Source organism: Canis aureus, chromosome 26 (assembly GCF_053574225.1).
Source record: "Canis aureus isolate CA01 chromosome 26, VMU_Caureus_v.1.0, whole genome shotgun sequence".
Taxonomy (NCBI): domain Eukaryota; kingdom Metazoa; phylum Chordata; class Mammalia; order Carnivora; family Canidae; genus Canis; species Canis aureus.
In genome coordinates this window covers 38,397,747-38,529,207 of record NC_135636.1, presented here as the reverse complement: position 1 = coordinate 38,529,207, position 131,461 = coordinate 38,397,747, and the positions used below count along the sequence as shown (strand labels likewise).

Genomic DNA, 131,461 nt, shown 5'->3' with positions numbered 1-131,461 from the left:
TGATCCCTGGTCTCCAGGATCGCCCCCTGGGCCAAAGGCAGGCGCTAAACCGCTGCGCCACCCAGGGATCCCTGCATTTTTTTTTTTTTTTTTTTTTTACCAACAGTAGCCACAAGCCAAATGAGGTTATTGATCACTTGAAATGTGTTTAGTGAGACTGAGGAACTGATGGAATAATTTATTTACTGAGTTGTAATTAATATAAATTTACATTTAAATAGCCTTCTGTGCTCAGTGTCCTTGTAATGGGCAGATAGGTCAAGCTCAGGTTATTCAAACAGTTATAGCTGCAGTTAAATGGACCACTCTTAGTATGAGAAGCCTGGCTACTAGGTCAACTTGAACCACATTGGTTGAAGGAGCCTGCAGAGTTTTCTGAACAATGATTCCAGCTCTGGGTCAGGGGTCACCAGGGATAGGTCAGATTAGAACGGGGAAACAGAAGAGAGAGAGGAGTGGGACATGGAATTGTGACAGATTTATCTAGGGAAATGTTCATTTGGATGGGATGTGGTTGGCGGAGTCGTATTGTGAGACTAGGTGACCACAAATTTCCAAGTTAGTACATTTACATGGGATTTGTGTGTGTGTGTGTGTGTGTGTGTGTGTGAAGCAAAATCTACAGTTGCTAGAGGCTTAGTAGAGGAATCGAGATCATTGTTAAAACACCTGCTCCATCATCATGTAGTTTAATCATATCTCTCAGGGATGGAGTACTTTCTATAACTATGCCATATCCCATGTGAGAAGATGTTTCAAAGGTCAGAGACATGGTGCTTGTCTTCTTTGGGAGCTTATTTGTTTGTTTGTTTGTTTGTTTATTTATTTATTTATTTATTTAATTGGAGTTCAATTTGCCAACATATAGCATAAACCCATGCTCATCCCGCCACGTTCCTCCCACAGTGCCTGCCACCCAGTCACCCCAACCCCTGCCCACCTCCCTTTCCACTACCCCTTGTTTGTTTCCCAGAGTTAGGTGTCTCTCATATTTTGTCACCCTCAGTGATATTTTCACTCATTTTCTCTCCTTTCCCTTTTATTCCCTTCCACTATTTTTTATATTCCTCAAATGAATGAGACCATATAATGTTTGTCTTTCTCCGATTGACTTACTTCACTCAGCATAATACCCTCCAGTTCCATCCACAGCGAAGCAAATGGTGGGTATTTTTCGTTTTTAATGGCTGAGTAATATCCCATTGTATACATAAACCACATCTTCTTTATCCATTCATCTTTCGATGGACACCGAGGCTCCTTCCACAGTTTGGCTATTGTGGACATTGCTGCTAGAAACATCGGGGTGCAGGTGTCCTGGCGTTTCACTGCATCTGTATCTTTGGGGTAAATCCCCAGCAGTGCAATTGCTGGGTCATCGGGCAGATCTATTTTTAACTCTTTGAGGAACCTCCCCACAGTTTTCCAGAGTGGCTGCACCAGTTCACATTCTCTCCAACAGTGTAGGAGGGTTCCCCTTTCTCCGCATCCTCTCCAACATTTGTGGTTTTCTGCTTTGTTAATTTTCCCCATTCTCACTGGTGTGAGGTGGTATCTCATTGTGGTTTTGATTTGTATTTCTCTGATGGCCAGGGTTGCGGAGCATTTTCTCATGTGCTTGTTGGCCATGTCTATGTCTTCCTCTGTGAGATTTCTGTTCATGTCTTTTGCCCATTTCATGATTGGATTGTTTGTTTCTTTGGTGTTGAGTTTAATAAGTTCTTTATAGGTCTTGGAAACTAGCCCTTTATCGGATACGTCATTTGCAAATATCTTCTCCCATTCTGTAGGTTGTCTTTAGTTTTTTCGACTGTTTCTTTTGCTGTGCAGAAGCTTCTTATTTTCATGAAGTCCCAATAGTTCATTTTTGCTTTTGTTTCTCTTGCCTTCATAGATGTATCTTCCAAGAAGTTGCTGTGGCCAAGTCCAAAAAGGGTGTTGCAAAACAAAACAAAACAAAAACAAAAACAAAAACAAAAAACCCCAAAAAACAAAAAAGGTGTTGCCTGTGTTCTCCTCTAGGATTTTGATGGAATCTTGTCTCATATTTAGATCTTTCATCCATTTTGAGTTTATCTTTGTGTATGGTGCAAGAGAGTGGTCTAGTTTCATTCTTCTGCATGTGGATGTCCAATTTTCCCAGCACCATTTATTGAAGAGACTGTCTTTTTTCCAGTGGATAGTCTTTCCTCCTTTGTCGAATATTAGTTCACCATAAAGTTGAGGGTCCACTTCTGGGTTCTCTATTCTGTTCCATTGATCTATGTGTCTGTTTTTGTGCCACTACCACACTGTCTTGATGACCACAGCTTTGTGGTACAACCTGAAATCTGGCATTGTGATGCCCCCAGCTATGGTTTTCTTTTTTAAAATTCCCCTGGCTATTCAGGGTCTTTTCTGATTCCACAGAAATCTTAAAATAATTTGTTCCAACTCTCTGAAGAAATCCATGGTATTTTGATAGGGATTGCATTAAACGTGTAAATTGCCCTGGGTAACATTGACATTTTCACAATATTAATTCTTCCAATCCATGAGCATGGAATATTTTTCCATCTCTTTGTGTCTTCCTCAATTTCTTTCAGAAGTGTTCTGTAGTTTTTAGGGTATAGATCCTTTACATCTTTGGTTAGGTTTATTCCTAGGTATCTTATGCTTTTGGGTGCAATTGTAAATGGGATTGATTCCTTAATTTCTCTTTCTTCAGTCTCATTGTTAGTGTATAGAAATGTCACTGACTTCTGGGCATTGATTTTGTATCCTGCCACACTGCCAAATTGCTGTATGAGTTCTAGCAATCTTGGGGTGGAGTCTTTTGTGTTTTCTATGTGCAGTATCAGCATCCATTCCTGGTCAAAACTCTTCAGAGTGTAGGGATAGAGGCAACATTCCTCAGCATCTTAAAAGCCATCTATGAAAAGCCCACAGCAAACATCACTCTCAATGGGGAAACACTGGGAGCCTTTCCCCTAAGATCAGGAACACGACAGGTATGTCCACTCTCACCACTGCTATTCAACATAGTACTAGAAGTTCTAGCCTCAGCAATCAGTCAACAAAAAGAAATAAAAGGCATTCAAATTGGCATAGAAGAAGTCTTTGGGAGCTAATTTTTTTAAATTTATTTTTTATTGGTGTTCAATTTACCAACATACAGAATAACCCCCAGTGCCCGTCACCCATTCACTCCCACCCCCCACCCTCCTCCCCTTCTACCACCCCTAGTTCGTTTCCCAGAGTTAGCAGTCTTTACGTTCTGTCTCCCTTTCTGATATTTCCCACACATTTCTTCTCCCTTCTTTTATATTCCCTTTCACTATTATTTATATTCCCCACATGAATGAGAACATATAATGTTTGTCCTTCTCCGACTGACTTACTTCACTCAGCATAATACCCTCCAGTTCCAACCACGTTGAAGCAAATTGTAGATATTTGTCGTTTCTAATGGCTGAGTAATATTCCATTGTATACATAAACCACATCTTCTTTATCCATGCATCTTTCGATGGACACCGAGGCTCCTTCCACAGTTTGGCTATTGTGGCCATTGCTGCTTTAAACATCAGGGTGCAGGTGTCCCGGCGTTTCATTGCATCTGTACCTTTGGGGTAAATCCCCAACAGTGCAATTGCTGGGTCGTAGGGCAAATCTATTTTTAACTCTTTGAGGAACCTCCACACAGATCAATGGAACAGAATAGAGAACCCAGAAGTGGACCCTCAACTTTATGGTCAACTAATATTCGATAAAGGAGGAAAGACTATCCATTGGAAGAAAGACAGTCTCTTCAATAAATGGTGCTGGGAAAATTGGACATCCACATGCAGAAGAATGAAACAAGACCACTCTCTTTCACCATACACAAAGATAAACTCAAAATGGATGAAAGATCTAAATGTGAGACAAGATTCCATCAAAATCCTAGAGAAGAACACAGGCAACACCCTTTTTGAACTCGGCCACAGTAACTTCTTGCAAGATACATCCACGAAGGCAAAAGAAACAAAAGCAAAAATGAACTATTGGGACTTCATCAAGATAAGAAGCTTTTGCACAGCAAAGGATACAGTCAACAAAACTCAAAGACAACCTACAGAATGGGAGAAGATATTTGCAAATGACATATCAGATAAAGGGCTAGTTTCCAAGATCTATAAAGAACTTATTAAACTCAACACCAAAGAAACAAACAATCCAATCATGAAATGGGCAAAAGACATGAACAGAAATCTCACAGAGGAAGACATAGACATGGCCAACAAGCACATGAGAAAATGCTCTGCATCACTTGCCATCAGGGAAATATAAATCAAAACCACAATGAGATACCACCTCACACCAGTGAGAATGGGGAAAATTAACAAGGCAGGAAACGACAAATGTTGGAGAGGATGCGGAGAAAAGGGAACCCTCTTACACTGTTGGTGGGAATGTGAACTGGTGCAGCCACTCTGGGAGCTAATTTATATAGAACCTAGAGAAATTTTTTATTTTTATTTAATAAATTTAAAAAATATTTATTTATTCACAGGAGACACACAGAGAAGCAGAGCCCTAAGTAGACAGAGAATTAGGGTCCTCGCAGGGAGCCCAATGAGGGACTCAATTCCAGGACCCCAGGGTCACACCCTGAGCCGAAGGCAGACTCTCAACTGCTGAGCCACCTAGGCATCCTGAGAAGTTTTTTTAAAACATAGAGTTTAAGGTGGAAGATATGCTTTGATTCTTTTCTAAAACAAGAATTTTTGTTAAAGGAAGGATTGAGGGCAGCCCCCGTGGCTCAGTGGTGTGGTGCTGCCTTCAGCCCAGGGTGTGATCCTGGAGACCCGGGATCGAGTCGCACGCCAGGCTACCTGCATGGAGATTGCTTCTCCCTCTGCCTGTGTCTCTGCCTCTCTCTCTCTTTCTCTCTCTCTCTCAATGTGTGTGTGTGTGTCTCTCATGAATAAATAAATAAAATCTTTTTTTTTTTTTTAAAGAGGAATTGAGAAGACTTGAACAATGATAGTAACATTCTCTTCAGATTCTCTACCAGGCACTGTGGTACATGATTTACCTGCATCATCTCCTTTGGTCTCATGATGCACCTGAGGGTAGGTGTTATTCAATGACATTTACAGATGAAGAGTTTGAGGCCCTAAGGAATTGGAGATGTCCAGCTTCACCAGGCCAGCAAGAACAAAGCTAGTCTGAGTCCCAGAGCAGGACCTTTATTCTGTCCTACCATCCTTTATGAACAGCTTTACAAGCTTTTTTTTGGAGGGGGTTTATTTTTCAACCTATTCTAAGTTTCCAAAAGCAAATAAAAATCTGTCTTTAAGAAAAGTAATTTATAAAAGAAGGCTGAGTCCAGCCCACTACCAGTAGAGTAGTCAGCTGATATCTGAGTGGTTCTGGACTGTGCAGTGAAAATTTTGTGAGAGCAAGGCATCAAGTGTTAGGATTAGTCTACTCCTTGCCAGCTTCTTTCTCATCCCATTTGAAAAAGTCAGAATTGTATCCTCACTATGTGCAGGGCATGGTGTTAGGTTCTAGGGTTCTGTGGCAAAGAAATCTGACACAGCTCCTACTTTTATGAGATTCATTCTCTAGATAGAAAAATACTAAGTTAAATGAATATGGGACAATGTGAGAATATATAGTACTTTGAGGGACACTTGGGTGGCTCAATGGTTGGGTGGCTACCTTCAGCTCAGGTTGTGATCCCGGGATCTGGGATCAAGTACCGCATCAGGCTCCTGCAAAGAGCCTGCTTCCCCTCTGCCTGTGTCTTTGCTCCTCTCTCTGTGTCTCTCATGAATAAATATATAAATCTTTAAAAAAAGATACAGTACTTTGAAAGGACAGAGAGTGCCCCATTCCATCTGGGATGAATTGGTGAAGGTTCCATGGAGATTTTTAATTTAATATGAGGCTTGAAGCATGAATGGGAGCTCATCAGGAAAGTGGGAGAAATATTCTGGCAGAGAGAAAAACTAGAGTTTGAGCATAGAGGGACAGAGGGCATGGGGCCTTGGAGGGACACCAACCTGAATGAGGCAGCTTTCTTGCTTTCTTTCTTTCTTTCTTTCTTTCTTTCTTTCTTTCTTTTTTCTTTTTCTTTCTTTCTTTTTTCTTTCTTTCTTTCTTTCTTTCTTTCTTTCTTTCTTTCTTTCTTTCTTCTTTCTTTTCTCTTTCTTTCTCTTCCTTCCTTCCTTCCTTCTTTCTTTCTTTCTTTCTTTCTTTCTTTCTTTCTTTCTTTCTTCTTTCTTTCTTCCTTTCTTTCTTTCTTTTTCCTTCCTTCCTTCCTTCCTTCCTTCCTTCCTTCCTTCCTTCCTTCTTTCTTTCTTTCTTTCTTTCTTTCTTTCTTTCTTTCTTTCTTTCTTTCCTTTCGCAGCTTTCTAAGTGTAAAGGGGAATAAGGAGTTATAAGGCCTGAGTTGGAAGCAGGGGGAAGAGTGTCAATAGTAAAATTCAGTGGAAACATGAAAATGTGAATATCCATTCAGCAGCAGTAAAATTGGCTGCTCAGGGTGGCAATCCCTTGGGAAGAAGGCATCCCAATCCTTGGGTTTATATTTCAGCTCTACAACTGGCCCATTGGCTAATGCTGTGCATGTGACTTTAACTCTCATCTTCCGTTTCCTTGTTTGTAAACTGGGAATGATGGTTGCTATGAGGACCTAGTCAGATGAAACATGTCATTGCTAAATTGTTAGCTCACATTTCAAATGTTGGAATCCCTTGGCAACGCCCACCAAAGCCCAGGTTTTATGGAAAATGCTGGCAAGATCTGCCTGAGCTGTTCTGTCTTCCATTCTGTCACCTCAGGAAGCTCAACACTGCACTTTCTGGGAATAAGTTGAACATTTTTCTCAGGTCCTCACTGCCACTGCCATCTCCTCCCTTACTTGAGCTTCCCAGCCAATACCAGGGCTTTCAGAGCAGTGATGGTTAGTCAAGGGAAACTGTTCTGCAGAGGACAGGCTACAGGATTGGGGAGAGCAAACATTCTGATGTGTGGATCTAACAGATATTACAGTTAATGTGATACATCAAAGGGCATGGTCTTAGCTGAGCCTACCAGAAGATAGCAAGATGGAGATGCTTGTTTCTGTAGAAGATACACTCAGGTCTATGGCAGTGTTTTTCGGCTTGTCCAAGATGAAGTCTTGTCTCTCTGGGCAATACTTTGAGATGAGGCTTGCTAATGCTCATATACCCATAGCCATTGCAACCCTGAAGCTACAATAAAAATACCCTATATAGTTGCACCAGCCACCTTCTGTTACCTTTCACCTGGATGGAATGCCTGGGTTGTTACTACATGCTCAGTATCTTCCCACTTGGTGGGCCACAGATTATGTGATAATGCTGATTCACTGATGGATGGTCAGTGTGTGGCCTGAGGAGTTAATCATGTACAAGGTGCAGAGGAAGTTAGCATGGCTGACTCACCAGGGTCTGTACAAGGTGGTGTTCATGCACATAGTCTCCTCCACTGGCCTTCACTTGTCATCATTTATTGAACTCCTTTATAGAGAGTTAATAAAAGGACTGTCTAAGCTGAAATGCCCCTTGGAAACTCTGATGACTTCAGAAGGACTGTTAGAAGATCTTAAGGTCCTCCTTTTTCCCAGTCTGAAATAAGATCCACCAAGTTATGAATTGTAGCTTTGTTTTTATGATGGAGTTATAGAGGACTCTATTTTGCTCTCTTGCTTTCTTGTAACATTGGTAAAATAATAAAAATTATCCTCCTTTCTTTTTTTAAAAAATATTTTATTTATTTATTCATGAGAGACACAGAGAATGGCAGAGACGTAGGCAGAGGGAGAAGCAGGCCCTCCGTGGGGAGCCCATTGTGGGACTCCATCCCAGAACTCTGGGATCATGACCTGAGCCAAAGGCAAACCCTCAATTGCTGAGCCATCCAGGTGCCCTGATCTTCCTTTCTTTTAAGAATAAAAATCTGGAACCCAGAAGGAGTGAATTACTGGCAGCTCCTAACCTTTACAGAGACTTTACAATGATCAAGTTCTTCTGTTCCATACAGCCTCATGTTATCTTCACAAAACCCGACGTATGGATGTCCTCTTCATCTCTCACACGAGGAAGCTGTTAGTCTCAAAGGTGTGGAGTGAGCTGACCAAGGCCACACAGAGTATGAAGGGTTCAGCGTGACTTTTCCGCTGGGCTATCATTAACCCAAAGGCTGGCAGAGCCTGTTCCTTGGCAAAGGCTCAGATGTGAGTGCCCTGTGTTCCCCCCTGGGCCATGACTCTGCCTCCTTATGTTGCTCTGTGTGCCAGAACTCACCCTGAACAACATCTTGCCCCAGGGAGTGAGAGCATAGCCTGGTGGGGGTGGGGTGGGTTAATGGAGGAGGGTGCAACTGGGATGACTAAAGGCTATTCTGATGTGGGGATATCAGAGAGGCTAGAGGAGGGAAACTGGAAGAGGCCACACTGGGAATGCCAGGCCAAACCCCAATACTTACAAAATGTTCTAGGAGATAAGCCTTAGTTGCCAGCCGAGATGTTTCATTCTTTTTTTAAATTTTTAAAATTTATTTATTTATTTTGGTTTCAGCAGTGTTTTATTTATTTAAAATAATATGACATTTAGTGTAATATGTATTTGAAGCAAATATTTTCTCTTGCACTTATGTTTTTTAATATAAATTTATTTTTTATTGGTGTTCAATTTGCCAACATATAGAATAACACCCAGTGCTTATCCCGTCAAGTGCCCACCTCGGTGCCCGTCACCCAGTCACCCCCACCCCCCGCCCACCTCCCCTTCCACCACCCCTAGTTCGTTTCCCAGAGTTAGGAGTCTTTCATGTTCTGTCTCCCTTTCTGATATTTCCCACTCATTTTTTCTCCTTTCCCCTTTATTCCCTATCACTATTTTTTATATTCCCCAAATGAATGAGAGCATATAATGTTTGTCTTTCTCCGATTGACTTTTTTCACTCAGCATAATACCCTCCAGTTCCATCCACGTTGAAGCAAATGGTGGGTATTTGTCGTTTCTAATGGCTGAGTAATATTCCATTGTATACATAAACCACATCTTCTTTATTTAAATTCAATTTAGTTAGCATATACTGTGTTATTACTTTCAGGGGTAGAATTCAGTGACTCATCAGTTGCATATAAAACTCAGTGCTCACTACAGCTTGTGCCCTCCTTTAATGCCCATCATCCAAATTACCCCATTCTGCCTCCCCTCCCCTCCAGCAACCCTCTGTTTTGTTTCCTAAAGTCTCATATGGTTTGCTCCCTCTGTTTTTATCTTACTTTTCCTTCCCTTCCCCTATGTTAATCTGTTTGGTTTCTTAAATTCCACGTATGAGGGATTCCTGGGTGGCTCAGAGGTTGAGCATCTGCCTTTGGCTCAGGGTATAATCCCAATCTGGGGATTGAATCCCACTTCAGGCTCCCTGTGAGGAGCCTGCTTCTCCCTCTGCCTGTGTCTCTGCCCCCCCTCTCTGTGTGCCTCTCATGAATAATAAATAAAATCTTAAAAAATTCCACATATGAGTGAAATCATATGATATTTAGCTTTTTCTGACTGACTTACTTCACTTAGCATAATACCCTCTAGTTCCATCCAGGTTGTTGCAAATGGCAAGATTTCATTCTTTTCGATGTCTGAGTAATATTCCATTGTACATGTATATACCACATCTTCTTTATCCATTCATCTGTCAATAAATTTGGGCTCTTTCCATAGTTTGGCTATCATGGATATTGCTGCCATAAACATTGGGGTGCATATGCCCCTTTGAATCACTGTGTTTGTATTCTTTTTTTTTTTTTTAAGATTTATTTATTTATGATAGACATAGAGAGAGAGAGGCAGATACACAGGAGGAGAGAGAAGCAGGCTCCATGCCAGGAGCCCGATGTGAGACTCGATCCCAGGACTCCAGGATCACACCCTGGGCCAAAGGCAGGCGCTAAACCGCTGAGCCACCCAGGGATCCCCCTGTGTTTGTATTCTTTGGATCAATACCTACTAGTGCAATTGCTGGGTCCTAAGGAAGTTCTATTTTAACTTTTTGAATAGCCTCCATACTGTTTTCCAGAGTGGTTGCACCAGTTTGCATTCCCACCAACAGTGTAAGAGGGTTCCCCCTTCTCTGCATCCTCACCAACATCTATTATTTCCTGAGTTGTTCATTTTAGCCATTCTGACTGATGTGAAGTGGTATCTCATTGTGGATTTGATTTGTATTTCCCTGATGCCGAGTCATATTGAATATTTTTTCATGTGTCTGTTGGCCATTTGTACATCTTTCTTTGAGAAATGTTCATAAATGTTCTGCCCATTTATTGACTGGATTTTTTGGGTTTTGGGTGTTGAGTTTGTAAGTTCTTTATAGATTTTGGATACTAGCCCTTTATCTGATAAAACATTTGCAAATAGTTTCACCCATTCCATAGGTTGCCTTTTAGTTTTGTAGACTGTCTCCTTTGTTGTGCAAAAGCTTTTTATCCTGATGAAGTCCCAATAGTTCATTATCTCTTTTGTTTCCCTTGCCTTTATAGATGTGTCTTGCAAGAAGTTGCTGTGGCCAAGTTCAGTAAGGATGTTGCCTGTGCTCCTCTAGGATTTTGATAGATTTCTGTCTCACATTTAGGTCTTTCATCCGTTGCGAGTCTATTTTTGTGTATGGTGTAAGAAAATGATCCAGTTTTGTTCTTCTGCATGTGGCTGACCAATCCCAACATCATTTGTTGAAGAGACTGTCTTTTTTCCATTGGATATTCTTTCCTGCTTTGTGGAAGATTAGTTGACCATAGAATTTTGAGGGTCCATTTCTGTGTTCTCTATTCTGTTCCATTGCTCTATGTGTTGTTTTTGTGCCATTACCATACTGTCTTGATGATTACAGTTTTGTAATAGACCTTGAATTCCAGAATGGTGATGCCTCTAGCTTTGGTTTTCTTTTTCCATTTCTTTGTCTATTTGGGGCCTTTTCTGGTTCCATCAAATTTTAGATTGTTTTTCCTGCTCTGTGAAAAATGCTGGTGGTATTTGGATAGGGATTGCATTGAATGTGTAGATCACTTTGGGTAGCATAGGAATTTTAACAATATTTGCTCTTCCAATCCATGAGCATGGAATGTTTTTCCATTTCTTTGTGTCTTCCTCAATTTCTTTCCTAAGGGTTCTAATAGATATCAGAGTGCAGATCTTTTACTTCTTTGGTTATGTTTATCCCTAGGTATCTTTTGGTTTTTGGTGTAGTTGTAAAAGGGATCGATTCCTTGATTTCTCTTTCTTCTGCCTCATTGTTAGCATATAGAATGCAACATGCTTCTGTTCATTGATTTTATTTTGCTGAATTCCTGTATCAGTTCTAGTAATTTTTGGGTGGAGTCTTTTGGGTTTTCTACATAGAGTATCCTGTTGTCTGCAAACAGCAAGAGTTTTACTTCTTCTTTGCCAACTTGGATACCTTTTACTTCTTTTTGTTGTCTGATTGCTGAGGCCAGGACTTCCAGTACTATGTTGAACAACGGTGGTGAGAATGGGAAGAGGGGGAGAGCTCTCAGTTTTTCCCTATTGAGGATGATATTCACTGTGAGTTTTTGTGTGTGACTTCTCTGATATTGAGGTATGTTCCCTCTATACCTACATTGTGGAGGGTTTTTATCAAGAAAGAATGCTGATTTTGTCCAATACTTTTTCTGCATCTATCAAGAGAATCATATGGTTCTTGTCCTTTCTTTTATTAATGTGGTGTGTCACATTGATTGATTTTACAGATGTTGAACCACTCCTGCAGCCTAGGAATAAATCTCACCTGGTTGTGGTGAATAATCCTTTTAATGTACTGTTGAATCCTATTAGCTAGTATCTTGGTGAGAATTTTTGCATCTGTGTTCATGAGGGATATTCTCCTCTTTGGTGGGGTCTTTGTCTGGTTTTGGAGTCAAGGTAATGCTGGCTCATAGAAAGAGCTTGGAAATTTTCCTTCCATTTATATGTTTTGGAACGGTTTCAGATGAATAGGTATTAATTCTTCTTGAAATGTTTGGTAGAAGTCCCCTGGGAAGCCATCTGGCCCTGGACTCTTGTTTTTGGGAGACTTTTGATTGCTGGTTCAATTTCTTTGCTGGTTATGGGTATGTTCAAGTTTTCTATTTCTTCTTGTTTCAGTTTTGGTAGTTTATATGTTTCTAGGAATTTATCCATTTCTTCCAAATTGTGTAATTTGTTGGCATATAATTGCTTATAATATCCTCTTAAAATTGTATTTCTGTGATGTTGGTTGTGATCTGTCCTCTTTCAATCACAATTTTATTCATTTGGGTCCTTTCCCTTTTCTTTTTGATGTCTGCCTAAGGGTTTATCAATCTTGTCAATTCTTTCAAAGAAGAGCTTCTAGTTTTGTTGATCTGTTTCTAGTGTTTTTTTATTTCTATACCATTGATTTCTGCTTTAGTTGTTATTATTTCTCTTCTCCTGCTGGATTTAGGCTTTATTTGATGTTCTTTTTTTCCAATTATTTTAGGTGTAAGGTTAGGTTGTACCATGACCTTTCTTATGTTCTTGTGACTGGTTCTGTAGAAAAAAAGTATTCTCAAATATTCTCTGGTGCAGTTTTTCTCTTAGAAATACAATACTTAATTTTCCATTACTTCCCTCATTAAAACTAGACCATGAAGCTAAGCTTTCTTGCCATGGGGAAAGCAGAACCTCAAAGAAACAAGTGACAACAAAGAGTCATACTTATGCTTCTGTGTTGCATGGTAGAGCCTGAAAGGTATGAAGTTTCACTCTGAAGACTAATCTCTTAAGAGAGATATGAGATATGGTTGCCTAGTTGTAAAACTTACTGAATAATTAATAGATGTCAAGTAATGTCTTTAGAGTTTGCATGTGTTATTTATTTTCATGTCACTATTGTTGTTCAAGTCTTAAAGATAAGGAAGCTGACACTCAGAGAGAGAGGTTGATTAACTTGTCTGAGTTTACTCAGCTAAGAAGTGGTAGAGCTAGGATTTGGGTTTGAGTATCTGGCTCTGAGCCCCTACTTCATCACTCTGTGTCTTGTCTCATAGGTTGGTTATTGTGCTCAGGGGAGGGAATACAGCAAAGAACAAGACAATTTAGAGGGTCACTGATTGAGTCTCTTGCCTTGTGAGTCTTTGTACCAACCTCACAAGGCTAGAATAAAGAGTACTCATCTTATGCATTAGAAAGAAAGGCAAACACGGAGAATTGTATTCCTCACGGTAGTAGAAAGTCATAGTTGAAAGATAGAATTAGAAACCAGTTGTCTCATAACTCCCTAATGCCCTTTCTCTGCTCTAGGAACACTTCCATTCAGCAGATTTGGGGCCAGTGCTAATGCCTCAGCAGCTAACCAAAGCTTTGCTCAGGCTGAAGAATCCCCAGAGCCCAGGAAACTGGGGGCCAAAGGATGGTATTTGGTGAAAGAGGGAAAGCAAAAAACAAAGAAAACAGATTGGCTTTGGGATTTTGGTGAGACTTGTAGCCCAGATATAATGTCCCAGGCCTCAGGATAAAGGTGGATTCTGGGACAGGGAGGGTCTGTTGATGGAGTGGTTTGTGGTTGTGTTTAGAGAGGCATATTTTGAGATTTACAAATGTGGTGATGAGAAACATTATGTAGTTTGGGAATGGAGAAAGCCTCTTTTACTCAAGGCATTTAAGAAAATTATCCTTGGTAAAGAGAAGGAGAATGTTAGAAAAATAGATCCAGTATAGGGGCTGGTAAGAGACTCTTCTGTTGAGTTCCCAAAGCAACTGGGTTAGAACTGGGCAAGAGAAGCCCCTTACCTGTCATAATTTATATTCTTGTTTAATGAACAGACTATCCCACAGAAGGCAGAACAGCACTGAAGTCCGTTTTTGCAATCTTCCTGCATTGTACAGAATTGAGTGCAGTTTCCAGGATCTGATCTGCAGGGTGGGGGTTCCAAGATATACTCTGGAATACAGAACAGAAAAGAGAAGTGCCTAAACAATGGACTGGAGTAACATCCAGAACTCCAAAAGTCCTAGGAACTATCAGAAAACCAGCCTCCCTGATCTTCCCCCTGTAGTTATAGGGAGGTGGAATCAGATGTTGTCCTTAGCTGCTGCCTTTCTCTGAGTTCTTGGCAGGGAAAACTGAGGCTTGGGTATCTGATTGGAGACAGAGGTCAGCAGAACCCTGCACTCATTGACAATTCAACATCCTTGCAAGATCAGATACTTCATATTTGAGGAAATGAACAGTTTGTGGTAAGCAAGAAAGGGGTGTGTAGGTGCATTTGCACTGACTCACTGTGTAGCCCCAAGTGGGTTGTACAACCTCTCACTAACAACATAGTTTGTCCTAAAGTTGACCTAACGTATGTTATTTGTGTAGAGAAAGAATGAATGGGAAGGAATATTTTGGGAAATGATAAAGACCAAACAATACACTGAAGATACTGGAATCAGAATGCTAGAACCCAAATCACAAGTGAGTTCTAGGGGTAACTTATTCCGTGGGATTGAGGGTGAGTGTTTTGTTTTTATTTTTTAAAATTTAATTTTATTATTATTATTTTTTGTATATTTTTTATTTGCCAACATATAGTATAACACTCAGTGCTTATCCTGTCCGAGGGTGAGTATTTTGGAATAAGGTATAAAGATTGGCTTCTCTTTCTTTCAGGTTTCTTCTGCTAAGGAAGCCAGAGCACCAGGTTGTCCCATTTTCTACTATTAGAGAAGAATAAACATCTTCATGCTAATATCCCATTTCCCTCATCCCTCAGTATTTGGGTCAAAGTCAAGAATACCTCCACCAGGAGATCCTTCTGTAGGGCTCCAACTCACATTCTTATCTCTGTTCCTGAACACCAAGGCATTAAGGATAAGTACAATTATCCCTGTTGTTGAAGCCCAGCCAGGCCATAATTTTTGTACCTTGTGACTTGACCTTTCTCTGGGGCAAATCTATAGGTGGAGTATTCTATAAGCCCCGGTTGACTTATTGCTTTGCAAGTATTTGCAATTAGAAGGGAGTCCATAGGGTATCATATTGACCTGGAAGAAACAAATGATTAATGAAGTTGGGGCTAAAACTGTGGAAGGAGCCTCGGTGTCCATCAAAAGATGAATGGATAAAGAAGATGTGGTTTATGTATACAATGGAATATTACTCAGCCATTAGAAATGACAAATACCCACCATTTGCTTCAACGGGGATGGAACTGGAGGGTATTATGCTGAGTGAAATAAGTCAGTTGGAGAAGGACAAACATTATATGGTATCATTCATTTGGGGAATATAAAAAATAGTGAAAGGGAATAAAGGGGAAAGGAGAAAAAACGGTGGGGGTGACTGGGTGACAGGCACTGACGTGGGCACTTGACGGGATGAGCACTGGGTGTTATTCTATATGTTGGCAAATTGAACCCCGATAAAAAATAAATTTATAAAAAAAAGAAAAAAATGAAGTTGGGGCTATAATTGGAACAGCAAATGGCACTAGAGAAAAAAATCCAAGGCTCAAATTGTTGACAATTTGGCAGAGACCAGTATACAGCACTCACCTTGGGTCTCCTGGTCATCCCATGGCTCACTAGCTCAGTGCAAAAAAATTGGAACTGGTCCCCACTTTGGGGAGTTTGGGAATCAATAGGACAGTGTGGGGAAGGAGTCTGTGAGCCAGGGATCTCAGAGAGGTGGACCTTCTCAGGTTTACCTCCTCTTCTCGGTATGTGATTCCAGTCTTACTTACAAAGACTTACCAGTCTTTCAGGGACCTTTTTGTGTTTCTCTTCAAATTTTAGTCCTTGATTCTCCAAATTTACCCTTCCCCCATTCTTTCCCATCTAGCTTAGCCTCCCTCAGCCTTACAAATGTGTGGGCCCTCTCTGAAATTCTTAAAACAGAAACTTGCCTCCCTAGACACTTGAGATAGTACACATACCCCTCTCTGAGCCCTCAGTATTCTGAGGATGCTTTCCTCATAGGAGAGTGGAGGTATGGTGGATAATAGTTCATTTCCCATTTGGTATTGGTCAAGGTCAACATAACTGTGGTCAGCACTCATTAGGTTAAGCTGGGCAATGGTGGCTGCTGAGATGGACTCTATACTTTGCCATTGGTGATAGTCACTGGTAATTGTGTAGGTACCTCTGAATGTTTAAAATGTGCAATAAAATGTAAGACTTTCATTCCTTCCTTCCCAAATATTTTCCAAGGCAGAGATTTTGTAGGTTCTGGCTTGAGTTCTACCAACTTAATTTTCTTCTCTGTTTTATTTTTAAGATTTATTTATTTATTTTAGAGAGGGGAGGAGGGACAGAGAGAAAATCTCAAGTAAACTCTCTGATGGCTACAGAGCCTAATGCAGGGCTCAATCTCACAACCCATGAGATCATGACCTGAGCTGAAACCAAGAGTCAGACTCTTAACCGACTGAGCCACCCAGGCGCTTCGGTTTTAATGCTTGAAAAGTTGGTGCAAGCATCCATGAAGAAACTAGGGCAGCAAGACTACACTGGGTGATGAGGCTGATAACATTTACAGTAGTTCTTATTGAGCATTTATCATGGTCCATTAAGAGTGCTCTAGTATGCATGCATTATTTCTGTTTCTTCTCCCAACTGTCCCAGTGTCATTATATCCATTGCAAAGATAAAATCTGAGGCCTGGACACTTTGTCCAAGACCACTCAGTAAGCACACAGCAGAGATTCAAATCTGGATCTTACTGACAGTAAAACTAGGACCCTTGAACATGATACTGTATTTTTTCCATAATGTGTATCCTCAGCCCTCAGATCCTCTCATCTCTACAAATGCTGCATCCCTCCCCAGAGCCCAGACCCAGAACCTACTCATAAAATGTTGCTTGGGGCTCCCAGGCACCTGCTGTGGTGTTAAGTGAATCAATAGGAGTTGGAGAAGCAGTGCAGACTTCATGCTGCTGGCAGGATGAGTAGGTAGGTCTTGGCTGAGGACTGCTGGATTTGACCAGACACAGCTCAGAGGACGAGAGAATGAAGGAGGGCAAAGCAGAGGCATGCTGTGACCAGCCTTTCTTTGTGTATTCCAATGACAGACATCCAAGTTACCTCCCAACCACATCCTCCTCAGGACCAGGTAGTATTTTCACATCTACCCTCCTTTCATTATCTAATCTTGGCCTTATTATGTCTTTCATCTGTTTGGGTCTTGTTAATGTCCTTTTACAAAATTTTAATAATCTTTCCCATGTAGAGTTCTGGCATGTCTTCATTATATTTATTCCTATGGACTTGGACTTTAAAAATAAAATTGTAAGCAGTGGATAATTTTTTTTAGTACTTCTTTCTGTTGCTAATGTAGAAAAATGACTTTTATGTACTGTCTGTTACTAACTACCTTGCTAAATTCTCTGTTGATTTTAATTTTTTGATGTGGTCCTTATAGTGTTCTGGGTAGTCAGTCATCATCTGCAAATTATGGCAATTGTATTTTTTCTCTTCAAACTTTATGCCATTTCAAATGCCTCCTTGTGCAGGCCAGGACTTGTATAGAAGTAAGGATGTGCATATTCTTGTCTGATACCTGATTTAAAATGAAAGCTTCTTAAATTTCCCCTTTTAGGATAGTGTCTGTTTTAGGTTTCTCATAGACATCTTTTATCATAGGTTTAGAAAATTCTTTCATTCCTGACAAGAAAAATTTCCTTAATTTATGTGAAATTATATTTATTGCTTTTTTCCTGTTAATATGTTGAATTATATTTCATATTTTCTTTTTTTAAAGATTTATTAAAAAAAGATTTATTTATTTACGGGAGAGAGAGAGAGAGAGGGAGAGAGAGAGAGAGAGAGAGAGAACAAGCACACAAATGGGAAGGGTAGAGGTAGAGGGAGAGAGAATCCCAAGCAGACTCCATGCTGAGCTCAGAGCCCTACGTGGAGCTTGGTCCCACAACCCTGAGATCATGACCCAAACCGAAGCCAAGAGTCTGTCGCTCAACTGACTGGCCCCAGCCAGGCACTCCCACTTCAGATTTTCTAACCTTAAATCATTCTTGCATTTCTCCCATATCTAATGTGATTATTGGATATTATCATTTTCATATCATTTGGTTCAGTTTGCTGTTTTTAAGGAATTTTACACCTATGTTCATAAGAGCTGGGACTGTAACCTTCCTTTCTCACACTGTCCTTGCTTGGTTTTGTAGTAAATTTGCACTGACTTCATAGAAAGTGCTGAATAGCAGTTTTGTGGAAATTTTTGTGTAAGATAAAGGTAATCAGTTACTTGAATCCTTAATTTCCTTTTTTTCTTATTGCACCAATACACTCATTTGTAACTTGTTTTCATTTAACAATATATCCTGAAAATTACCTTGAGGCAGTTCATAGCAATTTCCCCCTTTTTACAATTGTGTTGTATACTACCATGTGCACACAAACTTAGACATTCAGTCAATCTCCTTTATAGGGGCATTTTTGTATTTTCCAAGATTTTGCTATTACAGGTATGCTTCAATGAACAGCCATGTGCATATTTTCTGTATTGTTGGAGGTGTAACACCAAGGTAAATTTCTACAAGTGTAATTGTTGTTTAAAAGGGTAAATTTATACATAGTTTTCTTGGAATACCACTAAATTCTACTCCATAAAGTTTATACTATTTGGTACTGCCACCAACCATGTGAGCATGGGTGTTTCCCACAATGGCATGTATGGTCATGTTTTTAAATTTTTGCCAAACTAAGTGAGAAGTGTTATCTCTGCAGTTGCTGACATTAATTCATGTTGTAGTATGCACTAGTACTTTATTGATTTTTATCTCTGAATACTATTCCATTGCATGTATATACTACAATTTGCATTCATCTGTTAATAGACATTTGGGTTGTTTCCACCCTTTGGTGATTGTGAATAGTGCAGCGTGAATGTTTGTGTACAAGTATTTTTTTAGTACCTATTTTCAATTCTTTTGGGTGTAAGTCTGTCAGTGGAATTGATGGGTCATATGTTTAACTTTGGAGGAAATTTCAGACTGCTTCCATAGTTCTTTGTACTATTTAATATTTTTATCACTAACACATAAGATTTCCAATTTCTCTACATCTTTGCCAACTCTTCTATTTTCATTCTTTTGGATTATAGCCATTCATGTGAGTGTGAAGTGGTATCTAAGTGTGGTTTTTGATCTGCATTTCCCTTCTGAGCATCTTTTCATGTGCTTGCTGACCATTTCTGTATCTTCTTTGGGGAAATGTCTATTCAAGTCCTTTGCAATTTTACACATGGGCTATTTATCTTTTTTGAATTGTAAGACTTCTTTTTATATTCTGGGTTTTGGACTTTTTATCAAACATATAATTTTCAACTATTTTCTCCCACTTTATGGGGTGTTTTTTCACTTTTTTGATAGAATCTTTGATGCACAAATGTTCTTTTTTTTTTTTTAATTTTTTTTTTCTATTTATTTATGATAGGCACACAGTGAGAGAGAGAGGCAGAGACACAGGCAGAGGGAGAAGCAGGCTCCATGCACCGGGAGCCCGACGTGGGATTCGATCCTGGGTCTCCAGGATCGCGCCCTAGGCCAAAGGCAGGCGCTAAACCACTGCGCCACCCAGGGATCCCTGCACAAATGTTCTTAATTTTGATAATGTCCAATTTATCTATTTTATTAATGTTGTTGCTATGCTTTTGATGCCCTTTCTAATGATTCATTGCCTAATCTAAGGTCATGATGATTTATCTCTATGCTTTCATCTTAGAATTTTATAACTCTTATAATTAAATCATTGATCAACTTTGTATTAATTTTTGTATATGATGTGAGGTGGGGATCCAATTTTATTCTTTTCTATGTGAATATCAAGGGTCCCAGTACCATTTGTTGATGAGACTATTCTTGGTCTTTATACCCTTGTTAAAAATCATTGACCCTAGATGTGTGGGTTTATTTATGGACTCTCAATTCTATTTATCCATCTATATGTCTATCCTTATGCCAGTACTACACTCTTTTGATTACTGTAGCTTTGTAGTAAGTTTTGAAATTGAGAAATATGAGTCTTCCAATTTGTAGTACTTTATTAATATTGTTTTGTATATATGGCATGCCCATTGAAATTCCATATGAATTTGAGGATTGGCTTTTCATGTCTGCAAGAAAAGCCATTGGAATTTTATTTGGGATTACATTGTATTGCAATTTTAATGTCATAGATCCTTCAACCCACAGATATGAGATATCTTTTAATTTATTTAGGTCTTCCTTAATTTCTTTCAGCAATGTTTTGTATTTTTTGGTGCACAAATTTTTCACCTTCATGGTTAAATTTATTCTTAGGTATTTTATCCTTTTATATTTTATTGTAAAGTGAATTGTTTTTTTAAATTTTGTTTTTGGATTGCTAATTGCGGGTTTTAGAACACACTTGCTGAATTTGTTTATTCTACTAATTTTTTTGTGTGGATTCTTTGGGAATTTCTCTACATGGGATCATGTCATTTGCAAATAGAGTTTTATTTCTTCCTTTCCAATTTAGATGGCTTTTTTTTCTTGCTTAATTGCTTTGGCTAAAACTTCCAATACAATATTGACTAGCAGTAATGAAAGCTGCATTTTTGTCTTATTCCTGATATGGAGAGGAAAGATTTTAGTTTTTCACCATTGAATATGAGAATTGTGTATTTTTCATAGACATCTTTAATTATGTTGAGGAAGTTCCTTGTATTACTACTTTTGTGAATGTGGTGCATTTTGTAAAATGCTTTTTCTGTTTCAGTTGAGATGATTGTGTGATCCCCTCCCTTCATTCTATTGATGAATTTTATTACATATCACTGCAACTATAAATATGAGTATCAGGGATGCCTGAGTGGCTCAGTGGTTGAGTGCCTGCCTTTGGCTCAGGTCATGGTCCCGGGGCTCCTGGAGGGAGCCTGCTTCTCCCTCTGCCTATGTCTTCGCACCTCTCTCTGTGTCGCTCCTGAATAAATAAATACAGTCTTTAAAAAATTCATTAAAACAATAAAAAAAGATACAGATGCAGTGAAACGCTGGGACACCTGCACCCCGATGTTTATTAGCAGCAATGTCCACAATAGCCAAACTGTGGAAGGAGCCTCAGTGTCCATCGAAAGATGAATGGATAAAGAAGATGTGGTATATGTATACAATGGAATATTCCTCAGCCATTAGAAATGACAAATACCCACCATTTGCTTCGATGTGGAGGGAACTGGAGGGTATTATGCTGAATGAAATAGGTCAATTGGAGAAGGACAAATATTATATGGTCTCATTCATTTTGGGAATATAAAAATTAGTGAAAGGGAATAAAGGGAAAGGAGAGAAAATGAGTGAAAATATCAGGGAGGGTGACAAAATATGAGAGACACCTAACTGTGGGAAATGAGCAAGGGGTAGTGGAAGGGGAGGTGGGCTGGGGGTTGGGGTGACTGGGTGATGGGCACTGAGGGGGGCACGTGACGGGATGAGCACTGGGCGTTATGCTGTATGTTGGCAAATTGAACTCCAATAAAAAAATTTAAAAAATACAAGTATCATAGATTTTAAAAATTAACTATACCTCTGTACTGAAGGAGATTGTATTAGTTTAGAATATCAGAATAGGGTTCAACTTTTCATTGCTATCTTCTTCCCAGTTTCAATGCCTATTGGGAGTCCAGTCCAAAAATAGGTTCCCCTTTTGCTCTTCTTAGGGGAAAATCAACTTCGCTTCTGAGAGCCCACAATATTTCTCCACAATATTTATGGTCAATGACCACCTCCTCTTGATTGACAGATCACCTCTTCTGTCTGAGCTCTAAGATACTTACTATGTGCCCCTATTTTTCTCATGTCTTCCTCTAGTCTTTCTCTAGATAAGATATTTTATTATAATAATATTTTATTAATTATATTTTATTAATTATAATTAATATATTAGTAAATCTGGAAAATATGTGTTAATATATATTTCCAGCTTTACCAGATATAATTGGTATATTTCAAAATTTTTTCAAGCTGGGAAAAGTACATGTGTGTAATATATATAATTATATATATATAAAACATATGTAATATATTGTTTTCTAGCCTTATTAAGATATAATTGACATAACTGTATAAATTTAAGGTGTACAATGTATTTGATATACTTATGTGTTGTAAAGTGATCTAACACTTCTATCACATCACATAATTATCATTTCTTATCTGTGGTGAGAACACAAAAGACTTAGTGTCTTAGTAACTTTCAAGTAGTACTGTTACCTATAAGTACTATGGTGTATGTTAGATCCCCAGAATCTATTCATCTTATAACTGAAAGTTTATACTTTTGCCAACATTTCCCCATTCCCCAATCTGCAACCCATGGTAACCATCATTCTACTCTGTTTCTAGCAGTTCAGAATTTTTAGATTCCATGGAGGCGATATTATACAATATTTGTCTTTTTATGTCTGACATTTTTACTTATCACAGTGCCTCAAGTTTTATTCAAGTTGTCAAAAATGGCAAGATTTCCTTCCTTCTTAGGGTTGAATAATCTATCTATTGATCTATTGATCTATCTCTATATCTATACTACATCTTCATCTATTCATCCATTGATGGACTGAGGTTGTTTTTATATCTTCCTACAAAAATAATGCTTTCTTCTTTTCTGTAAATTATCTTATCTAACTAGAATATAGAAATACATCTTTCAGGGAGAAATTCTGTTTGCAAAGGAAGGGGTTAGTCATGTGACAACAGGAGTGACCTACAGAAGCCAAAGTCCCACAGGGAACAGGACACGGTAAGGGCAGGCAAAGGGGAGGAAACAAGACTCCTTGTTTGGCCAGTGGAGGGAGGGAGGAGCCAAGGAGGATCTCTCAACTCTCCAGAGAAGTCTGGGCCAGACTGAGAGCATTCCACTCTGACCAGAGTCATGCCAACCCAGGCTCTGCTGCTCATCCTGCTCCTCTGTATGCTGCTGCTGCAAGTCCAGGGAGGGTACCATGAACTGAAGAGGAAGCCAAGTAGGTGCTGCCCTAGGGGACAGACTGGGGAAGAGGACCAGGAGGGGCTATGTCCCTTTTGAGGAGGACCTGGGAATTGAAACCTATCAGACCACAGCACTATGAAGACTCTGGTCCTCCAAACCATGGCCCTCTAGCCCCTTTACCCACCTCTGGAAATGTGATGTAGATGGAGGGGGAACCTCTACCTTTTGATTCTCCATTCCAAATACCCAGACACAAATGGTACATTCAGTAGTGAAAGGTACATTATGGCCTGAGAATCATGAGGGGAAACCAAAAAACTATTCTTTGATTTCTGTACATACGTGACACATTACATCCAGAAATGTTGGTGGGAGTAGGTGTAGAATGAAAGGACCCTGGGAAAGCAAGTTTGGGGGTGTTCAAAGTCAAGTCCAAGTTATCATTGGAGGGGCCAGGATGGTGACAGTGGAAGGGAAAGAGAGTGCAAGTGGTATTTTGTGTGAAGGGGCAAGGGCCCTGGAGTCAGGGACAGTGACAGGAGAGAGGGGGCAAAATGGCAAGTCTTCTTCTCTGGACCCTGAAAATTCTGGAGAGTGGAGAGCATCTGCAGGATGTCTCAGACTCTGCTGGTTTCTCAGAGTGTAGATTCTAGGGAGAATATTCACCAAGGCCATGACTAACAGGAGAGACAGAGTCCTGGCTGCAGAGTATGGAGAGGGCCCAGGAAGGCTAGGCACTGAGATTTATCTGTTGGGGGACAGAAAGAGATTATAGAATTTAAGATACTACCAATTGCCAGGATTGGGTGAAGGGCAGAAAGTGAGTTCCCTGAAAAGTCCAAGATGATGTGAGTGGGACCTAGGTCCTGGGGTCTTTGGAGAGGCTTTAAGCTTGAAAGGAGTGCTCTCAAGAGATCTGGTTCCACTGATCTTGCTCCTACTCCTGTTCCTTTTAGGTCAAAAGGCCTGTGAGAAGAAGCCCAGCGTGGACCTTTGCAGCAATCATTGTTCATATTTTCTAAAGTGTCCAGAAGCGAACGCTATATGCTGTCCAACCTTCTGTGGGAATGTTTGCATGAGTCGCTAGTGAGTGGGCAAGGGGACTGGGCTGTGCATCCTGCTCCTCTGCTCTCTTCACACCAAGGAACAAGAACCTCAGATCCTAGGCAGGAGGATGTCAACAAGAATGCACCTTCGCTGCTGTCTGAACTTGTTTCTGTCAAATAAACCAGAACAAATGTCCACACACCTGCCTATTTTACTCCCAGTGCTTGTGATCCTTGAGGACTTAGGGCAGACCCTAGAGTGGCCCCATTTGCTGGGTCCAGGTCTCTGATTTCTCTCCCCTTGTCATACTTTTCTATTCTCTCTCCTGTTGGCCCCAACACCCCTGACAGGCCCCTGAGGCCCAACCTCACTGTTGATCTGCTCGCTGAACCGGTATTCTCAGGGGAGAAACTGCTCATGTGTGATATTTCCCAAAGCTAAGAAGAACACTCCTTAGCCTGGGATCAGAAGGGCCAAGTTAAACGTGAGGGAGGTGGGGCTAGACATTGGTCACAGAGTAGGAGGTTCACAATGAGGCCTCTTCTTTTTTTTATTTTATTTTATTTTTTATTTTTTTTATTTTTTTTAATTTTTTATTTATTTATGATCGTCATACAGAGAGAAAGAGAGAGAGGCAGAGACACAGGCAGAGGGAGAAGCAGGCTCCATGCACCGGGAGCCTGATGTGGGATTCGATCCCGGGTCTCCAGGATCACGCCCTGGGCCAAAGGCAGGCGCCAAACCGCTGCACCACCCAGGGATCCCAATGAGGCATCTTCTTAATTGATCCACCCCTTCCCGTTCTTCCCATTCTCCTTGTGAGGTTCAGATTACTGTCCCTTTAAAACCATGAGGAAAACTAATCCAAGGGCAGTTAAGTAATATGCTCAAGGCCAAGGGACTGAGAGATCAAGATATGGCTGGTGGGGGGGGGATGCTTGCGTGGACTCCCTGTTTGCTCACTGCTCCTCCACTATGGTGAAAACAAGTGAATGCCTTCACTAATATCTCCCACTCCATCCTCCATCAGAATGGCCTGATGGAGGGACCTGAGATTGTATTAGATGGGACCTGGAACGGGATGCACTTTTCCTCAATATCCCTCCATATGGTCTCACTCTCTCTCTTTTTTAATCCAGGGAAAAGCCACATAGTAGAGAACAGGGGGTTCATGGTGATGCTACCAAGGATTAACTGCCTATTGAGGGGAGCTATGCTCTCATGGTGAATCAGTGGATCTAAATCATTGGGGGACTGACTCCTGACCACTCTGTGCCAGCAGAGAGGCCCTGAGATGGTCGTGGGACTAAATCCAGGGACTGGGTCACATGTGCCCAGTGGGGACATGGAGTCAAGTGCAAAGAACTCAGAGGCCAGCAGGCTTTGCTGGAGGCAGGTGTGCAGTGGTACACTCCAGTCTAAAGTTTCCTGCTGGGCAGCAGTGAAGGATTGTCTAGAGGAGGAAACCTACCTCTTTCAGGCCAGAGCCTCTGGCCCACCTCAGAAGCATCCCAGGGCTACTGTATTAGAGGAGCTTCTCCACCTCTCCTTTTGGGCATTCTCCTCTCATTTATTTCCTTGGGGGAATATAAAGCTGCTAGTTTCATGTGAGATCCAAATTAAGTGCACCTCTCCTAGGAGCTGCACTTGACCAGGAGGCCTTAGGAAAGAGAGATCAAGATCAACCAGCAGCACAGATATCATCAGATGTAGATGGGCGGTAAGAGCATGCTCTGCAGAAGCTCTTACTTGGTGCTTCCTCACATAGCCTGACTCTGCAAGCATCTTCCCAGTGCTTGGCCATGCCCCAAACACCCTGGGAGAGACTATTAAGAGAGCCAAAGTTCTTGCCAGGGCCCATTAGGGAATGAGCTCCCACATCCACATCCAGTGCTCTCTATCACGTGAGTACACCATGCTGCCAGCTGAGCTATTTCTTGCCACCAGCATGAGCACCTTGGACCATGAATTCTACTTGATGCAGCTGGTCTTCTCCATCAGGACAGCTGGTGTCCCAGCCTGTGTTCTACGGAGCTCTCTCGACACTCCACCCCACCCAGTGACAAAGAGGCTACAGCTAGAATGCTTTGGCTGGGAGGAATGTTTCCCTGGTCAGCACTCCATGTTCTGTCCTATGGAACAGCTGTGTGCCCCTGTGGTAGGGCGAGTGGGGGAGTGAGACCCCTACAAGGACTGAATCTCACGGAGGCAGAGGAGGGAGCAAATGCACATTCTGCCATGACCTGGGTGTCCAAAAAACCAAGTCCTGGCTTGCAGAAAATCATTGATCAGGCTGCTGTGTGTGACAAACACATGGCCTCAGGGTTGTCATGGCTTCTGTATTTTTATTGTCTTCTCCTACTCTAGCCATGCGCCTAGCAAATTCTCTCTTCCCAACCCTTTGTCTTGATAATCAGAAGCAGCTTTCTCACATGTAGAGACTCAGCCACGTACCTCACTCTCTTTTTTTTTTAATAAAATAATTTTTATTGGTGTTCAATTTACCAACATACAGAATAACACCCAGTGCTCATCCCGTCAAGTGCCCCCCTCAGTGCCCGTCACCCACTCACCCCCACCCCCCGCCCTCCTCCCCTTCCACCACCCCTAGTTCGTTTCCCAGAGTTAGGAGTCTTTATGTTCTGTCTCCCTTTCTGATATTTCCCAAACATTTCTTCTCCCTTCCCTTATATTCCTTTTCACTATTATTTATATTCCCCAAATGAATGAGAACATACACTGTTTGTCCTTCTCCGATTGACTTACTTCAATCAGCATAATACCCTCCAGTTCCATCCACCTTGAAGCAAATGGTGGGTATTTGTCGTTTCTAATGGCTGAGGAATATTCCATTGTATACATAGACCACATCTTCTTTATCCATTCATCTTTCGATGGATACCGAGGTTCCTTCCACAGTTTGGCTATTGTGGACATTGCTGCTAGAAACATCGGGATGCAGGTGTCCCGGCGTTTCATTGCATCTGAATCTTTGGGGTAAATCCCCAGCAGTGCAATTGCTGGGTCGTAGGGCAGGTCTATTTTTAACTCTTTGAGGAACCTCCACACAGTATTCCAGAGTGGCTGCACCAGTTCACATTCCCACCAACAGTGTAAGAGGGTTCCCTTTTCTCCGCATCCTCTCCAACATTTGTGGTTTCCTGCCTTGTTAATTTTCCCCATTCTCACTGGTGTGAGGTGGTATCTCACTCTCTTAATCAGGACTAAGTCATCTCCTCAGCTCTGTGACATAATAGAGATTGAAGAGACTTTGATCACTTGACATCCCAGAGGAAATCATGCTGGTCTCTCATGTCATTTACATTGTGCTAACTGATCCTGGGGAAGTAGTAGGTATCCTAGGTGCTTTACCATGTGCATGCCAGAGTATAGGAGATACACCTGATGATATCCAGGACTTTTAATATTAGTAGATTTCCAGAGATCCTGTGGGTTGGTGCATATGGGGATAGTCCCTTGAGACAGGCGACAAGTTTCTGCACCTTGTACTGCTCACCTTGAAGAAAGATACAATGTGTGGTGGGTGTCTTTGGATTTTGGAGATACCAAAAGACACTTTGGGCATTCTCCTCTCATTTATTTCCTTAGGGGAATGTAAAGCTGCTAGTTTTGTGTGAGATCCAAATTAAGAAAATATTTTGCAGCATGATCAGGATGTGTTGAAAGTTGCCTGCCATCTGGGTCTTAGCACCTAGCATATACATTTTACTAAATGTGTCCATGGTAGATTAAGATGATGGATAGAACTTTTGCATGTCCAAGTAGGAGAATCAGAGAACAAACACTTGGGAGTATTGAGTTCAAGCCTTGTCCTCTTCTTTTGACAGATGCTTTCCATTTGAGAAGCAGCTCTTTACTTGCTAGTGGACGCTGGTAAAAGACTGAACGTCTGAATTTTCCATCATAAATTGGGAATTATCTGACCTACGAAGTCTTAAAACGGGATGTGCACAGAGGCAGTCCATTGTCAAATGGAAATGGTTTAAGTGAGAATGGGCTCATTCAGACTCTTTCTTCTGGAAATGAGTAACTTATGTAATCAGGTGTTTGGGCCCTAAGGACCCACTGATGTCTCCTCTTGCTTCATTCTTGCCCACCCATTGCCACTAAGTCTTCAAGAGCAGCTTCCCTTTCCACACCACCATGCATTCCCCAAGAAGTGGTGTCTTCCCATGTCTGCCTGTTTGTGTCCCTCATACTTTGAAATCTTTTCCTTATGGTTTCTCAGGAACCAGAGATCCAATCTACCAAGTGTCAGCCTTATTCTCAGTATTCCTCCATTCATATTCAGACTTTTATTTTTGTGAGGGCGATTTTATCTATGCTAAGCCCTCTGCTCCCATCTCCTCATTTCCTCTATGCTAAGCCCTCTGCTCCCATCTCCTCATTTCCATGCAGTCTCTGAAGTCTCTGCGTGTAAATATACTGTTAACCTTAAATACAACCTTAAATACAAAACCATCAATTTTATATTGTTATTATATTATGTTAATATAATGTATTATACTGTTTTTTTTCTTGGAAGTTTTATTTAAATGAGTTAGTGAAGATACAGTGTAAATATTAGTTTCAGATGTACAATATAGTGATTCAGCATGTCCATACAACATCCCATAAACATCACAATAAGTGCACTCCTTTATTGCCATCTCCAACTTAACTCATCCCCCTAGCCACCTCCTTTCTGGTGACCATCATTTCTCTATAGTTACCTGTTTCTTGGTTTGCCTCTTTCTCTTTTTCCCCCTGCTTATTTGTTTTATTTCTTAAATTTCAATGTATTATACTGTTAACCTTAAATATAAAACCGTCAGTTATCCTACTAACAAAAATGGGTTAATTTGGAAATAGCAGAGAATTGCAATTTAGGGCAAATAAGCTTTGACAGAACCATAGGCCAGTCCAGAGATCAAAGGAGAGGAATCTTTTTTATAGAGGTAACTGGGAGTTCCAAGTAGAATGGCTTTTCATTGTGATAATCTCTTATTGACTACGTTATTGCCAGGGGAAGAGGAAAACCTTTCTCTTGCTGTGATCGCAAAGTACTAAACAGCTAAGGTACTACCCACTTGCGAGGAACATTTCCTGTTGGCGCCACAATTGAGGACGAAGAGTGTGGTGTGAGAGCTCCCTCTTGTGGCTTTCCAACTTAATTTCAGTGAGTTTTTTTGTTCACGAATTTTCACACTGCATCTATAGACTCCCAGTAGTACTAGTCCAAATCTGCTGGATTTCCATGTTTTATTTCTTTGCTCATAGATTGCTTGAAACGTGCAGCATTCTCTATTTCCTCAATATACTGCGGCTATGGGTTATGGATTGATTTATTTGCTTTCCTCGTTGATCTGTATGGGTTTGTATTAGTTTCAGAGGTAGAATTTAGTGATTCATCAGTTGCATATAACACCCAGTGCTCATTACATCAAATGCTCTCCTTTTTTTTTTCAAGTGCCCTCCTTAATGCCCATCATCTAATTATCCCTTCTCCTCACTCATCTCCCCTCCAGCAACCCCGTTTGTTTCCTAGAGTTCAGTGTCTTATGGTTTACCTCCCTCTCAATTTTCATCTTATTTTATTTTTCCTTCCCTTCTCCTATGTCTTCTTTCTTAAATCACACATATGAGTGAAATCATGTGCTATTTGTCTTTCTCTGACTGGCTTATTTCACCTAGCATAATACCCTCTAGTTCCAGCCAGATCATTGCAAACGGCAAGATTTCTTTTTTTGATGGCTGAGTAATATTCTTTTATATATATGTATATATGCATACACACACACACACACATATATATGTTATATATATATATATATATATATATATATATATATATATGTTGATGTATAAGAGGTATAAGACAAAAAGGAAACTCTGAGATACAATGGGGCATTTGTCAAGTCACCTCACACTTCAGACCTTCAATTCCAGAATGTACAATAGGTCAGAATTGGATTAGAGGATCTTTTAGGTCACTTTCCTCTCTCAAAATCCATGCTACTCATAAAAAGACTAGTGAAGTTGAGACAAAAGCCCAGTGTAGGAAAGAGTAATAATATGGGGCAGATGCGGGAGACCTGGATATTAGGTTAAAATTTTAACCACAGACACTGCATGTCTCGGATCAAGAGCCTGTAAAACAGAAATGGTACTTGCGGATAATGATTCTGGCAACAGGAGATAGAATTAATGAGGTTTGGAAGCGGCCAGATCATGAATGGATCTGATGAAGAGAGCCTGGTAGATGGGACAGGTTTCAGGGTACTGGATATGGAATTTCATATGGAGAAAGTGATCTACCAGACCCAGAGAAGGCTACACAGAAGAAGGGTTGGAGGTTTTCTCCTAAGCTTTTATTTCCCTACAGGAGATGGAAGGGGATGGTTAGATGGGGAAAGAGATCAGAGTCTTTGTGATGATATTTCTTTCCATCTTCTCCCAGGTCCTGCTCTGCATCCAGATATGAGGGCAGAATGTACTGAGTATCTCTTTTTAAAAATTTATTTTAAAATTTAAATTCAATTTAGTTAGCATATAGTGTATTATTAGTTTCAGGGGTGGAATTGAGTGATTCTTCAGTTGCATATAACACCCAGTGCTCCTTATCTAGTGTCCTCCTAATGCCCACTACCCAGTTACCTCATCCTCTCCACCTCCCTCCCCTCCAGCAACCCTCAGTTTGTTTCCTATAGTTAAGAGTCTCTTATGGTTTGCCTCCCTCTCTGTTTTTATCTTATTTTATTTTTCCTTCCCTTCTCCTCTGTTCATCTGTTTTGCTTCTTAAATCTCACACAGGAGTGAAATCATATGGTATTTGTCTTTCTCTGACTGATTTATTTCACTGAGCATAATACCCTCTAGTTCCATGGTTGTTGCAAATGGCAAGGTTTCATTTTTGATGGGTTAGTATTCCAGTGTGTGTGTGTAGACAGGATAGGGTATATATATATATATAAACAAGATATGGTTTATATACCATATCTTGTATATTCATGTGTTGATGGACATCTGGGCTCTTTCCAGAGTTTGGCTATCACGGACATTGCTGCTATAAACATTGGGATGCATATGCCCCTTTGAATTACTGCATTTACATCCTTTGGATCAATACCTACTAGTGCAATTGCTGGGTCCTAAGGAAGTTCTATTTTAACTTTTTGAGTAGCCTCCATACTGTTTTCCAGAGTGGCTGCACCAGTTTGCATTCCCACCAATAGTGTAAGAGGGTTCCCCTTTCTCTGTATCCTCACCAACATCTGTTATTTCCTGAGTTGTTCATTTTAGCCATTCTGACTGATGTGAAGTGGTATCTCATTGTGGTTTTGATTTGTATTTCTCTGATCCCAAGTGATGCTGAGCACTTTTTCATGTGTCTGTTAGCCATTTGTATGTGTTCTTTGGAGAAATGTCTGTTTATGTCTTCTGCCCATTTCTTGGCTGGATTTTTTGGATTTTGGGTGTTGAGCTTGACAAGTTCCCTATAGATTTTGGATACTAGCCCTTTATCTGAGAAAACATTTGCAAATAGTTTCACCCATCCCATAGGTTGCCTTTCAGTTTTGTAGACTGTCTCCTTTGTTGTGCAAAAGCTTTTTATCCTGATGAAGTCCCAAAAGTTCATTTTTGCTTTTGTTTCCTTTGCCGTTGGAGACATGTCTAGCAGGAAGTTGCTGTGGCCAAGTTCAAAGAGGTTGTTGCCTGTGTTCTCCTCTAGGATTTTGTTGGATTCCTGTCTCACATTTAGATCTTTCATCCATTTCAGTCTACTTTTGTGTGTAGTGTAAGAAAGTGATCCAGTTTCATTCTTCTGCATGTGGCTGTTCAATTTTCCCAACATCATTTGTTGAAGAGACTTTTTTCCATTAGATATTCTTTCCTGCTTTGTGGAAGATTAGTTGACCATAGAGTTGAGGGTCAATTTCTGGGTTTTTTATTCTGTTCCATTACTCTATGCACCAGTTTTGTGCTAGTACTGTCTTGATGATTACAGCTTTGTAATACAGCTTGACATCTGGAGTTGTGATGCCTCCAGCTTCAGTTTTCTTTTTCAACATTCCTTTGCTTTATTTGGGGTCTTTTCTGGTTCCATACAAATTTTAGGATAGTTTGTTCCAACTCTATGAAAAATGCTGGTGGTACTGCCATAATGTTTTCTACAGAGGCTACACCATTGTACATCCATTTCCATCAACAGTGTACAAGGTTCTAATTTTTCACATACTTGCTAATACTTTTTTTTTTTATTTTGCTTTGATAGTAGCCATCCTAATGGGATGAGATGGTATCTCACTGAAGTTTTGATTTGCATTTCCATAATAATTAGTAATGTGGAACATCTTTTCATGTGCTTGTTGGCCATTTGCACATCTTCTCTGGAGAAATGTCTATTTTAGTCTTTGCCTATTTTAAAATCTAGTTGTTTGTTCTTTTGGTGTTGAATTTTAAGAGTTCTGTCTTTTTTACTCTGTTGATAATGTCTTTTTTTTATAAACTTATTTTTTATCGGTGTTCAATTTGCCAACACATAGAATAACACCCAGTGTTCATCCCATCAAGTGCCCCCCTCAGTGCCCATCACCCAGTCACCCCCACTCCCCTCCCACCTCCCCTTCCACCACCCCTATTCATTTCCCAGAGTTAGGAGTCTCTCATGTTCTGTCTCCCTTTCTGATATTTCCCATTCATTTTTTCTCCTTTCCCCTTTATTCCCTTTCACTATTTTTTTATATTTCCCAAATGAATGAGATCATATAATGTTTGTCCTTCTCCGATTGACTTATTTCATTCAGCATAATACCCTCCAGTTCTGTCCACGTCGAAGCAAATGGGGGGTATTTGTCGTTTCTAATGGCTGAGTAATCTGCATCCCGATGTTTATAGCAGCAATGTCCACAATAGCCAAACTGTGGAAGGAGCCTCGGTGTCCATTGAAAGATGAATGGATAAAGAAGATGTGGTTTATGTATACAATGGAATATTACTCAGCCATTAGAAATGATGTCTTTTGATGCACAGGTTTTAAATTTTCAGTTTATCTACTTTTTCTTTTTTTTTTTTTTAAGTTTTTTATTTATTTATTCATGAAAGACAGAGTGGCAGAGACACAGGCAGAGGGAGAAGCAGGCTCCATGCAGAGAGCCTGACATGGGATTCGATTCCTGGCCTCCAGGATCACACCCTGGGCCGAAGGCAGGCACTAAACCGCTGAGCCACCCAGGGATCCCTTACTTTTTCTTTTATCTGTGCCTTTCCTGCCTTACTCAAGAAATCATTGCTAAATCCAAAGTCGTGAAGCTCTTCCCTGTGTCATGAAGTTTTCCCCTGTATTTTCCTCTAAGGGTTTTGTAGTTTTAGGTCATACATTTATGTCTTTGATCCAATTCTGATTTGTTTTTTGTTTAGTGTTAGGTGAGGGTACAACTTCATTCTTTTGCAAATGGATATGTAGTTCCTCAGCACCATGTGTTGAAAACACTGCCCTTTCCGATTGACTGGTCTTGGTATCTTTGTCAAAAAATCATTTGACTATACATTCAAAGGTTTATTTCTGGGATTTCCATTCCATTCCATTGGTTTATATGTCTGTCTTTATGCCAGTATCACAGTTTTATTCACTGAAGCTTTGTATTAAGTTTTGAAAGCAAGAACTGTAAGTCCTCTGGCTTTATTCTTCTTTTTCAAGATTATTTTGGCTATTTGGAGTCCCTTTGGGATACTATACATATTTCAGGATGAGGTTTTCTATTTATGCAAAAACATCATTAGAATTTTAATAGGGATTGCATTGAAACTGCAGATCAGGGACGCCTGGGTGGCTCAGCGGTTGAGCATCTGTCTTTGGCTCAGGGCATGATCCTGGAGTCCTGGGATCGAGTCCCACTCACATTAGGCTCCCTGCATGGAGCCTGCTTCTTCCTCCGCCAATGTCTCTGCCTTTCTCTCTCTGTGTCTCTCATGAATAAATAAATAAAGTGCTAGAGAAAGAAACTGCAGATCACTTTGAGTAGTATTTACATTTAATATTAATTCTTCCAATCTATAAACATTGATATATTTTCATTTATTTATATCTTCCAATTTCTTTCAGCAATGTTTTGTAGTTTTCATTGTACAAGTCTTTCATCTCCTTGGTTAAATTGATTCCTAAATGTTTTATTCTTCTTGATGATATTGTAAATGGAATTGTTTTCATAATCGCTTTTTCAGGTTGTTCAGTGATAGAAACACAACTGATTTTTGTGTGTTGACTTTGTATCTGCTACTTTTCAGAATTCAATTATTAACTCTGATTTTTTTGTGGAATTTTTAGGATTTTCTATATATAACATCCTATAATATGCATACAGAGGTAGATTGACTTCTTCGTTATCAGTTTGGGTGACTTTTATTTCTTTTTCTTCCCTAATTGCTCTAGCTAGAACTTCCAGTACTATGTTGAATAGAAGTGGTAAAAGCAGGCATCCTTCTCTTCCTCTTGATCTTAGAGGAAAAGCTTTAATTCCTTCATCACTGAATATGATATTTGCTGTGGCTTTTTCACATATGGCCTTTATTATGTTGAGGGAGTGTCTTTCTAGTCCTAGTTTGCTTTTATTATGAATTGGTGTTGAAATTTGTTGAATGCATTTTCTGTATCAGTTGAGATAATCTTGTGGTTTTCCTCCCCTTCATTCTGTTCATGTGATATATTATATTGATTGACTTTCATACATTAAACTGTCTTTGAATTTCAGAAATAAATTTAACTTGATCATGATGTATAATCCTTTAATATACTGCTTAATTCAGTTTGATAGTATTTTGCTGAGATCCAGAACTTTCTTTGATGGAGATTTTTGCTGAGATTTTAAATTACTGATTCAATTTTAAAAATTAGTTATATAAATATATCCAGATTTCTGTACTGCATGATTAGTTTTGGTGGGGTTTGTGTTTCAAGGAATGTATCTATTTCATTTAGGTTATCCTATTTGTTGGCATACAGTTGCTTCTAGTACAGTCGTATAATCATTTCTATTTCTTTAAAATCAGCAGTAATGTTTTTACTTTCATTTCTGATGTTAGTAATATGAGAATTGCTTTTCCTCCCTTAGTCTATCTAGCTAAATATTTGTCAATTTTGTTGATTTTTTTTCAAAGAACCAACATTTGGTTTTGTTGATTTTCTTCATTGTTTTTTTATTTTGTTGATCTGTGCTTAATCTTTATTATTTCCTTTTTTTCTGCTAGTTTTGGGTTAGTTTGTTCTTTTTTTAGTTCAAGTTGTAAAGTTAAGTTGTTCATTGAAGTCTTTCTTGTCTTTTTCCCCCCACAATTTAATTTAAATTCCAGTTAGTTGACATACAGTGTAATATTAGTTTCAGGTGTAAAATTTAGTGATTCATCACTTACACACAATATCCAGTGCTCGTTATGACAAATGCCCTCCTTAATGCTCATTTCCTATTTACCCCATTCCCCTGACCACCTTCCCTCCACTAACCATTAGTTTGCTCTCTATAGTTAAGAATCTGTTTCTTGGTTTCTATTTCTTTCTCTCTCGTTTTCCCTTTGTTCATTTGCTTTGTTTCCTTCTTTTTAAAACGATATTATTTTTTAAAAGTAATCTCTATGTACAACATGGGGCTTGAATTCACAAACGTGAAATCAGGAGTTGCATGCTCTATTGACTGAGCTTGCCAGGTACTCCTATTTTGTTTCCTAAATTCCATATATGAGTGAAAGTATATATTGTCTTTCTCTGACTTATTTCACTTAGCATGATACTCTCTAGCTCCATCCATGTCATTGCAAATGGCAAAGTTGCATTCTTTTTGATGGCTGAGTAATAGTCCAATATTCACAAATAAATAAATAAATATTCCAATATTCCAACATATATATTTGAATATTCCAATATATATATGAATATATCACCTCTTCTTTATCTATTCACCCATTGATGGTCATTTCAGCTGTTTCCCATAGTTTGCTATTTTAGACAATGTTGCTACAAACAATGGGGGGCATGCATACCTTTGAATTAATAACTTTTTTAAATTTATTTTTTATTGTTGTTCAATTTGCCAACATATAGAATAACACCCAGCGCTCATCCCATCAATGCCCGCCTCAATGCCCGTCACCCTGTCACCCCCACCCCCCCGCCCACCTCCCTTTCTACCGCCCCTTGTTCGTTTCCCAGAGTTAGGAGTTTCTCATGTTCTGTCTCCCTTTCTGATATTTTCCACTCATTTTTTTCTCCTTTCCCCTTTATGAATTAGTAATTTTATATTCTTTGGGTAACTTCCTAGCAGCACATTGCTGCATCATAGCCTAGTTCTATTCTTAACTTCTTGAGGAATCTGTTTTCCAGAGTGGTTGCACCAACAGTGTAAGAGGGTTCCCCTTTCTCTACATCCTTGCCAACACCTCTTGTTTTTAAATATAAGCATTTATAGCTATAACTTTCTGTTAGGATTCCTTTTGCTGTGTCACGTACAATTTTGATATGTTGCATTTTGGTTTTCATTCAGCTCTAGTATTTTCTAATTTTCCTTATGATTTCTTCTTTGATCTATTGGTTTTTAAAGAGTGTATTAATTTCCACAAATTCATGAATTTTACAGTTTTACTTCTGTTATTGATTTCTACCTTCAACTCATTGTGGTTGGATAATATTTATCTTTTGAAATCTCTTGAGACTTGATTTGTGGTCTAACATTTGTCTCGTTTGGAGAGTGTCCCATATGCACTTGACAGGAATGTGTGTGCTATTGTTGTTGTGTTGAGTATTCTGTATATATTTGTTAGGTCTAGCTGTTTTATTGTATTGTTTAAATCCTCTATTTCCTTACTTACCTTCTATCTAGTGGGTCTATTATGGAGAGTGGAGTATTGAAGTGTCTTATTATTATTATTATTATTAAAGATTTTATTTATTTATTCATGAGAAACACACAGAGGGAGAGAGAGAGAGGGAGGAAGAGAGAGAGAGAGAGACAGAGAGACAGAGACACAGGCAGAGGGAGAAGCAGGCTCCATGCAGAGAGCCTGATGTAGGATTTGATCCCAGGGCTCCAGGATCATGCCCTGGGCTGAAGCACTCCAGGTGCTAAACCGCTGAGCAACCCACGGATCCCCTGAAGTCTCCAATTATTATTGTAGAACTATCTACTTTTTCATTCTGTCAGTTTAGGCTTCATATATATATATATATATATATATATATATATATATATATATATATTTTAGGCTTCATATATATTTTTTTAATTTTCTGACCCTGAGAGGAGCTCCTTCATTATTTATTTATTTATTTATTTATTTATTTATTTATTTTTAATAATAAATTTATTTTTTATTGGTGTTCAATTTACCAACATACAGAATAACACCCAGTGCTCATCCCGTCAAGTGTCCCCCTCAGTGCCCGTCACCCATTTACCCCCACCCCCCACCCTCCTCCCCTTCCAACACCCCTAGTTCGTTTCCCAGAGTTAGCAGTCTTTATGTTCTGTCTCCCTTTCTGATATTTCTCACACATTTCTTCTCCCTTCCCTTATATTCTCTTTCACTATTATTTATATTCCCCAAATGAATGAGAACATACAATGTTTGTCCTTCTCCGATTGATTTACTTCACTCAGCATAATACCTTCCAGTTCCATCCACGTTGAGGCTTCATATATTTTGATGATTGTCATTAGCTACATGAGTGATTATAATTGTAATTATACAATTCTTCCTGTATTGGAACTTTTATTAATATGCAATGGTCTTTGTCTCTTATCGTCTTTATTTAAGGTCTATTTTGTCTGATATTAGCATAGGCAGTCTTGCTCTCTTCTGGCTACTATTTGTATAAAATATCTTTTTCCATACTTTTACTTTCAATCTATTTGTGTCTTTGGATCTAAAGTGAGTCTTTTTTTTTTTTTTTGGAAGTTTCTCAAAATTTTATTTTATTTTTTTAATAATAAATTTATTTTTTGTTGGTGTTCAATTTGCCAACATACAGAATAACACCCAGTGCTCATCCCGTCAAGTGTCCCCCTCAGTGCCCGTCACCCATTTACCCCCACCCCCTGCCCTCCTCCCCTTCCACCACCCCTAGTTCGTTTCCCAGAGTTAGGAGTCTTTATGTTCTGTCTCCCTTTCTGATATTTCCCACACATTTCTTCTCCCTTCCCTTATATTCCCTTTCACTATTATTTATATTCCCCAAATGAATGAGAACATATAATGTTTGTCCTTCTCCAATTGACTGATTTCACTCAGCATAATACCCTCCAGTTCCATCCACGTCGAAGCAAATGGTGGGTATATGTCGTTTCTAATGGCTGAGTAATATTCCATTGTATACATAAACCACATCTTCTTTATCCATTCATCTTTCGATGGACACCAAGGCTCCTTCTACAGTTTGGCTATTGTGGACATTGCTGCTAGAAACATCGGGGTGCAGGTGTCCCGGCGTTTCATTGCATCTGAATCTTTGGGGTAAGTCCCCAGCAGTGCAATTGCTGGGTGTAAGGCAGATCTATTTTTAACTCTTTGAGGAACCTCCACACAGTTTTCCAGAGTGGCTGCACCATTTAAAGTGAGTCTTTTGTAGATAACATATGATTGGATCATGTGTTTTTATTTATTCCATCAACCTGACTTTTGATTGGATAGTCTAACATTTATATTTAAAATAATTACTGATAAGGAGGGACTTATTTATGTCATCTCTCCATTTATTTTCTATGTGCCTTATAGCTTTTTTGATCAATTACTTCTGTATCTATATATAGATAGTACATGGATATACACAAATATGTTGGCACAGGCTGACAAAATTAGCAGTAGTTTTTAAATTTTTCTGTCACTTAAAATTTTTACAAGGTATGTACTTTAAGCGTGAGCTGCCTTTTTAGTAGTACATAAGCAACAGATGGTATTCTGGAAAGAAACTTAATTATTTTTTAATTTTTTTACAGAAGGAAGTAAATGGGATAAAGTAAAGAGAGGCCTCAAGAAGAAGTGAAGGCCAAGGGTATGTTGTAAAGTGGGGAAAGACAAGGAAACAAACCTACCGGGGGCAGGGGGTGGGGGAACGTTCAGGCAACCCATAAGGCTTTGCTTCTTTCTTGTTCTCCATTCTTTGCATTATAGCCAAGCAACTCTGAGAATACTCTAAGCCAGGACTTACCCAGTGCTATCCATAGTCAGCTTGGCCCCTGGCATTCCTTTCCCCACTCTGATCCTCTGCTAATATTGTAAGTACACCTGGAGAGAGTAATCTTGGTGATAAGAAATGGGTCCAGGGAATATCATGGCTTGCAGTCCCAAGAGAATCTGGGGTCTTGACCATGTGGCATATGGTTCTAGACTCACTTCCTTTTAAATCCTGTACTTAGGGATGCCTGGGTGGCTCAGTGGTTGAGTGTCTGCCTTCAGCTCAGGGCCTGATCCCAGGATTCGGGATCAAGTCCCACATCAGCCTCCTTGCAGGGAGCCTGCTTCTCCTTCTGCCTGTGTCTCTGCCTCTTTCTCTCTCTCTCTGTCTCTCATGAATAAATATAAATAAAATCTTTAAAATAATAAAAATAAGTTAAAAAAACAAAATTTGTTCTTTAAAAAATACATGTTAAACATCTAACACATAGTGAATTTGGTCTTTTTTTTTTAAGATTTTATTTATTTATTCATGAGAGCTACTGAGAGAGAGAGGCAGAGACACAGGCAGAGAGAGAAACAGGCTCCATGCAAGGAGCCCGGTGTGGGATTTGATCCCGGGTCTCCAGGATCACGCCCTGGGCAGAAGTCAGGCACTAAACTGCTAGGCCACCAGGCATCCCAGAACTTGGTCTTAAACTGAATGATTCTTGACACTTCACTGGGTGTTTCATTCATTTATTTAACAAACATAGCACGACCTGTATGCCAGACATTAGCTCTAAGTGCTTTACAGATAATCACTAATAGAGCCCTCACAACAACCTCATGAGGAAAGTGCTGTTATACCCATTTAACAAATGAGGAGATTGAGGCACAGAGAGGGCTAGTGACTTCCTCAAAATAAATGGGAGCTAGGATTTGGATTCAGGTTAAGTCTGTGTTTTAAATCTCTATGTTATGTTGCCTTTTGCAAGCTCTCTTGGTAGACCTCTCTCTTCTTATCGGTACAAAAGACACAAGATATTGGTGATAAGGTAGTGTAAGTTGATGCTAGCAATGGAGAAATTAATATCTTCAATAAATGGTGCTGGGAAAATTGGACATGCACATGCAGAAGAATGAAACTAGACCACTCTCTTTCACCATACACAAAGATAAACTCAAAATGGATGAAAGATCTAAATGTGAGACAAGATTCCATCAAAATCCTAGAGAAGAACACAGGCAACACCCTTTTTGAACTCGGCCATAGTAACTTCTTGCAAGATACATCCACGAAGGCAAAAGAAACAAAAGCAAAAATGAACTATTGGGACTTCATCAAGATAAGAAGCTTTTGCACAGCAAAGGATACAGTCAACAAAACTCAAAGACAACCTACAGAATGGGAGAAGATATTTGCAAATGACATATCAGATAAAGGGCTAGTTTCCAAGATCTATAAAGAACTTATTAAACTCAACACCAAAGAAACAAACAATCCAATCATGAAATGGGCAAAAGACATGAACAGAAATCTCACAGAGGAAGACATAGACATGGCCTACATGCATAGGAGAAAATGCTCTGCATCACTTGCCATCAGGGAAATACAAATCAAAGCCACAATGAGATACCACCTCACACCAGTGAGAATGGGGAAAATTAACAAGACAGGAAACAACAAATGTTGGAGAGGATGCGGAGAAAAGGGAACCCTCTTACACTGTTGGTGGGAATGTGAACTGGTGCAGCCACTCTGGAAAACTGTGTGGAGGTTCCTCAAACAGTTAAAAATATACCTGCCCTACGACCCAGCAATTGCACTGTTGGGGATTTACCCCAAAGATACAGATGCAGTGAAACGCCGGGACACCTGCACCCCGATGTTTCTAGCAGCAATGTCCACAATAGCCAAACTGTGGAGGGAGCCTCGGTGTCCATCGAAAGATGAATGGATAAAGAAGATGTGGTTTATGTATACAATGGAATATTACTCAGCTATTAGAAATGACAAATACCCACCATTTGCTTCAACGTGGATGGAACTGGAGGGTATTATGCTGAGTGAAGTAAGTCAGTCGGAGAAGGACAAACATTATATGTTCTCATTCATTTGGGGAATATAAATAATAGTGAAAGGGAATATAAGGGAAGGGAGAAGAAATGTGTGGGAAATATCAGAAAGGGAGACAGAACGTAAAGACTGCTAACTCTGGGAAACGAACTAGGGGTGGTAGAGGGGAGAAGGGCGGGGGGTGGGAGTGAATGGGTGACGGGCACTGGGGGTTATTCTGTAGGTTAGTAAATTGAACACCAATTAAAAAAAAAGAGAAATTAATATCAAAGACAGATGGGGCTTTATAAAAGTCTTCACACAGATGCTAGAGAAAAACAGATACGTAAATCCTTTCCCACCTCCATAATCACCCAGATTTCCAGAAATGTGTGTGTTGGTGGAGGGGAGGCTCCAGCAATCCACAGTGTTCTGTTTCTGTCTATATTACCTGCTGCAAAGAGAAAAGAGGAAGTACTCCTTGAATAAGAAGTCAGTGATAACGTTCTGAACGTACCCAATTTATGACTTGGGAAAGAACTCACAGATCTGCCATAGCCAGAACTATGATTACATTCTGATTCTTTGAAATCTGTTCTGCCCATCGTTTGCCCCATGCAGAGACTCTGTGGTTCCCAGAAACCAGGAAGAAGAGCCATCAGCCAAATAATTAGCAGCGCTTCTAACTTGAACATCTTCAGAGGTAGGTGGAGGTCAGAGTCCTATGGCTAGAAGTGGGAGCATGCAAACACTTGTTTGTGGCTTGGTTGGATGAGTTCCTTGTCCAAATCATGCCTCCAGATCATGCCAACACTACCCCTGTTTGGAAGAGATTCTTGTCTTCGTTGTTCAAATGGCGAAACCAAAGGACTCCCGGGCGGCTCAGTCAGTTAAGTGGTTAAGCAAGTGCCTTTGGCTCAGGTCACGATCCCAGGATCCTGGGATCTAGCCCATGACAGGCTACCTGCTCAGGGGGGAGTTTGCCCCTCCCTCTCTCTCTCCCTTTGCCCCCTTCCCTGTTCATGCTCTCCATTTCTTTCTCAAATAAATAAATAAAATCTTTTAAAAAATGGAGAAACCAAGAAAGAAAGATGATGTAGATGAATACTGTGTCCCTTCATGTGTAGTATCCTGAGAAGGATTATTGCCTAGATAGCATCCCCACTGACCCTGTATAAGCTGAGTCTAACCATGAAGAAATTTCAGACAAACCCCAAAATGAAGAATGTTCAACTAAAAGAAAAGTTTGACTGTATTCTTCAAAAATTTCAATGTCATAAGAGACAAAGGACACTGTTGGGTGAATTTATAAAATGGAATACTTATGGTAGCTTAGTAAATGAATAAAAGTATATTTTTTCAATGTTAAATTTAATGAAGTTGATTGTACTATGATCATGTAAGAGAATTTTTGAGTATTGTATTGTAATTGTATTGTACAATTGTAATTATAATGTAGAGTATTGTAATACAGAAATATTATTTCTAAATATAAAATATAAAAAATACATAAATATATTATATATATAAATAAAATATAATACATATATATATATATATATATATATATATATACACATATATGTAAGAGGGAAGAAGGAAGAGACAGAGGAGGTAATTATGGATGAATACCTAAAATAGATGATTCTGAGCAAATGGTATACGGATGCTTTTTATACTATTTTTACTGTTATAACTTTGAAATTATTTCCAAATAATAGTTCTTAATAATTTAAAGGCAACTCATCTAATGGTCCATATTCCTCAAATTTTATCTTCCTATTTTATAACTTTTCACTTGTGCCAAAGAAGAGAATAAGACCTCTTAAAGAATTTTGCCCCTTTGGAAACGTCTCTATATATTATGTCTATTTTTGAGCATTTGAAGAGATTTCAACCAATGTGTATGAAAGTTATCTTCTGCTTTGTTGAAAAAGTGGAAGCAAAAATAAAGACTGAAGGGAAATTGGTCACTTGCTGAGAAAGAGACAATTACTCCCCTGTGACTGTATAATTCATAGTATCCAGACTTCTCCTTTGTCTTTGTTTCCTTTATCTGCCCTTCTGTTTGGCCTCAGGAGTGTGAAGCACCAGGCTGGGAGTCAGAGAGAAGTGGGGAGAAGACTGAGAATTTGGGGGAATAGTATTTAATCTCTTCCTTCAGAACCCTGAATCTTATCACCAGTGATCTCCCTAAAATAACAGCCAGCACTTATTTTGCATATTCTGCATTCCAGGTCCTAGATCCTCTTTATCTTTATCTTTATCTTTCCTCCTTCACATTGATGTCCATCTATTATTATGTATTTATCCTTTTGAGTGTCTTGTTTATCTTCTATCCCCTGTCCTAGAATATAAGCTTTACAAGGGCAGAGGTTTTTGTAATTTTGTCCATTACTGTATCCTCAGTGCTTAGAAGAGTGGCTTGTAGTAGTCACTAAATATAAATATTTGTGGGATGAATAAATTTAAGACAGATGAGTGAAATATGGACCCCCACTCACCAGAATTAATTTCAAATGGTTAAATAGTGTTTTTTTTTAAACAAAAAGATTACAATAAAGTTAATGAGATTAACAATCACTCCTCTAGAGAAAAGAGTCTGAGCCTAATAGTAACAATAAAGGCCATTTATTTGGCACATTCCATGTGCCAGACTATGGTCCGTGCTTTATAGATTGAACATTTGCAATGTGGATTCCAGCATGTTACAGGTGAGGAAACTGAGGCTTTGAGAAGTTAGGTGGTAGGTAAGCCAATTCCAAAATTTAAATTAAGCTCAATGCATTGGTGCTGGGTTTCAGGCCCAGGTCTGTCTGACTCCAATACCCATGTTTCATTCTCTGTCCTATATAGTATTGACGGTCTTCAGTGTGGTAACAAGTGGGAGAGAATTTCTTTTTTATGGCAAGACAAGATGTGCATAATATTGGTAGAATAAACCAATCTTTTTTTTTTTTTTAAAGAATCAATCATATTTATTTTTTTTCTAGTTTTTTTCAGGGGTTTTTGTCTCTTTTTTTTAATAATAAATTTATTTTTTTTGGTGTTCAATTTGCCAACATACAGAATAACACCCAGTGCTTATCCCGTCAAGTGGCCCCCTCAGTGCCCGTCACCCATTCACCCCCACCCCCCGCCCTCCTCCCCTTCCACCACCCCTAGTTCGTTTCCCAGAGTTAGGAGTCTTTATGTTCTGTCTCCCTTTCTGATATTTCCCACTCATTTTTCTCCTTTCCTCTTTATTCCCTTTCACTATTGTTTATATTCCCCAAATGAATGAGAACATACACTGTTTGTGCTTCTCCGATTGACTGATTTCACTCAGCATAATACCCTCCAGTTCCATCCACGTCGAAGCAAATGGTGGGTATTTGTCGTTTCTAATGGCTGAGTAATATTCCATTGTATACATAAACCACATCTTCTTTATCCATTCATCTTTCGATGGACACCAAGGCTCCTTCTACAGTTTGGCTATTGTGGACATTGCTGCTAGAAACATCGGGGTGCAGGTGTCCCGGCGTTTCATTGCATCTGAATCTTTGGGGTAAATCCCCAGCAGTGCAATTGCTGGGTGTAGGGCAGATCTATTTTTAACTCTTTGAGGAACCTCCACACAGTTTTCCAGAGTGGCTGCACCAGTTCACATTCCCACCAACAGTGTGAGAGGGTTCCCTTTTCTCCACATCCTCTCCAACATTTGTGGTTTCCTGCCTTGTTAATTTTCCCCATTCTCACTGATGTGAGGTGGTGTCTCGGTGTGGTTTTAATTTGTATTTCCCTGATGGCAAGTGATGCAGAGCATTTTCTCATGTGCTTGTTGGCCATGTCTATGTCTTCCTCTGTGAGATTTCTCTTCATGTCTTTTGCCCATTTCATGATTGGATTGTTTGTTTCTTTGGTGTTGAGTTTAATAAGTTCTTTATAAATCTTAGAAACTAGCCCTTTATCTGCTACGTCATTTGCAAATATCTTCTCCCATTCTGTAGGTTGTCTTTTAGTTTTGTTGACTGTATATTTTGCTGTGCAAAAGCTTCTTATCTTGATGACGTCTCAATAGTTCATTTTTGCTTTTGTTTCTCTTGCCTTCATGGATGTATCTTGCAAGAAGTTACTGTGACCAAGTTCAAAAAGGGTGTTGCCTGTGTTCCTCTCTAGGATTTTGATGGAATCTTGTCTCACATTTAGATCTTTCATCCATTTTGAGTTTATCTTTGTGTATCGTGAAAGAGAGTGATCTAGTTTCATTCTTCTGCATGTGGATGTCCAATTTTCCCAGCACCATTTATTGAAGAGACTGTCTTTTTTCCAATGGATAGTCTTTCCTCCTTTGTCGAATATTAGTTGACCATAAAGTTGAGGGTCCACTTCTGGATTCTCTATTCTGTTCCATTGATCTATGTGTCTGTTTTTGTGCCAGTACCACACTGTCTTGATGACCACAGCTTTGTAGTACAACCTGAAATCTGGCATTGTGATGGCCCCAGCTATGGTTTTCTTTTTTAAATTCCCCTGGCTCTTTGGGGTCTTTTCTGATTCCACACAAATCTTAAAATAATTTGTTCTAACTCTCTGAAGAAAGTCCATGGTATTTTGATAGGGATTGCATTAAACGTGTAAATTGCCCTGGTTAACACTAACAATCTTAATGAAGAAGAAAACTGGCAACTACTATGTAGGGTTTGAAAGAGGCAGTACCCTTTACTCAGAACTTCTAGAGCTATACATTTGTACTCTAAAGCTAATACTGGATTTAACTGAATTTTAGTTGCAAGATGGTTCCTACTGAGTTTTTTTTCCTAACAAAGAGAAATTACAAATTTTCAGATGTCTTATTTATTTATTTATTATTTTTTTAAATAATAAATTTATTTTTTATTGGTGTTCAATTTGCCCACATACAGAATAACACCCAGTGCTCATCCCGTCAAGTGCCACCCTAAGTGCCTGCCACCCAGTCACCCCCACCCCCTGCCCTCAGATGTCTTATCAATGGGAAAATATGAGTGATATGTGTAACTAGTATATTGGGAAAATTTTCACAGGGAGTATTATTGATAATGTGTTGAAAAGCTTGTCCTTTGTCTCATTTAAACTTACTCATTAAAGCTACTTCTTTTCCTTCCTCTATATAGAGCTTGGGTATAGAACTTGACTTTTCTAGACACTGCCTAAATTTAGAATATATGAAAAAAGTCTAAGCCCATGCAACAGTCGAAATACTAAAATTGAATTAAAATCGTGGCTTCCCCCATACCTAGGAACCCAGGATTGGGGAAGAGAGTGGCCAGTTTCCTCTCCTACAGCTGGCTAAGTGCCATTTTGGAAGTAGAGAAGGGAGAAGGAATGAGGAGGTCAGAACAGCAGGGAGTACTGTACCTTTGTGCTTTGTACTTTCTGGGCTTGGTATTACTTAAAGTTGATTCTGTAATGGGTGGTTTCATGAGTTAAGTCTTCCCTCAACCCCAACTGATGGAAATTTCTTCCCTGTGGTTGTCTTGATATGGATGAATCTACCTCCTTTCTGACACCTTTTCCAGACCCTAGGAATCTGGCCACTCACTTTCTACTCCTTCTGCTGAGGTTCCATGTCCTTCCTAGGCAGCCTGCCTGACACGAATCTAGTGCAAACCCATAGTGGCTTTCTTGTGTACATTGCCCTATCAAATGCCATAGTGCAAGTTATAGGTCACTTCAGCCAGTCTTTTACTCTTTGTTTCTCTGTTGTGACTTATACATGTGCCACTATGTCTCCACAAAACCTTGGGGCACATATAAAGCTCTATGTGAGGTAATCTTAAAGCCTTTCTAGTGACTTGGAATTAAAAGAGCACAACATCCTTTAAAAACAAGAGAGAAAGATGGCCAAAAAAATACTTGGTAACTCTTAAAATCCTGACTTGTTTTAAACGTGGAAAATGGCCAGGTATTTGACATATTTTTTGCAAGGTGATTTTTGAGCAGATTTTCTTTAAACTCTAAGTTGATCTGTCTCACAAACTCATTTTAGGCGCTATCCAAGGGTCTTGGCCAAAACTTTAATTTTGATACTGTTACACATTTTAATTAAAAAAATTTATTATCATTTTTTTATATATAGAGAGAGCACACAAATTGGGGGGTAGGAGAGTGGCAGAGGGAGATGGAGAGAAAGAATCTTAAGTAGGCTTCAAGCTCAGCATGGACCCTAACACAGGCTCAATTTCATGACCCCGAGATCATAACCTGACCCTAAATCAAGAGTCAGACACTTAACTGACTGAGCCACTCAGTCACCTCTAATATCTTGTTACACATTTTTAAATAAAAAATCAAGATATAGACATCAAGCTTGATATGATTGCAGTTTTATGTGCACATATAGAAGACAGAATAACATACACCAATATAGTGGATTTACTAGAAGTAAATATTTGATTGTCTTTTCTGTACTTTTTTATTTTAAGAATTTTATCAGCTGGATTTGAATTATCTTTTAATTAAGGGAAGGCAATATCTTTTTAAAATAATTTTTTTCTACAAAAGGGAGGCATGAAATGTGCAATGTGGAGAAACATTTTAGCAAAGCCAATGCTCACCTTAGGTGTGTGCCTGTTGTTGAGTGGATGGAGGCAAGGAGGAATAGGTAGACAAAGAGTAAAGAAATTCTATAAACATTTCTTTTTGCCTTACAATTCTGTTTATATCTCTCAGTCTCCAGCAGCAACTGGAAAGGGAAAACAACATCCTGACAATATATATTCAGACACATACGGTCAGCATCATGAAGCTCTGGACACCTCAACTCATGATATTCTTCTGTATGGTGCTACTGTCTGTGCTGGGAGTGCTGAAGGAAAAACATAGCAGTAGGTGATTAGACTGGGGGTGGGGATACTGGGAGATGGGGATACTGTGCTTGATCCTGGACAAGTGAAGGGTATTATGTCTGGCACACCTGACTCAGGACTCAGGCCCCACCTTCCCTGGGTCACCTATTGGAGATTCAGAGACTTTTTTGTGCATAGAGATCTAAGAAATGACCAAATTGAGGTCCTTTGCTGCTGCTTCTTCCAATCTTGAAAATGGTAATGGGTACCTGTCACCTTTTATTCCGTAAGTTACAAGGATATAATATTTTTCCATATCAGGATACCATATCTTTCCATACTTCCAGAAGCTCTGTGTCTTAGCTGTGAGTACTTTACTGAATACTATAGGGGGATTTCTTAATATATACCCTAAGTTTCAGTGGGTATGGTCTTTTAGAATGTGAAAAGATAGAAAAGAGACATGAGATGTGTCCCTGGTGGGTCAGAGTTGGGGGCCATATGATGAGAAATTGGAATCAGTGGAGGGTGCCAAGAAAATTGGGTGAGAGAGAGAAGAATTTGGTGGGAAGCTGTTCTTAAAGCAGGATCAGCAAGAAAGAGAAGAGAAAAGGAGAGAATCTTTTCCATATTCTCCCTGGTCTGGCTTCCCACATTAGCGAATAGGTATAAAGAGGCTAGAGGCTGCCTTGGGCCTTGAGGTCTCCTGTTACAGAAATGTAGATTTTATAGGAGGACACAAGAATGTGGGGGTATTCTGAGTTCTATCTCCAGGATGTTTGATGAGGGCCCAGAGGCCTAGGGGAGCAGAAAAGGCAGAGATCTATGAAGATGTAATGAGGAGCCTCAGCAGAGGGATATTCTCATAAGGCAGATGAATACCTGGGTAGGGCTTGGTGGGGCTTGGATTCTAGGAGGGGCTGTTAAGCTGATGAAGGACTTCTCTTCCCACCTTGGCTATGTGGCCTCTGTCAGTCTCTTTCCATCTCATGTCAATTACAGGGGATGAAAGGCTCATTGAGGAGTGCTGGGGAGAACCCAATGTCATTGAATGTACCAGGAAGTGTTCTAGAGCCCTTAGATGTTCAAACAAAAATTACACATGCTGCTGGACCTATTGTGGAAACATCTGCTGGAAAAATGAGGTGAGTTGGGAAGTGTGCTTGGGCATGGGTCTTCACTGATTCCCAGATGCTGTTATTCGTAAAGAGAAGATTGAGGCATCCCACATCTTAGGAACAAAAATAATGGAAGACAATGTACCCTAAGCCTGGACATCAGCTCACTGGTGAATAAGCCAAGACACCAGCTTAGGGCACATTGTTGCTTTCATTATATAATCAATGCCTATGTTGTCCTCATTATATTATGCAATCATTTTCTCTTTTCCTATTTTTTTTTTCTTTTTTACAAATTTCTACCCAAGGCCTCCATAGTCAGACCTTTCCATGAACTTTTTTGGCCCAACCAGGCCACAAATCTCTACCTTCCTCTGTTTCATAAACCAGACTCATCTCACCACACCAGAAGTGGACAATTCTTATCATTGCATAAAGTGCTCATGTCCCAGGGTCTGGTGGAGATAGATAATATTAGGCTTGGGAATGAATGCTTGTTCCTCAGAGTTCCCTTAGCTTTTGAGTATATAACATTTGTGTCTTGCAGAAAATCTTTGCATGAAGTCTAAAACCCTAAACTCCCAGCAGGATACCAGTCTGTTCACACTAAGGGCTGGGCAAGAGCAAATCCTAGACAAATAAACTCATTTATCAATAGTAGCTTTCAGCTTTTTCAACTCCATTCCACTATCTTTGATTGCCCTATTACATCCCCCAATATTGTCCCCATCCTACAGGCTACATAGCTTTTATCTCTTGCTTCCTCAGTTGCTTACCTTAGAACTGATAAGCTAATCTCCAGGGTTTCACAGAATAGAAGTTTATTTATTTCTCGTACTTCATTTTAATGTGGGTAACTGGCAAGTAGCCCTTTAATTTTTTTTTTTTTCTTTTTTTTTTTTTTTTTTAGCGAGCAGGTCTCTGGTAAATTTGTTTCTCACAAGGTATGGGTAAACAACACTTTTTTTTTTTTTTGAGAGAGAGAGAGAGAGAAAGCATGCATGAGCAGGTTGAACGGGTAGAGGGAGAGGGAGAGAGAGAATCCCAAGCAGACCTTATACCCAGGTTGGAGATGGACATGGGGCTTGATCTCACTATTCTGAGATCATGACCTGGACCAAAATTAAGAGTTGAACACGTAAAAAAAAAAGAGTTGAACACTTAACCAACTGAGCCACCCAGATGCCCACGGGTAATCAATTCTAAAACGACTTTACATGGATATAAGATTGAACAAATAAGCAAATAAGTGGGGATGATATGAGCCATGTTTCTAACTGTAAGAGAAAAGAAGTTACAAATAAGCAAAATGGAAGGCTAGAATGAGCCCCAGGATTTGAGTCAGAGACATCAATATGAACCCACATTCAGCTCAATATATATATACAGAGAGACTGATACAGAAGTAAAATAGATGACTGTGTAGACATGGATTAGTTGCACATGTATGTATTTCCTGGCTATGCCTGGAAGCAGTGATACCATGGTAGCAATAAATACACCAGGAGCCTAGATCTTGTTTTTTATTATCATTCTCCAATAAATGGGTGAAGGCTTCTTGGTGAAATGGCTGATTCTAGAAATAGGCTTAGAAAATACAAAATGAAACTGGAGTATTTTACAGGGTCAGAAAGTAAGGAAATGCTCTTAAAGTCAAAGAATGCAAAACAGGAACCAACCTTAACAAGCTCCCAGTGACCAAAGCCTAGAACAATTTGAGCATAGAATTGTCTCTGTTGGTCTATTAAAACAAGATGTTATAAAGTTAATGGAAAAATATCACAAACAAACAACAAATGTTGGAGAGGATGAGGAGAAAGGGAACCCTCTTGCACTGTTGGTGGGAATGTGAACTGGTGCAGCCACTCTGGAAAACTGTGTGGAGGTTCCTCAAAGAGTTAAAAATAGATCTGCCCTACGACCCAGCAATTGCACTGCTAGGGATTTACCCCAAAGATACAGATACAATGAAACGCTGGGACACCTGCATCCCGATGTTTCTAGCAGCAATGTCCACAATAGCCAAACTGTGGAAGGAGCCTCAGTGTTTATTGAAAGATGAATGGATAAAGAAGATGTGAGATTATTACTCAGCCATTAGAAACGACAAATACCCACCATTTGCTTCCACGTGGATGGAACTGGGGGGTATTATTCTGAGTGAAATAAGTCAATCGGAGAAGAACAAACATTATATGGTCTCATTCATTTGGGGAATATAAATAATAGTGAAAGGGAATATAAGGGAAGGGAGAAGAAATGTGTGGGAAATATCAGAAAGGGAGACAGAACATAAAGACTCCTAACTCTGGGAAACGAACTAGGGGTGGTGGAAGGGGAGGAGGGCGGGGGGTGGGGGTGAGTGGGTGACGGGCACTGAGGGGGACACTTGACGGGATGAGCACTGGGTGTAATTCTGTATGTTGGTAAATTGAACACCAATAAAAAATTATTTTATTAAAAAAAAAAGAAACGACAAATACCCACCATTTGCTTTGACGTGGATGGAACTGGAGGGTATTATGCTGAGTGAAATAAGTCAATCGGAGAAGGACAAACATTATATGGTCTCATTCATTTGGGGAATATAAAAAATAGTGAAAGGGAATAAAGGGGAAAGGAGAAAAAATGAGTGGGAAATATCAGAAAGGGAGACAGAACATGAGAGACTCCTAACTCTGGGAAACGAACTAGGGGTGGTAGAAAGGGAGGTGGGTGGGGGTTGGGGTGACTGGGTGACGGGCACTGAGGGGGGCACTTGATGGGATGAGCACTGAGTGTTATTCTATATGTTGGCAAATTGCACACCAATAAAAAATAAATTTATTTAAAAAATCTTAAAAAAAGAAGACAAACAGCACAAGTGGACACCCACAGGCCTTGAAAATATTAAAAACAAAGTTAAAAGAAAAAAACCTATAATCCAAGAAAATATTTCATCCATAAAAGAAACCTGAATCTGCATAAAAAGGGACCACCATATCCTCAGCAACAGTGACCCAGAATAGCCTCAGATATCAGATGCATGGTGTCCTCTCACTTAGGCTCTTCTACCATCTTACACCCACTCAGCAGTGAGCCTTCCCAAGCTAAAGCACTGGACAGACACTACACTACACTCACTGATGGCTATACACTCCTAGAGAATGTAATTATAATGGTAGGATTTTAGGCTTAGAGCTTTCCTTGAATCTTGCATGTCATGCCCATACTAATTATATTTGGGCTGATGGGCAATTCATGGTGACAGATATTGCACTTAACACCTAAACCCAACCCTTGCATCCCAGATAACTTCCTGTAGCTCCTTAATTAGGCACCCTGGCTTTGCTATCACATGTACTATCACCAGAAGCAGAGATGGGATGCACTTTGGGGTGAAGGCATCAGTATGGACCCACCTGTGAGCAGTGGGAGGAGCCAAAGGATGGAAATCAGGTAGAAACTAACCAACATCGTGGGTGTATGAGGCAGGAGGATACTTCTAGAATCTCTCATATGTACTAACATAGAGAAGGAGCATGACTGGAGGATGAGAAAAGAATAATCAATGCAGAAGCCATGGCAACTGTGAGGCTGTGTGTTTGTCACACAGAGCAGCCTGATCAATGATTCTCTGCAGGCCAGGACTCGGTGTTTGGACACCAGGTCATGGCAGAATGTACATTTGCTCCTTCCTCTACCTCCGTGAGATTCAGTCCTTGTAGGGGTCTCACTCCCCCACTCGCCCTACCACAGGGGCACACAGCTATTCCATAGGACAGAACATGGAGTGCTGACCAGGGAAACATTCCTCCCAGCCAAAGCATTCTAGCTGTAGCCTCTTTGTCACTGGGTGGGGTGGAGTGTCGAGAGAGCTCTGTAGAACACAGGCTGGGTAGCTGTAGCCTCTTTGTCACTGGGTGGGGTGGAGTGTCGAGAGAGCTCTGTAGAACACAGGCTGGGACACCAGCTGTCCTGATGGAGAAGACCAGCTGTTTCCAGTAGAATTCATAGTCCAAGGTGCTCACGCTGGGGCAAGAAATAGGTCAGCTGGCAGCATGGTGTAGTCACATGATAGGGAACACTAGATATGGATGTGAGAGCTCATTTCCTATATGGGCCCTGGCAGAAACTTTGCCTTTCTTAATAGTCTCTCCCAGGGTGTTTGGGGCATGGCCAAGCACTGGGAAGATGCTTGCAGAGTCAGGCTATGTGAGGAAGCACTAAGAAAGAGTTCCTGCAGAGCATGCTCTTACTGCCCATCTACATCTGATGATGTCTGTGCTGCTGCTTGATCTTGATCTCTCTTTCCTAAGACCTCCTGGTCAAGTGCAGCTCCTAGGAGAGGTGGAGAAGCTCCTCTAATACTAGGAGCCCTGGGATGCTTCTGAGGTGGGCCAGAGGCTCTGGCCTGAAAGAGGCAGGTTTCCTCCTCTGGACAATCCTTCCCTGCTGCCCAGCAGGAAGCACTGGACTGGAGTGTACACCTGCCTCCAGCAAGGCCTGCTTGCCTTCCTGAGTTCTTTGCACTTGACTCCATGTTTCCACTGGGCCTATGTGACCCAGTCTCTGGATTTAGTCCCACGACCACCTCAGAGCCTCTCTGCTGGCACAGAGTGGTCAGGAGTCTGTCCAATGATTAAGGTCCACTGATTCACCATGAGACCATGGGCAACACCTATAGCTACCCTCAATAGGCAATTAATCCTTGGTAGCATCACCATGAGCCCCCTGTTCTCTACTGTGTAGCCTTTTCCTGGATTAATAAAGAGAGAGAGTGAGACTATATGGAGGGGGATTGCGGAAAAGTGTGGACCTTTAAATTGATGGAAGGCACTGGTGTCTCAAGTTCTGGTTCCCATTCCAGGCCCCATCCCAAGAGTGGCCGTTCTGGTGGAGGATGTGGTGGGAGATGTTAGTGAAGGCATTCACTTCCATGGCCATGTTTTTACCATAGTGGAGGAGCAGTGAGCAAACAGGGAGTCCAGGCAAGCATCCCCCTCCAGCCTATCATGGTCTCTCAATCTCTTGGCCTTGAGCATATTACTTAACTTCCCTTGGATTAGTTTTCCTCATTGTTTTAAAGGGACAGTAATCTGAACCTCACAAGGAGAATAAGAAGAATAGTATGGTGTGGATCAATTAAGAAGAGGCCTCATTGTGGGCCTCCTACTCTGTGACCAATGTCTAGCCCCACCTCCCTCATGTTCTACTTGGCCTTTCTGATCCAGGTTAAGGAGTGTTCTTGTTAGTTTGGGAGATATCACACATGAGCAGTTTCTCCCCTGAGAGTACCGGTTCAGTGAGCAGATCAACAGTGAAGTTGAGCCTCAGGGGCCTGGCGGGGGTGGGGGGGGGGGCGCGGGGGCGGGGGGGAGACGGACCAGCAAGCCCAGGTACTGAGATCTCTTGGGGGAAAGAGATCTCAATACCTGGCCTTGCTGGTCCGTCTCCATACTCTGCAGCCAGGACCCTGTCTCCCATGTTAGTCATGGCCTTGAGGAAGTTGCCCCATAGAATCTACACTCTGAGAACTCAGCAGAGTCTGAGACATCCTGCAGACCCTCCCCACTCTCCAGAATTTGCAGGGTCCAGAGAGGAAGATGACTTGCCACTTTGCCCTCTCTCTCCTGTCATTGTCACTGACTCCAGGGCCCTTGCCCTTCCCCAGAAAATATCACTTGCACTATTTCCCTTCCACTGTCACCATCCTGGTACCTCCAATGATAACTTGGACATGACTCTGTACACCCCAAAACTTGCTTTCCCGGGGTCCTTTCATTCTGTACCTACTCCCACCAACATTTCTGGATGTAACGTGTCACCTATGTGCAGAAATCCAAGAACAGTTGTTTGGTTTCCCCTTGTGATTCTCAGGCCATTATATACCCCTCACTTCTGTATGTACCATTTGTATCTGGGTATTTGGAATGGAGAATCAAAAGATATAAGTTCCCCTTCCATCCACATCATATTCCCAGAGCTGGGTAAAGGGGCCAGAGGGCCATGGTTTGAGAGGACCAAGTGCTGTAGTCTGAGCAGAATGTGCTGTTAGGTTCCAATTCCCAGGTTCTCCTCAAAAGGGACATAGTCCCTCCTGGCCTCCTTCCCCTTTTTGTCCACTAGGGCATCACCTACTTGGCTTCCTCTTCAGTTCATGGTACCCTCCCTGGACTTGCAGCAGCAGCATACAGAAGAGCAGGATGAGCAGCAGAGCTTGGTTGACATGATTGGCTAGAATGGAGGGCTCTCAGTCTGGCACAGACTTCTCTGGAGAGTTGGGTTGTTACCCTTGGCTCCTTGCTTTTACTGGGCAAACAAGGAGCCTTGTTTCTTCCCCTTGTCTGCCCTTACCTTGTCTGCCTGTTCTTTGTCAGACTTGGGCTTCTGCAGATCACTCCTCCCCTCACATAACTAACCCCCTCCTTTGCAAATAATTTTTTCCTACATTTTTAATGATATGATAATTTACAGGAAAAAAAGAAAAGTAACATTTTAAAAAAGTATGATAATCTAAATGCAGAGAATTAAGGCGTGTCTCTTTGCATTACCATATTTTGCAAATTTAATATAATTAATCGATTGTTTTCTCTTTCGGAGTCATCCACCCTTTGTTACCCATCTTGTCCCACTCTCATTTAATCCGGTAAATATTTCAAAATGTGGTGTTCCATAATTGTATATATCTTATTTAAAATAAAAACCTATTGTTAAGCATTTGCATTGTACTAATTACTGATTACCTAGATAATATATTATGTTGAACATATACAACCAAAATCTTTTTTTAAAAAGATATATTTATTTATTTGAGAGTGAGCGGCAGAGGGAGGGGCAGAGGGAAAAGGAGAGAGAGAATGTCAAGCAAACCTCAAGCTGAGCAGGGAGACTGACCCAAGGCTCAATCTCATGAACCTAAGATCATGACTTGCACAGAAACTAAGAGTCAGATGTTTAACCGATTGAATGACCCAGGCACCCCACAGCCTGTTTTATTTTTTAGAATATCAGGGAAAAATAAAATATTTAAAATAAATAAAATAAAATAAATATTTTATTTTTTAGACTAATATAAAAAAGGTAGAATAATGGGCTTAAGAGTCAAGTAGGCATTGTAAGTATAAATAAATAAATACATTCTGTATGCTGGTATACCTATATATACACACACACATGTATGTATTAGTTTTGTAATTAAACATGTATAAATCATGTTTAACTCAACAGAGGATGAGTGTCAATTTCCTCAAGCCTTTTAAGGCACCACGGTGTAAGTCTGGAGATAATGGGCAGGAATCAGCCCTCTATTGCCTATAAAAATTTGAGAAGCAGAGGAATGTTCATATGTTTTGTGCTAGGTCAGATGGGGAGTTGAAACTGACCCCAATATTTGTCAGCATCATACACTGGGACAGTCCTATGACCTTTGTAAACTTAGTCCATTCATAAATTCTTTTTTTGTTTGTTTGTTTGTTAAGACAGTTTATTATTTAACCTCAAATATTTGTTTTTTTAAATTATTTTTATTGGAGTTCAATTTGCCAACATATAGCATAACACCCAGTACTCATCCCACCAAGTGCCCCCCTTAATGCCCATCACCCAGTCACCCCAACCCCCTGCCCACCTCCCCTTCCACTACCCCTTGTTCTATTCCCAGAGTTAGGTGTCACTCATGCTTTGTCACTCTCACTGATATTTTCACTCCTTTCCCTTTATTCCATTTCACTAATTTTTATATTCCCCAAATGAATGAGACCATATAATGTTTGTCCTTTTCTGATTGACTTATTTTTTTTAATAATAAATTTATTTTTTGTTGGTGTTCAATTTGCCAACATACAGAATAACACCCAGTGCTCATCCCGTCAAGTGCCCCCCTCAGTGCCCCTCACCCATTCACCACCCCCACCCCCCCGCCCTCCTCCCCTTCCACCACCCCTAGTTCGTTTCCCAGATTTAGGAGTCTTTATGTTCTGTCTCCCTTTCTAATATTTCCCACACGTTTCTTCTCCCTTCCCTTATATTCCCTTTCACTATTATTTATATTCCCCAAATGAATGAGAACATACAATGTTTGTCCTTCTCCAATTGACTTACTTCACTCAGCATAATACCCTCCAGTTCCATCCACGTCAAAGCAAATGGTGGGTATTTGTCGTTTCTTTTTTTTTTTTTTAACCATTTTATTTTATTTTTTATTTATTTTTTTCAATTAACCATTTTAATGTGTTCATTTCTGTGGTATTTAGTACATTCACCATTGTGCAACCATCCCCCTTGGTCCCCTAAACCTGTTCATCACTCCCAAATGGAATGTGAACCCACTAGACAGTCACCCCATGTTTTCCTATCCTGCAGCCCCAGGCCCTCTGCTTTGTCTGTATGGACTTACCTATTCTTTTTTTTTTAATTTATTTTTTATTGGTGTTCAATGTACTAACATACAGAATAACCCCCAGTGCCCGTAACCCATTCACTCACCCCCCACCCTCCTCCCCTTCTATCATCCCTAGTTCCTTTCCCAGAGTTAGCAGTCTTTACGTTCTGTCTCCCTTTCTGATATTTCCCACACATTTCTTCTCCCTTCCCTTATATTCCCTTTCACTATATTTATATTCCCCAAATGAATGAGAACATATAATGTTTGTCCTTCTCCGACTGACTTACTTCACTCAGCATAATACCCTCCAGTTCCATCCACGTCGAAGCAAATGGTGGGTATTTGTCGTTTCTAATGGCTGAGTAATATTCCATTGTATACATAAACCACATCCTCCTTATCCACTCATCTTTCGATGGAAACCGAGGCTCCTTCCACAGTTTGGCTATTGTGGACATTGCTGCTAGAAACATCGGGGTGCAGGTGTCCCGGTGTTTCATTGTATCTGAATCTTTGGGGTAAATCCCCAGAAGTGCAATTGCTGGGTGGTAGGGCAGATCTATTTTTAACTCTTTGAGGAACCTCCACACAGTTTTCCAGAGTGGCTGCACCAGTTCACATTCCCACCAACAGTGCAAGAGGGTTCCCCTTTCTCCGCATCCTCTCCAACATTTGTGGTTTCCTGTCTTGTTAATTTTCCCTACTCTCACTGGTGTGAGGTGGTGTCTCGGTGTGGTTTTGATTTGTATTTCCCTGATGGCAAGTGATGTAGAGCATTTTCTCCTATGCATGTAGGCCATGTCTATGTCTTCCTCTGTGAGATTTCTCTTCATGTCTTTTGCCCATTTCATGATTGGATTGTTTGTTTCTTTGGTGTTGAGTTTAATAAGTTCTTTATAGATCTTGGAAACTAGCCCTTTATCTGATATGTCATTTGCAAATATCTTCTCCCATTCTGTAGGTTGTCTTTGAGTTTTGTTGACTGTATATTTTGCTGTGCAAAAGCTTCTTATCTTGATGAAGTCCCAATAGTTCATTTTTGCTTTTATTTCTCTTGCCTTCGTGGATGTATTGCAAGAAGTTACTGTGGCAAAGTGCAAAAGGAGTGTTGCCTGTGTTCTCCTCTAGAATTTTGATGGAATCTTGTCTCACATTTAGATCTTTCATCCATTTTGAGTTTATCTTTGTGTATGGTGAAAGAGAGTGGTCTCGTTTCATTCTTCTGCATGTGGATGTCCAATTTTCCCAGCACCATTTATTGAAGAGACTGTCTTTCTTCCAATGGATAGTCTTTCCTCCTTTGTCGAATATTAGTTGACCATAAAGTTGAGGGTCCACTTCTGGGTTCTCTATTCTGTTCCATTGATCTATGTGTCTGTTTTTGTGCCAGTACCACACTGTCTTGATGACCACAGCTTTGTGGTACAACCTGAAATCTGGCATTGTGATGCCCCCAGCTATGGCAAGGGGTCTTGGCTATTCGGGGTCTTTTCTGATTCCACACAAATCTTAAAATAATTTGTTCCAACTCTCTGAAGAAAGTCCACGGTATTTTGATAGGGGTTGCATTAAACGTGTAAATTGCCCTGGGTAACATTGACATTTTCACAATATTAATTCTGCCAATCCATGAGCGTGGAACATTTTCCCATCTCTTTGTGTCTTCCTCAATTCCTTTCAGAAGTGTTCTGTAGTTTTTAGGGTATAGATCCTTTACCTCTTTGGTGAGGTTTATTCCTAGGTATCTTATGCTTTTGGGTGCAATTGTAAATGGGATTGACTCCTTAATTTCTCTTTCTTCAGTCTCATTGTTAGTGTATAGAAGTGCCACTGACTTCTGGGCATTGATTTTGTATCCTGCCACTTTGCCAAATTGCTGTATGAGTTCTAGCAATCTTGGGATGGAGGCTTTTGGGTTTTCTTTTTTTTTTATTTATTTTTTATTGGTGTTCAATTTACTACCATACAGAATAACCCCCAGTGCCCGTCACCCATTCACTCCCACCCCCCGCCCTCCTCCCCTTCTATCATCCCTAGTTCCTTTCCCAGAGTTAGCAGTCTTTACGTTCTGTCTCCCTTTCTGATATTTCCCACACATTTCTTCTCCCTTCCCTTATATTCCCTTTCACTATATTTATATTCCCCAAATGAATGAGAACATATAATGTTTGTCCTTCTCCGACTGACTTACTTCACTCAGCATAATACCCTCCAGTTCCATCCACGTTGAAGCAAATTGTGGGTATTTGTCATTTTTAATAGCTGAGTAATATTCCATTGTATACATAAACCACATCTTCTTTATCCATTCATCTTTCGATGGAGACCGAGGCTCCTTCCACAGTTTGGCTATTGTGGACATTGCTGCTAGAAACATCGGGGTGCAGGTGTCCCGGCGTTTCACTGCATCTGTATCTTTGGGGTAAATCCCCAACAGTGCAATTGCTGGGTCGTAGGGCAGATCTATTTTTAACTCTTTGAGGAACCTCCACACAGTTTTCCAGAGTGGCTGCACCAGTTCACATTCCCACCAACAGTGTAAGAGGGTTCCCTTTTCTCCGCATCCCCTCCAACATTTGTTGTTTCCTGCCTTGTTAATTTGCCCCATTCTCACCGGTGTGAGGTGGTATCTCATTGTGGTTTTGATTTGTATTTCCCTGATGGCAAGTGATGCAGAGCATTTTCTCATATGCATGTTGGCCATGTCTATGTCTTCCTCCGTGAGATTTCTCTTCATGTCTTTTGCCCATTTCATGATTGGATTGTTTGTTTCTTTGGTGTTGAGTTTAATAAGTTCTTTATAGATCTTGGAAACTAGCCCTTTATCTGATATGTCATTTGCAAATATCCTCTCCCATTCTGTAGGTTGTCTTTGAGTTTTGTTGACTGTATCCTTTGCTGTGCAAAAGCTTCTTATCTTGATGAAGTCCCAATAGTTCATTTTTGCTTTTGTTTCTTTTGCCTTCGTGGATGTATCTTGCAAGAAGTTACTGTGGCCGAGTTCAAAAAGGGTGTTGCCTGTGTTCTTCTCTAGGATTTTGATGGAATCTTGTCTCACATTTAGATCTTTCATCCATTTTGAGTTTATCTTTGTGTATGGTGAAAGAGAGTGGTCTCGTTTCATTCTTCTGCATGTGGATGTCCAATTTTCCCAGCACCATTTATTGAAGAGACTGTCTTTCTTCCAATGGATAGTCTTTCCTCCTTTATCGAATATTAGTTGACCATAAAGTTGAGGGTCCACTTCTGGGTTCTCTATTCTGTTCCACTGATCTATGTGTCTGTTTTTGTGCCAGTACCACACTGTCTTGATGACCACAGCTTTGTGGTACAACCTGAAATCTGGCATTGTGATGCCCCCCGATATGGTTTTCTTTTTAAACTTCCACTGGCTATTCAGGGTCTTTTCTGATTCCACACAAATCTTAAAATAATTTGTTCCAACTCTCTGAAGAAAGTCCATGGTATTTTGATAGGGATTGCATTAAACGTGTAAATTGCCCTGGGTAACATTGACATTTTCACAATATTAATTCTGCCAATCCATGAGCATGGAATATTTTTCCATCTCTTTGTGTCTTCCTCAATTTCTTTCAGAAGTGTTCTATAGTTTTGAGGGTATAGATCCTTTACATCTTTGGTTAGGTTTATTCCTAGGTATCTTATGCTTTTGGGTGCAATTGTAAATGGGATTGACTCCTTAATTTCTCTTTCTTCAGTCTCATTGTTAGTATAAGAAATGTCACTGACTTCTGGACATTGATTTTGTATCCTGCCACACTGCCAAATTGCTGTATGAGCTCTAGCAATCTTGGGGTGGAGTCTTTTGGGTTTTCTATGTAGAGTATCATGTCATCGGCGAAAAGGGAGAGTTTGACTTCTTCTTTGCCAATTTGAATGCCTTTTATTTCTTTTGGTTGTCTGATTGCTGAGGCTGGGACTTCTAGTACTATGTTGAATAGCAGTAGTGAGAGTGGACATCCCTTTCGTGTTCCTCATCTTAGGGGAAAGGCTCCCAGTGTTTCCCCATTGAGAATGATATTTGTTGTGGGCTTTTTGTAGATGGCTTTTAAAATGCTGAGGAATGTTCCCTCTATCCCTACACTCTGAAGAGTTTTGATCAGGAATGGATGCTGTATTTTGTCAAATGCTTTCTCTGAATCTATTAAGAGGATCATATGGTTCTTGTTTTTTCTCTTGCTGATATGATCAATCACATTGATTGCTTTACGAGTGTTGAATCAGCCTTGCATCCCGGGGATAAATCCCACTTGGTCATGGTGAATAATATTCTTAATGTATTGTTGGATCCTATTGGCTAGTATCTTTTGTGTGTGTGTGTGTGTGTGTGTGTGTGTGTGTGTGTAGGGGGCGCTGGGTTCTCTGGCTCTGGAGCTGAACATCCTGCCCCCCAGTCTGCAGTGAGCCTTCACAGAAGAGCCATCAAGCCCTCATGTCTCTGCAGTTGGTGTCAAAACCCTGTGTTCACCCTGCCTGTGTCCGAGCTTTTTTTTTTTTTAAATCTCAGATGAGTATTGGCTAGTATCTTGTTGAGAATTTTTGCATCTATGTTCATCAGGGATATTGGTCTATAATTCTCCTTTTTGGTGGGGTCTTTGGTTTGGAATTAAGGTGATGTTGGCCTCATAGAACGAGTTTGGAAGTTCTCCATCTCTTTCTATCTTTCCAAATAGCTTTAGTAGAATAGGTATGGTTTCTCCTTTAAACGTTTGATAGAATTCCTCTGGGAAGCCATCTGGCCCTGGACTTTTGTGTCTTGGGAAGTTTTTGATGACTGCTTCAATTTCCTCCCTGGTTATCGGCCTGTTCAGGTTTTCTATTTCTTCCTGTTCCAGTTTTGGTAGTTTGTGGTTTTCCAGAAATGCGTCCATTTCTTCTAGGTTGCCTAATTTATTGGTGTATAGCTGTTCATAATATGTTTTTAAAATCATTTGTATTTCCTTGGTGTCAGTAGTGATATCTCCTTTCTCATTCATGATTTTATTAATTTGAGTCTTTTCTCTCTTCTTTTTAATAAGGCTGGCTAATGGTTTATCTATCTTGTTAATTCTTTCAAAGAACCCACTCCTGGCTTTGTTGATTTGTTCCACAGTTCTTCTGGTCTCTATTTCATTGAGTTCTGCTCGAATCTTTATTAACTCTCTTCTTCTGTTGGGTGTAGGATCTATTTGCTGTTTTTTCTCCAGCTCCTTTAGGTGCAAGGTTAGCTTTTGTATTTGAGTTCTTTCCAGTTTTTGGTGGGATGCTTGTATTGGGATGTATTTCCCCCTCAGGACTGCTTTTGCTGTATCCCAAAGATTTTGAACGGTTGTATCTTCATTCTCATTAGTTTCCATGAATCTTTTTAATTCTCTAATTTCCTGGTTGACCTCTTCATATTTTAACAGCATGGTCCTTAACCTCCACGTGTTTGAAATCCTTCCAAACTTCTTCTTGTGATTTGGTTCTAATTTCAAAGCATTATGGTCTGAAAATACGCAGGGGACGATCCCAATCTTTTGGTATCGGTTAAGACCTGATTTGTGAGCCAGTATGTGGTCTATTCTGGAGAAATTTCTATGTGCACTTGAGATGAATGTGTATTTAGTTGCGTTTGGATGTAAAGTTCTGTAAATATCTGTGAAATCCATCTGGTCCAGTGTATCATTTAAAGGTTGTTTCTTTGAAGATGTTCTGCTTAGAAGACCTATCGATTGTAGAAAGCGCTAGATTGAAGTCACCAAGTATAAGTGTATTATTATCTAAATATGTCTTAACTTTGGTTATTAATTGATTGATATACTTGGCAGCTGCCACCTTCTGGGCATATATATTGATGATTGTTTAGTCTTCTTGTTGGATATATCCTTTAAGTATGATATAGTGTCCCTCTTCATCTCTCACTACAGTCTTTGGGATAAACTTTAGTTTATCTGATATAAGGATGGCTACTCCTGCTTTCTTTTGAGGACCATTTGAATGGTACATGGTTCTCCAACCTTTTATTTTCAGGCTGTAGGTGTCCTTCTGTCTAAAATGAGTCTCTTGTAGACAGCAAATAGATGGGTCCTGCTTTTTTATCCAGTCTGAAACCCTGTGCCTTTTGATGGGGTCATTAAGCCCATTCACGTTCAGAGTTACTATTGAGAGATATGAATTTAGTGTCATCATGATACCTATTCAGTCCCCGTTTTTATGGAGTGTTTCCTTGGGCATCCTCTTTCTTTTATAGAGTCCCCCTTAATATTTCTTGCAGAGTTGGTTTGGTGGTCACATATTCTTTCAGTTTCTCCCTATCTTGGAAGCTTTTTGTCTCTCCTATTCTGAATGAGAGCCTTGCTGGATAAAGTATTCTTGGCTGCATGTTCTTCTCATTTAAAACCCTGAGTATATCTTGCCAGCCCTTTCTGGCCTGCCAGGTCTCTGTGGAGAGGTCTGCTGTTATCCTAATACTTCTCCCTATTAAGGTTAGAGATTTCTTGTCTCTTGCTTCTTTAAGGATCTTCCCTTTATCTTTGGAATTTGCAAGTTTCACTATTAAATGTGGAAGTGTTGAACGTTGTTATTGATTTTAGGGGGGTATCTCTCTATCTCCTGGATCTGAATGCCTGTTTCCCTTCCCAAGTTAGGGAAGTTCTCAGCTATGATTTGTTCAAATACACTTTCTGACCTCTGTCTCTTTCGGCGCCCTCGGGAACCCCAATTAAACGTAGATTTTTCCTTCTGAGGCTGTCATTTATTTCCCTTAACCTATCCTCATGAGCCTTTAATTGTTTCTCTTTTATCATCAGTTTCTTTCCTTTCCATTAACTTGTCTTCTATGTCACTCGTTTTTCTACCTTGTTAACCCTCGTCGTTAGGACCTCCAGTTTGGATTGCATTTCATTTAATTGATTTTTAATTTCAGCCTGATTAGATCTAAATTCTGCAGTCATGAAATCTCTTGAATCCTTTATGCTTTTTCTAGAGCCACCAGTAGCTTTATAATTGTGCTTCTGAATTTGCTTTCTGACATTGAATTGTAATCCAAATGTTGTAACTCTGTGGGAGAGAGTACTGTTTCTGATTCTTTCTTTTGTGGTGAGTTTTTCCTTCTAGTCATTTTGCTCAGTGCAGAGTGGCCAAAACCAAGTTTTACTTGATAGAAACGCAAACTCTTCTCACTCTAGCATTCCAGCTGTTCTCTCTGTAAATCTAAGACCGAATTCGTAGGTTTTCAGGATGATTTGAAAGTTATCTAGGTAAGTTGGTGGGGACAGATGACTTGGGGACCTTACTCTTCTGCCATCTTTCCCCGCCTCACTCCCATTCATTAATTCTTGACACTTCCATGGTGAGGATGAAATAAGATGACATCTTATATACACCCTCATAGTACCTGGCACACAGTAGGTGCTCAATCAGTACCTTTGTCATGTCTCCAATCTTGCTTCCCAACAACACATAGCAAGTCCTAGGGACCAGAAGGACTCTCTTACCTCATCGTTTACACTGGGTACTAAGATCCAACCCTGGAATTGGACTCTTAGAAGAGAAACTGTTTGGTCCAGGAGTCGGTGAGATTTGCATGCTTATCCAAGCAGATCTGCCAACTCCACATGGATTGGTAGCAGAGCCAGGAGTAGATAGAGGAACTCAAAACAGCCATTTCAAATGAACTACCTCTACTCTCTGAAAGAACAGCAAATGTGGGGAATTTGTTCTGGTATTTTGGAGGGAGGAGGTGAATTCTGAGAAGGTTCCTTTCCACATTCTGTGAGGTGGAGGGTCAATCACTCTACCCTTCCTTCAACTTAAATTATTTCTTTTTTTTTTCAAATTTTATTTTTTTAATTTTTTATTTATTTATGATAGTCACAGAGAGAGAGAGAGAGAGAGGCAGAGACACAGGCAGAGAGAGAAGCAGGCTCCATTCACCGGGAGCCCAACGTGGGACTCGATCCCGGGTCTCCAGGATGGCGCCCTGGGCTAAAGGCAGGCGCTAAACCTCTGTGCCACCCAGGGATCCCCAACTTAAATTATTTCTTCCCATTGACAAGCTCCACCAACCTACTCCCTTGGAGAGAACCCCTCAGCCTTTCCTTCTCCCCTGCCTCCTCTTCTTTCCTTGTTCACCCTAGTGACTGTGGGGAGAGCTCCGCAGGTGTCTCCTCTTTCAACATTTTCTAGGTGGGATAGACACACAATCTTACCCTTTAACCTGAGGTCAACTGTAAAGACCTCCCTGTCCAAAAAGAATTCCTAAGGGATGCTTAAATTTCCAACATCGGCCATTTTTTCTTTGGAGATTGGATCCTTTACAAATGCAAATACTGTATGATCTCACATATATGTAGCCAGAAAACCAAGACAGCCCAAACTCATACCTACAAAGAACAATCTAGTGGTTATCAGAGGTGGCAGGTAGAGTGTGAACAAAATGGGTGACGGGGTCAAAAGCTACCAATAATAATTATGTATATATACACTAATGTAGATGTATACATAAATCCATATACATACACATGTATATGTATATACATGCTTGTCTGTTTATACATATATGCATATATGTATGTGTATATATGTATTGTTTGTTGTGTGTATATATTATGTGTTCATATGTACATATATACATATATGTGTGCATATACATGTGTATTGTGTGTATAAAATATTTACATAGTGAGAGATCAGGAGCCTGCTGTTTTCCTAAAATCTACACAGCTTTTTTGCAGACCCATCTGCATAGTCCAGAACCAAGCATGGCAAGAGTCCCCAGAAGAACCTCCTTGGTGCTCTCAGTGACTCTGCTCCTCAAACAGACCACTAGGGTCCCGCCAATATCTGGACCAGATGCAGGGCAGAGCTGTGATTGCCCCACACAGAACATTATTACCTGGCCATAGAAAAAGAGGTCTTGGGATTCCATAACACAATCATTTTAGGTGTGGCAGCCTTTGTAGTCCCCACCCATCAAAGTTCCCTTCTGTTTGCTCCCACGCCTTTGTACCCAGGTACCCAAATTCTGCCTTTTGTCTCTATACAATCTACCCTCCGCAGCCAAGTCCCCAGGATCCTGGCGTACATTTCCTACTGTTCAATGCATCTGATGAATCCTAGGAAAAATCGCTTATACATGGATGTCTCCAGGCTGTGTATGAAATATTCTTGGACATAGAGTTTGAAAGAAGGAAGTCTGTTCCTTGGGAGCCCTGGCCCTTGGCACCTGGACTTCATTTTTTAAGGTTTTATTTATTTATTTATTTATGAGAGAGAGAGAGAGAGAGAGAGAGAGAAATGAGAGACAGACTTAGGCCAAGGGAGAAGCAAGGTTCCCTGCAAGGAGCCCTACATGGGACTCGATTCCGGATCCCAAGATCACACCCTGGGCCAAAGGTAGACTTTCCATTGCTGTGCCACCCAGGCATCCTCCATTTTCCATTCCTAAAGTCCCTCCTTTTCAGTCTCTTTTGTCCATGTAAAACCCCCAAGGCATTTGATGGGAGATGGTGGTATGCTTTATTGTATTCTATTCTTTTTATTCTTATTTAAAAAAAGTTTTTATTTATTTATTCATGAGAGACACACACAGAGAGAGAGAGAGAGAGAGAGGCAGAGACATAGGCAGAGGGAGAAGCAGGCTCCATGCAGGGATCCCAATGTGGAATTGGATCCAGGGACTCCAGGATCATGCCCTGAGCTGAGGACAGATGCTGAACCGCTGAGCCGCCCAGGCTTCCCGGTGTTATGCTTTAATTAGCAAAAGAGAATCAATACAGAGAAAGGTGGGATCTTATTACCATAAAGCAAGTTCAAGACAAATAGATACACAAACTGCACTTCAGTCTATCGGTAAACTCAGATGCATCAGATAGACTCAAGACTTGGGTCTGTTTGGGTGGCCAGAACTGCAAGTAAGGTATACAGTTTTCCTCCTAGCTAAGCAGGGTGTACTCATATTAAAGAAAATCCAATCCTTTGGAATGGGAGAATATCCAAGGAAAAAGTCTGTGACATGGCTAGCATGTAGCTCCTGGTCAGAACTTACAAATCTGCCACAACACAAATCACCATTAAGTTCTAGGCTTTTGAACTTTGTTTTTCTGGTCCATTGTCTCTGTTTCCAGGCCACAACCTCCTCTCCCCCTCCCCAAGTAAGAAGAGGCCACATAAAAGAGCTATCAGCCAGTTCCTCACACACTCAACTCAAACACCTTCAGAGGTACGTAGGGATAAGAGTCTGGAGGCACAAGCATTTATTGGTGGCTTGCTTGGATGAGTTCTCTGCATAGGTGGCATCAGCACTATTCCTGTGGGATGGAGATTACTGTCTCTAGTGTTCGAATAAGAAACTTGAGACAGAGGGGACATACCTGTCTGAGGTCCCACAGGTAAAAGGGGCATACATGAAACAAGATACCAGTATTCCTAACTCTAAACCCAGTACTTTCTCCTCTTTAACATTATCTGGAAAGCCCAGGATCCTGAATTCTGAGGGGATCAGTCATTCTGTGTCTTTGTGATGTCTAGGGGTTTTGTTATTGTCCTATACTCTATCTCAAGATAACCAAAGAACTCACCCAGAATTCTGAATGTGAGTAGGACCCACCCTGGACATGATTATATATCTCTTCTGGCTCAGTTAGCATACCAGGTGTGCAAAGAAGAGGATTGAGCACCCTCAGGATCCTGAGCACCCTTTAAGGGCAAGTACAGAACTCAGAGAACTGGACTAAGAGTAAGGCCTTTTCAATGAACAGATCTCAAAGTTCTGGAAAACTTAGATCTAGAATGAGAGTTATATATATATATTTTTTCATTTGTTCTTATTTAAGTTTGATTTGCCAACTTATATGACACCCAGTGCTCATCCCATCAATTGCCCTCCTCAGTGTTTGGGTTTACTGTGTTTCTGTCAGTGTGCACTAGTTTTCCTCCTTCTTTGAGCAAAGGCAGTGTCCAGGAATACAGCCCACCCCAGGGCATACTCACCTTCACTCAGCTGCCTCCTACCTCATATCTCTGCCTGAAAGTGGATGACAGATAGTCTGCATTGCTCATTTGCCTTGCTATGCACTGCTGACTCCAGAGGATCACAACTATACTCTGAGCCAGGCTGAGGAACTGGATATCCCACCACCCTGAACTGACTTTTTTTTGGCTAACTATGTGAGTGATTTATAGGATTTCTGCAACCTACCATGCTCAAAGATAGTTGGCCTTTGGCCTGGAGCTTCTCCAATTAGGTAGTATCCATTGGCAAGTATTATATTGATGAAGTTTTCCTTCATCAAGCCATGCTGAGGCTAGGTGGCAGGGACATGGGTTCTGAATGGAAAAGGTTGGAGAACAGATGTAAACATCTGAGAGTGGGAGTTCTCCAGACTTCTCCATTCAAAACCTGTGTCCCAACCATGAAGGAGAACTGCCAAGTGAAGGTATTGAGACTTCATTTACCATTGGGCAGTATTTTTCAAGGTATACAAACCAATATTCACAAGACTTTCTTTTTCTGACCCTAACTCCTTAATTCCTGTTCTACTTCAGGTAGCATTGGGACAAGACCTGTCTTCTGCCAGAACTTAACCCAAACATACAGAGTAACAATCATGAAGCCCCAGGTTCTCCTACTCAGCATGCTCTTCTATGAGGTTGTGATGCTTCTGCCTGTACTTGTCAAGGACAAGACATTTTGTAGGTGGTATGACATGGGAGGAAGGGTCTCCGCACAGGCCTGGGATAACGGGTGTAACTGATTGTGGGACCACCTTTTTTGGACCACAACCCTCCTTAAAGCAGGGATTACCAAAAGATTTAGGATGTATGTTTCCAGTTTGGTGCTCCTCTAAATCCCCCTCTGAGATCTGAAAGTGATAATGAGCATGTGGAAAGGGAACCTAGCTTTGTCTATAAGTACATCCCGTAAGCTATCAGAAATGATAATTTCCAGTATTAGACTACCTTAGACAGGGGAAACACCAACACAGAGCTGCCCTGAGTCCATATTTTCAGGTTTCTTGCCTTTGATGAATACCAAAGGGCAATATTATTTACTTGGAAGGGAAGAGTCTTTTAGAATATGAAAAAACAAGAAAGGAAAAGACAAGAAAGAGATTCTTAGGAGTCAAAGTTTGGGGTCAGATGATAAAGAGGGGATAATGAAGGGAGGGTTGTGAGCTAGTGAAAGATATGGAACATAGAGAGAGATTGAGTGCTTAGGTGGTATGAGCACGGAGGCAAAAAGACAAGGGTAAAGATAGTACCTATGACCAAGGTGCTATTACGTTTGGCTGTCCCCAGGGCTCCCTGCATTTTAACCACTTGACTTTTCTTTTCCAGAGAACCCTTTAAAAGCATGCTAAACCCCTAGGTTCTAGCAGGCCCACCACGAGTGTGGACTAGAGGATGACAGTTTAACCTAAGAAGAGTGCTACCTGGCTCCCTACTGGGTTATTCACTTGCCCTGGCTGAGGATCCTTCCATTCTCCCCTTGATCTCTCTGTCCTGAGAAGGTCCAAGTGTCTGCCAAATAAACTGCTAACCAACCTGAGGGCCCTGCTTTGTCTTATGCTGCATTCCTGTGGTTACCTTCTGTTTTATGATGACCAACTGTTGTTCCCATCTGATCACCATGGGTATAGGCACCCAACTCTGCCTTCCCAGTTAGACCAACATATTAATCAATAACCTTATAGCTGTAACAAAAATGCAGAGACTTATAAATATCTCAGTAAAAACAGTAAAAGTTTATTCTCTTTCACAATACATTTACTGAGCATTTTCGGTGAATGACCTCCATTCCATGCATGATTTAGGGACCCTGCATCCTTCTCCCTATAACTCCATCATTTTCTGGGGGGTCCTCTGCAATCAGACAGTAGATTGGAGAAAATGGCAGCATTGAGGCTCCTACGGAAGCTTTTTGAGGACCAGGTCCATAAGTGCAGCTCTGTTTCTATCCACATTCTATTTGTCTGTCTCATATTACCGTAGAGACATATGTGGAAACGAAGGGGCTGGCCCGTTATGGGAGGTCACGAGGAAAGGCAGAGTTATTGTTGCCTCATGTCAACCTCATTCATAAGATTCTACTATTATAGAAAATATTTCAGTTAGTAATCTGGGGAAGAAACTGATAATGCACAATATGTGTAAATGATGTGAGCATGAAATGAGCTTAAGTTTGATGCAGTGACTATATATCATTTTCCCTGAGTGCATAGATAAACATTTTTGCATTCATAGTTCTTTAGAAAATATTTTTTAAAAGTCTGGGTAGGTGTAAGTGGGTAGAGTCAAACTGTTATATTTAACCTCTCCATTGCATCCACACTTGGATTTTTTTCTCCATCAGTGTGGTGGAACTCTGTTACAAGCCTGGACAGCCACAAAGCTCTGTCACCTGTGGGTTATTGTCTAAATGTGTGTTCTCCAGTGGCTCCTGGTCTGTGGTGGAGGAGAGATAGAGCCAGTTCTCAGGCCACTTCAGGGTCCTGTGCCAAGCCTGAGATCTCCATGCCTATGACCCAATCCATAGCTGAGACTCCTCCTTGGTCCCTTGGCATATGGTGCTGGATTCACAGCTTCCACAAAGGTACCTTTGTCTGTGAGTAGATTCCAAATGTTGCATGTGTGTGTGTGGGCTCAAGCACAGGAGTCTTATTCAGTCATCTTGCTGATGTCACTCCCAAAAATACCTTAATGAAATTGAATGAAATAGAATTAGTGTATCTATAAAAACTAAATTCAGTATTCTTTCAAAATGTAATGTGCTGCTATCATTTAGGAACTAATTCTTGTGGAACCCAGAAAATGTTGGGGAAATGCAGGCTTAGAAAAAGTTGTCCACTTCAAATTTTATAATCAATTTTTAAAAGTCTCTGGTGATTTTTAAATTTTAGTTAACTTATATTTATTGACATTCTTTTTAGAAAAAGACTATATTTATTTGAGAAAGAGAAGGCCTGATAAGGGGCCGGGGAGCAGAGAGAGAGGGAGAGGCAGACTCATTGCTGAGCAGAGAGCCCAACAAATGGATCCATAACAGGACTCTGATATCAGGACCTTAGATAAGATCCTGAGCCAAAGGCAGATGCTTAACCAACTGAGCCACTCAGGTACCCCATTTACTGATATTCTTAAATGGCTTTCCAAATATACCAGAACACTTCTATAATAAATATGTATGATTTGGGGGTTCAACTCTAAAGCTGTCTTTCATGAAAGACAAATAACATCATTATGTATCTAGGTAGTGGATAACTGATTATATCTGATTAGTTTTCTTTGTGCTTTTCTGTGTTTTTCAAATCTCTAAGTTAAATAATGATAAAATTATGAAGAATTCATTTCTGTAATGAGAGGAGTAGAAAGCATAAGACAAGAAAAGTACCTCAGGAGATGGCAGTGCCCAGCCAAGGAATGGTGCCTGGAGGAGATGAAGCAAAACCAGGTGGGGCAGTGAGAGACCAGTCACATGTTCTTCAAACTCCACACCCCAAAGCCCTTCGGTAACCCCTGCAAGACCTGGTAAAATACTGGGTCTGCTGCCAGGCTCACACTCAGACTCCAGAGTTAACATCATGAAGTGGTTGTTTCTCCAGGTGGTGACACTCTACTGCCTGGTCATCATGCCAGTGACAGGAAAAATGAAAGAAAGAATTGAGATTGTAACTTCATCTCCAATTTACAGTAGGTATTTTGGTGGAGCTTCAATCTGAAGAGGGGCTAGAAAACGAGGAGCCAGGCACTGGCATAATGAAAATGTTGGTTCCTTTTTTAAGCCAGGATACCTGAGGAAAGCTGGATGTGCAGTTCTCAAGTTTGAGGGACTCCTGATGTGACAAGCAATGATGTTTTTCTGTATGTTGTGGGGACTGTGGTGCCTACATGGTGTTTCTGTTGAAGAGGACTCATAGCCGTGGAAAGCTGCACAGGATTCAAAGCCCGCATAGAGGGTGCCTAGCTTGAACCATCAGGAGTTCGTGTCCTCCACTTGGGAGTTCCAAGGATGAGCACCAAATTGGGCAAGGGGGAGTAATTATTTCTTGAAATATGTCCTTTGTTTACCAAATTGAGTATTTTAGAACATTGGGTGTGGGGAAGAGAACTAAAATGGGTGATTGACCAAGAGAAGTTTGGAATGCCTGTGGTAAAAGAATTGAAATCAACAGATTTGAGAGGAGAGTAGTAGGTCCTACTGTCTGGCAAAGGTTTCTGAGGAACAGCTAGGTTTGGAGGGTTGTCTCAGCCAGACAGGGAAAAGAATGAGACAGTTCTTCCTTTCCTTTGGGACTCTGTTTCTCTCCCTTGGTAAAATGAGAGCAGGAGACCAGAGAATCTCTTGGTCCTCTTTGTTCTGTAAACTGGGTTTCAGGACTCCGGTCATATGATGGTGAATTCCATAGAGGTGGCCTCATGGTTGCTGGTTTGTTGGGAGGTAGAAGCTGGATTTTGACTCTGGGAATGGACAAGCCACCAAGACCCCAGGCAGGGAGAAGAAGAGAAAGCAATGGGTGCTAGGGCCTCAGAGGGGCTAATAATAGTGAGAAAAAACTCTTATTGGAGTCACTGCTCATGTGTTTCTTCTCAGTTATACGTACACCACAACTATTACATTGCCCGGATATGCCTAACTACTATGATTGCAAGAAACAGTGCGACTTTTACTCAGATTGTGGTATTGGCAATGAATGCTGCTTGTCTGTCTGTGGAAAAATCTGCATGAAAATGCCAGAACCTGGTAAGATCTAAGAATCACCCCTCTCTTGCAATTTGGTTCTGAAAGACCATGGAACCCCTAAATGTGAGGGAACAGTCAGAAGGATACTATGCCTCCCTAGTCTCAGTACCCATTCCAGCATGGGGATCCCCACTCCTTCTTCCCAGTCCAAGCCCCCATTTTTATTGTTCACTTTCAAGCCTGCTGATTTATATGAAACTCAGGAGTCAGATATTTATGTCTCTTTGATCACTGGACTTAATACATATAGCCTGAGGGAAGCCTTGTGTGGCATTTCCTAAACCACAGAAAATATCCCTGCTCCTGGGGTTTGGGAGGATCTGTTTCTCTCAAAGAAATGTGTTTCAGCTTACTTTGTGGTCACTGAATACCTACCCCTTCTCTCTTTCAGAGACCCTCAGTGATAGCAACCACCCCAGCACCACGGTGGTGTCTACTGTTGTTCCCTTGAATTTCACTGAGATGTTCCAGAGGCATCATCATCATAACACTACCTGATAATCAGTGGGACCATTGTCTTGTCTCGGTGGGTTGGGGGAAGGAGGAGGACATGTCTCCCCTACTTGTCAACCCTCTTCTCTGAACAATTATATTGTCAGCTTCAGTTCATTGACAAATAAACAGTGGCAGTAACCCAGAACATCTGTCTCTTCTTCTATAGTCCTACTACCATTAGCTCCCTCCACCTTTTATTTAAGCCCCAAACTCCTGCCTCCCGGTGGATTTCTCTGCCCTTTCACCATTCAGAAGACTGAACTCCTTAGCCAAGACTCCTGTACTCTATTGTTCATTGACTATCATCTCTGAGGAAAACTGCTATGTGTGGGATGTTCTTTTGGCTATAGGAAACACCATCCCTCTGGTTCCCCAGAATTTCTTGGTGCAGCCTTTCTTTCCTTTTCAGGACTGTGATTCTAGTAGGTTCCCACAAGTGGCCACCTTTTAATCCAGGGAAGTACAATTTTTCTTACAGGTGACAGTGCCCATGGTCTAGAATTGAAAGGAAATGCCATTGGCCTCTCCAAGCCCTCCTCTCAGACAAGTCACTTTTTTTTTTGTTTTGTTTTTGATATTCGTTTTTTTTCAAGAAGTTTTTTATTACCATAACTTCTAATGAGGTCTTGAAAATGTCTTTCTTTTCTCTTTTTCTTTTCTTTTCATCTTCCTCTTTCTTTCCTTTAAAATCAATTAATTGATATACAGTGCATTATTAGTTTCAGAGGTACAGTTTTATGATTCATCAATTGCGTATAACACCCAGTACTCAATGCCTTTATGTCAGCATTATTTACTCAAACACTTGAAATCTATAGAAATATCTTCAAGTGTAAATACTTCTAGAAAGAAGAGGCAAACTTTGAAGGTTATAGAGAACCTACATTGTTCTCAGGCTCATGGCAAGGACCGCTTCCCATGCATGGAGGTGTGACTAACTCTCCGTTGGCATATAGGCCAAGTCTTATGACCCAAACAAGCAGAAACCAAGATGGGTCTTGGCAAAAAGGGATAAATGGGATATATAGTTAGTGCCTTAAGATATAGGTACAGAGAGATCATTACGTGTGTTGTGGTATCAGATTTACTGGAAGAAGAGATGTTTGGTCATACCTTGAGGGGTAAGGAGGAATTGGGGTAACTGAAATGAAAGTTAGTTTTCCTCCATGACAGGATTAAATATAGACGGGGGGGGGGAGAAGAAAGGGAACTTGAAGGATATAACTTGAAGGATATAACTTGAAGGATATAACAAACCTTCCTTCTGTCCCTGACACCACAGATGAAGTTGTGGGCAATAGTGGATTATGGGCTCTATCACCCTAACCTAGTAACTTGCCAAGTCTCATTTTTGATCTCTGTTGTTATACCCGTGAATACTGCAGCACACACTTGCTAAAATTAACAAAGGAAAACCAATAGGCACAGACAGGTGGCTGAACCTACTCAAGTCCACTCAGCAGATTGATGACAAATAGATATGTAGACCTCATTGTCTACATGTTCCTATACTTGAGTTTCCTGAAATGCATGTATGTCAGGGGCCAGAGATGTGCTTAAAATAGGGGATCTGAGGTTCCTCAAAGAGTTAAAAATAGACCTGCCCTACAACCCAGCAATTGCACTGCTGGGGATTTACCCAAACATACAGATGCAGTGAAACACCGGGACACCTGCACCAAGATGTTTATAGCAGCAATGTCCACAATAGCCAAACTGTGGAAGGAGCCTCAGTGTCCATCGAAAGATGAATGGATAAAGAAGATGTGGTTTATGTATACAATGGAATATTACTCAGCCATTAGAAATAACAAATGCCCACCATTTGCTTCAACGTGGATGGAACTGGAGGGTTCCAGTGAAATAAGTCAATGCTGAGTGAAATAAGTCAATCGGAGAAGGACAAACATTATATGGTCTCATTCATTTGGAGAATATAAAAAATATGAAAGGGAATAAAGGGGAAAGGAGAGAAAATGAGTGGGAAATATCAGAGAGGGTGACAAAACATGAGAGACTCCTAATTCTGGGAAGCGGGCGGGGGGTGGTGGAAAGGGAGGTGGGAGGGGGGATGGGGTGACTGGGTGACGGGCACTGAGGGGGGCACTTGACGGGATGAGCACTGGGTGTTATGCTATATGTTGGCAAACTGAACTCCAATAAAAAATATACCAAAATAAAAAAATAAAAAATAAATAAAATAAAATAGGGGATCTGGTGGCAAATAGGGTTGGGGACGGGCACTGTGAGGGAAGAGTGATAGCTGAGATGGGCGGAGGAGGACAGGTCCATAGTGTTCTCCTGAACTAGCAGGGGTGATTGCCTTAGGACAAAACCAATGAACTATTTCCTGCTAAGCAATTAACAAAAAGAAGCAGTTGAGAAAGACTCTGGAGCCACCGGCAGATAGGACACATTATCTGGTGGGTACATTAAGGAATACATGGAGACTTTGCTTTTGAGTGTCTCACTTCAAAGCTCAGAGTTAACCTACTCTGGAAGCAGAATTAGGAGGTGACCAGTAGCAAATCTGGGGCTGGAGCCCCCCAGGAGATTTCATTTTGCATTCTTGGAAGGATTTGTCCCAAGTCAACTTGCCTGCCATTGCCAGAAGCATAATTGACCAGCAGACACTTTGGAGACACTTCTCAGTTACCAATAGACAGGCAGGACAAAACAAAACAAAATACAACAAACCCAGGAAGGATCTAGAATATTTGAACAACACAAATAACAAGTAACTGCTGTGTATCAAAAAGGTTCAGAATTACTGGGGAATATACGTTCTTTACAAGAGTAAATAGGGGTAGAAGGAAAACTGAGGTGCAGGGCAACTGGCTGGCTCAGTTGGAGAATATGTAACTCTTGATCTCAGGCTTGTGAGTATAATCACCAAGTTGGGTATAGAGATTATTTTCTTTTGGTATATGTTTTCATTGGAGTTTGATTTGCCAACATATAGTATAACACCCATTGCTCATCCTGTCAAGTGCCCTCCTCAGTGCCCATCACCCAGTTAACCCAATCCCCCGCCCACCTCCCCTTCCACTACCCCTTGTTCATTTCCCAGAGTTAGGAGTTTCTCATGTTTTGTCACCCTCACTGATATTTCCCACTCATTTTCTCTCCTTTCCCCTTTATTTCCTTTCACTAATTCTTATATTCCCCAAATGAATGAGACCATATAATGTTTATCCTTCTCCGATTGACTGTTTTTTATAAATTTATTTTTTGTTGGTGTTCAATTTGCCAACATATAGAATAACACCCATGCTCATCCCGTCAAGTGCCCTCCTCACTGCCCATAACCCAGTCACCCTCACCCTTCCACCTCCCCTTCCACCACCCCTAGTTCGTTTCCCAGATATAGGAGTCTTCATGTTCTGCCTCTTTTTCTGATATTTCCTACCCATTTCTTCTCCCTTCCCTTCTATTCCCTTTCACTATTATTTATATTCCCCAAATGAATGAGACCATATAATGTTTGTCCTTCTCCGATTGACTTATTCACTCAGCATAATACCCTCCCGGTCCATCACGTCGAAGCAAATGGTGGGTATTTGTCGTTTCTTTCTTTTATTTTAAAAAAAATTTGTAATAATAAATTTATTTTTTATTGGTGTTCAATTTGCAAACATACAGAATAACACCCATGCTCATCCCGTCAAGTGCCCCCCTCAGTGCCCGTCACCCATTCACCCCCACCCCCCCACCCTCCTCCCCTTCCACCACCCCTAGTTCGTTCCCAGAGTTAGGAGTCTTCCATGTTCTGTCTCCCTTTCTGATATTTCCTACCCATTTCTTCTCCCTTCCCTTCTATTCCCTTTCACTATTATTTATATTCCCCAAATGAATGAGACCATATAATGTTTGTTCTTCTCCGATTGACTTATTTCACTCAGAATAATACCCCCCAGTTCCATCCACGTGGAAGCAAATGGTGGGTATTTGTCGTTTCTAATGGCTGAGTAATAATCTCACATCTTCTTTATCCATTCATCTTTCAATAAACACTGAGGCTTCTTCCACAGTTTGGCTATTGCGGACATTGCTGCTAGAAACATTGGGGTGCAGGTGTTCCGGCGTTTCACTGCATCTGTATCTTTGAGCAAAATACCCAGCAGTGCAATTGCTGGGTCATAGGGTAGCTATATGTTTAACTCTTTGAGGAACCTCCACACAGTTTTCCAGAGTGGCTGCACCAGATCACATTCCCACCAACAGTGCAGGAGGGTTCCCCTTTCTCCACATCCTCTCCAATATTGTGGTTTCCTGCCTTGTTAGTTTTCCCCATTCTCACTGGTGTGAGGTGGTATCTCATTGTGTGTTTTTTTTAAAGATTTATTTATTTATGATAGACATAGAGAGAGAGAGAGAGAGGCAGAGACACAGGAGGAGGGAGAGGCAGGCTCCATGCCGGGAGCCCAACATGGGACTTGATCCCGGGACTCCAGGATCACGCCCTGGGCCAAAGGCAGGTGCTAAACCACTGAGCCACCCAGGGATCCCCTTATTGTGGTTTTGATTTGTATATCCCTGATGGCCAGGGATGTGGAGCATTTTCTCATGTGCTTGTTGGCCACGTCTATGTCTTCCTCTGTGAGATTTCTCTTCATGTTTTTTGCCCATTTCATGATTGGATTGTTTGTTTCTTTGCTGTTGAGCTTAATAAGTTCTTTATAGATCTTGGATACTAGCCCTTTATCTGATATGTCATTTGCAAATATCTTCTCCCATTCTGTAGGTTGTCTTTTAGTTTTGTTGAGTGTTTCTTTTGCTGTGCAGAAGCTTCTTATCTTCATGAAGTCCCAATAGTTCATTTTTGCTTTTGTTTCTCTTGCCTTCATAGATGTATCTTGCAAGAAGTTGCTGTGGCCAAGTCCAAAAAGGGTGTTGCTTGTGTTCTCCTCTAGGATTTTGATGGAATCTTGTCTCACATTTAGATCTTTCATCCATTTTGAGTTTATCTTTGAGTATGGTGCAAGAGAATGGTCTAGTTTCATTCTTCTGCACATAGCTGTCCAATTTTCCCAGCACCATTTATTGAGGAGACTGTCCTTTTTCCAGTGGATAGTCTTTCCTCCTTTGTCGAATATTAGTTGACCATAGAGTTGAGGGCCCATTTCTGGGTTCTCTATTCTGTTCCATTGATCTATGTGTCTGTTTTTGCACCAGTACCACACTGTCTTGATGACCACAGTTTTGTAGTACCACCTGAAATCCAGCATTGTAATGCCCCTGGCTCTGGTTTTTCTTTTTCAATATTCCCCTGACTATTCAGGGTCTTTTCTGATTCCACACAAATCTTAAGATGATTTGTTCCAACTCTCTGAAGAAAGTCCATGGTATTTTGATAGGGATTGCATTAAATGTGTAAATCGCCCTGGGGAGCATTGATATTGTCACAATATTAATTCTTCCAATCCATGAGCATGGAATATTTTTCCATCTCTTTGTATCTTCCTCCATTTCTTTCAGAAGTGTTCTGTAGTTTTTAGGGTATAGATCCTTTACCTCTTGGTTAGGTTTATTCCTAGATATCTTATGCTTTTGGGTGCAATTGTAAATGGGATAGATTCGTTAATTGCTCTTTCTGTAGTCTTATTATTAGTGTATAGAAATGCCGGGATCCCTGGGTGGCGCAGCTGTTTGGCGCCTGCCTTTGGCCCAGGGCGCAATCCTGGAGACCCAGGATCGAATCCCACATCGGGCTTCCGGTGCATGGAGCCTGCTTCTCCCTCTGCCTGTGTCTCTGCTTCTCTCTCTCTCTGTGTGACTATCATAAAAAAAATTTAAAGAAATGCCACCGATTTCTGAGCATTGGTTTTGTATCCTGCCATGCTGCTGAATTGCTGAGATTACTTATAACTAAAATCATAACAGAAACCACGAAAAAAACTAAAAAAATAACAAAAGAAGGAAAGATAGACAAAGGCTCAGTGAGGTTCAGTGCTGAGCCAATAGGCGGAGCTTTCAAGTGGGGGATCCACCACATGAACTCAGATTCAACTCCAAGCACTATTTTTGACCATGCCATGCCACTTCATGAATACTCTTCACCCAATCTCATCTAATCCTCACAGTGATGCCAAAGTTGCCAGATAGGTCGTATCATTTCCATTTTCCAGATGAAGAAACTAAGGCTCAAGAGACAGCTACAGTGCTAAGTTACCAGCCAGGACCAAAAATTAGCGTCACTGAGTTTGGGGCCATAATTGTCATTACTGAACAGCCCAGGCACTGTTGTAAAATGTGGGGAGGATGCAGGATTAGAATTCTGGGGACAAAAATGAAGACATTGCTATAAGTCTTTAGTCTTAGGCAGCCCCATAATATGGTTTCAGGAGATCTGGAAAAGACTTTATGCCTTTCCCATGTCTGAAGTTCCACAAATAACATAGGTGCCTTCCTGGGCGTAACAACGTTCTCTGCCGCTCTCTCTTTCTGTCTCCCTTCCTTTCTCCCTCTGTCTCTCTCTCTTGCTGTTTTCAAGATGCATTTAGTCTGTGAGAGGAACATGGTAAAGCATTATCAGCTCTTCACATCACAAATCTAAAAGGTACATAAGGACAAAGAAGAGACATGTGAAAATGGGATTGAGTGAGTGGGGAGGGTCATCTGTGTGGAGTGCTCTGGGAGTATCAGAAACTAGACTTGGTAACACCAGAAAGAGGATGTGGTATCCTTTTCTTCACCCAAAGTCACCTGGGATTTTTTGCTCCTGGGGCTCTAAGACCCTGGGGGACATGCTCAGGACCTGTTGAAGATCTCATACCACCAGTCTCTTGTCAACAGTGGAGCAAGGAAAAGGTATTCACTCATGTCTGGGGTTGCCCTGGGAATGACGTGAGCAAAAACCAGCCCTGCAACTGTTCCAGACAAATCCTGGTGATCCTTCATGGAGGAGCAAGACAATGGGCAAGTGTCCTGGTGGGACATGGTTCAGGACCATGGCAGAGTGTGGGGCCACTGGGAGGGTCCTGGGCCTGAAGGTCCTGCCCTACTCTCCACGTGACCTCAGACAAACCCCTTCCCCACTGTGCATCTTGGTTTTCTCATCTGTGAACTGAGAGAATTGGTGGACTATCTCCACAATTCTCAGCTCATGGTCTGTGTGTCTGTCTGGCTTGTGTTGAATCCCCATGCCTCTTCTCATCTCACACAGGAGCCTTCTCTCCACAGTGCCACCTTCTTCTGGAGGAGTGTAGTGCTCCTGCTGCCTCTTTTTCTCTCCTTTGAGGAGACCACTTCCTCATCTAATAAAAGAGTGAAATATGGGTTCACAGGAGCTGCAGTCTCTCCTCTATAGGAGGTTTTCCTGGAAGTGAGGGTCAGTTGGGAGGTAAGGACTTACGTTGTTTGAGGCCACTTCCTTTGTGGCTTCAGATAACTTTCCCTGCTCACTTTCCTTGGTCCTTTGAATCCTTACATCACCTAATGCCTCCAAATTATTTCCCTAGCTTATAATGACATGTGCCTTTTCCAAGTTTATTTTTTTTTGAGAGATAGAGTAGAAACTTTGGGAGAGTGGCTGAGGGAGAGGCAGAGAGTGTCCTAATTAGGCTCCATGACCAGTGCAGCTCTTCTGTGAGCACTGCTCACAGAAAAGTGGTGTGTAAGAAGTCCCCACCCTATGGATAAGCAAGCTCAGTGACACATTTTCCCTGCCCATCAACATTGACAGATTTCAGTGAAGAACACAGCTCCTTCAAGGGAGACTGGAGTCACTTATGTCAAGACACAGCACCCTGCACCCTGCAGGTGCATTTTTACTAGGGCAAATTAGCCTGAGAACCAGCATAGCAGCTCCCTCCCCAGAAGACCAGCACAAACCCCTCAGACACACCATGTCTACTGTGAAGAGTGCTTCAAAGCTTCAGTTCTAGGGAAAATAGGATCTAGCCTCTTAACATGCAGACCAAAACATACCTAGTTAAAACTTGCCAGAGTGTGGACAAGATCCAAACACCTCCACTGCAGGCAAAGAGAAACTCTGTAGAGAAACCTGAGGGAAGGAGCACCCAAAACATAACAGCAGAGTGCACACTCTGAAACACTTCTTGAGATGCCATGCCAGGGCAGTGTAGGATATCTTCTTAATATAGCCATTACTCTCAGGCATAGGAAATAAACAAGCTCTCCTAACACATAAAACACAGTGACCTAGATAAAATGACAAGATGGAGGAATTCATCCCAAAAGAAAGAACAGGAAGACATTATGTCCAGGGATCTAATAAAAACAGATATAAGCAATATGCCTGAACCAGAATTTAAAACAAGTGTCAAGGATGCTGCTGGGTTTGAGAAAAGCATAGAGGACACTGGAGAATCCCTTTCTGCAGATATAAAAGAACTAAAAATGAGTCCGGCCAAAATAAAATTGCTGTAATTGAGATGAAAAACTGACTGGATGCAATGACATCAAGAATGGACAAAGCAGAGGCATAAATAAGTGAGACAGAAGATTAAATTATGGGAAATAATGAAGCTGAAGAGAAGAGAGAAAGAAAAGAATTAGATCACAAATGTAGACTTAAGGAACTCAGGAATTCCATAAAGCATAATAACATTTTTATCATAGGAGTCACAGAAGAAGAAGAAGAGAGGGGGAAAGGGGTAGAAAATTTATTTGAGCAAATTATAGCTGAAAACTTTCCTAATATGGAAAAAGAAACAGACATCTAAATCCATAAAGGACAGAAAACACCCATCAAATTCAACAAAAGCCAGCCAATACCAAGACATACTGTAGTAAAATTTGCATAATATAGAAGATAGGAAAGAATACAAACGACTATACAGAAGAAGAATCCTGAAGATAACAGGAGAAAGGAATCCCTAACCTACAAGGAAAGAGAGATGAGGGTCACAACAGATATGTCCACAGAAACACAGCAGGCCAGGAGACAGTGGCATGATATAATCAATGTGCTGAAGGGGAAAAATAAGCAGCCAAGAATACCTTATCCAGCAAGGCTATCATTCAGAATAGAAGAGGAAATAAAAAGCTTTCCAAACATAAAGGAGTTTGTGATCACTAAACTACTCTGCAAGAAATATTAAAGGGGACCCCTGAAGTGGAGAAAAAAGACAAAAAGTATAACAAAGACTAGAAAGGAACAAAAAAAATCTTCATAAATGCTGACTTTTTAGGTCAGCAATGGACTAAATGCTACAGTCAAAAGACACAGGGTATCCGAATAGATTAAAAAAAAAACCCAGACCTTTTATATACTACTTATAAGAGATTCATTTTAGACCTAAAGATACCTCCAGGTTGAAAGTGAGGGTAAGAAAAACCATCTATCATGCTAACAGATGTAAAAAAAGAAAGGTGGAGTAGCCATATTTATATCAGACAAACTAGATTGTAAGCCAAAGACTATAATAAAAGATGAATGAAGACATTATGTAATAATTAAGGGATCTATCCAAAAGAAGATCTAACAATCATAAATATTTATTCCACCAACTTGGGAGCACCCAGATATACAAATCAATTAATAACAAACATAAAGAAACTCATTGATAATAATACAATAATAGTGGGGGACTTTAACACCTCACTTAAAGCAATGGACAGATTATGTAAGCAGAAAATCAACAAGGAAACAATGACTTGAATGACACACTGGACAAAATGGATTTAACAGACATATTCATAACATTTCATCCTAAAGTAGCAGAATACACATTCTTTTCAAGTGCACATGGGACATTTTCCAGAATAGATTCCATATGGTCAAAAATCAGCTCTCAAAAATACAGATTGAGCTCATGCCATGCATATTTTCAGACCTCTATGCTATGAAACTTGAAGTCGACCACAAGAAAAAAATTGGAAAGACCAGAAATACATGAAGGTTAAAGAACAACCTACTAAAGAATGAATGGGTTAACCAGAAAATTAAATACACGGAAGCAAATTAAAATGAAAACACGATGGTCCAAAACCTCTGGGATGCAGCAAAGGTGGTCCTAAGAGGGAAGTATATATTAATACAGGCCCACTTGAAGAAAGAAGAAAAGTCTCAAATATACAACCTAACCTTATACCTAAAAGACTGAGAAAAGGAACAGCAAATAAAGCCTAAAGGCAGCAGAAGAATGGGAATAATAAATTTTAGAGCAGAAATAAAGATCTAGAAACAAAAAAACAGTAGAACATATCAGCAAAACTAAGAGGTGGTTCTTTGAAAGAATAAATAAAATCAACAAGCTCCTAGTCAGACTTATCAAAAAGAAAAGAGAAAGGATCCAAATAAATAAAATCACAAATGAAAGAGGAGAGATCACAACCAACACCACAGGATTAAAAACAATTATAAGAGAGTATTATGAAAAATTATATACCAACAAACTGGACAATCTAGAAGAAATGGACAAATTCCTAGAAACATATGAACTATCAAAAGTGAAACAGGAAGAAATAGAAAATCTGGACAGACCCATAACCAGCAAGGAAAATTGAATACATAGTCAAAAATCTCCCAACAGCAAAAGTCCAGAGCCAGATGGCTTCCCAGGGGAATTCTACCAAACATTTAAAGAAGAATTGATACCGATTCTTCTCAAACTGTTCAAAAAAAAAAAAAAGAAATGGAAGGAAAACTTCCAAACTATTTATATGAGGCCAGCATCACCTTGACTCCAAAACCAGACAAAACCCCACAAAAAAGGAAAGTTGCAGGCTAATATCTCTGATGAACATGTACGCAAAAATTCTCAAGAAGATACTAGCAAATCAAATCAAACAGTATATTAAAAGAATTATTCACCATGATCAAGTGGGATTTATTCATGGGCTAAAAGGGTGGTTCAATATTCACGAATCAATCAACATAATACACTACAATAATAAAAGAAAGGATAAGAACCATGTGATCCTCTCAACAGATGCAGAATAAGCTTTTGACAAAACACAGCATCCATTCTTGATAAAAATTCTCAACAAGGAGGTACAGATGGAACATACCTCAACATCATAAAGGCTATATATGAAAGACTCACAGCTAATATTATCCTCAGTGGGAAAAAATTGAGAGTTTTCTTCTTTGGTCAGGAACAAGACAGGGATGTCCACTCTCACCATTACATTTTATTTTATTTTATTTTATTTTATTTTATTTTATTTTATTTTATTTTATTTTATTTTACTTATGAGAGACCAGAGACACAGACAGAGGGAGAGCAGGCTCCCAACGGGGAGCCTTATGTGGGCCTTGATGCTGGGACTCCGGGATCACGCCCTGAGCTGAAGGCAGACACTCAACCACTGAGCCACCCAGGCATCCCTCACCATTACTATTTAACATAGTACTGGACGTCTTAGCCTCAGCAATCAGAAAACAAAAAAGAAATAAAAGGCATTCAAATTAGCAAGAAAGAAGTGAAACTGTCACTCTTAACAGGTGACATGATACTTTATGTAGAAAACCCAAAAGACTCCACCAAAAAAACTGTTAGGATTGATACAATAATTCAGCAAAATTGCAGGATAGAAAATCAACATATACAAATCTGTGGGTGTTATGCTATATGTTGGCAAATTGAACTCCAATAAAAAAAAGTTTGATAAATTAAAAAAAAACCCCAAAAACAAATCTGTTGCATTTCTATACAACAATAATGAAGCAGAAAAAAAGAGATCAAGGAATTGATCCATTTATAAATGCGCCAAACCCATAAGATACCTGAGAATAAACCTAACCAAAGAGGTTAAAGATCTGTACCCTGAAGATATATATAGAACTGTTAGGAAAGATATTGAAGAGGACACAAAGAAATGGGAAAAGTTCCATGCTTATGGATTGGAAGAAAAAATATTGTCAAAATGTCTATACTACCCAAAGCAAGCTACACATTTAATACAATCAGAAAGGGAGACAGAACATGAGAGACTCCTAACTCTGGGAAATGAACTAGGGGTGGTGGAAGGGGAGGAGGGCGGGGGGTGGGGGTGACTAGGTGGCGGGCACTTAGGGGGGCACTTGACGGGATGAGCACTGGGTGTTATTCTGTATGTTGGCAAATTGAACACCAATAAAAAATAAATTTATTATTAAAAAATAATACAATCCCTATCAAAATACCACCAGCATTTTCACAGAGCTAGAATAAACAATCCTAAAATTTGTATGGAACCAGAAAAGACCCTGAATAGCTGAAGCAATCCTGAAAAAGACAAGCAAAGCTGGAGGCATCACGATTCTAGACTTTAAGCTCTATTACAAAACTATAGTCATTAAGGCAGTATAGTACTGGCACAAAACCAGACACATAGATCAAGAGAATATAATAGAAAATGTAGAAATGGACCTACAATTATATGGTCAACTAATTTTTGACAAAGAAGGAAAGGATATCCAATGGAAAAAAGATAGCCTCTTCAATAAATGTTGGGAAAATTGGACAGCCACATGCAGAAAAATGAAACTGGACCACTTTTTTACAGCATATACAAAAATAAATTCAAAATGAATGAAAGACCTAAATGTGAGACAGGAAATCATCAAAATCTTAGAGGAGAGCACAGGCAGCAACCTCTTTGACCTTGGCCACAGCAACTTCTTACCTGACATGTCTCCAGAAGCAAGGAAAACAAAAACAAAAATGAACTATTGGGACTTCATCAAGATAAAAAGATTCTGCACAGAGAAGGAAAGAGTCAAGAAAATTAAAAGGAAGTCTAAGTAATGGGAGAAGATATTTCCAAATGATATCTCTGATAAAGGGTTAGTATCCAAATTTTATAAAGAACTTATCAAACTCAACAACCAAAAACCAAGTAATCCAGTTAAGAAATGGGCAGAAAACATGGACAGGCATTTTTTCAAAGAAGACATACAGATGGCTAATGGACACGTGGAAAGATACTCAACATCACTTGGCATCAGGGAAATATAAATCAAAATGATAGTGAGATACCACCTCACACTTGTCAGAATGGCTAAAATGAACAACATGGGAAACAAAGGACGTTGACAAGGATGTGGAGAAAGAGAAAACCTCTTACATTGTTCGTGGGAATGCAAACTGGTATAGTCATTCTCTATAGTATGGAGGTTCCTTGGAAAGTAAAAATTAAGAACTACCCTACAATTCTGCAATCGCACTAAGATATTTACCCAAAGGATAGAAAAATACATATTCAAAGGGGTACATGGACCCCAAATGATTATAGCAGTATTATGAACAACAGCCAAACTATGGATAGAGCCCAAATGTCCATTGACTGATGAATGGATAAAGATATGCTATATAGATGTGGAACATTACTCAGCCATCAAAAAGAAAGAAATCTTGCCATTTGCAGCAACATGGATGGAGCTAGAATGTATGATACTAAGTGAAATAAATCAGAGACAGACAAATACCACATGATTTCACTCATGTGGAATTTACTAAACAAAACAGGTGGATGTGTGGAAGGGAAATAAAGAGAAGAATGTACTAGAAGGAAAACCATAAAAGACTTTTTTGTTTTATTTTTAAAATTGCCATCAGGGAAATACAAATCAAAACCACAATGAGATACCACCTCACACTAGTGAGAATGGGGAAAATTAACAATTCAGGAAACCACAAATGTTGGAGAGGATGCGGAGAAAAGGGAACCCTCTTACACTGTTGGTGGGAATGTGAAATGGTGCAGCCACTCTGGAAAACCGTGTGGAGGTTCCTCAAAGAGTTAAAAATAGATCTGCCCTACGACCCACTGCTGGGGATTTAACCCAAAGATACAGATGCAATGAAACGCTGGGACACCTGCACCCCGATGTTTCTAGCAGCAATGTCCACAATAGCCAAACTGTGGAAGAAGCCTCAGTGTCCATCGAAAGATGAGTGGATAAAGAAGATATGGTTTATGTATACAATGGGATATTATTCAGCCATTAGAAATGACAAATACCCACCATTTGCTTCAACGTGGATGGAACTGGAGGGTATTATGCTGAGTGAAATAAGTCAATTGGAGAAGGACAAACATTATATGGTCTCATTCTTTTGGGGAATATAAATAATAGTGAAAGGGAATAGAGAGGGGAAAGGAGAAGAAATGGGTAGGAAATATCAGAAAGGGAGACAGAACATTGAAGACTCCTAACTCTGGGAAACGAACTAGGGGTGGTGGAAGGGGAGGGGGGTGGGGGGTGGGGGTGCCTGGGTGGCGGGCACTGAGGGGGGCACTTAACGGGATGAGCACTGGGTGTTATTCTGTATGTTGGCAAATTGAACACCAATAAAAAATAAATTTATTATTAAAAAAATAAAAAATAAATTTATAAAAATAAATAAATAAAATTGTTTAAAAAAACAAAAAATAAAAAATAAAAATAAATAAAATTGTTTGTATTTCCGTGGTATTTGTTGTGATCTCTCCTTTTTCATTCTTGATTTTATTAATTAGAGTCTTTTCTCTTTTGTTTTTAATAAGGCTGGCTAATGGTTTATCTATCTTATTAATTCTTTCAGAGAACAATCTCCTCATTTTGTTGATTTGTTCCTCAGTTTTTCTGTTCTCTATTTCATGGAGTTCTGCTCAAATCTCTATTAACTCTCTTCTTCTGCTGGGTGTAGATTTTATTTGCTGTTCTTTCTCCAGTTCGTCTAGGTGCAAGATTAACTTGTGTATTTGAGTTTTTTCCAGTTTTTGGAGGGATGCTTGTATTGCGATGTATTTCCCCCTCAGGACTGCTTTTGCTGTGTCCCAAAATTTTGAACAGTTGTATCTTCATTCTCATTAGTTTCCATGAATCTTTTTAATTCTTCTCTAATTTCCTGGTTGACCCTTTCATCTTTTAGCAGGATGGTCCTTAACCTCCACGTGTTTGAGTTTCTTCCAAATTTCTTCTTGTGATTGAGTTCTAGTTTCAAAGCATCATGGTCTGAAAATATTCAGGGGACGATCCCAATCTTTAGGTATAAGTTAAGACCTGATTTGTGTTCCAGTATGTGGTCTATTCTGGAGAAAGTTCCATGTGCACTTGAGAAGAATATGTATTCAGTTGCATTTGGACGTAAAGTTCTGTAAATATCTATTCATCAGGTCTGGTGTATCAGTGAAAGCTCTTGATCTTTGGAGATGTTGTGCTTAGAAGATCTGTCATTTGTAGAAAGCGTCATGTTGAAGTCTCCCAGTATAAGTGTATTATCTAAGTATGTCTTAACTTTGGTTATTAATTGATTGATACACTTGGCAGCTCCCACATTTGGGGCATAAATATTCATGATTGCTGGGTCCTCTTGTTGGATAGATCCTTCAAGTATGATATAGTGTCCCTCTTCATCTCTCACTACAGTCTTTGGGATAAACTTTAATTTATCTGATATGAGGATTGCTACCCCTGCTTTCTTTTGAGAACCATTTGAATGGTAAATGGTTCTCCAACCTTTCATTTTCAGGCTGTGGGTGTCCTTACGTCTAAAATGAGTCTCTTGTAGACAGCAAATAGATGGGTCCAGTCTGAAATCCCGTGTCTTTTGATGGGATCATTAAGCCCATTCATGTTCAGAGTTACTATTGAAAGATATGAATTTAGTGTCATCATGATACCTATTCAGTCCCTGTTTTTGTGGATTATTTCTTTGGGTGTCCTCTTTCTTTTACAGAGTCCCCCTTAATATTTCTTGCAGAGCCAGTTTGGTGGTCACATATTCTTTCAGTTTCTGCCTATCTTGGAAGATTTTTATTTCTCCTTCTATTCTGGATGAGAGCCTTGCTGGATAAAGTATTCTTGGTTGCATGTTCTTCTCATTTAGGACCATGAATATATCCTACCAGCCCTTTCTGGCCTGCCAGTTCTCTGTGGAGAGGTCTGATGTTAATCTAACATTTCTCCCCATATAAGTTAGGGATCTCTTGTCTCTTACTGCTTTAAGAATTTTCTCTTTATCTTTGGAATTTGCAAGTTTCACTATTAAATGTCGAGGTATTGAGTGGTTTTATTGATTTTGGGGGGGGGGAATCTCTCTATATCCTGGATATCAATGTCTGTTCCCATCCCCAAATTAGGGAAGTTCTCAGCTATGATTTGTTCATATATGCTTTCTGGTACTCTGTCCCTCTTGGCGCCCTCTGGAACCCCAATTAAATGTAGAATTTTCCTTCTGAGGCTGTCATTTATTTCCCTTAGCCTTTACTCATGTTTTTCTCTTTTTTTCCTCAGCTTCCTTCCTTGCCATCAACTTCTATGTCACTCACTGTTTCTTCTACCTCATTAACCCTCTTGTCTTTAGGATCTCCAGTTTAGATTGCATCTCATTTAATTGAATTTTTAATTTCAGCCTGATTAGATCTAAATTCTGCTGTCATGAAGTCTCTTGAATCCTTTATGCTTTTTTCTAGAGCCACCAGTAGCTTTATAATTGTGCTTCTGAATTGGTTTTCTGACACTGAATTGTAATCCAAATTCTGTAACTCTGTGGGAGAGAGTACTGTTTCTGATTCTTTCTTTTGTGGTGAGTTCTTCTTTCTAGTCATTTTGTTCACTGCAGACTGGCTAAAAACGAGTTGTACTGGAAAAAAGAAGAAAAAAGAAAAAAAAAAACAAGGAAGTGTATCCTCTGGTTCTATATATTGTAAATCCCTCAACTTCCCCTGGAGCTTTCCAGCGCTGCTGGTCAAGAACTTGCTCTTCCCCTGTCCTTCCATCTGGTCTTTTGGGGGAGGGGCCTGCTGTTCTGATTCTCAGGTGTGTGCACCTGGGGACGCTGCCCCACCCCCTGCCAGGTGCAGGGCTCAGTGGGAGCTGCTTATCCTGTGAGGCCCCTGTTCCCTGGCGGCCCTGCTCCGTTCCATGCACAGGATGACACCAGGAGGGAGAACACTGGCCGGGGCCAGCTCTCCAGCCCTGGAGTCAGCGCCCACAGTAACTACCGCAGTCTCCCAGTCTGCAGTGCCCTGGATGCTCCTGGGGGCAGGGGGTGCACAGCTTGGGGGCACTGGGCAACAGGAGTATCCTTGCTGTCCTGTGCCCTCCCTGCCTCTGTCTTTCCAGGGGGAACACAGGATCCTGGGCTATGTCCCCCAGGGCCCTGGGATCCCAGGCCTGTGCTGCTGGAATTGCACTCCCGGGGCGGTGGCCCGCGAAGGCAGCAGGGCACAGCCCCCTCCATTCAGAGCTGCTGCCTGAGCTTCTCCCGAGGCCCCACTGGGCGCACTCCAGCCCTTTACCAAGCTCAGTATGAGATGTGTGGTGCGCTTTCCCCTGGGCACACTTCCTCTGTTAGTGACCTCGGGTACCTGGAGGCTCCACTGCCCCTCCTGCGATTCTGCCCGAGTTCCCTGCTAAATGCCTTTCCTTCTGGGAAGAATCTGGTGCGGATTTTTAAAGTTCTTGCTTCTCCGGGACTGGGCTTTCCTGTCTGGAGGCTTTTGCTGCCTGGCCCTAGCCCGGCTCTTCACGGGGCCCTCCCCCACTTGATTATTTTTTATTTTTATTTTTTTTTTCTGTCTTCCTACCTTGTTAGAAGCACAAACTCTTCTCTCTTTAGCGTTCCAGCTGTTCTCTCTTTAAATCTCAGGTCGAATTCATAGGTTTTCAGGATGATTTGAAAGTTATCTAGGTAAGTTGGTGGGTACAAGTGACTTGGGGACCCTACTCCTCCACCATCTTGCCCCGCCCCCTTCTTTTCTTCTCTTTTCTTTTTTCTTTTCTTTTCTTTTCTTTTTTCTTTTCTTTCTTTCTTCTTTCTTTCTTTCTTTCTTTCTTTCTTTCTTTCTCTCTTTCTTTTTCTGTCTTCTTCCTCCTCCTCCCCCTCCCTCTCCCCCTCCTCGTCTTCCTCCTTCTTATTTTGGCTAATTTGTGTTTTATTGATGCTGATACTCAGGCCTTGACTGCATACTCAATCCCTGTTACATATGGGAGATTTAGTAATTGTAATCAGCAACTGTTGTCACCTATGAAACACATAAATGCCAGATTCTGTGGTACATCTTGATCTTCATTATCTCAGGTAATCATCTGACATCTCCATGAAATTTGTATTATTGTTTTATCAGAGATGAGAACAGTCAAGTTCAGATCAAATAATTTGCTCAAGGACAGCCTGGGTGACTCAGAGGTTTAGGGCTGACTTTGGCCCAGGGCCTGGTCCTGGAGACACGGGATTGGGCTCCCTGCGTGGAGCCTGCTTCTCCCTCTGCCTATGTCTCTGCCTCTCTCTCTCCCTCTGTGTCCCTATGAATAAATAAATAAACTCTAAAAAAATTAATAATTTGCTCAATTCCATAGAGCTAATTTGTGTAAGAATTAGAAATTAAATTTAGGTCTGTTTGAAACCCCAGTGAAGTGGAAGGAGTGTAGGTGATGAACTCAAACTGCCTTTAATTCACTTAGCTGTGGTTGCTTTTGTGGACAGAGGGTGGTTTATACATGTTCTTTTTTATTACATTTTTAAATTTGAATTCATTTTGCAAACATATAGTATAACACCCAGTACTCATTCCATCAAGTGCCCTCCTCAGTGCCCATCATCCAGTTACCCCATCTCCTCACCCACCCCCTCTTCCACAACCCTCCAGTAACCCTCGGTTTGTTTCCTAAAATTAAGAGGCTCTTTTGGTTTGTCTCCCTCTCTTTTTGTCTTTTTAAATTTTTCCTTCCCTTCCTTCTATGTTCATCTGTTTTGTTTATATATATCTTTATCCATTCCACCCTTCTGTCAATGCACATCTGAGCTCTTTCCATAGTTTGACTATTGTGGACATTACTGCTCTAAGTATTGGGGTGCATGTAACCCACAGAATTACTGCTGTAACTTTTGGATAAATACCTAGTAGTGAAATTGCTGAGTGGTAGAATAGTTCTATTTTAACTTTTTGAGGAGCTTCCATACTGTTTTACACAGTGGCTGCACCAGCTTTCATTCCTATCAAGAGTATAAGAGGGTATCCTTTCTCCACAACCTCGCCAACATCTGTTGTTTCCTGAGTTGTTAATTTTAGCCATTCTTACTGATGTGAGGTGGTGTTGAGACTCTTAAGGATAGAGAACAAACTGAGGGTTGATGGAGTTAGGAGGGTGGCGGATGAGCTAAAAAGGGTGATGGGTATTGAAGGGAGCACTCATTGTAATGAGCACTGGGTATTATATGAAAGTGATGAATCACTAAATTCTATTCCTGAAATCAATATTACACTATAGTTAACTAGAAAAAAAAGAATGATGGAACTGGAGGGTATCCTGCTGAGTGAAATAAGTCAATCAGAGATGGACAACCATCATACAGTTTCACTCATACGTGGAATATAAGAAATAGTGAAAGGATTATAAAAGAAAGGAGGGGAACTATGTGGGAAAAATTAGAGAGTGAGACAAACCATGAGAGACTCCTAACTCTGGGAAACAAACTGAACGTTACTGGAGGGAGGTGTGTTGGGAGGATAGAGTAACTGGTGATGGGCATTAAGGAGGGCACTTGATTTAATGAGCACCAGGTGTTATATAAAATCAATGACTCACCAAAATTTACCTCTGAAACTAATAATACACTATATGTTAATTAAATGGAATTTAAATTTTAAAAATATTTTTATTAATAATAAATTTATTTTTTATTGGTGTTCAATTTGCCAACCTACAGAATAACACTCAGTGCTCATCCCATCAAGTGCCCCCCTCAGTGCCAGTCACCCCCACCCCCCACCCACCTCCCCTTCCACCACCCCTAGTTCGTTTCCCAGAGTTAGGAGTCTTTCATATTCTGTCTCCCTTACTGATATTTCCCACTCATTTTTTCTCCTTTCCCCTTTATTCCCTTTCACTATTTTTTATATTCCCCAAATGAATGAGACCATAAAATGTTTGTCGTCCAATTGACTTATTTCACTCAGCATAATACCCTCCAGTTCCATCCAGTCAAAGCAAATGGTGGGTATTTGTCATTTCTAATGGCTGAGTAATATTCCATTGTATACATAAACCACATCTTCTTTGTCCATTCCTCTTTCGATGGACACCAACGCTCCTTCCACAGTTCGGCTATTGTGGACATTGCTGCTAGAAACATCGGGGTGCAGGTATCCCGGCATTTCATTGCATCTGTATCTTTGGAGGTAAATCCTCAGCAGTGCAATTGCTGGGTCGTAGGGCAGATTTATTTTTAACTCTTTGAGGAACCTCCACACAGTTTTCCAGAGTGGCTGCACCAGATCACATTCCTACCAACTCTGTCTGAATTTTATTCTTGGCCGAGGGGGATATTTAATATCTCGCTTAGGCCTTGTGAATCATGAGGTGATGATCTTGGAAATGGAAACTTCATGTCAGGAGAATGGAGAAAAAGGTGCAAGAGCCTGGATGGTCCATGGTCTTGTGAAGTCCCTAAACTCATTTTGGATACCTAACACCTGAATTTTCCAGGTGAACAAAAATTGACCTGTCTTCTTTAAGCCACTATTCTCGTTGTTGTTGTTGTTGTTGTTGTTGTTGTTGTTGTTGTTGAGGTCATCATGTAGTCAGAACTTATTCAACCTGAAATACCAGCCAAAGTGTGTATTAATGTAGAATGGAGGCGTAAGATGTCTCTATTTTACTTATTTCTCATGTACTCTCTCAGGAAGCCCCTCTGGGGTGTATGCTACCAAAATGAGTTCTTTAAGAAGAGGGAGGGGTAGGACCCAGGAAACAGGCTCTGTAATCCAGGAGAGTTGAAGTTCCACCATGAGGATGGTGAAGGGAAGTCCCCAGTGCTGCTGGATATGGCCCTGGAGCTGAGAAACACTGGTACAGAGGCTGAGGCCTTTCTGAGCCCCCACAAAGGAAAAGCAACTACTTACAGGATGCTTAGGATGAGCGGCTTCAGCTAGGGGTGCATTCTTTGACTCTACCCTCTTAATGCCAGTGTGTTCCCATTTCTGTCCCAGGTAGAAAGAGAAATAGAAGAGGTGACAAAAAGTGTACCATTCTGATTGTCAAGGAACTAACTGTCCTCCTTAAAGTGACATCCTTTTTGGAATGCCCCAGATGAACCAAATAAAATGCCTTCAGATGTTCAAAGGGACGGAAATAAGGAGAAGATGCTTTTTAAAAAAGAGTGTCAAAACTCCAAAGTTAAGCAACTGCTCACCTGGGGCAACACATCTTCTCTCCCTTCCACCTCTAAATGACCCAGGATTGCATTAGACAAAAATCTTTGTTCTTACAAAAAAAGTAACCTCTATTCACTTTTCAGAGCTTCACCTGTGTCTGGTGTTTCTTAAAAATCACCAGCTTCAAATAATCAATGTGCCAAAGAGGCATAACTTGGCTTAGCAAAATTTTCTCCCCTTCATAAGTGACATTTACATGGATGAGGATATCTCCATTTGTAAGGGTTTCTCTCTCTCTCTCTCTCTGTAAGTGAAAGAGGAGGATGACTTTCAACCTCTATAAACTCTTTTTATCAGTGGAGCCTGTAGGAGAAATCTGTATGACAACCATACCATTGTTCACTGTGCCTTCCTCGTGACCTCTCATAACTGACCTGCCCCTTCCTTTCCACATCTTTTGTCTTTAGCTGCAGATGATATTTAAGGAGATGGCTTGGATCATCTGGGGAAGTGACTCAGTTTTCCTTGTCTGTATCCCTGTGAGTAGACTTGTGTTTCCTTTTCTCCTGCTTATCTGTCTCTTGTAGCAGGGGGTCTTAGCCATGAACCCAGAAGGATAGCGGGAAACTGCTTTCCCTTCCCCATAATATCTAGGATACCCAAGGGAACAACACATTCCTTCCCTGTCCTTCCCCTAGGGGTCTCTAACCCTTTATTCCTCTCTACTACTTTTGTTGAGAAGGAATAGCTACTTTCACTGGATAGCACTCCAAGTGCTCCTTATCCCTGAAGATCAAGACAAAGCCCCACTCCTGCAGGATGGTTCCCTGAGACCCCGAGTCTGAGCTCTAAGACACTAACTAGGGTTCTGGTAGGCCTTAGTCCCTTGCCTGGCCTCAGTCTATTCTGTATCCAATCCTGGAACCTTACCATGGGCTCTGTAGTTGATAAGTGTAAGGTGCTGACTCATCTCATCTAAATGAGAATATCTCATTCTCTAGACCAGAAAGAGGCACAGAGATGAACACATTGTAGGGACTTTATAATCTCCTCATCCACGGAAAGTTACATCACTAAAATGACCTTCAAGATACTTTTTTTTTTTTTGACCTTCAAGATACTTATGGTAGAAATTCAAATACATACTAGGGGGACAGCATGGGCTGGAAAGCCTGCCTTGCATTACCAGACATCCAATATATGAGTACTATAGCCAAGTATAAACTGCCAGGCAGACAAAATAGGCTAGAGTATGGAGTAAGAGGATACAGACACAGCAGAAGGAAGGATCATTCTGGAAGCTCAGAGTGCCCACCTTGGGGGCAGTAATGCCTACTCTAATGACAGGGGGATGCTTGCTCCATTGGACAGTGATGTGGAGGGCAGGGTATTGGGTCTTCCTTGAGGAGTTTGGCTCTCTATTATTAGATAAATCGGAGACTGCTGTGAGTTCACCAAACCCTGCTTTGTATTGTCTTGGGAATACAGATAGATTATATCTGCCAGTCTCCTTTGCAAATAAGAAGACTGTGTGATGACCTTATGGCAAACAGAATGTAGATAAAAATAGAGTTCCCTTTCTATGCTTGTCCCTTAAAAAGCTTCTGTAAGAGCCTCCATACTTCCATTTTCTCCAATCTGCTGTCTGGTTGCAGATGCCACCCTGAATAATGATTGAGTTATAGATAGAAGGATGCAGGATTTTGAATCATACATGGCATGGGGTCATTCACTGCACAGGCTCAGTGAATTGAGAATAAGCTTTTACTTCATTTACTGGGATATTTATAAATCTCTGCATTTTTGTTACAGCTGTGAGGTTATTGATTAATATATAGGTCTAACCGGGAAGGCAGAGTTGGGTGCCTATACACCCAATGGTGATCAGATGGGAACAACTGTTGGTCATCATAAAACAGAAGGTAACCACAGGAATGCAGCATAAGACAAAGCAGGGCCCTCAGGTTGGTTAGCAGTTTATTTGGCAGACACTTGGATCTTCTCAGGACAAAGAGATCAAGGGAGAACGGAAGGATCCTCAGCCAGGGCAAGTGAATAACCCAGTAGGGAGCCAGGTAGCACTCTTCTTAGGTTAAACTGTCATCCTCTAGTCCACACTAGTGGTGGGCCTGCTAGAACCTAGGGGTTTAGCATGCTTTTAAAGGGTTCTCTGGAAGAGAAAAGTCAAGTGGTTAAAATGCAGGGAGCCCTGGGGACAGCCAAACTTAATAGCACCCTGGTCCCTCTTAATGGGAACAGAAATTCTTTCTGTAAGATGAGGAGTTACACATTTTAAGCAATTTCTCCAAAGAGATTTCCCAACTGGGGAGATAGGTGGAGCCCAGGACTCTTTGGGCCTGCCTGCCTCAAGGGGCCAATGGAAAGGCCAGACGAAGGAGGCAATAGTCTGGACCTTGGACAAAGGAGGGATGAACAAACCGATGGATGACCCTTTGGGGGAACTGAATGAGAGCAAAGGAAGAAAAGTGAACCCCCCACCCCTACATTGGTGTCTTGGGTTTTTTGCCCTGAATGGCAGTCTCAGTATAGAGATTAGAGTACCTATTTCTTTGAGATTAGAGTGCCTATTTCTTTGACCAGGATTTTGGTGACTCTGTTCCATGTTACAGCTTCTGAATGAGGGTGACCAGTACTGAGGAAGCATGTCCAAGCCCAACCTTCCCACTCCAACCAACTCACTCATTGTCCAAGCAGATATTTCCACAGAAGGTCCAGCAACATGTATGATTGGGAGATAAACACTCCTGTAATTTAGTGCACCTCTTCTTACAATACTTTAACAGAGGCTGTACCCAGCACTGCTCAGTGGCTCTTCTTCCAACTGGAACTGAGATGGTAGATGTTGGCAGATCCATCACCCACAACTTAGAGAAAACACACACCTTTCCCAAGCTTAATAATCCTCAAGCTCTGAATCCTGAGCTCAAAGTCACAAACAAAATATTTCCCTTCATTTTAAGAAAATCCTTTCCTTGAATTCTAGCTGAGTCTTTTCACAGGAGACCCTTGTTGCATCACATGCTTTCCCTCTTTGCACATGTCCCCATAGCACTGCAGGCCTTTGGACCCTCCCCTAGCTCCCTAAAGATACGACCCAGGACAACTTCACAACAATGGTACTACCTCACCAGTCTATTTCTTTAGTACTTGGGATTTCAGGGCCTGCAATATTCTCTAGCTCCACTATCCGTACCCAGTTTACAGAATGGAAAACTGAGCTGAGGGAGAATAGGTACTATCTTTTCCCTTGTCTCTTTGCTTCTGTGCTCCTACCACCTAAGCACTCAACCTCTCTCTACGTTCCATATCTTTTACTAGCCCACAACCCTTCCTTCATTATCCCCTCTTTATCATCTGTCCCCAAACTTTAACTCCTAAGAATCCCTTTCTTGTCTTTTCCATTTTTTCATATTCTAAAAGATTCTTCCCTTCCAAGTAAATAATATTGCCCTTTGGTATTCATCAAAGGCAAGAGACCTGAAAATATGGACTCAGAGGGCAGCTCTGTGTTGGTGTTTCCCCTGTCTAAGGTAGTCTAATACTAGAAATTATCATTTCTGATAGCTTATGGGATGTACTTATAGGCAAAGCTAGGTTCCCTTTCCATATGCTCATTATCACTTTCAGATCTCAGAGGGGGATTTAGAGGGGCACCAAACTGGAAACATATATCCTAAATCTTTTGGATATCCCTGCTTTAAGGAGGGTTGTGGTTCAGAAAAGGTAGTCCCAGTTACACTCAGTCTCAGTTACACCCGTCATCCCAGGCCTGGGCAGAGACCCCTCCTCCCATGTCATACCACCTACAAAAAGTCTTGTCCTTGACACCTCCCAGCACAGGCAGAAGCATCACAAACCCATTTGTGAGCATGATGTGTAGGAGAACCTGGGGCTTCATGGTTGTCACTCTGTGTGTTTGGGTTAACTTCTGGCAGAAGATAGGTCTTCTCCTAATGCCACCTGAGGTAGAACAGGAATTCAGGGGACTAGGATCAGAAGGAGATAGAAATTTCTTGTGAATATTGGGTTATTCTTTCTCCTATTTTTCCTTTTCACCCTCTGGCACCTAACAACGTATCAAGCTAGCCATTGGCTTCTGTAGACTACTTCCTCAACTCACATTACAAGCCATTTCCTTTGCAAAATTGCTTCTTTTAAAAATCCATTTCTTTCTTTTCTGATTAAAAAGCAATAGATCTTCAGCTTGTATAATTTGTCAAATGACGACAACAAAATACAAAAAGGAAACAGATAAGCATTAGATTTCACTACCTAGGGATACCCTGTGTATGTTCGGTCTCAGAATTTCTATAAACTTGGAATAGCTGAACATATCAAGGATCCTGATGTTTTTACGTAAGAACATATGTAATATTATAATACAATGAAAGTGTTGGTCCTGACCCTAAGCCAGAGTGCCAGAGTGATTCCAGAGTGAGTTATGGGAGATGGGTTACTCAGTAAGACTTGAGAAAGTTGATGGCCAGATATTAGTTAGTGGACTCTTAAAACTTTCATTTAAATAGATGACCCAAAGTTGAAGAAGTTGCAGAGGTTTTGAAGATTTTATTGGTAAGAAGATCTGTTCAAGAAGTGAGGAAGCTGTCTTCTGATTCCAAGTGGACAGAAAAGACTTGGTGGATACTACTCATAGAGCTTACTGTGCATCTCCAGAAGTTTGTAGTGATCCTGTAGACCTGAAACATAACTGAAGACTTGGAAGGGTAAGAAATCTGGCTAAAGTGGCCTTCAGTACCAAAGAAGAGAACTGCAGTTGGAGTCCAGCTGAATTGTAAATGGCTAGATACCATTTTGGCATCTAGTTCACTCTTCAGTGAACCCTTGAAATCTCCCATGGAAGAGTGCCAGAAGCACAAATCTAGCTTTTGATAGTAGTGTACTGTGTGAGAACTGTCCTACTCCTACTTATTGGTTCTTCCTGCCTCTACTACCTAGGAGACAGAAACTTTTTTTAGCCAGATAGATGTGAAGGAACAGAATCATGAAGAGCCCAAGGTGGAGATACCACATCATTTCTTATAACTAGAGCTTCTGAGGGAGGAGAGAGTCCACAGTTCTCAACAGTTTTGGAATTGTGGCTAATTACATGGGCCTGCACATTTAATTATTAAGTTGAGCTGTTTTGTGACTGGAGAGTCACACAATTTAGGGGGTCCCACCTAGTTTTCCTAAAGAGGCAAGGAAACAACTAGCCAATCTGAATAAAGTATACAGGCAAGAGAGACAAAATAATATGATCACATCACACAAGTCATGCCAACAATCCAACTATCAATATCACTATCATTCCTCCATATATGGTGGTAATTGTTAAAGAGAAAACAATGAAGCAGAAGAGGAAATAGCCTGCTGACAACTGGCAGCTGAGGTGGGGGGTGGGGCACAGACATAGGCCTTGGAAGCAGGAGCATTAATTACTGCTAAAATTCCCAGAGCTCTCCCATCTGCCTCCTTTAGCCTTTATCTGCTGCTTCACCATCCTGAAATCAAAGAGGAAGAAAAAGGAGGGGTGGCGGGACCGCAGAATCGCAGATATGACTGAGGCTGATGTAAATGTGAAGGCCTACCCCTTTGCAGATGCCCACCTCAACAAGAAACTATTGGGCCTTCCTCTCCATCCTCTCAGGATCATCCTCTTTGGTGAATGGAGCAGTCATGTAACTACAAGCAGCTTCAGAAAGGAGCCAACGAAGCCACCGAAACCTTCAACAGAGGCATCTCTGAGTTCATCGTGATGACTGCAGACGCTGAGCCCCTGGAGATCATCCTGCACCTTCCGCTGCTGTGTGAAGATAAGGACATGCCCTACATGTTTGTGTGCTCCAAGCAGGCCCTTGGGTGGGCCTGCTGGGTGTCCAGGCCTGTCATCGCCTCCTGTTCTGTCACCATCAAAGAAGGCTCCCAGCTGAAGCAGCAGATCCAGTCCGTTCAGCAGTCCATTGAAAGGCTCTTAGTGTAAACCACTGGCCTCTGTCCCACTCCTCAGTGAGTCCTCCCCCTGGGGTTGTGTATCATATCATGTGTGTTCGCATGTAGTTTCTCCAGCTACCTTCTCTTGTTATATTCTAGTACTAAATTCGGGTTTTGCATTTTTGTATTATTTTTGTTTTACAGGTTGTTATCTGTATATTAATCCCCCACCCCACCTCCATCTCCCATTCTACTCTCTCTCTACCATCCTATCCTCCCTTTTGAAAAATGAACTAATGCCAAGAACAGGCAGAAACAGAGTGGTGACACCATTCAGAGGCAGGAAGAGCCTCGTCAGAGATCTGGTTTGAGCTCACTGCCTGTTGCATGTAGGACATGATGGATGTAAACACCATTCACTTTGTATCCTTTGTGCCTGGAGTACAAAATCATGCCATATGTGTTTGGTCTCTAGGGGATTATGAATCATTAGGGGAGAAAGCATGTATTCTTTGAGGTTGTTAGGTGTGTGTTCAAGTGTCATTTGCCAAAATGCTCCTGCTGTTTGCTTTGGTAATGTGATGTTGTTCCCCTTTCCCCCAAATCCCAACCATGCCCCTGAGGGCGGCAGGGCAGCAGCATACCAAAGAGATGTGCTGCAGAATTCCAGAGGCTACTTGGGTGAGTTAGACATGGGGCAGCTGATGTAAGGAGTTGAGAAGTGGCTAGAAAAAAAAAAAAAAAAAAAAAAAGAGGGCCCACTGACACTGGAATGAAGTCTGAGCAAATCATGGAGACCTGACTGGAAGCTATAGCAGAGACATTGGAATCAAGGAAACATCCTTTCTGGTGAATGGAGTTGCCTTCAATGGATACTTGGTACCAGCTCTGAGAGCCCTTACGCCTGTTTCCTGCCAGAATGTGGGTCAGGGTCAGATGTATGTATTCTTTATCACATCAGAAGGACAGTGCTAGTGTGTCATTCTTGTGAGCATCCTAATAAGGAAATATATTCATATTCCGAAATAAAGAGGAAGAAAAATAAAAGAGTCCAAGAGAAGAATAAAATTCCAATGTTATGAATTACATGGCCACAAGGCAGTGATTGTCCTTCTCCTTAGAAGTCTTTATATTTGTTCAGAAGTTTTCCACCAAACAGAAAAGCCTCCCCCGTACTGTCCAGTAACGATAGCCACTACCCACAAGTGACAATTTCAATTAAATTTAAAATCTGACTTCCATTCATTTCAACACATTCAATAGCCACATGTAGCTAATGGCTATTATACCGAACAGCTCAAACATATAACATTTCCAACATCCCTGAGAGTTCTAGTGAACAACAGTGCTCGAGATGAATCAAGGAAAATTCCTCTGCTCAAAAGCAAGTGTTGACTAGAGATCATTTAAAAGCATAAAATTTTTCAAAGGCAGTTTTGAAAATGTATTCTTTCAGAAAAAGTGAAATTTAGAAGCTGGAAAAATGCAAGTTTTAGGCATATGAACATTTGACACATTGACTGTGAGCAGATTAGATTTAGAAGACCTGAGGAGAAGAACAAGAGAAGGAGATTATGGAGAGAAAGCAAAGGAGGAGGATAGCCTTTAAAATGTAAAAGATCTGAGGCTGGAGGGCTTCCACTCTTAGCTGCTTACATCTGTTCTCCAACCTTCTATATTCAGAACCTGTGTCCCTGCCATGAAGGAGAACTGCCAACTGAAGGTATTAAGACTTCATTTACCACTGGGCAATACTTACCAAGGGATACAACCTAATTGGAAAAGCTCCAGGCCAAAGGCCAACTATCTTGGAGCATGGTAGATTGTCAGAAATCCTATAAATCACTCACATAGTTAGCAAAAAAAAAAGTCAGTTCAGGTGGTAGGATATCCAGTTCCTCAACCTGGCTCAGAGTGTAGGCAGCAGTGCATAGCAAGGCAGATGAGCAATGCAGATGCTGTGTCAGCCACTTTCAGGTGGGGATATGAGGTAGGAGGTAGCTGGGTGAAGGTGAGTAGGCCCTGGGGTGGGCTGCATTCCTGGACACTGCCTTTGCTCAAAGAAGGAGGAAAACTAGTGCACACTGACAGAAACACAGTAAACCCAAAGCCATGGGTTCCATGAAGCTATGTATGTATTTGTTTCTAACACCGAGGAGGGCACTTGATGCAATGAGCATCATACTATAGGTTGGCAAATCAAACTTAAATAAAAACAAAAGAAAAAATATTTAAAAAATATAAAACTTTCATTCTAGATCTCAGTTTTCCAGAACTTTGAGATCTGTTCATTGAAAAGGCCTTACTCTTAGTCCAGTTCTCTGAGTTCTGTACTTGCCCTTAAAGGGTGCTCAGGATCCTGGGGATGCTCAATCCTCTTCTTTGCACACCTCAGGTGCACTGACAAGCCAGAAGAAATATATAATCATGTCCAGGGTGGGTCCTACTCACATACAGAATTCTGGGTGAATTCTTTGGTCATTTTGAGATCGAGGGTAGGATAATGACAAAACCCCTAGGTTTGCAAAGACACAGACCAACTGCTCCCCTCAGAATTCAGGATCCTGGGCTTACCAGATAATGTTAAAGAGGAGAAAGTACTGGATTTAGAGTCAAGAATACAGATATCTTGTTTCATGTATGCCCCTTTTACCTGTGAGACCTCAGACAGGTATGTCCCCTCTGTCTCAAGTTTCTTATTCAAACACCAGAGACAGTAATCTCCATCTCACAGGAATAGTGCTGATGCCACCTATTCAGAGAACTCATCCAAACAAGCCATCAATAAAAGCTGGTGCCTCCTGACCCTTATCTTTACTTACCTCTGAAGGTGTTTGAGTTGAGTGTGTGAGGAACTGGCTGATAGCTCTTTTATGTGGCCTCTTCTTACTTGGGGAGGGGGAGAGGAGGTTGTGACCTGGAACCAGGACAGAAGAGCAGAAAAACAAGGTTCAAAGGCCTAGAACTTAATGGTGATTTGCATTATGGCAGATCTGTAAGTTCTGCCCTGGAGCTACATTTTGGCCATGTCACAGAGTTTTTCCTTTGATACTCTCTCATTCCAAAGGATCGGATTTTCTTTAATATGACAGTACATCCTATCCTGCTACACTAGAAGAACACTGTGTACCTTACTAACAGTTCTGGCCATCCAAACAGACCCAAGTCTTGAGTCTATCTGATGCATCTGAGTCTCCCCATAGGTAGACTGAAGTGCAGTTTGCGTATCTATTTGCTTTGGACTTGCTTTGTGCTAATAAGATCCCACCTTTCTCTGTATTGATTTTCTTTTGCTAATTAAAGCATAGCACTGGCATGGCTGGGTGTCTCAGTGGTTGGGTGCCTGCCTTGGGCTCAGGTCGTGATCCCAGGATCTGGGATTGAGTTCCAAATCGGGTTCCCTGGGAGGACCCTGCCTATGTCTCTGCCTCTCTCTCTCAGTCTGTGTCTCTCATGAATAAATAAATAAATCTTAAAAAATATTAAAAATAAAGCATAGCAGTATCTCCCACCAAATGCCTTGGGGGTTTTATGTGGATAAAAAAAGACTGAACAGGAAGGACTTAGGAAAGGCAGATGGCCACCCAGCAAATGAGGGAAGTAAAGTGATCGAATCTAGCACCAAGGTCTTTTTTTTTAATAAATTAATTTTTTATTGGTGTTCAATTTACCAACATACAGAATAACACCCAGTGCTCATCCCGTCAAGTGCCCCCCTCAGTGCCCATCACCCATTCACCCCCACCCCCCCGCCCTCCTCCCCTTCCACCACCCCTAGTTCGTTTCCCAGAGTTAGGAGTCTTTATGTTCTGTCTCCCTTTCTGATATTTACCAAACATTTAATCTCCCTTCCCTTATATTCTCTTTCACTATTATTTCTATTCCCCAAATGAATGAGAACATACACTGTTTGTCCTTCTCCCATTGACTTACTTCACTCAGCATAATACCCTCCAGTAACATCCACGTTGAAGCAAATGGTGGGTATTTGTCGTTTCTAATGGCTGAGTAATATTCCATTGTATACATAAACCACATTTTTTTCCATTCATCTTTCGATGGACACCGAGGCTCCTTCCACAGTTTGGCTATTGTGGACACCTGCACATCGGGGTGCAGGTGTCCCGGCATTTCATTGCATCTGAATCTTTGGGGTAAATCCCCAACAGTGCAATTGCTGGGTCGTAGGGCAGGTCTATTTTTAACTCTTTGAGGAACCTCCACACAGTTTTCCAGAGTGGCTGCACCAGTTCACATTCCCACCAACAGTGTAAGAGGGTTCCCTTTTCTCCACATCCTCTCCAACATTTGTGGTTTCCTGCCTTGTTAATTTTCCCCATTCTCACTGGTGTGAGGTGGTGTCTCGGTGTGGTTTTAATTTGTATTTCCCTGATGGCAAGTGATGCAGAGCATTTTCTCATGTGCTTGTTGGCCATGTGTATGTCTTCCTCTGTGATTTTTCTCTTCATGTCTTTTGCCCATTTCAGGATTGGATTGTTTGTTTCTTTGGTGTTCTCATTCATTTGGGGAATATAAATAATAGTGAAAGGGAATATAAGGGAAGGGAGAAGAAATGTGTGGGAAATATCAGAAAGGGAGACAGAACGTAAAGACTGCTAACTCTGGGAAACGAACTAGGGGTGGTAGAAGGGGAGGAGGGCGGGGGGTGGGAGTGAATGGGTGACGGGCACTGGGGGTTATTCTGTATGTTAGTAAATTGAACACCAATAAAAAATAAATTAAAAAAAAGAAGTTCTTTATAGATCTTGGAAACTAGCCCTTTATCTGATACGTCATTTGCAAATATCTTCTCCCATTCTGTAGGTTGTCTTTAGTTTTTTCGACTGTATCCTTTGCTGTGCAAAAGCTTCTTATCTTGATGAAGTCTCAATAGTTCATTTTTGCTTTTTCTTCTCTTGCCTTCATGGATGTATCTTGCAAGAAGTTACTGTGACCAAGTTCAAAAAGGGTGTTGCCTGTGTTCCTCTCTAGGATTTTGATGGAATCTTGTCTCACATTTAGATCTTTCATCCATTTTGAGTTTATCTTTGTGTATGGTGAAAGAGAGTGGTCTCATTTCATTCTTCAGCATGCGGATGTCCAATTTTCCCAGCACCATTTATTGAAGAGACTGTCTTTCTTCCAATGGATAGTCTTTCCTCCTTTATTGAATATTAGTTAACCATAAAGTTCAGGGTCCACTTCTGGGTTCTCTATTCTGTTCCATTGATCTATGTGTCTGTTTTTGTGCCAGTACCACACTGTCTTGATGATCACAGCTTGTAGTACAACCTGAAATCTGGCATTGTGATGCCCCCAGATATGGTTTTCTTTTTTAAAATTCCCCTGGCTATTCGGGGTCTTTTCTGATTCCACACAAATCTTAAAATAATTTGTTCTAACTCTCTGAAGAAAGTCCATGGTATTTTGATAGGGATTGCATTAAACGTGTAAATTGCCCTGGGTAACATTGACATTTTCACAATATTAATTCTGCCAATCCATGAGCATGGGATATTTTTCCATCTCTTTGTGTCTTCCTCAATTTCTTTCAGAAGTGTTCTGTAGTTTTTAGGGTATAGATCCTTTACCTCTTTGGTTAGGTTTATTCCTAGGTATCTTATGCTTTTGGTGCAATTGTAAATGGGATTGACTCCTTAATTTCTCTTTCTTCAGTCTCATTGTTAGTGTATAGAAATGCCACTGATTTCTGGGCATTGATTTTGTATCCTGCCATGCTGCCAAATTGCTGTATGAGTTCTAGCAATCTTGGGGTGGAGGCTTTTGGGTTTTCTATGTAGAGTATCATGTCATCAGCGAAGAGGGAGAGTTTGACTTCTTCTTTGCCAATTTGAATGCCTTTAATGTCTTTTTGTTGTCTGATTGCTGCGCCTAGGACTTCCAGTACTATGTTGAATAGCAGTGGTGAGAGTGGACATCCCTGTCTTGTTCCTGATCTTAGGGGAAAGGCTCCCAGTGCTTCCCCATTGAGAATGATATTTGCTGTGGGCTTTTCGTAGATGGCTTTTAAGATGTCGAGGAATATTCCCTCTATCCCTACACTCTGAAGAGTTTTGATCAGGAATGGATGCTGTATTTTGTCAAATGCTTTCTCTGCATCCAATGAGAGGATCATATGGTTCTTGGTTTTTCTTTTGCTGATATGATGAATCACATTGATTGTTTTACGAGTGTTGAACCAGCCTTGTGTCCCGGGGATAAATCCTACTTGGTCGTGGTGAATAATTTTCTTAATGTGCTGTTGGATCCTATTGGCTAGTATCTTGTTGAGAAATTTTGCATCCATGTTCATCAGGGATATTGGTCTGTAATTCTCCTTTTTGGTGGGGTCTTTGTCTGGTTTTGGAATTAAGGTGATGCTGGCCTCATAGAACGAATTCGGAAGTACTCCATCTCTTTCTATCTTTCCAAACAGCTTTAGGAGAATAGGTATGATTTCTTCTTTAAACGTTTGATAGAATTCCCGTGGGAAGCCATCTGGCCCTGGACTCTTGTGTCTTGGGAGGTTTTTGATGACTGCTTCAATTTCCTCCCTGGTTATTGGCCTGTTCAGGTTTTCTATTTCTTCCTGTTCCAGTTTTGGTAGTTTGTGGCTTTCCAGGAATGCGTCCATTTCTTCTAGATTGCCTAATTTATTAGTGTATAGCTGTTCATAATATGTTTTTAAAATAGCTTTTATTTCCTTGGTGTTGGTAGTGATCTCTCCTTTCTCATTCATGATTTTATTAATTTGAGTCTTCTCTCTCTTCTTTTTTAATAATGCTGGCTAATGGTTTATCTATCTTATTAATTCTTTCAAAGAACCAACTCCTGGTTCTGTTGATCTGTTCCACAGTTCTTCTGGTCTCGATTTCGTTGAGTTCTGCTCGAATCTTAATTAATTCTCTTCTTCTGTTGGGTGTAGGATCTATCTGCTGTTTTTTCTCTAGCTCCTTTATGTGTAAGGTTAGCTTTTGTATTTGAGTTCTTTCCAGTTTTTGAATGGATGCTTGTATTGCGATGTATTTCCCCCTTAGGACTGCTTTTGCTGCATCCCAAAGATTTTGAATGGTTGTATCTTCATTCTCATTAGTTTCCATGAATCTTTTTATTTTTTTTAATTTTTAATTTTTAATTTTTATTTATTTATGATAGTCACACAGAGAGAGAGAGAGAGGCAGAGACACAGGCAGAGGGAGAAGCAGGCTCCATGCACCGGAAGCCTGACGTGGGATTCGATCCCGGGTCTCCAGGATCGTGCCCCGTGCCAAAGGCAGGCACTAAACCGCTGCACCACCCAGGGATCCCTCCATGAATCTTTTTAATTCTTCCTTAATTTCCTGGTTGACCCTTTCATCTTTTAGCAGGATGGTCCTTAACCTCCACGTGTTTGAGGTTCTTCCAAACTTCTTGTTGTGATTTAGTTCTAATTTCAAGGCATTATGTTCTGAGAACATGCAGGGTCGATCTCAATCTTTTGGTATTGGTTCAGACCCGATTTGTGACCCGTATGTGGTCTATTGTGGAGAAAGTTCCATGTGCACTTGAGAAGAATGTATATTCAGTTGAGTTTGGATGTAAAGTTCCGTAGATATCTGTGAAATCCATCTGGTCCAGTGTATCATTTAAAGCTCTCGTTTCTTTGGAGATGTTGTGCTTAGAAGACCTATTGAGGGTAGAAAGAGTAGATTGAAGTCACCAAGTATAAGTGTATTATTATCTAAGTATTTCTTCACTTTGGTTATTAATTGGTTTAAGTATTTGGCAGCTCCCACATTCGGGGCATATATATTGAGGATTGTTAAGTCCTCTTGTTGGATAGATCCTTTAAGTATGAGACAGTGTCCCTCTTCATCTCTCACTACAGTCTTCGGGGTAAATTTTAGTATCTGATATAAGGATGGCTACCCCTGCTTTCTTTTGAGGACCATTTGAATGGTAAATGGTTCTCCAACCTTTTATTTTCAGGCTGTAGGTGTCCTTCTGTCGAAAATGAGTCTCTTGTAGACAGCAAATAGATGGGTCCTGCTTTTTTATCCAGTCTGAAACCCTGCACCTTTTTTTTTTTTTGCATTAAGTACCCTGCACCTTTTGATGGGGTCATTAAGCCTGTTCACCTTCAGAGTTACTGTTGACAGATATGAGTGTAGTGTCATCATGATATCTATTCAGTCCTTGTTTTTGTGGATTGTTCCACTGAACTTCTTCTTAAAGGGGAATTTTGAGAGTCCCCCTTAAAATTTCTTGCAGAGCTGGTTTGGAGGTCACATATTCTTTCAGTTCCTGCCTGTCTTGGAAGCTCTTTATCTCTCCTTCCATTTTGAATGAGAGCCTTGCTGGATAAAGTATTCTTGGTTGCATGTTCTTCTCATTTAGGACCCTGAATATACCCTGCCACCCCTTTCTGGCCTGCCAGGTCTCTGTGCAGAGGTCTGCTGTTACCCTAATATTCCTCCCCATAAAAGTCAGGGATTTCTTATCTCTTGCTGCTTTAAGGATCTTCTCTTTATCTTTGGATATTGCAAGCTTCACTATTAAATGTCGAGATGTTGAACAGTTTTTATTGATTTTAGGGGGGGATCTCTCTATTTCCTGGATCTGAATGCCTGTTTCCCTTCCCAGATTAGGAAAGTTTTCAGCTAGGATTTGTTCAGATACATATTCTGGCCCTCTGTCCCTTTCGGCACCCTCGGGAACCCCAATTAAACATATGTTTTTCTTCCTCAGGCTGTCGTTTATTTCCCTTAATCTGTCTTCTTGGTCTTTTATTTGTCTGTCTCTTTTTTCCTCAGTTTCCCTCTTTGCCATCAACTTGTCTTCTATGTCACTCGTTCTTCCACCTAGTTAACCCTCGTTGTTAGGACTTCTTGTTTGGATTGCATCTCATTCAACTGATTTTTTATTTCTGCCTGATTAGCTCTAAATTCTGCAGTCATGAAGTCTCTTGAGTCCTTTATGCTTTTTTCTAGAGCCACCAGTAGCTGTATAATAGTGTTTCTGAATTGGCTTTCTGACATTGAATTGTAATCCAGATTTTGTAACTCTGTGGGAGAGAGGACTGTTTGTGATTCTTTCTTTTGAGGTGAGGTTTTCCTTCTAATCATTTTGCTCAGTGCAGAGTGGCCAAAAACAAGTTGTATTGGGAAAAGGAGAAAAAGAGAGGAGAGAAAGAAGGAAAGAAAAGAGAAAAAGAAAAATGAAAAAAGGAAGAAAAGAAGGAAAAAAGAGAAGAAAAAGAGAAAGAAAAAGAAAGAAAGGGAAAAAAAGGGTGGGGGAAGCAATCAGAAATCAAAAAGAAAAAAACAAAAAACAAAAAACACGGGGGAGTATCTTCTGACTCTGTATACTTTAAGTCCCTTGACTTCCCCTGGAACTTGTCCGTCTAGCTGGTCTTCTGGGGGAGGGGCCTGTTGTGCTGATTTTCAGGTGTTAGCATTTGGGGGAGCTCCTCTGCCCCCTGCCTGGTGCAGGGCTCAGTGGGGGTTGTTTACCCTGTGAGGCCCCAGGAGGAACAACCCCAGTGGTGGCGGCAGCTCTGGAAATCTGGATTCAGCTCCCACAGTAACTACAGAGCTCTCAGCCTGCAGGGCCTGGAGGCTCCGGGGCGGGGCCACTGATCTGCTCAGCTCGGGGCTGGAGCGTCCTTGCTGTCCTGGGCCCTCCCGGCCTCTGCCTGTCCCGGGGGAGGCCGGATCCTGGGCTGTGTCCCGGCGCCCAGTGCTCCGGGGCCTGCGCTGTTGGATTCGCGCTCCCGGCCTCGCAGCCCCCCCCTGCAGAGCCGCCGCCCGAGCCCCTCCGAACTGATCCCGGAGCCGCGCAGCCCCCTCCGCATGGAGCCTCTACCTCTGCCAGAGCCGCCCCTGCCGAGCTGTCCCGTGGCCGCGCAGCCCCCTCCGCGCAGAGCCGCCCCCGAGCCCCTCCGAGCTGCTCCCGGGTACAGCCTTGCGCGCTGCAGCCCTTAGGGAGCTCGGCGAACTCTCCTGGGCGCGCAGGTGTCAGTTAGCAGCACCAAGGTCTTGACACAAGTTTGTGGGTTGAGGGCTGGGGCCCTTTGCTCACCAAATATCAGAGAGGAGTTTTGCAGTGGGCACTCATACACATGATTTGGAGCTTATTAGAAAAAAGAAAAAAAAAAGAGTCCAGAGGCCAAGGGCCAGGGCTGCCAGGGAGCAGACTTCATTCTTCCAAACTCTATGTCCAGGAATATTTCATACACTGCCTGGAGACATCCATGTATAAGCGATTTTTTCTAGGATTCATCAAATGCACTGAACAGTAGGAAATGTATTTCAGGATTCTGAGGACTTGGCTATGGAGGGTAGACTGTATAGAGACAAAAGACAGAATTTGGGGACCTGGGTACAAAGGCGTGGGAGCAAACAGAAGGGAACTTTGATGGGTGGGGACTACAAAGGCTGCCACACCTAAAATGATTGCGTTATGGAATCCCAAGACCTCTTTTTCTATGGCCAGGTAATAATGTTCTGTGAGGGGCAATCACAGCTCTGCCCTGTGTCTGGTCCAGATGTTGGGGGTCCCTAGTGGTCTGTTTGAGGAGCACAGTCACTGAGAGTGCTAAGGAGATTCGTCTGGGGATTCTTGTCACACTTGGTTTTGGACTATGCAAATGGATCTTCAAAAAAGCTGTGTAGATCTTAGGAAAACAGCAGGCCTTTACTCTTGCTTTTGCTCTCTGCATATTTTATTTTATTTTTTTAAACAAAATTCACATTTTATTTAGGTTGAAATAAACTATACAAAATTGATTTTCTTCACCAAAAATAACAGCAATGTTTTCTGTATTATTCCTAGATAACCACAAAACACTTATTTTTGTAGGTTTTCCAGGTTTTGTTTATAAATCAAGATGAGGCAGTAGATATAGTCATGGAAAAAGACAGAGGAAAACAGACAAATCACTTGTCAGTATCCATGGCCTCTGATCCTGTCTTGACCATGAACAGAGGTGTTCAACATACACCTGCTAAAAAGCTTACAAAGACATAGGTGTTCAACATACACTTGCTAAACAGCTCATGAGGATGTAGGCTCAACAAAGGAATGTAAACAGCAACAACCTAATGTGGAACAATGGCAGGTTCTCTCATTCAAACTTTAAGTATAAATTGTTCCTTTAAGTTCATTCGATAAAGACAAAATCTACACTGCAATCTTTGCTTGGCAAGCTCACTTTTCTCTCTGTCTGGTAACTCCCTTAACTCCATTATAGATTTTTAACATACTAACACCCCTACTACTCAAATGTCACTCGTGAGCTTCATTGTAACATTTTACAAAATGTATTCCTTCTTCCCACACCTCTTCAAAATCTATTTTCTCTCTGCATATTTTATACACATATACATATATACATACATACATATATACATGCATGAACATACATATACACACACATATATATACACTTACATATATAGACACATAATATATATACTCACATATATACGCACATACATATAAACAAACAGGCATATATATTCATATATACATATATGGATATGAATTTATGTATACATTCATACAAATTATTATTCATATGATTATACATATACACATGTAGTACACACATATATAATACATGCTCATGTAATTTTTATCTATAATGTGCCTTGTGTTCTTCCAAAACTATAAGGTTGTGTTGTTGGTGTCTGCTCTCATAGTCCCCATTCCTGAGCTCTAGAGAAACCCTAGTGATTGCTTATTCCATTGGCATTTGAATGTTTAAAAAAGATTTATCTGTATATCTGAGAGAGAGAGAGAGAGCAGGAGGAAGGCCAAAGGGAAAGGGAGAGAATCCCAAGCAGACTCTCTGCTGAGCCCAGAGCCCAGAGCCCAGAGTGGGGCTCTCAGGACCCTGAAATCTTGACGTGAGCCAAAACCAAAAGTCCAGTTCTCAACCAACTTAGCCACCCAGATGCCCTGATATTTGTATTTTTAAAACTGAGACATAATTTACATGTATTAGTTTCAGGTATGTAGCATAATGATTCAATATATATATATGGTGAAATGATCATCACAATAAATCCAGCTAGCATTCATCGCCACACAATTACATAATTTTTTCCACATGCTGAGAGATTTTAAGACCTATTCTCTAAGCAACTTTTCAATATACAATACAGTATTGTTCACTACTATCACCATGCTGTACAGTACATCCCAGAACTTATTTATTTTGTAATTGGAAGTTGGTACCTTTTGACCCTTGTCACCCATTTTGTTCACACTCTACCTGCCACCTCTGGTAACCACTAGATTGTTCTTTGTAGGTATGGGTTTGGGCTGTCTTGGTTTTCTGGCTACATATATGTGAGATCATACAGTATTTGCATTTGTAAAGGATCCAATCTCCAAAGAAAAAATGGCTGATGTTGGAAATTTAAGCATCCCTTAGGAATTCTTTTTGGACAGGGAGGTCTTTACAGTTGACCTCAAGTTAAAGGGTAAGATTGTGTGTCTATCCCACCCAGAAAATGTTGAAAGAGGAGACAGTCTGTGGAGCTCTCCCCACAGTCACTAGGGTGAACAAGGAAAAAAGAGGAGGCAGGGGAGAAGGAAAGGCTGAGGGGTTCTCTCCAAGGGAGTAGGTTGGTGGAACTTGTCAACGGGAAGAAATAATTTAAGTTGAAGGAAGGGTAGAGTGATTGACCCTCCACCTCACAGAACGTGAAAAGTTCCCTTCTCAGAATTCACCTCCTCACTCCAAAATACCAGAACAAATTCCCCACATTTTCTGTTCTTTCAGAGAGTAGAGGTAGTTCATTTGAAATGGCTGTTTTGAGTTCCTCTATCTACTCCTGGCTCTGCTACCAATCCATGTGGAGTTGGCAGATCTGCTTGGATAAGCATGCAAATCTCACCGACTCCTGGACCAAACAGTTTCTCTTCTAAGAGTCCAATTCCAGGGCTGGATCTTAGTACCCAGTGTAAACGATGAGGTAAGAGAGTCCTTCTGGTCCCTAGGACTTGCTATGTGTTGTTGGGAAGCAAGATTGGAGACATGACAAAGGTACTGCATTGAGCACCTACTGTGTGCCAGGTACTATGAGGGTGTATATAAGATGTCATCTTATTTCATCCTCACCATGGAAGTGTCAAGAATTAATGAATGGACTAAGTCTACAGAGGTCATAGGACTGTCCCAGTGTTACGAAGCTGGAGAATATTGGGGTCAGTTTCAACTCCCCATCTGCCCTAGCACAAAACGTATGAACATTCCTCTGCTACTCAAATTTTTATAGACAATAGAAGGTTGATTCATGCCCATTATCTCCAGACTTACACTGTGGTGCCTTATAAGGTTTAAGGAAATTGACACTCATCCTCTGTTGAGTTAAATATGATTTATACATATTTAGTTACAAAACTATCCATCTCTCTCTTTACATATACGTATATGTATTTATACAGGCATACATGCATATATATGTGTATTTATTTATTTATACTTAACACATCTACTTAATTCTTGCACCCACACAATCCACTTATCTTATATTAATCTCAGAAATAAAAGATTTATGGTTGAAAATATTCAATATAATACATTGTCTAGATAATCAGTAATTAGTATAATGCAAATGGTTGACAATAGGAATTTAAGTGAGATGTGTGTAATTATGGAAAACCACATTGTGAAATATTTACCTGATTAAATGAGGGTGGGGCAAAATGGATAACAATAGATGGGTGATTTCAAATATGAGAAAACAATAGATTGTTTATATTAAATATGCAAAAATAGAATGGTAATAAATGAGACACACATGAATTCTCTAGTTAGATTATCATATTTTTTAAAAATTATACTCTTCTCTTTTTTCTGTAAATTATCTAATAATTAGAATTAGGAAAAAATTGGGACACCTGGGTTGCTCAGTGGTTAGGCATCTGCCTTTGGCTCAGGTCATGATCCCAGGGTCCTGGGATCTAGTCCTGTATCAGGCTGCTTCTGATACAGGGGAACCTGCTTCTCCCTCCACCTGTGTCTCTGCCTCTATCTGTGTCTATCATAAATAAATAAATAAAATCTTTTTTTTTAAAGAAGTAAGAAAAATTTGTTTGCAAAGGAGGGGGTTAATCATATGAGAGCAGGAAACTTCTTCAGAAGCCCAGGTCCCAGAGAGAACAGCGTGTGATAAGGGGAGGAAACAAGGCCAGTAGAAGCAAGGAGGAGCCTAGGATAACCAGCCAACTCTCCAGAGAAGTCTGTGCCAGACTGAGAACACTCCATTCTGGCCAGAATCATGCCAACCCAGGCTCTGTTGCCTATCCTGCTCCTCTGTTTGCTGCTGCTACAGGCCCCGGGAGGGTATCATAAATCCAAGAGGATGCAGGGTAGGTGACAGGAGGGGAAAGGGGCCTTCCGAGGAGGACCTGGGAATTGGAACCTTTAACACATCCTGCTCAGACCACAGCACTTTGAAGACTCTGGGTCCTCCAAACCATGGCCCTCTGGCCCCTTTACCCAGCTCTGGGAATGTGATGTGGGTGGAGGGGGAACCTCTATCTTTTGATTCTCCATTCCAAATACCCAGACACAAATGGTACATACAGTAGTGAAAGGTACATCATGGCCTGAGAATCATGAGGGGAAACCAAAAAACAATTCTTCGATTTCTGCACATAGGTGACATGTTACATCCAGAAATGTTGGTGGGAGTAGGTGTAGAATGAAAGGACCCTGGGAAAGCAAGTTTGGGGGTGTTCAAAGTCAAGTCCAAGTTATCATTGGAGGGACCAGGATGGTGACAGTGGAAGGGAAAGAAAGAGAGTGCAAGTGGTATTTTCTGTGAAGGGGCAAGGGCCCTGGAATCAGGGACAGTGCCAGGAGAGAGGGGGCAAAATGGCAAGTCTTCTTCTCTGGACCCTGAAAATTCTGGAGAGTGGAGAGCATCTGCAGGATGTCTCAGACTCTGCTGGTTTCTCAGAGTGTAGATTCTAGGGAGAATATTCACCAAGGCCATGACTAACAGGAGAGACAGAGTCCTGGCTGCAGAGTATGGAGAGGGCTCAGGAAGATCAGGCATTGAGATCTATTAGGGGAAAATGGGGGAAATAGGATTTAATATACTACCATCACCAGGATTGGGTGAAAGGCAGAAAGTGAGTTCCCTGAAAAGTCCAAGAGTGTCATGGGTGGGACCAGGTTCTAGGGTCTTTGGGAGAGGATTTAAACTTGAGAAGAGTGCTCTTAAGGGATCTGGTTCCACTGATCCTGTTCCTGCTCTGTTTCAGAAATACAGCTGATTGAGGAAATCAAGGTCTGTGAAAAGCACACCACCATATACATGTGCAGACGCCCATGTGAATATCATCAAGACTGTCAAGCAAATAATATATGCTGTTCAACCTTCTGTGGGAATATTTGCATGAGCACCCTCCAGTGAGTGGGTGAGGAGTCTGGGCTGCTGTCCCAAACCTCTATTCACACCAAGGCATGAAGACTTCAGATCCCAGGCAAGAGGATGTCAACAGGAAAGCAGTCTTCCCACTGTCTGAACTGATTGTTCCTGTCAAATAAACCAGAACAAACCTCCACACACCTGACTATTCTACTCCCAGTGCTTGTGATCCTTGAGGACATAGTGCAGATCACAGAGTGCTTACTCGCTGGATCCAGGTCTCTGATCTCTCTCCCTTTGTCATACTTCTCTCTTCTCTTTCCTGTTGGCCCCCACACCCGTGCCAGGCCCCTGAGGCCCTGCCTCATTGTTGATCTGCTCACTGAACGGGTACTCTCAGGAGAAACTTCTCATGTGTGATATCTCCCAAAGCTAACAAGAACACTCCTTAGCCTGGATCAGAAGGGCCAAGTTAAACGTGAGGGAGGTGGGGCTAGACATTGGTCACAGAATAGGAGGCCCACAACGAGGCCTCTTCTTAATTGATCCACACCATCCCATTCTTCCTATTCTCCTTGTGAGGTTCAGATTACTGTCCCTTTAAAACAATGAGGAAAACTAATCCAAGGGAAGTTAAGTAATATGCTCAAGGCCAAGAGATTGAGAGACCATGATAGGCTGGAGGGGGATGCTTGCCTGGACTCCCTGTTTGCTCACTGCTCCTCCACTATGGTAAAAACATGGCCATGGAAGTGAATGCCTTCACTAACATCTCCCACCACATCCTCCACCAGAACGGCCACTCTTGGGATGGGGCCTGGAATGGGAACCAGAACTTGAGACACCAGTGCCTTCCATCAATTTAAAGGTCCACACTTTTCCGCAATCCCCCTCCATATAGTCTCACTCTCTCTCTTTATTAATCCAGGAAAAGGCTACACAGTAGAGAACAGGGGGCTCATGGTGATGCTACCAAGGATTAATTGCCTATTGAGGGTAGCTATAGGTGTTGCCCATGGTCTCATGGTGAATCAGTGGACCTTAATCATTGGACAGACTCCTGACCACTCTGTGCCAGCAGAGAGGCTCTGAGGTGGTCGTGGGACTAAATCCAGAGACTGGGTCACATAGGCCCAGTGGAAACATGGAGTCAAGTGCAAAGAACTCAGGAAGGCAAGCAGGCCTTGCTGGAGGCAGGTGTACACTCCAGTCCAGTGCTTCCTGCTGGGCAGCAGGGAAGGATTGTCCAGAGGAGGAAACCTGCCTCTTTCAGGCCAGAGCCTCTGGCCCACCTCAGAAGCATCCCAGGGCTCCTAGTATTAGAGGAGCTTCTCCACCTCTCCTAGGAGCTGCACTTGACCAGGAGGTCTTAGGAAAGAGAGATCAAGATCAAGCAGCAGCACAGACATCATCAGATGTAGATGGGCAGTAAGAGCATGCTCTGCAGGAACTCTTTCTTAGTGCTTCCTCACATAGCCTGACTCTGCAAGCATCTTCCCAGTGCTTGGCCATGCCCCAAACACCCTGGGAGAGACTATTAAGAAAGGCAAAGTTCCTGCCAGGGCCCATATAGGAAATGAGCTCTCACATCCATATCTAGTGTTCCCTATCATGTGACTACACCATGCTGCCAGCTGACCTATTTCTTGCCCCAGCGGAGCACCTTGGACTATGAATTCTACTGGAAACAGCTGGTCTTCTCCATCAGGACAGCTGGTGTCCCAGCCTGTGTTCTACAGAGCTCTCTCGACACTCCACCCCACCCAGTGACAAAGAGGCTACAGCTAGAATGCTTTGGCTGGGAGGAGTGTTTCCCTGGTCAGCACTTCATGTTCTGTCCTATGGAACAGCTGTGTGCCCCTGTGGTAGGGCAAGTGGAGGAGTGAGACCCCTGCAAGGACTGAATCTCACGGAGGCAGAGGAGGGAGCAAATGTGCATTCTGCCATGACCTGGTGCCCAAAACACCGAGTCCTGGCCTGCAGAGAATCATTGATCAGGCTGCCCTGTGTGACAAACACACAGCCTCACAGCTGCCATGGCTTCTGCATTGATTATTCTTTTCTCATCCTCCAGTCATGCTCCTTCTCTATGTTATACAGATGGGAGATTCTAGAAGTATATTCTCCATCTCATACACCATGATATAAGTAAACTTCTACCTCATATCAATCCTTTGCCTACCCTCACTGCTCACAGGTGGGTCCATACACCTTTGATGCCTTCACCCCAAAGTGTGCCCCACTACTGCTTCTGGTGTAGTATGTGTCATAACAAAGCCATGGTGCTTAATTAAGGAGCTACCTGGGGAACAAGGGTTGGATTTCAGTGTTGAGTGCAATACCTTCAGAAGAAATGCCCATCAACAAATATAGAGAAGATATAAGCCCAAGGACAACAGAAAGGAGGATTTGGTGAACCTACCGCAGGCAGTCTCTGATCTGTCTACTAATAGAGAGCCAAATTCCTAAAGGAAGACCCAAGACCCTGGCCTCCACATCACCGTCCAATGGAGCAAGCATCCTCCTGTCATTAGAGTAGGCGTGCTGACCTCAAGGTGGGTACTCTGAGCTTCCAGAATGATCCTTCCTTCTGCTGTATCTGTATCCTCTTACTCCTGCTTATTTTGTCTGCCTGGCAATTATACCTGATAATAGTAGTCATATCCCAAGTTGTCTGGTAATGCAAGGCAGGATTTCCAGCCCATACTGTTCCCCTAGTATATATTTGAATTGCTTTTTTTTTTTCAGGATTTCTTTTTCTTTTTTTTAAATAATAAATTTATTTTTTTATTGGTGTTCAATTTGCCAACATACAGAATAACACCCAGTGCTCATCCCGTCAAGTGCCCCCCTCAGTGTCCGTCACCCATTCACCCCCACCCCCTGCCCACCACCCGCCCTCCTCCCCTTCCACCACCCCTAGTTCGTTTCCCAGAGTTAGGAGTCTTTATGTTCTGTCTCCCTTTCTGATATTTCCCACACATTTCTTCTCCCTTCCCTTATATTCCCTTTCATTATTATTTATATTCCCCAAATGAATGAGAACATATAATGTTTGTCCTTCTCCAATTGACTTATTTCACTTAGCACAATACCCTCCAGTTCCATCCACGTTGAAGCAAATGGTGGGTATTTGTCATTTCTAATGGCTGAGTAATATTCCATTGTATACAAAAACCACATCTTCTTTCTCCATTCATCTTTCGTTGGACACTGAGGCTCCTTCCACAGTTTGGCTATTGTGGACATTGCTGCTAGAAACATCAGGGTGCAGGTGTCCCGGTGTTTCATTGCATCTGTATCTTTGGGGTAAATCCCCAACAGTGCAATTGCTGGGCCGTAGGGCAGGTCTATAATTAACTCTTTGAGGAACCTCCACACAGGCTGGTTCAACACTCGTAAAACAATGTGATTCATCATATCAGCAAGAGAAAAACCAAGAACCATATGATCCTCTCATTAGATGCAGAGAAAGCATTTGACAAAATACAGCATCCATTCCTGATCAAAACTCTTCAGAGTGTAGGGATAGAGGGAATATTCCTCGACATCTTAAAAGCCATCTACGAAAAGCCCACAGCAAATATCATTCTCAATGGGGAAGCACTGGGAGCCTTTCCCCTAAGATCAGGAACAAGACAGGGATGTCCACTCTCACCACTGCTATTCAACATAGTACTGGAAGCCCTAGGCTCAGCAATCAGACAACAAAAAGACATTAAAGGCATTCAAATTGGCAAAGAAGAAGTCAAACTCTTCCCTCTTCGCTGATGACATGATACTCTACATAGAAAACCCAAAAGCCTCCACCCCAAGATTGCTAGAACTCATACAGCAATTTGGCAGCATGGCAGGATACAAAATAAATGCCCAGAAATCAGTGGCATTTCTATACACTAACAATGAGACTGAAGAAAGAGAAATTAAGGAGTCAATCCCATTTACAATTGCACCAAAAGCATAAGATACCTAGGAATAAACCTAACCAAAGAGGTAAAGGATCTATACCCTAAAAACTACAGAACACTTCTGAAAGAAATTGAGGAAGACACAAAGAGATGGAAAAATATTCCATGCTCATGGATTGGCAGAATTAATATTGTGAAAATGTCAATGTTACCCAGGGCAATTTACACGTTTAATGCAATCCCTATCAAAATACCATGGACTTTCTTCAGAGAGTTAGAACAAATTATTTTAAGATTTGTGTGGAATCAGAAAAGACCCCGAAAAGCCAGGGGAATTTAAAAAAAGAAAACCATATCTGGGGCCATCACAATGCCAGATTTCAGGTTGTACTACAAAGCTGTGGTCATCAAGACAGTGTGGTACTGGCACAAAAACAGACACATAGATCAATGGAACAGAATAGAGAATCCAGAAGTGGACCCTCAACTTTATGGTCAACTAATATTCGATAACGGAGGAAATACTATCCACTGGAAGAAAGACAGTCTCTATATTTGAATTTCTACCATAAGTATCTTGAAGGTCATTTTAATGATGTAACTTCCCTTGGATGAGGGTATTATAAAATTCCTACAACGTGTTCATCTCTGTGCCGCTGCCTGGTCTAGAGAATGAGATACTCTCATTTAGATGAGATGAGTCAGCACCTCACAGTTATCAACTACAGAGCCCATGGAAAGGTTTCCGAACAGGATACAGAATAGACTGAGGCCAGGCAAGGGACTAAGGCCCACCAGAACCCTAATTAGCGTCTTAGACTCAGAGGAAGGGAAGGGCACAAGGACTCGGGGTCTCAGGGAACCATCCTGCAGGAGTGGGGCTTTGTCTTGATCTTCAGGGATAAGGAGCACTTGGAGTGCTATCCAGTGAAAGTAGCTATTCCTTCTCAACAAAAGTAGTAGAGAGGAATAAAGGGTTAGAGACCCCTAGGGGAAGGACAGGGAAGGAATGTGTTGTTCCCTTGGGTATCCTAGATATTATGGGGAAGGGAAAGCAGTTTCCCGCTATCCTTCTGGGTTCATGGCTAAGACCCCCTGCTACAAGAGACAGATAAGCAGGAGAAAAGGAAACACAAGTCTACTCACAGGGATACAGACAAGGAAAACTGAGTCACTTCCCCAGATGATCCAAGCCATCTCCTTAAATATCATCTGCAGCTAAAGACAAAAGATGTGGAAAGGAAGGGGCTGGTCAGTTATGAGAGGTCACGAGGAAGGCACAGTGAACAATGGTATGGTTGTCATACAGATTTCTCCTACAGGCTCCACTGATAAAAAGAGTTTATAGAGGTTGAAAGTCATCCTCCTCTTTCACTTACAGAGAGAGAGAGAGAGAGAAACCCTTACAAATGGAGATATCCTCATCCATGTAAATGTCACTTATGAAGGGGAGAAAATTTTGCTAAGCCAAGTTATGCCTCTTTGGCACATTGATTATTTGAAGCTGGTGATTTTTAAGAAACACCAGACACAGGTGAAGCTCTGAAAAGTGAATAGAAGTTACTTTTTTTGTAAGAACAAAGATTTTTGTCTAATGCAATCCTGGGTCATTTAGAGGTGGAAGGGAGAGAAGATGTGTTGCCCCAGGTGAGCAGTTGTTTAACTTTGGAGTTTTGACACTCTTCTTTAAAAGGCATCCTCTCCTTATTTCCGTCCTTTTGAACATCTGAAGGGATTTTATTTGGTTCATCTGGGGCATTCCAAAAAGGATGTCACTTTAAGGAGGACAGTTAGTTCCTTGGCAATCAGAATGGTACACTTTTTGTCACCTCTTCTATTTCTCTTTCTACCTGGGACAGAAATGAGAACCCACTGGCAATAAGAAGGTAGAGTCAAAGAATGCATCCCTAGCTGAAGCCGCTCATCCTAAGCATCCTGTAAGTAGTTGCTTTTCCTTTGTGGGGGCTCAGAAAGGCCTCAGCCTCTGTACCAGCGTGTCTAGGCTCCAGGGCCATATCCAGCAGCACTAGGGACTTCCTTTCACCATCCTCATGGTGGAACTCAATTCTCCTGGATTACAGAACCCATTCCTGGGTCCTACCCCTCCCTCCGCTTATTTTTTTTTGTAATAATAAATTTATTTTTATTGGTGTTCAATTTGCCAACATACAGAATAACACCCAGTGCTCATCCCATCAAGTGCCCCCTCAGTGCCTGTCACCCAGTCACCCCCACCCCCCGCCCTCCTCCCCTTCCACCACCCCTAGTTCGTTTCCCAGAGTTAGGAGTTCATGTTCTGTCTCCCTTTCTGATATTTCCTACCCATTTATTCTCCCTTCCCCTCTATTCCTTTTCACTAATATTTATATTCCCCAAATGAATGAGACCATATAATGTTTGTCCTTCTCCGATTGACTCATTTCACTCAGCATAATACCCTCCAGTTCCATCCACATCGAAGTAAATGGTGGGTATTTGTCATTTCTAATGGCTAATATTCCATTGTATACAAAAACCACATCTTCTTTATCCATTCATCTTTCGATAGATACTGAGGCTCCTTCCACAGTTTGGCTATTGTGGACATTGCTGCTAGAAACATTGGGGTGCAGGTGTTCCGGCATTTCATTGCATCTGTATCTTTGCTTCCCTCCTCTGAAAGACCTCATTCTGGTAGCATACACCCCAGAGGGGCTTCCTGAGAGAGTACATGAGAAATAAGTAAAATAGAGACATCTTATGCCTCCACTTAATTAATTAATTAATACACACTTAATACACACTTTGGCTGGTATTTCAGGTTGAATAAATTGTGACTGCATGATGGCCTCAATAACAACAACAAAAACAATGAGAACAGATACAGATGCAATGAAACGCCAGGACACCTGCACCCTGATGTTTCTAGCAGCAATGTCCACAATAGCCAAATTGTGGAAGGAGCGTCGGTGTCCTTCAAAAGATGAATGGAAAAAGAAGATGTGGTTTATGTATACAATAGAATATTAGCCATTAGAAATGACAAATACCCACCATTTGGTTTGATGTGGATGGAACTGGAGGGTATTATGCTGAGTGAAATAAGTCAATCGGAGAAGGACAAACATTATATGGTCTCATTCATTTGGGGAATATAAATAATAGTGAAAGGGAATAAAGTGGAAAGGAGAAAAAATAAGTGGGAAATATCAGAAAAGGTTACAGAACATGAAAGACTCTAACTCTGGGAAACGAACTAGGGGTGGTGGAAGGGGAGGTGGGTGGGGGTGGGGGTGAATGGGTGATGGGCACTGAGGGGGGTACTTGACGGGATGAGCACCGGGTGTTATTCTGTATGTTGGCAAGTTGAACACCAATAAAAAATAAATTTATTATTAAAAAAAAAGGAAAGGGAGGTGGGCTGGCGGTGGGGGTGACTGGGTGACGGGCACTGCGGGGGGGCACTTGACGGGATGAGCACTGGGTGCTATTCTATATGTTGACAAATTGAACACCAATAAAAAATAAATTTATTAAAAATATTTACTAAAACTCTCATACAGTAAAGATGTATGATTTTTTTTATTGAAAGGACAATTCTAAAGCTATCTTTCTATGAAAACAAATGACACTATTACCTATCTAGATTAGATGGCTGATTATATCTCATTCATTTTCTTTGTACTTCTGTATTTTTCAAATTTCTAAATAAGAAATGATTAAATATGAAGAATTCATTTCTGCAGTGAGCAGAGTAGAAGACATAAGAAATTGGATGTACCTCAGGAGACATCAGGGCCCAACCAAGGAGTGGTGCCTGGAAAAGATGAGACAGAACCAGATGGGGCAGTGAGAGACCAGTCACATGTTCTCCAAACTCCACACCCCAAAGCCCTTCACTACCCCCTGCAGGACCTGGTAAAATACTGGGTCTGCTGCCAGGCTCACATTCAGACATCCAGAGTTAACATCGTGAAGTGGTTGGTTTTCCAGCTGGTGACACTCTACTGCCTGGTCATCATGCCAGTGACAGGAACTATGAAAGAAAAAACTAAGAAAGTAACTCCTTGTCCAAATTTCAGTAGGTATTTTGGTGGAGCTTCAAACTGAAAAGGGGCTAGAAAACAAAAAGGATCCAGGCACTGGCATATGTGAAACTCTTGGTTCCTTTTTTAAGCCAGGATACCAGAGGAAAGCTGAATGTGCAGTTCTCAAGTTTCAGGGACTCCTGATGTGACAAGTAATGATGTTCTTCTGTATGTTGTGGGGACTATGGTGTTTTTGTTGAGGAGGACCTGTAGTGGTGGAAAGCTGCACAGGATTCAAAGCCTGCATAGAGAATGCCTAGCTTGAACCACCAGGAATTGGTGTCTTCCACTCAGGAGTTCCAAGGATGAGCACCAAATTGGGCAAGGGGGACTAATTATCTCTTGAAATATGCCCTTTGTTTACCAAATTGAGTATTTTAAAACATTGGGTGTGGGAAGAGTACTAAAATGGGTGATTGACCAAGAGAAGTTTGGAATGGCTGGGGTAAAACAATTAAAATCAGCAGAATTGAGGGGAGAGGAGTGGGTCCATACTGGCTGGCAAAGGTTTCTGAGGAATAGCCAGGTTTGGAGGGTTGTCTCAACCAGACAGGGAAAAGAAGGGGAGGGTTCTTCCTCTCCTCTGGGACTCTGTTCCTCTCACTTGGTAAAATGAGAGCAGGAGACCAGTAGATCTCTTGAGCCTCTTTGTTCTGCGAACTGGGTTTCAGGACTCAGGTCATATGATGTTGAATTCTGTGGAGGTGGCCTCAGGGTTGCTGGGTTTGTTAGGGGGTAGGAGCTGGATTTTGACTCTTGGAATGGAAAAGGCCTCCCAGATCCCTGAGCAGGGAAAAGAAGAAGAGATACCAATGGAGGTGGTGCTGGGGCCTTAGAGGGGCTGTTAATAGTGAGAGAAACTCTTCTTTTTGGAGTCACTGCTCATGTATTCCTTCTCAGTTTTAGTAAAACCGAAAATGCGAGATTGCTCGAGGTCACCCACCTACTATGGGTACCACAGAACCTATAAGTATTCCTGGGACTATGCTGTTGGGTATGAATGCTGCTTTGCTGCCTGTGAAAGTATTTGCTTGAATATCCAACAAATTGGTAGGGTTAAGAATCACTTCCTCTTGCCACTCGTTTGTTAAACCTATAGAACCACTATTGTAGGGGAAAGACATAGAGAGACTATACCTCCTCAGTCCCAGGACCCATTCCAACCTGGGGATCTCCACCTCTTCCTCCCAGTCTAAGTCCTCAGTATTCACTAGCAGGCCTGCCTGAATTATCCAAAACTCAGGAGATCTGACATTAATGTCCCCTGACAATGGACTCGAAACAGCCCGAGCGAAGCCTTGTGTGGGCATCTCCTAAACCACAGAAAATATCCCTGCCCCCGGGGTTTGGGAAGTTCTGTTACTCTCAAAGAAATGTGTTTCAGCAGACTGTGTGGTCACTGAATACCTACTACCCTTTCTCTCTTTCAGAGACCCATGAGGACAATACACCCAGTACCGAGGGAACCACCACTGAGAGTTGGGAGAGATAGACACCTATGATGCATCAGACTAATTCTATGTGATATCCAGTGTTATCACCATGTTGTGCCAACTGGGAGGCAGCAGGGAGGAGAGTGGACAGGTCCCCGGCAATGTCTCTCTTACTTGCCAACCCTCTTCCCTGAACCATTATATATCAGCCTTTTTTCCCTGACAAATAAACAGTATCATTAACCCAGAACCTCTGTATCTTCTAAATGTAGTACCACTATGTTTAGCTCCCTCCACTTAGTACCTAAGGCTCCAACGCCTGCCTGCTAGTGGAATTCCCTATGCTCTCACCATTCAGAAGTCTGAACTCCTTAGCCAAGACTCCTGGACTCTCTCTGTTCATTGACTACCATTTCTGAGGAAAACTGCTTATGTGTGGAATCCTCTTATGGCTACAGGAAACACCATCCCCTGTGATTTCCAGACTTTCCTTGTGAAGCCTTTCTTTCCTTTTCATGCCTGTGATTCTAGTAGGTTCCCACAAGTGGCCTCCCTTTGAACTAATCCAAAGAAGTACAATCTTTCTTACAGGTGTCAGCACCCATGGTCTGAAATTAAAGGAAATGCCACTGGCCTATCCAAGCACTCCTCTCCAACAATGCCTTGTTAGCATTGTTTACTCAATAACTCGGAAACTATAGGAATATCTTTAAGTGTAAATACTCCTAGAAAGAATAAGCAACCTTTGGAAGGTATAAGAGCCTACAATGTAGGATCCCTGGGTGGCGCAGTGGTTTGGTGCCTGCCTTTGGCCCAGGGTGCGATCCTGGAGACCCGGGATCGAATCCCACGTCGGGCTCCTGGTGCATGGAGCCTGCTTCTCCCTCTGCCTATGTCTCTGCCTCTCTCTCTCTCTCTGTGTGTGACTATCATAAATAAATAAAAATTTAAAAAAATATATTTGAAAAAAGAGCCTACAATGTACCCAGGCTTGTGGGAAGAAAGACTCCTCATGAGTTGAGGTGTGACTCTCTGTGGCATAGCCCAGGAAAGAGTTAAGTCTTATAATCCAAACTGGCAGAAACCAGGATGGGGCATGGAAAAAAGGCATACCAAGTCAGTGCCTTAAGGTATAAATACAGTGAGGTCATTTTGTGCATCATAGTATCAGGTTTCCTGGAAGAAGAGACTCTTAGTCCTAAACTTGGATAGGTGGGAATTGGAGTAACTCAAATGAAAGGTAGTTTTCCTCCATGACAGTATTAAATATAGAGTGGGGGGAGAAGAAAGGGAACTTGAGGATATGAAAGATTGATTCCCTCCCTACCTCTTGACCCCAAACCAACAGATGAAGTTGTGGACAAGATTGGATTATGAATTTGGTATAAAGCTCTATGACCTCAGCATATTGGAACTTGCCAGCTCTTCCCTTTTGGCCTCTGCATTATATCCATGAAAACTGCAGCACACAGGTATTACTTGCTATAATTAACAAAGGAAATCCAATAGGCAAAATAGGTGGCTGAATCTACTCAAGTCCACTCAGCAGGTTGATGACAAATAGATGTGTAGACCTCATTCTCTACATACCCCTGTACTTGAGTTTCTTGAAATGCATATATGTCAGGGGCCAGAGATGTGCTTAAAATAGGAGATCTGGTGGCAAATAGGGTTGGAAAGGGGCACTGTGCAGAAAGCGTTATAGCTGAGACGGGCGAAGGAGGACAGGTCCATAGTGTTCTCCTGGATTAGCAGGGGGTGCTTGCTTTAGGACAAAACCAATGAACTGTTTTCTGCTAAGCAATTAACAAAAAGAAGCAGTTGAGAAAGACTCTGGAGCCACCAGGCAGATAGGACACTCTTAACCAGTGGGTACACTGAAGAACACACTGAGCCTTTGCTCTGGGGTGTCTCACTTCAAAGCCCAGAGGTAACCTACTCTGGAAGCAGAATTGGGAGTATCCAAATATGGGGCCAGGAGAACCCCAGGAGATCTCATTTTGCATTCTTGGAAGGATTGTTCCCAAGTCAACTGGCCTGCCATTGCCAGAAGCATAACTGACCAGCAGACAATTTTAACACACTTCCCAGTAACCAATAGAGTAGGAAGACAAAACAAACAAAATACAGCAAACCCAGGAAGATCTAGAAGATTTGAACAACACAATAGCAAGCACTGACATGTATCAAAATGAATTACTGGAGAATATACATTCTTAAAAAAGCAAATGGAACATTTTTTTAAAAAAGTCTCAGCAAATGACAAGAAAATGAAATCAAACATTCCACAGTGGAAAAAAAACTAGACAGAACATGAGAGACTCCTAACTCTGGGAAACGAACTAGGGGTGGTGGAAGGGGAGGTGGGAGAGGGGGTGAGGGTGACTGGGTGATGGGCACTGAGGTGGGCGCTTGACGGGATGAGCACTGGGTGTTGTTCTATATGTTGGCAAATTGAACACCAATAAAAAATAAATTTATAAAAAAAACTAGAAATGAGTAAAGTAAAATTGATAGAAAAAATTTCCAAATGGGTAAAAGTTAAGGAAAGCAGTGCACCAGGGTGGTTCAATCAACTAATTGTCTGCCTTTGGCAAGGGTCATGATCCTGGGGTCCTGGGATTGAGCCCCATGTTGGGCTTCCTGCTCAGTGAGGGTTCTACTTCTCCCTCTTCCTTCGCCCTTCCCCCCCGCTCTTGGTCTCTCTATCCTTCTCTCTCTCTCTCTCTCTGCTCCATTTCTCTCTCAAAGAAATGAAATATAAATAAAATTAAACAAAACAATTCTAAGGAGTCATAGGTCAAAATGAAATTATGATAGAAAATAAAAAACATTTGGAACTGAAAAATGAACATGACATTTCAAAACATATGCATACAGAATGATGTCCAGCAAGTGGCAACACATGAGACCCTAGCCTCTGTCCCTCCACATAGATCAATAATTACACAGCTTTCCGTGAACAAAAACAGTTCTGCAGTAGCAGGCACACAGTGGAAATGATTGTGGCAAATGGTGTCCTGTCCTACAAACCAATCCAGCAGATTTGCCATTGAAGAAACCAATGGCCAGCATGGCATCCATAGACCTCAAAGCAGATTTCAGTAGCTTTTGCCACTCTCACTGTCACCGGCCTCTTGAGTCTCTTCCCACTTCTTAGCCTCTGCCCACATGGAGCTCAGGAACTGCACCAGTAGCCGACCCAGGCCTCTGTAGCTGTGCAATTGCAAGATGCCTGTCAAGACCCCCGTGACTGACCCCACCAAAGTGAAGTGTACATGCTTGGGGCTGGCCTACCTGTGACAGGCCTTCACTGCAGTACACATGCCCTGGGAAAATATGGAGCCACATGAGGGCTTCACCTGCTGACCTCCAGGGCCACTGTTGCCACTTACGGTCTTGGATCAGGCCCTGTCTTCAGTCACTGGCCTGTACCACAGCACTCATCTACAGACAGTCCATCCTGCTGTGCACCTGCACTCCCCTGATCCCACCTCCACCACAGGCCTTCCCTGCCAGATGCTGGCAACCTAATGTACAGCATGCTGACTACAGTTAATACTAGTGTATTGCATACTTGCAAGTTGCTGAGAGAGCAAGTCTTCAGTGATCATCAAAGTTTCTTGATCTACAGTCTTATGTCTCCCAACATATTTAGGAATTTTCAGTTATTATTTCCTCAAATATTTTTATTTATTTATTTATTTATTTATTTATTTTAATAATAAATTTATTTTTTATTGGTGTTCAATTTGCCAACATACAGAATAACACCCAGTGCTCATCCCATCAAGTGCCCCCCTTCAGTGCCCGTCACCCATTCACACCCCCCGCCCTCCTCCCCTTCCACCACCCCTAGTTTGTTTCCCAGAGTTAGGAGTCTTCATGTTCTGTCTCCCTTTCTGATATTTCCTACCCATTTCTTCTCCCTTCCCTTCTATTCCCTTTCACTATCATTTATATTCCCCAAATGAATGAGAACATATAATGTTTGTCCTCCGATTGACTTATTCCAGCATTTGCTTCAACGTTGATGGAACTGGAGGGCATTATGCTGAGTGAAATAAGTCCTCAAATATTTTTTCAGCATCAGAACTTGGTTGTTGCCCCTTAGGCTCTGTATATTTTTGGTATGTTTTTCTTTGTTGTTGAAATTGGATACTTTCCATGCAGCAGTCTTCAAGCTGGTTGCTCCTATCTCTGCCCTGTGGATTCTGATATTAAGCCCATTCAGTGAGTATTAAATCTCAGTTATCATGCTCATTTCAAATTTCCATTTTCTTCTTCTTTATATCTTCCATTTCTTTGCCAAGATTTTCTATTTTTCCATCTTTCAAGGGTGTTTTGATTACTTGTTTCAGCGTTTTTATAATAGGTGCTTTAACACCTTTCTCAGATGATTTCAACATTTATTTCACCTTGAAACGAGTCTGTTGGTCACCTTTTGCCATAGGATTTGATATTTCCCTTTTCCTTCATATATTCCAAATTCTGGATTATCCTGGACATTTTAAAAAAGATTTTGTTTATTTATTCATGAGAGACACACAAAGAGATGCAGAGCCATAGGCAGAGGGAGAAGCAGGCTCTCCAGAGGGAGCGTGATGCGGGACTTGAACCTGGACCCGGATCAAGCCCTAAGCTGAAAGCAGGTGCTCAACTGCTGAGCCACCCAGGTGTCCCTATCCTGGACATTTTGAATGTTTTAGGACTCTGAGTCCTGTTCACACTGAATGGAGAAGGTAATACTGTGTTTTCAAAAGTAATTCAAATGGTTAAGTGCAGAGTGAGTTCAACCTGTCTTGGGTGAGTTGTGTTCCTATGTCAGTTCAGTTGTTCAAAGCCCCTGTTTGCAGTTCGTTTGGTGCCTTCCTGAATATGCACCACCATGTGGCTAGTCTGGGACCCAGGTGGTGGTGAACCTATCTATTGGCTCATTTCTTGAAGTATGCCAGCTGGGATCACATCTGGGCATGCAATGGCTTAGAGGTGAACCCAGAAATAAACAAACAACTATATGTGTTTGCTTTCTCAAGTTCTTGTTGTTCATCTCCCCTCCCCGTGCCTTCTATTTCCCCTCAGCTCCAAACAGCTTAGGCTTTGGTTATCCCTCTCTACTAGGCCCTTCACAATTACATCCATATCCAGAGCCAAGTGGTGAGAGAACAAAGAGAGAAAATATAAACAGGGACAACGGTGGCCACCTGCTCTATAGAATTACAGCTGCACCCAACAGAGGAAGAGTTCCCCTCTCTCAGAGTCTTGGCTCCTTCCCATCCTGATCACTACTCTTCTTCTTAGGGACTAGGACACCAGAAGATTAAGGGGCACTCAGCAGATACCATAGAGCGTGCAACTTTTGATATTGGGCTGTGAGTCTGAGCCCCTTGTTGGGTGTAAAGTTTATGTAAAAATAAATATTTGAAAGAAGAAAGAGGAGGGAGAGGTGGAGGAGGAGGAAAGGGAAGAATTAAGAGAAAGAGAAAAAACCAGGTGATTTCTGCACTTCTTCTGGGCATTACATTTCTCTTTTCTATGTCTCAAGCCATCTTTAGAGAATTTCTCCCGACATTCTCTCTATCTGTGCCCTAGTGCTTTTTCCAGGTTGGCTAGGGGATACCAGAGGAGGAAAAATCCCAGTAGATGCATCATCAACAATGTGGTGCTTGAATTCTAGCCTTCTTTCTTCTCTGTATGTAGGTACTGACTTTCCAGTTTTTATAACTATATTCAGTGGGATGGGCAAGGAACCAGAAAAGGGCAATAGTATTTATCCTTGAATATGGGCTTGCCATTCCTTCTATTAGGTCTTTATGTGGAAATTTGTGTTAATATAATCATGAGCCAGGCTAGTTTGTGGGTTATGAGTTGTTTGTTGCTGTAGTTACCTCGAGTGCAACGTGAACTTTGGAGAAAATCTCTAAGAGTGTGTGACCTGCCCGTTGCCCTCAACCCTTGCCCGGTATTTTC

General features: G+C 41.3%; 5 protein-coding genes and 1 pseudogene across 22 annotated transcripts; 4 read left to right on the top strand and 2 right to left on the bottom strand.

Moving 5' to 3' along the window:
- Positions 1-9,786: 9,786 nt before the first annotated feature.
- On the bottom strand, positions 9,787-17,041 carry WFDC13 (WAP four-disulfide core domain 13). The gene is made up of 3 exons (XM_077873353.1): positions 16,847-17,041; positions 13,806-13,956; positions 9,787-12,563 (listed from the first exon to the last, which is right to left on the bottom strand). The coding sequence occupies exons 1-3, from the start codon at positions 17,031-17,033 to the stop codon at positions 12,404-12,406; spliced, it is 498 nt and encodes a 165-aa protein (XP_077729479.1). The 5' UTR covers positions 17,034-17,041; the 3' UTR covers positions 9,787-12,403.
- WFDC11 (WAP four-disulfide core domain 11) lies at positions 16,629-73,864 on the top strand. 14 transcript variants are annotated; one of them, XM_077873355.1, is made up of 9 exons: positions 27,353-27,556; positions 27,865-28,023; positions 29,043-29,195; positions 38,998-39,053; positions 41,835-41,916; positions 47,910-48,064; positions 49,028-49,170; positions 73,083-73,232; positions 73,624-73,864. In XM_077873355.1, the coding sequence occupies exons 6-8, from the start codon at positions 47,980-47,982 to the stop codon at positions 73,215-73,217; spliced, it is 363 nt and encodes a 120-aa protein (XP_077729481.1). In that variant the 5' UTR covers positions 27,353-27,556; positions 27,865-28,023; positions 29,043-29,195; positions 38,998-39,053; positions 41,835-41,916; positions 47,910-47,979; the 3' UTR covers positions 73,218-73,232; positions 73,624-73,864. The 14 variants fall into 14 exon arrangements, 12 of the variants coding, with proteins under 12 accessions (XP_077729490.1, XP_077729483.1, XP_077729480.1 ...); XM_077873361.1 differs by lacking the exon at positions 41,835-41,916 and having other exon boundaries at positions 27,352-27,556; XM_077873356.1 differs by lacking the exon at positions 29,043-29,195.
- Positions 22,147-24,215, top strand: WFDC10B (WAP four-disulfide core domain 10B). The gene is made up of 2 exons (XM_077873367.1): positions 22,147-23,003; positions 23,926-24,215. Exons 1-2 carry the CDS (start codon positions 22,913-22,915, stop codon positions 24,054-24,056), a joined length of 222 nt encoding a protein of 73 aa, XP_077729493.1. The 5' UTR covers positions 22,147-22,912; the 3' UTR covers positions 24,057-24,215.
- A 22,859-nt stretch (positions 73,865-96,723) lies between the features above and the next one.
- WFDC9 (WAP four-disulfide core domain 9) lies at positions 96,724-103,734 on the bottom strand. Of its 5 annotated transcripts, none has more exons than XM_077873351.1 (5): positions 103,538-103,734; positions 100,391-100,587; positions 98,592-98,744; positions 97,464-97,611; positions 96,724-96,933 (listed from the first exon to the last, which is right to left on the bottom strand). In XM_077873351.1, the coding sequence occupies exons 3-5, from the start codon at positions 98,680-98,682 to the stop codon at positions 96,903-96,905; spliced, it is 270 nt and encodes an 89-aa protein (XP_077729477.1). In that variant the 5' UTR covers positions 98,683-98,744; positions 100,391-100,587; positions 103,538-103,734; the 3' UTR covers positions 96,724-96,902. The 5 variants fall into 5 exon arrangements, with proteins under 5 accessions (XP_077729477.1, XP_077729473.1, XP_077729476.1 ...); XM_077873347.1 differs by having other exon boundaries at positions 98,592-98,770; positions 103,538-103,732; XM_077873350.1 differs by lacking the exon at positions 100,391-100,587.
- Positions 100,450-100,764, top strand: LOC144298743 (NHP2-like protein 1 pseudogene; annotated as a pseudogene).
- An 11,156-nt stretch (positions 103,735-114,890) lies between the features above and the next one.
- On the top strand, positions 114,891-116,279 carry WFDC10A (WAP four-disulfide core domain 10A). Its single transcript, XM_077874088.1, has 2 exons — positions 114,891-115,076; positions 115,977-116,279. Exons 1-2 carry the CDS (start codon positions 114,986-114,988, stop codon positions 116,126-116,128), a joined length of 243 nt encoding a protein of 80 aa, XP_077730214.1. The 5' UTR covers positions 114,891-114,985; the 3' UTR covers positions 116,129-116,279.
- The last annotated feature ends 15,182 nt before the right edge of the window (positions 116,280-131,461 follow it).

What these genes read in the sequence shown, in the direction of transcription:
- WFDC13 (XM_077873353.1), bottom strand. Translation starts at nt 17,033, where the DNA reads ATGCCTCTGCTTTGCCCTCCTTCATTCTCTCGTCCTCTGAGCTGTGTC. An exon ending in CCCCAAGCAACATTTTATGA is followed by an intron (nt 13,957 to 16,846) that starts GTAGGTTCTGGG and finishes TCTGTATTCCAG; the next exon opens with AGTATATCTTGGAACCCCCA. An exon ending in AAGAATATAAATTATGACAG is followed by an intron (nt 12,564 to 13,805) that starts GTAAGGGGCTTC and finishes TTTTTTCTACAG; the next exon opens with AACCAGTCACAAGAACATAA.
- WFDC10B (XM_077873367.1), top strand. Translation starts at nt 22,913, where the DNA reads ATGCCAACCCAGGCTCTGCTGCTCATCCTGCTCCTCTGTATGCTGCTG. An exon ending in TGAACTGAAGAGGAAGCCAA is followed by an intron (nt 23,004 to 23,925) that starts GTAGGTGCTGCC and finishes TGTTCCTTTTAG; the next exon opens with GTCAAAAGGCCTGTGAGAAG.
- WFDC11 (XM_077873364.1), top strand. Translation starts at nt 47,980, where the DNA reads ATGAAGCTCTGGACACCTCAACTCATGATATTCTTCTGTATGGTGCTA. An exon ending in GCTGAAGGAAAAACATAGCA is followed by an intron (nt 48,065 to 49,027) that starts GTAGGTGATTAG and finishes TGTCAATTACAG; the next exon opens with GGGATGAAAGGCTCATTGAG. An exon ending in ACATCTGCTGGAAAAATGAG is followed by an intron (nt 49,171 to 73,082) that starts GTGAGTTGGGAA and finishes GTTTCTTCTCAG; the next exon opens with TTATACGTACACCACAACTA.
- WFDC9 (XM_077873347.1), bottom strand. Translation starts at nt 100,437, where the DNA reads ATGATCCTGAGAGGATGGAGAGGAAGGCCCAATAGTTTCTTGTTGAG. An exon ending in TGTCAAGGACAAGACTTTTT is followed by an intron (nt 97,612 to 98,591) that starts GTAGGTGGTATG and finishes CTACCATCTCAG; the next exon opens with TTCCAGTTGGAAGAAGAGCC. An exon ending in AATATCTGCTTGGACAATGA is followed by an intron (nt 96,934 to 97,463) that starts GTGAGTTGGTTG and finishes TTTCTCTTCCAG; the next exon opens with AGAACCCTTTAAAAGCATGC.
- WFDC10A (XM_077874088.1), top strand. Translation starts at nt 114,986, where the DNA reads ATGCCAACCCAGGCTCTGTTGCCTATCCTGCTCCTCTGTTTGCTGCTG. An exon ending in TAAATCCAAGAGGATGCAGG is followed by an intron (nt 115,077 to 115,976) that starts GTAGGTGACAGG and finishes GCTCTGTTTCAG; the next exon opens with AAATACAGCTGATTGAGGAA.